At 45.4% G+C, this 142,461-nt stretch overlaps 6 protein-coding genes across 12 annotated transcripts; 3 read left to right on the forward strand and 3 right to left on the reverse strand.

Moving 5' to 3' along the window:
• Nucleotides 1–8,130: 8,130 nt before the first annotated feature.
• On the reverse strand, nucleotides 8,131–11,551 carry LOC116963554 (selenoprotein Pb-like). Of its 3 annotated transcripts, none has more exons than XM_033000873.2 (5): nucleotides 11,451–11,551; nucleotides 10,431–10,657; nucleotides 10,108–10,320; nucleotides 9,825–9,960; nucleotides 8,131–9,164 (listed from the first exon to the last, which is right to left on the reverse strand). In XM_033000873.2, exons 2-5 carry the CDS (start codon nucleotides 10,637–10,639, stop codon nucleotides 8,919–8,921), a joined length of 804 nt encoding a protein of 267 aa, XP_032856764.2. In that variant the 5' UTR covers nucleotides 10,640–10,657; nucleotides 11,451–11,551; the 3' UTR covers nucleotides 8,131–8,918. The 3 variants fall into 3 exon arrangements, with proteins under 3 accessions (XP_032856764.2, XP_032856762.2, XP_032856763.2); XM_033000871.2 differs by having other exon boundaries at nucleotides 11,446–11,544; XM_033000872.2 differs by having other exon boundaries at nucleotides 11,461–11,490.
• A 1,559-nt stretch (nucleotides 11,552–13,110) lies between these two features.
• On the forward strand, nucleotides 13,111–16,203 carry HPDL (4-hydroxyphenylpyruvate dioxygenase like). The gene is given in 3 exon segments (XM_033000788.2): nucleotides 13,111–13,198; nucleotides 14,518–14,850; nucleotides 14,853–16,203. Coding segments are annotated over 2 exon segments (1,167 nt in total). The 5' UTR covers nucleotides 13,111–13,198; nucleotides 14,518–14,528; the 3' UTR covers nucleotides 15,698–16,203.
• Nucleotides 16,204–16,772: 569 nt separating this feature from the next.
• MUTYH (mutY DNA glycosylase) lies at nucleotides 16,773–22,165 on the reverse strand. Of its 4 annotated transcripts, XM_042783783.1 has the most exons (16): nucleotides 22,029–22,165; nucleotides 21,712–21,833; nucleotides 20,833–20,872; nucleotides 20,422–20,495; nucleotides 20,245–20,286; nucleotides 20,095–20,166; nucleotides 19,776–19,889; nucleotides 19,402–19,499; nucleotides 18,978–19,122; nucleotides 18,803–18,878; nucleotides 18,540–18,725; nucleotides 18,189–18,334; nucleotides 17,862–18,014; nucleotides 17,668–17,718; nucleotides 17,249–17,395; nucleotides 16,773–17,159 (listed from the first exon to the last, which is right to left on the reverse strand). In XM_042783783.1, the coding sequence occupies exons 1-15, from the start codon at nucleotides 22,141–22,143 to the stop codon at nucleotides 17,291–17,293; spliced, it is 1,539 nt and encodes a 512-aa protein (XP_042639717.1). In that variant the 5' UTR covers nucleotides 22,144–22,165; the 3' UTR covers nucleotides 16,773–17,159; nucleotides 17,249–17,290. The 4 variants fall into 4 exon arrangements, with proteins under 4 accessions (XP_042639717.1, XP_032856676.1, XP_032856677.1 ...); XM_033000785.2 differs by lacking the exon at nucleotides 22,029–22,165 and having other exon boundaries at nucleotides 21,712–22,001; XM_033000786.2 differs by lacking the exon at nucleotides 22,029–22,165 and having other exon boundaries at nucleotides 21,527–21,825.
• A 203-nt stretch (nucleotides 22,166–22,368) lies between these two features.
• TOE1 (target of EGR1, exonuclease) lies at nucleotides 22,369–27,466 on the forward strand. Its single transcript, XM_042806400.1, has 7 exons — nucleotides 22,369–22,704; nucleotides 22,787–22,827; nucleotides 22,923–23,019; nucleotides 23,155–23,313; nucleotides 23,607–23,866; nucleotides 25,274–25,445; nucleotides 26,520–27,466. The coding sequence occupies exons 1-7, from the start codon at nucleotides 22,594–22,596 to the stop codon at nucleotides 27,321–27,323; spliced, it is 1,644 nt and encodes a 547-aa protein (XP_042662334.1). The 5' UTR covers nucleotides 22,369–22,593; the 3' UTR covers nucleotides 27,324–27,466.
• Nucleotides 27,467–27,877: 411 nt separating this feature from the next.
• TESK2 (testis associated actin remodelling kinase 2) lies at nucleotides 27,878–112,059 on the reverse strand. The gene is made up of 11 exons (XM_042806394.1): nucleotides 111,846–112,059; nucleotides 103,565–103,868; nucleotides 82,781–82,902; nucleotides 73,280–73,328; nucleotides 54,307–54,453; nucleotides 44,053–44,135; nucleotides 42,121–42,196; nucleotides 40,371–40,454; nucleotides 39,157–39,243; nucleotides 35,551–35,686; nucleotides 27,878–33,391 (listed from the first exon to the last, which is right to left on the reverse strand). Exons 2-11 carry the CDS (start codon nucleotides 103,784–103,786, stop codon nucleotides 32,379–32,381), a joined length of 2,019 nt encoding a protein of 672 aa, XP_042662328.1. The 5' UTR covers nucleotides 103,787–103,868; nucleotides 111,846–112,059; the 3' UTR covers nucleotides 27,878–32,378.
• A 9,032-nt stretch (nucleotides 112,060–121,091) lies between these two features.
• LOC116963544 (flocculation protein FLO11-like) lies at nucleotides 121,092–136,200 on the forward strand. 2 transcript variants are annotated; one of them, XM_042786188.1, is made up of 5 exons: nucleotides 121,092–121,205; nucleotides 130,955–131,425; nucleotides 132,519–132,848; nucleotides 133,000–133,166; nucleotides 133,971–136,200. In XM_042786188.1, exons 1-5 carry the CDS (start codon nucleotides 121,139–121,141, stop codon nucleotides 134,013–134,015), a joined length of 1,080 nt encoding a protein of 359 aa, XP_042642122.1. In that variant the 5' UTR covers nucleotides 121,092–121,138; the 3' UTR covers nucleotides 134,016–136,200. The 2 variants fall into 2 exon arrangements, with proteins under 2 accessions (XP_042642122.1, XP_042642126.1); XM_042786192.1 differs by lacking the exon at nucleotides 133,971–136,200 and adding an exon at nucleotides 133,305–133,512.
• Nucleotides 136,201–142,461: the final 6,261 nt, after the last annotated feature.

Consider the following 142,461-nt stretch of genomic DNA (forward strand, 5'->3'; position numbering starts at 1 on the left):
TGCTTTTCATTACTGCCTTGAATTTTGCAAGGGGGGAGCTCTCCTCCTCCCAGAGAACATGGACAGACCTCTTCTCCCCGGGGAAGGATGCAAAATGTCAGCCTCCCGCCCAGGCCCTGATGCTGCTCATTCAGAGTCTGGAACCAGGTACATCAATAATTCACCGCACGCTTTCCTGAGCCCATCCATTTGCTGAGCCTCTACCACCGGCAGCCCCGGTTCCCCTCCTGGCCTTGAGGCTGTTTGATTGGTATCTGCCCGTGCTGCGACCCACCGACTCCAGCCCTTCTGGCCTGAGCGCTGGTGATATGCACATAGTGCTGATTTTTCATGCTGGCCCCAGAAAACATTTTATTTTGAGTCCCTGGCTAGAAAATGTACTGACCAGAGGGGCTGGAGCCCCCGTGGATCTGCACTGCAGTTAGGCAGCAGTGCGATGCAATGTCATGGGAAATTCTTTGGGTGCCAGCCCAGTCAGAAGTCCAGTTTTAAGTTGTAGGTGCTGGGGGGCAAAAAATCTGCTTACCTCTTGCCAGAAACTAAATTTAAGAACCCTCAATAAGAGAGAGGGAAAGGATGCTGCTGAGATACCCTCTGCGGGTTTCCCGACACCTGTGTTTGTTTGGTGGCAGACAAGGTAAGTGCTGGTAGGTGCCACATCTCAGCCCAAGGGGATGCCACCTCCTTGGCTGCTCCCACCTGCACAGCTTCATGCAGTTGCTCTCCTCTCTCCCCACCATGCCTCAAACCCATCCTCAGCCTTTCCCTGCGCACCTTCCTCTCTATTGGATGCTCCCATGCCCCTTTGACATGGCTTTGACTCTGAACAGTCAATGTTGTGCCCTCACTAACACGGGTAACACTGGCTGAGCCTTGCAGAGATGAGAGCAGAGCTTTGCAAGATCCAGTGAGCGCCGAGGAAGTCCTATGATGACAGATGAAGATATACAAGAGCAGCAAAAGCTTTATGGACAATTAATGGCAGGAAAGGAGCTAGATAGCAGAGTGCAGGCAGCCACCAAGATCCTGCTCCGGCCACCCAGAGGATTTGCAGCTCTGAGGCAGCTGAAACCAGGCTTATCAGCAGTCAAGCTCCCTGCTACAGCCACCAGCCTCAGGCACTCCTTGGAAGTGGCTGTTTCTGCCTTTCCCTTGTTGCTGGTGCTGTTCAGAGCAGAGGCAGGAGGGAAAGGACATGGGGAGTAACGCATCCTGCAGCTGCCCTGCCTTAATGCACGTGGGAGCAGAGGGATCTATTGCCCGGGATGATTATCCCTTAGCATCCCTGTGGATCCCATCTCCATGAAGGGACAGAAAGCATTGCCTTATGAAATATGTGGCCTTGCAAGCAGGAGAAGAAACACCTTGATTTGGTATCCCATGGAGTTGAGCCCCATTTTAGATTCTCCAGTGCCTAGTAAGGTCTCCAACTAAGCGCAAGCTTGAGCCAGAGATTTTTGCCATCAAACTGTTTGAATCCCCCAGTGGATTCTCCACTGACTCATTAGCCCTGAGTTATTGCTGTGCTCCTCTTTCAGCAGGGACTCTAATAAAGTTGCTTTTCGCCAGCCAGCCAGTTATTTTATGAAACTTTCCAGAACTGACAATCCCAGGGACCTCCTTCCGGTGTGACTGCAATTGTCTGTGTATTCAGAAGAGAACTGCAAGGACTGAAAGTACCATCTCACTACTCCAAACACAGGCTGAATTCAAATATCGGGTGCAGGATGGCTGCTCTCGCCCTCACTTTGGCACAGGAACAGCTCTGTTTGTCTGTATGTCCCTGTATCTGCTCAGGGATGCGTAAGTTTAAAGCAGGGGATGCTCAGGGTGCTGCAGCTTCTCTGCCCTTCATCTACTGCCAAGGGGGACAGAAATCCCTGAGAAAAGCCTTGAGCCAGGATCAAGGATGCCTGCAGCCAGCACTGTGCCACGTTGTCCCCAGGGCACCCCGTGACACATCGCCTCTGCCTGCCGTGCCCCACAGGCATGGAAGTTTGGATCTGGCAGGGCTGGCGGTCCTGGAGGACCTCAGCAGGAGTCTGGGGGGGTATAACCGGCGGGAGCCAGCAAGCCCTGCCATGGGGATGTCTGTGGGGCAGGGTGGAGGTTGAGAAGCTCCTTTGGATAGTTGGAAAAGGGATGCCCAGGAGCAGAGGGGCAGGAGGAACGAGGAGATGGTCTGGGGCAGCAGCGAGGAACGGAGAGAAATGGAGCAAGGTGTCAAGCTGGGATCAGGCAGACCCGGACTCCCCCTCATACCTGACCAGAGAGTTACGGCCATCAGGAGCTGTTTTTCCCTCTCTCCCACACACACAGCATTACATTTCTGGCTTGCCAGGGCTGCCTTCCCCTCAGCCCCCGTAAGATTAGCAAAGTGCTGAGCCTCTGGCCTTGCCATGGAGATTTCTGCACCCTTCCAGCAAACGCATTTGCTGTGCAGGCCAGCAATTAAGCACGGAGGAGCTGCTGGGCGAAGACCCTCAGCTTCCAGGAGAAACAGTCACCTCCCTGGCACGGACTCTAAAAGCACAGAGCGCTCCAGAAAGTTACTCAGCTTCATGCCGGAGAGCGGCATCCATCCCGGCCCGCCTGGCTGCTGCAGGGCTGAGCTCAGCAGAAAGCAGCCCCCCGGGCCAATCGCTCCCCTCTCAGCTGCTGAAGCTCCTTCCCCTTAATCAGACATGCGAAAATAACCAGGGAATCGTTTTGTAGGCTACAAGAATATGAATAAATTATGGCAAAGCGAGGCGTAAACAACACTCCTGTTAGCCTTTAACATCAGGCCTGCCCTGGCTTTGGAGACACGAGCGGGTCTCAGCGTCCAGCCGGGTGGGAAGTCAGAGTCAAGGCAGGGCTGGGGCTCGTCCTCCTGCTCTCCATCACCCAGCGTCAGGCTCGCTCGAATTCAGACTCAAATAGAAGCTTCAAAATCTTGGCGATGGCGCGTAATTAGCGGTGGAACGAGGGAGCGGCGGAGCCCGGCTCAGATGAAGGCACGAAACTCGGGCACCGGCTGCTGGCCCGGCCGGGAGAGGGTCCTGCGGGGTGGGCAGGCCTGACTGCGCGGCAATGGGCACACAAGGCACAGCCGATTGGCTGGGAGGCTACAATGCCCCATGGCTGATTGGCTGGGAGGCTACAATGACCCATGGCTGATTGGCTGGGAGGCTACAATGCCCCATGGCTCATTGGCTGGGAGGCTACAATGCCCCATGGCTGATTGGCTGGGAAGCTACAATGCCCCATGGCTGATTGGCTGGGAGGCTACAATGCCCCATGGCTCATTGGCTGGGAGGTTACAGTGCCCCATGGCTGATTGGCTGGGAAGCTACAATGCCCCATGGCTGATTGGCTGGGAGGCTACAATGCCCCATGGCTGATTGGCTGGGAGGCTACAATGCCCCATGGCTCATTGGCTGGGAGGTTACAGTGCCCCATGGCTCATTGGCTGGGAGGTTACAGTGCCCCATGGCTCATTGGCTGGTTGGCCACCTCACTGGATGCTAGTTGGATGTGTGGCCTTATTACTGCATGCTGATTGGTCGGGTGGCTGGGGAAAAAATATAATTAAAAACAGCTTTAAAGAAAGTCAAATAAATTCAGCCCGATTTATAACATTTCTCCTCACGCCCGGTACTGCTGGTCTTTACAGTCTTCTGCAGCATTTTTCCAGCCCTCAGGGCTGCGGTTCCTCAGGCGTCACCAGCACCATTGCTGCCACATCTGCCATCACCTGAGGCCACCCTCAGCTGCAGGGTCAGGAGCCGGTGTTCAGACACCTGGAGCGTCTGATCTGGGTCATTCCTTACCATCCATTCCAACAATCTACTTCAAAGCCATTTCCATGGGCATGTCCATGTGGAAAAAAAAAAGGCTCCAGCCCGGGACCTCTTCCATGGTAAAAAACAACGAACGTCATTAACTCAGCTTTTCTTTCATAGCTTTATCAGGCCTCTCACCGTAGCTGGGGGGCTGCCCAACCCAGCTCAGAATTTGTGGGTTTTCAGTGCTCTCGGAGAGGCTGCTCCATGGGCTTGCCCTCTTCCTTCAGCACCTTTACACAGAAGTCAAGTATACTCCTCATGATGGATACTCATGTACCTCAGCTCCCTGCAGTGCAGAGCCCACACAGGGACCCACTCATGAGGCCAGATCCCAGTGCTGCCCTCGGTATTGGTCGGTCGGGCCACACTGGGACAAGGGGAGGTGGCACCATGCTGACCTTCCCTTTAACAGCCCAGCCATCCCAGTTCCCCTCCACGACAGTGTGTCCTCACACATCGCTCCGGGCGTAGGAGCCGGCAGCAGACAGCGGCACAGCTTCGGCAGAGGCGCCAGCAGTCCCGGCACGAGGCTGCGGCACTTGAAGCCACCAGACACGAGTGGGATGTGGTAGCCCAGTGCTGCGCTGTGGTTCAACTGGAAACCAAGCGTCGCACCCAGATCATCTGGAGGAGAGACAGATGGAAAGAGACATGGCAAATCTCCCTTTGCATGGCAGCAAAAAAGGAGTAGCTTGCTAGCTGCTTTCCTGGTGGGAGGGCACGAGAAGGGGAGCCTGAATTTTAGCAAAGCTCCTTTGAAGGCAAAGACCGGTGCAGGATCCAGTCTGAGGCTTGGGTACCATGCTGCAAATCCTTGTGCTGGGCTGGTGAGGTGTGTCTCTCCTGGGGTGGTGGTTGGGCTTTGTCTGCTCACATGGGGGTCCTTTCAACCTGCCAGATTAAAACCATAAACAACAGAAGCAAACTGTTCCCTCCATGCCATCATCCACTGTCGGCGAGCAAAGGTAGGGGCTAGAAACCAGCAGCACAGAGAAATTGGCTGCTTTGTTCTTTATGGTGATGGCTGGACTGTGCTGGGTGGACAGAGAGGAGGTGAAGCCATGCAAAGCTGCACCACAGTGGCACTGAGAGTGCCTTGACATCCCATGGGACTGGGGCTCCAGCTCTGCCTCCCCCAAACCACTCTGGACCCACCAGGAGAGAGGGAAAGAGCTGGGATGGGTCTCCCGTAGGTCAGCAAAAGGCTGGGGAGTGACTTGGAGGCCTTTGAAGGGAGGAGAGAGGTTATGGGGGAAACAACGGGAGAGGAGAACTTGTTGAATGCACCTTTGCTCAAAAGTCAGAGAGGTGTCACCACCTTCTGTCCCTGCGGACTGCTTTGGGGTCTCTCTGCTCTCCTTCTGCCAGCAGACGAAGGATGGGTCGTGCCACGCAACAGAGCTTTGTAAACTCAGGGACCGGGCTCTGTGCCACTGGTGGCCTCATGCCTGGCCCAGACCCATGACTGATGATGGGGAGAGAGGTGGGAATGAACAAGGCCAGTATCTGACGCACTTCCTCAGCCCCATCTTCACCAGCCCCCAGCACTGGTGGCCATGCAGGGGACAGGAGTCACTGGGGCTGGCTCGTTTCTGTGGCTGTTTCTCTGCTCTGTCCCATCTCCTTGGGCGACGCTACACTGAGATGAGTCCGGGCCTGTTTACCAGGGACATAAGCAAGTTGGCCAAAGCTGCGGATAAGCTTTTCAGCCCTCATTCCTCAGCTCCTAACCCATGATGGAGATGGATGGCTGCCATCCCCAGGCAGCAGCATTCACCCTCACCCCAAAGAAGCAAGAGAGGCCCGACTGGGCTGGACTTGGGGGACAGAAATGCAGCCGCCTGCATTTATTTTGCCTAACAACAGTGATCTCTCTGTGTATTTTCATTCTGTTTTCCTAGGCTCAGCTGCCTCCTCAATGAAATGTTTCCAAAGCAGCCCTGCTTGGCGGCACGCCAGCCCCGGCTGCCAGATGAATGGGCGGAGGAGGAGGGACCCATTCCTCTTCTTGACACAGCATCGCTGCACAAGAGGCCTCTGTTGACATTAGGACTGGCTGTTCCCCCTCTCCGGAGAGGATCTGCCTGGCCCTTGGCAGGAGCAGCACACAGGGCCAAGGCTGCATGTGCTGTGGGACTGGGATGTGTCCTCCTCCGGGGTGGTGGCACAGCCACAGACACCAGGGTGCCATGGCACAGCACTGCTGGGACCTGAAGTCAGCCCCAGTTTCTTGCCCTGGATGCTCCCCTGCTGAGCCAGCCCCCCCGGCAGCTGAGCACCCCTTGGGGGTCTCTGACTCCTACCAACAGCACCACTCTCCAAGACATCAATGATGTGAAGAGCCTGTTAACTCCCCCAAAATGTCTCTCTCTCACCCTGCTCTGAGCAAAGCTCTCCCTCAGCACCACAGGAGTGCAGACACTGACACAGGTTTTGCAGAGCTCCAGGTCTCTGGTACCTTTCAGGGGGGAGTGATGCCACAGGGGCCCCCAGCACAGCACCTCCAAACCCTTCAGTCCTTTGGACAATAACATATGGAGCAGCAGCAACTTCACCCTAAACCCTTGCCATTACTCAGACATGTAGGACTTCACCCAGATAGTGTCACAGTTTTTTGCCATGTCCCAACTTCCCTACCCAAAGCAAAATACCAACCCAAGCCCTCAGGGCTGGAAATTCATCTGCTGGGAAGCAACACAATGGCAGCAGTGCGGCAAAGTGCCACTGGACTACCTGCCCAGCACCAGATGTGATCCCTTTATCTGCCACTGCTAATTGCAGATCTGGTCATCACCAAGGGAATGCAGATCTGTTTCTGCCCCACTCCTCAGCTGTCACCTCCTTGCCTTGGACACCTTTAGGAGCTGCGCAAGGAAAGGATGTGGAATTTAACAAAAGAGCTGAGGAAGCATCAGAAGGCAAAAGAAAGAGATAAAAGTCATCAGCATCCTTTCAGTCGGCACCTCTCCCCCCCCCCGCCGCCTGTCTCCCCGGGCATCTCCCGCTGGTGGCCAGCACCCAGCTGCTGCAAGCCGAGGAGCGGAGGCTGGGTCAGAGCAGCACCCAGCAGCGCGCTGCAGGGACACAGACTGCTCCCACCAGCCGCAGCGGGGAGAGGGCTCTGCCTGGGTCTGGTGGAAAAGAGGCCAACCACGCATCGATAAGATGAATTAGTTGTCTCAGCAGCACCGGCAAAATGAGCAAGAGGAGTGGAGCCCGTGAGGCCCGGCCTGCTTTGTTTCAATTACAGCAGCTGCCAGAAGAAAAAGATAACCTCAATATTGATGGCGGGAGCAGCAGACAGAGGTGCCCTTGTGGGCTGCCGGGAGCAGGTAGAGGAGGAAGGGGGAGGAGGAGGAGGAGGGAGGGAGCAAGAGAGATGGAGGAGGGGGAGCAGTGTCTCAGCCAGCACCCTATGGGAGAGCCTGGCTGGCTCCCCCCGGGCTGGTGAGAAAGATTCACCAGGTCCTGTTGCCCTCATCCCCACGAGGAATGGCTCCTCCTCGCCCTGGCTCTTGCCCCAGTCGCTGGGCAGAGCATTCCCACACACAGAGGCAGGGTGTAGGGGTGCAGAGATTCAGATCAGAGCATCATTAGCAGGACACGCACCACACATGGTGCCGCATAACGCTGAGCAGAAAAAGCCATCTCTTTGCTCCCTGCTCAGGCTGTGGGGCCTGGAGAGGAGATGTAGAGTTTGAGGGAGGTGTGGAGTAGGGCTGTAGGGGATGATGCATGGGTCTGGAGCGAAGGGCTATGGGGGTGAGGCAGGCATGGGGGCAGCCCAGGGTGCAGGTACACAACTGCCTGCCAGGGATGCAGCACCCAACTGCTTGAGGGCTGGGGAGCCCCACGACATGCTCACAACAGGGACCGGTCTGGGCGCTGGGGACAAAGTGCCCAAGATGACTTTGGACGGCATGGGGGAACTCTGGCCCCGTAACAGCAGCCCAGGGTAGGCACCCCAACATCACACCCACAAACCAGAGATCGAGGTGCTGAGCCAAACGTCCTCCTGGCAGCGCAGGGTTAATGCCCTGCACTGGACAAGACTAAGCCCTGGGTTCACATCCTGGCAGGAGGTAACCAGGTGTGAAGAGATGGGGGGTCTCTGCGGTCTTCAACTCCTATACCTCCAGGTCTCTGCACAGGGGAATGCAAATCCCCCCCAGCTGCTGCTTCATGGGGTCCACATCCAGCCCCAAGTCCCCCCTCCCCATCCCCAGAGCCAGCCCAGAGCTGAGCGAGCCTCCCACCCGTTCTGGGGAAGGAGCCCCACCACAGGCCAGGATGAGCAGGGTTGGCTTCACAGAGGTTTTATTCGTGCTCTGGACATCGGCATCACCCTCTGATATCTCTTCTCCCCCAGGAGGGACCCCAGCATCCTCACCCCCCTCCTCCCAGTGCTGTGGGCCCTGGATACAGCCCCATGGTCTCCAAGAGGGGACAAGGCCACCATCTTGTGGCCACCCCTCACCACTGCACATACCCGTGTGCAAGGCCTGGGGGGTCCCCAGGATGTGACAGCTATGGGGGTACAAGGTTTAGACCATGGGGAGCTGTGACCTCCAACTGCTCCTGGTGTCCTCATCCCCTGGGATCACATCCTGTGGGGCACATGCTGTCCCTCCCCTTGCTCCCCAGCCAGGACGCCCAGGGGTGCCAGGACACCCAGGGGTGCCAGGACACCCAGGGGTGCCAGGATAGCAAGAGAGTGCCGGCAGTGCTGCTCCGGTCCCAGTTCTGGCCCCTCCACCCCTGCCCTGCTGCTCCGTGCAGTGTCAGCCAACAGTGACCAGGGACCTCCCGGTTTGCACGGTGGGCCTCATTGAGCACAGAAAGGCAGGCAGCAGGAGAGGAAGGCTCAGGACTGAGCCCTGAGGCTGAAAATGAAGCACCTCGGGTGGTCTGAAGGAGATTTTCATCCCTGGTCACAGCATGGGAGTACAACCCACGTAGGGGATGCTGGAGAGGGATGTTGTACCAATGCCGCTGGTGACCAGCAGCCCAAAGCAAGTCCTTTTGTGCCTCTGGGAAGCGAGTTGACATGGTCTGCACACTACTGGGTTCTGCAAGGCTGCCCAGTCTGGCTTAGTGCTCATCTCCCTCCTTCTGCCTCTTCGCCTCAAGCTGGGGCTGGCTGTGGTCTCCGTGGTGGTGGTGAGCACGGGTGGCAGGTTCGTGGTCCCCACTTGTATCTGTGGCTCTCTCTCTGCTGACCTTGGGGTGGTGGTGAGGATGGAGGGGGTTGTGCTGGTGGATGGGAGTCTCTGACTCCTTCCCCTCTTGCTCGGGAAGGGGGCTTGTGGTTACAGGGGCTCCCATGGTACTGTTAGCCTGAGGAACACAACAGAAGGGCTGGTGCGGGATGTGAATCTACACAGAGCCACACAGCGAGCCTGAAAGCGTGCCTGCTAGTTGGGGTGAAAGCAGGCCAGCATCCATCATACAAAAAGCTGCGTGGGTCAGGGCAAAGGCTCTCCAGCCCCAACCCAGGGCACAGGGAGGACAGGAGAGCCTGGAGCACATTAGACGACAAGCCTCTGTACCTATGTCCCTTGGATCAAGCCGTCTGTGGTCCAGGGAATTCCTGAGCCAGGAAAGGGACTTTGCATTTATTTCTAGATGGATTTTCCTCATAGGAGGTGACAAATTGCCTGCTGAGCCCAGAGATACATCCTTTTCTTTGCTCTGAGCTTGACACATCTGGGTCCACTGCCTGCTCCTCTCTTATATCAGAACAGCCAGTGACCCCGGTTAGCTTTTCCAGACCTGGGCTATGACTCCTTTAGCCCGTTCCTTCTCGGCCTGAAAGCTCTGACCTATTTAAGTGCCCTTAGTCCAGACCTTTCATCACCTTCCCTATCAACCACGGCCGGGAGTGGCTGACAACCCAGAGCCTGTCCCCAACATGAAGATAAGGTTGTTTTTTTTCCTGATGTGCAATGTCAGAAGAGAGAAGGGAGCCTGACTCCAGCTAGCGTCCCTGCTCCTTACCTCCTGGGTGGTGTTGGGGTAGAGTGAGCAGTTGCCACAGAAGTCCTTGCTGTGGGTGAAGCGGATGGCTGACTCCACGTAGGGGAAGTGGAGAAAGCTGTAGGGCAGCTGGATGTGGAAAGCCAGGCGGCCGCACCTGTGGGGAGAAGCCGTGGCCCGGCTCGAGGCAGTGGGTCTGGGGTCCCCCCAGCCCAGCCGTGCTTTTGGAAGCCCACCAAACGCTCCATAACCCCCCCCCCCCCCAAACCCCAGGAAAGCCTCAGCCAAGATGGGGGACACTCACCGGTCGTAGACGAGGAAGTCGTCCTTGTCTCCCCCCAGGACCTGCCAGATGTCGGGCTCCTCTGGCTCCGGCTGGAAGACGAGGACACCCGGCGGGGCCTGGCGTTCCAGCTCCCCAAACATGGCGCGGGAGAGCGGCTCCTTCTCGTTGATGATCACGTAGCGGACGTCGACCATGCCCTGCCGGGCCAGCCTCTCCTGCAGGCCCCCGAGGCTGCGAGGAAGGAGGCGCTGGGGGTCGCCGGCTTGGCGAGGGGGGTGGCCGCCATGCCGTCCCCTAGGATGGCAGGGCTGGGTTCGGGGGGTGAGGGGAGCAGGGCTCACTTGTGGGCCTGCTGCAGGCAGAAGTGTCAGCTGGCCTTCAGCAGGGCCACCACCGTCACCTGCCCCGCCGCCCCCGCCATGGGGCTCGAGCCGTTGACGCTCCACGCCGGTGCCTCCTGGCAGAGCTGGCTGCCGTTGGCTGCCCCCTCCGAGGCCAAGGCCAGCTCCAGCCCCAGCCAGGCGGCCAGGGCCAGCACCAGCAGCCCCATCCCGGACCTCCGGTCCCCCTGACAGGGGGAAACGGGCAATTAATCCCCCACCGCCACCCCCTCTGCCCCAGGGTTGATCCTTCCAGCCCCACTGCAACCCCAAACCGCCTCCCCACACACCCCTCTGGGGTGGACAGAGACTGATGGCCAGTACCATGCTGGTCCCAGCACAGCGCTGGAAGCTGGGACACCCATGCCGGGGGGGGGGGGAGGCGGAGGGATCGGGGTGCCCAGCTCCCGACAAGCTCTGCACCCTCAATGCTGGCTTTTGTGGGCACCCACTGCTATAGCCAGGTGCCTCGGTCTCCCCCCATGCCGAGGCACCGGCTCCACACACCAAGGGGGGAAAGGTCCCGTTCCCACACGGGGCCATCTCCGCCTCCCGACCCCAAAAGTCAGACCCAGTCATGGCCAGGGGTCTGTCTTTGCTCCAGGGGCAGTCAGGGATGCAGCCCCCCGTTGTCCTGGCTGCGGGTAGCAAGTCAGTGGGACAGGGATGATTTCACCTTCAGGTCACCTTGAGAGTCCTCAACGCCCCACAAAATGCTTGAAGGGTGCACAGAGCTTTTAACCTCCCTGCCCCCAGTATCTGCCCCTTCATCCCACAGCCCCCCTTAACCCTGCCCACCCCAACATACACCCTGTCCCTCTGGGATGCAGCACATTTAATGGGCAGGGGGGGGACACAGGGCTAGGAGGGACGATCCAGGGAGGTGAAGAGGGAGGAAGGGGCTGCAGGGTCTGGTCTGGATGGATGTACCCCCAATCCCCAGCCCTCTCCCCCCGCGTGAACGAGCCCTCAATACCGCACTTCTCCTCACTGCTGTCCTCTGGCCAGAACTCGCTCCCAGCCCCAGCGGCTCTCGGCAATGCCCAGCTGGCCCTGGTCTCCCTTTTATCTCCTGTCCACTCTCCCCGCCCAGGAGGGAGGAGAAGAGTCCAGCTGGAGCAGCGGGGACTGCTCCCCGGCCACCACCGCCTGCCTCGAGGGATGGCAACAAGGCAGGCACTGTCCCCCTCGGTGCCACGCAGCTTCGGGGTCCTGCTGCCGCAGCCCAGCCCGAGCCATGCTGGGGCAAAGCGGTGCCTGGTGCTGGGCTGGCACAGAGGGTGCCAGGCGGTGCTGTGGGGAGAAGCCGGGCATGGCCGCTTGAAACCACCCCACAGGCACAGGAGGGCCGGGGGCATTGCCAAGGGCACCGTTCGCACCAAAGGGTTGTGGAGCCGTGGGGTGACATTGAGCAGTGCCGTCAAAGTCCCAGGGGAGCCGCCAGCGCAGCCCCTGCCACCCTGAAGCCAAAAAGATGGGTGGCTGCCCCCCACCCCTGGGGTGCCAGAGCTCCCTGCCCTGGGGGGTGCCACCTCAAAGGCCGTGCCGTCCTGCCACACGGAGCCACGGGCTGCGCTTGAGCCACGTTTGGCCCTACAGCAAGCCCCTGGCCCCGCACCGTGGGGGCTGCGGTGGTATGAGGAGCCGGTGCTCCCTTGGGAAATCACGGCATCGGCGGATTCCTGCTGCCTCTCCCCCCCCCGCCCCAACCAAACAAGAAGAGCTCACCACTTTGGCCGCACACGGACATCTCCACAAATATTTGAGCACTTTATCATACCTGTGGTCTGTACAAAAACATGATAAGGCAGGGAAGGGCAGCAGACACAGACACAACGGGGGTAGTGACACGGTCCTGCACACACAAAGAGGGGGGGGGGGGGGGGTGGCGTGACACGGTCCTGCACACACAAAGGGGGGGGGGATTTGTCCGAAAACCAGTCACAAGCAGCAGGGAGAGAGAGGACCGCTGTGGCGGGGCTGGAGGCACTCAGGGATGTCAGCAAGGACGTGGGGCCATGGGTTGGGATCGGGGAGCAGGAGCAGCCGTGCAGGGTGTCAGCCTGGAGCAAACCCCTCTCGTGACCGACGCCGGACCCTCCGCAGAGCTGTCACGCACCCCCCCCCCCCCATCCCCACGCTGCTTCCCCACAAGCCCCCGCCGGGTACCGTGAGGCACAGAGCAGGGGCACGTACCCCCCCACCACATGCCCTGCCCCGGGGGGGTGGGATTCGGGCCAGCAAGCAACGCCCCAGCACAGCCAGGAGCCATTTCACCCGCGCCCCCAGGGCACCCCCAGCCACAGCCGGTTCCTCCCCCCGCTTCGCTCACCCCCGAGCCGCGGTTATCAGCCCGGGCACCTTTTTGTTCTGCAAACACCGCCCGGCACCTCCGGGGTCGATACAAACTTTGGGCAGCCGCAAGGTCCGGCAGCCCCACGGCCCCGGCTTTAAACGTTGCCGGCAGCACCTCCCACGCCGCCCCGGCACGGCCCCACGCCGCGTGTGCCGACCCCCTCCGTGGCCGGGGCGGCACCCACCGATTCCTCCCGCCGGGGAGGCTTCCCCGTGGCGGGGACAGGTCGCTCCGCAAAACCTCCTTTGGCCTCGCCAACCCCTTTCCCCGTCCCGCCGTGGCCTCGCTGCGTGACGGGGAGGAGCGAACTGAAGCCGCGTCTCCGGGGCCGGCCCCCGCCCCGGCATCCCGTTCGCCCGCAGCCTTGACCCCGGTGAGCCGCAGGCCGAGGGCGATCCGGGGCCCTGCAGGCCCCCACGGGCACGGGTGGGGGCGGGTCGGAGGGCTGGGGGTGACGGGGCGGTGGCGGGAGCAGAGCGGGACGACGCTGATCCCGCAGCGGGGACGGAGAGGGGGGGGAGGAGGGAAGGAGGGAGCACCAGCCGAGGCGTGCGTCCCTTGCCTCCCCGGGCTGGTGTGGAGCTGCTGGGGGCCCCCCCCTGCTCCCGCGTGGGAGAGATGGGGTACCCGGTTGCAGCGCAGCCTCTGTGTCTCAGCCTAGCAGAGCCCTGTGCCCAGCGCTTGCAGGGAGTGCTCAGTGCACAGCCCTTTTTTTTTTTTTTTTTTTTTTTTTTGGGGGGCGGGGGGAGGCAGAGTGGAATGTTTAAGCAGATTCCGCCCCCCAGCCCACCTCTCTGGGGTCCGGCCAGGGCGGCTGACGTGTGGCGTGGGGTCAAGAAGCCTCAGTGGGATGCTCTCAAGAGGTGATGCCAAGTCAGTTTTTGGACAGATATTTTTCCCCCCCTTTCAGCATGACGCTCTTGAGAGGTGATGCCGAGTGGGGCTTTGGACAGATATTTTTTTCCCCCTTTCAGCGTGGTGGGTAGTTGGGTGGGGAGGGAGGTTGCTTTTCCTCCCCCAGTGTCCCTCCTCTTCCACCCTCTGCAGCCCTAAGGCAAGGTCACTGCCCCAGGCGTGGTGGCTCCGCTGTCCTTGCTGGGGAGGGGAAGGGCACATCAGCCTGCTGGGAGCCCACTGCTCCCCCCAGCCCTTTGTGGGACAGCACTGGGGCAGCACAGGAGCCTTTTAGCTGTAACAAGTGTGTTGCTCCCTGTTTACCAGTCCCACCTCCATGTTCCGGGTACAAGACATTTCACTCCCCAACAACTCTTGTCCCCATAGTCTTGCTTACACGTGCATACACCTCCCTCACCCGCATTCCCCCCTAACCTCCCTGTAGCACCCTCGGTGGGGACACATGGCTCCAGAGGGGACAGGCTGGGCTGCAGGCAAGGCTATAACGGCTTTCCTCCTCTGCAACCCCAGGCGTGGGCATAGGGCAGGGCAGCATAGCGAAGGGGGGGTGCGACAGCTCAGCATCCTCAGGCAGCATTTTACTGGTGGGTGCCCTTGCACAGAGCATATTGTCTCACGAGACCCACTTTTTAAAAACACACACGTTTAAGAGTGCAGATTTACATGTGTGTGCCTCTGTGCGCGCAAATGCGCTCTGGCTCTCTGCAAGGAGTTGGGGAACGGCTCCTGCCTGCAGCCAAGCAAGCCCCCCCCCTGACCCCCTGCGTCCTCCCGCAGCCTGCCCAGCCATGGCAGCCTTGCTGAGCCGCCCCTGCTTCATCTCCCTCCACGTGCCCTACAGACAGGGCTGGGCCCAGGACCTGGCCAACACCTTTCGCTTCCAGCCCGTGGCCGTGCGGGAGACGCCGCGAGTCCGGCAGCTCGCCTTGCGACGGGGATCCGCCGTCTTCCTCGTCAACGAGCGCCTGGCGCCGGGGCCTGCCGACTTTCTCTATGATGTGGACCCCCAGCCCGCACTGGGCACGGCCTCCAACGTCTGCTTCGAGGTGGACGACGTCTTGGGGCTCTGCAAGCAACTGCAGAGCCGGGGGTGCTCCCTGCCGGTGCCCCCACCGAGGTGAGGGACGATGGTGGCTCCGTCACCTACAGCGTGGCAAGCTCCATCGTGGGCAACATCAGCCACACCCTTTTGGACAGATCCCGCTACCAGGGATCCTTCCTACCTGGCTTCCAGGCCATCCAAGGAGCCCCCTCAGTCACAGGGGACGGGATCGAGATCACCCACTTCGATCACATCACATACGTCTGCCCGCGGGGCGGTGCCCGGGTGGCTCTGGACTGGTACCAGCACTGCTTTGGCTTCCAACGCTTCATGCTGAACCCCCAGGAGAGGCCGGCTGAGGGGTACATGCTGGGGGGGCAGGGGGTGGGCATGCTGCTCCTCGCGCTGCAGAGCGCCCGGGGCGCCCTGGCACACGGCTGCAAGCTCATCCTCGCCGAGTCCCTCTCGGAGGACGGCACCAACCAAGTCGACACCTTCCTAGAGCAGCACGGTGGGGCCGGGATCCAGCACGTCGGCCTCCGCACCACCGATATCGTCGCCACGACCAGGGCTTTGCAGCAGCGGGGCGCGCGGTTCTTCACACCCCCTACCACCTATTACAACCAGGGGGGCAAAGTACAGGAGATCCGGGGGGCCGGGCAGGACCCCCACATGCTGGCAGAGCTCGGCATCCTGCTGGACACCACAGCACCTGGGGACAAGGAGCTGTGGGGCACTGAAACCACAAAGAGCCCTTCCCAGAATTATCTGATGCAGATCTTCACCCATCCCATCTTTTCAGAGGAGACCTTCTTCCTAGAGCTCATTGACCGGCGGGGAGCGCTGGGCTTCGGGGAGGGCAACATACGGGCACTGTGGAAAGCTGTGCAGGTCTATATGGACCAGCAGCAGTAGTAGCAACACTGTGATCCTCCTCCCTCAGCTCCCCCTCCTCTCCGGTTCAACCCTGGGGCAAATACGCCACTGAGGAGATATCAGTGGGTGCCTGTGGCATGGCCCGTGGGGGCAGGGACCAAGGGAGGTCTCCAGGCCAACCCAGAGCCATCTCAGCACGGGAGCAAGCTGCTCAGGCCAAATCCAGCACGGCTCTGAGCATCCCCAAGAACAGAGGGTGATTTCTCCCCCTCCCTGGGTTCCCAGTGATTTATTGACCTCACATGAAGGACTTTCTGCCTTAATTTTATCTTTATTTAATGAGACTTGTGCCTGCAGCATGGCCAAGAACACTGCTGGCACAGCAACGCCCCCAGCCATGGGGGGATGAGGGGCTGCCTGAGGGGAGTGGATAACCTGGGGGCCATGGACCCAGCCCCTCATCAACAGTTACAACCCAGAGCACGGCCAACCCCCGCGCAGGGCAAAGGCTGGCCTCTCCTCTCAATTAAAGAATTAACTTGCAAGCACTGCTTTGGTTATTTTCTCCTCCCATTTAAGATGTGGTGAGCGCCAGGCAAGGATGAAATGGCCCTTTTTTGCCCCTTGAGGCAGGCTGGCCCCAGTCCTGCAGTACCTAAACTGAGTCCACTTGCCCCTTGTGCACCCCTCAGGACTGGCCCCTGTCCCTGCCAGGCCTGGGGGGTGCCTTTGCAAGGGTGCTGCTGTGCATCAGAGTCAGGAAAATCCCCAGTTTGAACACAGTGAGGAACAGCCTGACAGAAGAGGTAGAAAAGGGGCATAAAATCCTACAAAAAGCCCGTGGGAGGGCTGCTTGGCCCCAGGGTGGAACAAGGCACAGGCAGGAGCTGTGCAGCCCCCAAGGGCTGATGCTGGCCCTCCCAGGAGAGGTGATCTGGGTGCCTTATTGGGGGTCACTAGCAGTTAATGCTCAACCAAGGGGGTCACGGGTGCATTAAGGAAGAAAACTCTGTTGGCCCCAGCCTGGATGTACAGATCCTGCTGGCCATCCTCACATTCAACCACAGGCTGCCCATCCCATTCCACCTTAGCCCAGTGCATCAGAGGCAGAAAGTCACTTAAAAAACCCTCCATCCTGTAGATTTATTATTAGAAAGCCTGTGGCTCAGGTTCAGTAAAAACAAGTGTATAAAAAGGGCTATTGGAGGCCGGGAAGGGTACAGCAGCATCCACAATTGCTGTCTGGCGGATGAGGTGCAGGCAGGCAGCCAGGGCTGGGGCTAGGAGAGCGATGTGGCCCCAGTCTTCCTGCTGCCAGAGAGAAACCCTGCTGCCACGCGTCAGCAGTGCTGGAGCGGTGGCTGTACGGGGCCAAACAACCCCATGAGGGCTCCAGCCAGGGCAGGGGGAGAAGTCAAGCCTGGCTCCAGGTCATATCCAGGGCCACAGTGGCCACATCAAGGCTCAACTTCCACAGGGGAGCTGGAGAAGCCAGTGGACTCTGCAAGGTGTGGGAGGCTGTTACAGGGCCGTGTACTGGGCTCGCAGCAGTGCGGGGGCCACCCTCCCCACACCGCAGGCAGGACTCACCGCACTACGGGTCTCTGGTGGGCTCAGAGGTGGAAGGTGCTGTCACGGGGCCGTCGGGGCCCGGAGGAAGGCGTGGAGGGAAAGCTGCGTCCCAGGGCAGGTGCTGCCCGCTCCCTGAGATTTTGCCCCCCGCTTCCGCTTGGAGCCCTGCGGGAGACACACAGCAGGGCTAAGCCAAACCCCAAGGGTCCCCCCCTCCTCGCCCCAGCCTCCAGAGATCCCCCCTGGAGCAAGGGGCCCCCGGTACTCGGGACATGCTGGGGCAATGCCAGCCAGGCAAATCCCCCAGACGCAGCCCTGCCCCAGGCTGGCGATGGTCCCTGGCCTGACCCCAAACCCCGGGGGGGCTCCAGCCCCACACACCAGAGGCTGGCCCACAGCAGCTCCTGGGGCTCCACGCACCCTCCGGCGATGCTCACCGTGCCGGAGCTGCTCTCCTTCCCACGCTGCTTCTCACGCACTTTCAGCACCTGAAGAAAGCACAAGGAGAGGCCAGAGCTGAATGGAAGCTAGGTCCTGGAGCCCAGACAGCCTGCAGAGGTTGGGGGGGATGCCAGAGGCTCTCCTAGGAACCCAGAGGAGGGGGAGGAAAGGCTCATGTGCCACCCAGTACCTTCTTCATGGCTGTGGACACAGCCGAGGCATGGAACTCCTCCTCTGTCACCCAGCGGGATGGGGACAAGGCAGGGTCCAGGGTCATGTCCCCATCCAGGGGCAGGGAGTAGACTACATAGGTCTGGTGAATGTGAGAGAAGATGTGGACAACCTGTGAGAGGATGGGAAAACATATGAAGGGGGCAGCTGGCAGGCAGCTCTGCTGCCCCACAAGTGCACTGAGCGTGCCAGGGCTCGGGAGGGGTGACAGCAGGGAAGGGGGACCATCCTTCCCCATGCTACGTCCCTTGAGGCTGAGCACAGGGTGCTCACACTGCATCCCCACCTCTCCGATAAGCTGCAGGCTTCCAGCTGCCACGGGCTGCCCCATCCAGGCCTGAAGATAATCTGCCAGCGCCTCCCTCTGCTTCTCCTCCTGCAGACCCTGAGCCAGTGGGAGACTTGGGAACTCCCAGAGCCCGGCCAGGAGACCTGAGGAGGGGGCAGGACAGGGACCTGAGCCAGCAAGAGGCACATCTGGGGATACTAAGCCTCATCACAGCCCTAAGGGGCTCCTTCCCCCACGCCAGCCGCAAGCACTTCACAGATGCACTCCTCCCAGGCTGTTCTGTCCCTTGTGCAGGTGGGAGGGGGCCGTGCGGTGCCTTTGCTCCCCGCTTCCACCCAGCCCCATTACCCGAGCTGGGTCTCTGCACGATGAGGTACTCCGGGGCCCCATGGCAGCCCCTCCGCTCCAGCACACACGTGGCCGTTCGCACCACACGCGGCTGCTTCTTCGCTGCTTTCCGGGGGAAGTTGGTCACCCCCATGCTGCTGTCCCATGGCTCCGCAGCCGGGGGGCACAAGGGACAGCCCCCAACACCTGCAAACACCACCAATATAACAGCTGCCGCAGCGCCCAGACCCAGAGCTACAATGTGGATCTCCCCACGTGCTTACCACAGTCCTCAACATCAGGCACTGGGGTGGGTTTTCCAAACAGCTTCTGAGAGGCAAAGGCCAGCTCCTTCTCCACCTGCAAGTGGGGACAGAAATCAGGACAGTCTCATGCACCAGCCCACCTTATCCCCATGCACGGCAACCCCTCGGGGACAGATTTTGGGGCCATACTTACCCTGCGCCTTGCTCGGCAGTGCTGCTTCACAGGGCACTCCTCGCACAGCGGCGCCTTGGGCACACACACAGTTGCCCCCAGCTCCATCAGGGCTTGGTTAAAATCCCCTGGGCGGCTCCTGTCTACCAGGGCATTGGCCATATCCCTGGGAGAAACAGCAGTGAGCAGCGCGGGGCTCTGTGGGGAGAGGACCTTTGCCTGCCTCCTGCCTGCGAGGGGGGATGCTCCTAGGTAGGCAGAGGCAACACGGCTCCTTTCTCCACCACCCCCAGCAGCACCATCTTCTCAAGAGCTCCCACACCCCACGCCTCTCTCCCTTCGCAGGCTGAGCTCCCCAGAGCTCCCGAGTGATCCTGCCCTGGGCCACCAACAAGCACAGCCACGATTGCCACAGCTCAGAGTGGGGACGGAGCTCTCCCCTTACCAGAGCCGGTCGATGACGGCCGGGCTGCTGGAGTCGGCACCGATGCACCGCAGGCGGCACAGGACCCGGATCACGTTCCCATCCACGACACCGGTAGCCTGGGACCAGGAGCTGGGGTTAGAGCGCCGGGAGCTGCCCGTGCTCCTGGCAAGGCAGGGAGCTGGGGTGCTCCCAGGATGGAGGGGGGACACACATGAGGCTGACCCACAGGCCAAGCCGGGCAGCGGGCTAGGCGCACCCCAAAGTGGGGGAGAGCCAGAGCCATGCACAGCCCTGGGGAGCCCCTGGCTTGTGAGACCCAGCTGCAGGACCCCACCGGGAGTGGGGCTGGGCAGCAGAGAGGGGAGACGTGCCCACTGATGCCCAGCTCTCACCTGCCCGTAGGAGATGGATGCGATGGCTCCCGCCGTGTATCGGCCCACTCCTGGCAGCAGCCTCTGCAGCTCCTCAGCTGTCCTGGGCATCCGGCCGGCCAGCTCAGACACCACCTGGCAGAGAGGGGACCGAGGTCAGGGGAGCAGCCGGGAGGCGTGCGTGCAACCCATTTTACCCACAGTAAGATGGGATCCCAGCCTCTGCAGCCTCGTGCCAGCAGCACACAGCCCCAGCACAGCAGAGCAGACGTGAGCCAACGCCAACCAACGGGCCACAGAGGGCTTTGGAAACACCCCCCACATCCCAACACCAGCACACCTTCCTTGCTGCCTCCTGCAGACGCTTCCCTCTGGAGTAGTAGCCAAGTCCGGCCCACAGCTCGTTCACCTCCTGCTCCAAGAGACACGGCATGGTGTTAGATGAAGAGCCACGAGGGCAGGGAGAGCACCCGGCCCCAGCAATGCTCACCTCCAGTGACGCCTGCGCCAGAGCCTGCAGCGTCGGCCACTTCTGCGGTACAGAAGGAAAGGGACAAGTCAGGGACAAGCAGAGCCCTGCTCTGCAGCTGGGGATCTGCCACAGGCAGTGGCCAAGGTCTCCAAAAGGGGCAACCTGTGAGCACAGGACTCTGCAAGGAACAGTCACCTGCATCCAGCGGTTGTAGTAGCCAATCACCGTAGCCACCTGCGTTTGCTGGAGCATGATCTCAGACACCCACACTGCAGGGAGCAGGGCAGGGATCAGAACAGAGGCACCCACACCACCCACGACTCGTGCTGTGGCCACGTTAGCACTAGCTACAAACACTGCACCAGCATCCAACCCATGGAACCCCCTCCCACCCCTCGTTTTCGTCACACGAACTCCTTCAGTCCCTGAGCGGGCTCTAGGACCCCCCCAACGTCGTGCAAGGGTGGGGGTCAGTGGCTCTCATGGCCACTCAGGCAGCCTGTCGATGGCAACTGAAGCCACATTTTCTCACAAGGCCACGCTGCACATCCACATCAGGGGGCAACATGCAGCAGGGCATCCCGCGGCGCAATCCCTGCTCCTCACCTGCGTATGCCCGTCTGTCTGCATCCGGCTCAGTTACTGCCTGAAAGGGGAAGAAAAATAGAGCGTGAGAAAAAGGTGACACAGCACCCCACTGCAGAGGGGACCTACATGTAAAATAAAAATTGCCTGTGGTGTGTTTTGAACACTGCGTGGGAATCTGAAAAAAAAATATTTCCCCCAAGTGCTCAGAAGTCCTGATTTTGGGTTAATCATATGACAGCCAAAGTGCCTTCTCCCTGATGAAATATGCCACAGTGAGAGTTTACCTTAGAGGTTCACAATCCCACTGTTGGAGCTGTCCCAGACCTGAGCCCCTCTGCACGGGAAGCAGGCAGGTGTAAACCCCAGCGAAGGGTTGTGCAATTTCTAGCACCATCTAGACAGACGCTGCTGTAAAGCCCACGCACACCCCTGGCACCACAACCACTGTCTAGGCCCTTTTGCCAAGCTGAGCACAGAGTATGTAGGAGCTTGAATAAAAATACTTTGATGGGCTTAAAGCAAATACACGGAAAAGGCTTTCCATGCAGCGCTCACTGCTGCAGGGTATCACAGAGGGAGGAACAAAACACTTTTAAAAGACTAAGAACCATAGAAAAAGTACCCCTGGTTAGAAGTCGTGGTCAAGAAGCACGGTTTCACCCTGTGCCCTGCTTTATTCGTCCTCCGTAGGGGCTGGCTGCAGAGCACTTACCGCGGAACTGCCGGGGCTGGCTGGGAGCATGCTCCCGTTCCCAGCGCCGCCTCCCTCTTCCGCGCAGCGAGGGACGCACCGCAGCACCAAAGCCACCGTGGGCACCCCAGAGACGCTCCCTGAAGGCGGAGGGGCCGGCTCCCCGCCGCGGCACCCCTGCCTCCCTTCGCCTCGCCTCTCCTCACCAGCGTCCTCCAGGGAAGGTCCCGCTTGCACCGGTCGTACCAAGCCAGCAGGTCCCCGCGCAGGGCCTCCATCTCAGCCGGGTCGCTGAAGCAGTGCTGGGCGGGCGGCGGAGCAGCGGCCCCTGCCAGGAGAGCAGCGGGGGGGGGGGGGGTCGGGGCAGGGCTGCGGGACCCCGCGGGGCTCGGCCAGCCGCTCAGCGGCTTTACTGGGCTGTGGCCCCGCGGGGACGCGGCGAAACACCGGCAGCTGCCCGGGTGGGAGGACGCCCCACGCTGCCACGCTCCCGCTCCCCCCCAGCCCTCCCGCTACCGGGCACCTCCGCGGGATGACGACGCGCCCTTCCTGCTCGGCGCCGCCCCCCCGCCGCCCCGCCGGAGCCCCCCGGCAGCGGCAGCGCCGGCCGCAGCCCGCAGCGGGCTCACAGCCGCCATGAGGCACTTTCCCGGGAAAATGTTTCCCCGCCGGGGTCCCGCCCCCGCGCGGGGACAAATCAGAGGGATCGGTCCCGCCCACCTTCCGCCGGTGAGCCAATGGGAGCGAGGCTCGGGGAGGGAAGGGGGGGGGAAGAAAGCTTGCTCGCGGCGGAAAGGGGGCGGGACCTCCCGGCGCGCCAGAGCCAATCAGTGCTTCGGGAAAGAAAACGGGGCTGGGCCCACCCTTTCCCCCGCACGAGAAGGACCCCAACGGGCTGCGCAAGCAAAACGCCCGTTTACCGAAAAAAAAAAGTAAATTTCGGTTGAAAACGGGTTTTCGAGAAGGGGGGGGGGCGGAAAAAAAAAAAAAAAAAAAAAAAACAAACAAACCAAAAAAGTCCGGCGGTGGCGGGTGGCAGGAAGCGAGCAGGCGGCGCGCGGGCGGGGCGGAGGCCCCCGGGAGCGGCCATGGCGCGGCGGCGCGTGCCGGTGGTGGACGTGCAGAGCGACAACTTCGCGGAGCTGTGGCCGTCGGTGGTGCTGGCCCTGCGCACCGCCACCTTCGTGGCCGTGGACACGGTGAGGCGGGGGGAGCCGAGGCGGGCTGGGGGGCGGTGGGGGTGGTGCGCGGCCCGGCGCGCTGACGGGCGTCTCCCCGCAGGAGCTGAGCGGCCTCGGCGCCAGGAAGTCGCTGCTGAGCCCGTGAGTGTCGCGGTCACGCGTCGCGGGGGTGGGTGGGGGGGTGGGATCCCTTCCCCCCTTTCGGGGCTCAGCTCTCCTTCTCCCCGCCGCCGCAGGTGCATCGAGGAGCGGTACCGGGCTGTCTGCAGCGCGGCCCGCAGCCGCGCCGTCCTCTCCCTGGGCATCGCCTGCTTCAAGCGGCTCCCGGAGAAGGTGGGTGCGCGGCCGCAGCTCTCGCTCCCCCGCCGTCCCCGGGGGAGCGGCGGGCACCGGGACCCAACCCACCCGGAGCGGCTCCCCGTGACCCGTGTCCCTCCCGCTCTTGCTTTGCCCGCTCGGCCCCCGCAGTCCGAGAGCGCGTATCTCTGCCAGATCTACAACCTGACGCTGCTCTGCATGGAGGATTACGTTGTCGAGCCCCAGTCGGTGCAGTTCCTGGTGCAGCACGGCTTTGATTTCAACAAGCAGTACTCCCAGGGGATTCCTTACCACAAAGGCAACGACAAGGTACGGAACCACCCTCCTGTGGCCACCTCACCTTGCGCTGCTCCTGGGGAGGTTGCTGGCCTCCCCCGGACACAGCTCCGGAGCGGAGACGGGCTCACGCTGGAGTCTGGAGCATGGCATTATCCCTTTCAGCTCCCTGCTGTTTTATATCCAGGTTGTCACGTTTTTCCAAATGTTTGGCCAGAACAAGTCATAGCTGTAGGCAGTATTCAGCTACAGCAAGGTCTGAGGACTTCCCAGGGTGGTGGCAAGGCGCGGCGCCAAGGCTCGTTGACAAATCCTTCTTCTTGCAGAGCGATGAGAACCAGAGCCAGAGCGTTCGGACTTTGTTTCTGGAGCTCATACGAGCAAAGAAGCCTCTCATTCTTCATAATGGCCTGATCGACCTGGTCTTTCTGTACCAGTGCTTTTACGCTCATCTCCCCGACAGCCTCGGCACCTTCACCGCTGACCTCTCGGAAATGTTTCCAGCAGGAATATATGACACCAAATATGCTTCAGAGTTTGAGACTCGCTTTGTAGCATCCTACTTGGAGTATGCTTACAAGAAGTGGTAAGTGGTGCTCTGGTATTTTAAGCTTACAGGAGGAAAAGCAAAGGGAGCCTCTGTGTTTTGTTTGGTTTTTTGTTTTTGTTTTTGTTTTTTTTTCAGGCAAGAGGGCTGGCTCTTTGTATTATCCCAATGAGTGAAGAAAAGTGCTTTTCAGGTAACTCTGCCCTGTGCTCTTCCCGTTTCTAGGACAGGCGCTGAGTGCATAAGGGTCCATTTTGTAATATGGCTTATCTGTTTGGCAGGCAGCTGCTGAAAGAGGTTTTCATTCTTCAGCTGGCAGCAGTTTTGACCGCAGAGCGACCTGATCTAACTGAAAACTAATTGATTTCCTGCATTGCCCTGGTCTAGCAGTGCCACGGGGCTGCGGCAGGGGCACATGCAGAAGAGAGACCCTTAAAACTCACCAAGAGAGCAAACAGGAGGAGGGCTGTGTCTGCGGAGCCTGCTCGTTACAGCTTGTGAGGGAGGGTGCAGTTAAAGGGTGGGCGCTCCCTGCACCTCCTGACGCTGACCAGCTCCGTCACACATCCCACACGTGACACTCGTGTGTGGCCAGCTACAACTCCCCTCACTTTCCTTCCAAGCGAAGGTTGTGCTCTTGTCCCAGGATGTGTGTCTGTCTCCTTTGCCTGTCAGTCTGGCCACTCATTCTGTGCTCCCCACACAATCTAAACGAGGCTCTGGCAGTGACTCAGCCCCTTGAATCTCCATTAAACTGAAGTCACACTGTGTAGAGAAGAAATGGTATTTTTAGTGACTGTTTTACATCAGGAAGTAGCCACTTTGACAGATCTGAAAACATTAAAGGTGGCTGTTCTCAAACATGAGAATGCTTTGTTTTGACAAGATAAAAATACTTTTTAAACTGACCTCTTCAATGTTTTAACCCACAATTCTAGTTACGTGGAGCTTTCCAAAGGTTTTGGCCCTTTTAGCCAGCTCCTGGGACAAACCGATTCTTTTCTCCTGAGATGGAAAATGTTTCCTTGTTGTCTGTGTTTTCCAGGTTTGACCTGTCAGGGCCGTGGCTGCTGGCTCTACATGATACCTCATTTTGGGGCATTTTTTCTTTGTCCATTAACATTATGAAAGCTAACACATATCTTAGTGCCCTTAATGTTTAAAATCAAACTATGTGTCCACTTCTCCCACAGCTTCACTGGAGACGCTGTTGTCCTTGCCTGTATGTCGGCATAAGAAAAATCAACCTTTGCAGAAACAACTACTTACTAAAGCTATTCTCCCAGGACTGAGTTTCCAGGAAGCTGTTGACCTGGGGGCTAGAGCTCAAGAGCAGGAAACCAGTAGAGTTGAGATGGGGTGGAGAGCAGCGTGTTCGCAGGAGCTCCACACTGTGGTACCCTCAGTGAGTTAACCGCAGTAACTGTGTACTCTTGTTTGTTCCAGCCAGCGAGAGAACTGCAAGCTGAAGGACTCCGGCAGCCAGCACCTCACCATTGAGTTCTGCAACTACCCTGCCAACATGTCCCGTTACATCGACTATCGCCACTGCGCTTTTGAAGAAGAAAGCCACAATGTGGGAGGGGGAAATAAGGTGCCTGTCTGTGAGAAATTTTCGGTAAGTAAGATGAATCTCTGCTTCCTTCCCGGCTCCATGGAAAGAGCCACACGTGGCCAGAGCAGGAAGGTAGGAAAGCATCTGAGAACTTCCCCTTGCTTGCTTCACGGTACAAGGAAAATTTTTCAAGCTTCCGGTGGCTTCATGACAGCAAGGGCAATAGCATGCTCTGTTTGGAGGTGGTGAATTCCACAGGCTACGTTAGACACGAAGATTCAGGAGGAGTTTAAATGGTCCTGAATAGTGGGATGGCACGAGTTACAGGGCACCGTGGCTGTCTTGGGAGGGCTCTAAGTTCTAAATTAGTTTGGCTTGTCCTCTGAGCAAGAACTGCCACCTCCCCCATATCCTGATTAGATATAAAAAAATATTACCTGTCTGCAGCTTCTGGCACTGTAGCACCATGTGATCCACAGCATCGAGTCATCGAGTCTTGGTGCTGCTACAGCAGTAACCAAAGAGCCCATCTGGTCAGATCAGAACTGTTTTCAGATGCTTTAGGGAGAAAAGGAGCTCTTCTAGATGTTACACATTACTGTCACAGAAGAACACAGATTGGGGAGATCTCTGAAAGTTTCTCATCCAGTGTTGCTCAGATCCTTGTTTGGTGAATTTTGAACATGTCTAAGGACAGAGATTACAAAACCCCTCCAGGCCCCTGTTCCAGTAGTGCTTGACCACTCATTGCGAAAAATGTTTTCCTGTATATCTAGTCAGAATTTCCCCTGTTAACACCTTACATTTCCCTATGCTCTCCTCAAAGGAGTTTAGCTCCATCTGTTCTATAACCTCTACTTTAGGTACTTGCAAACATCAACTAGACACCCCATTCCCTTAGCCTTGTTTTCTGCAGGTAGAACAAACCCACCTTCCTTGCCCTCTCATACGCTGTGTGCTTCGTTTTGACCCCACTGCACTTTGTTGATGCCTTTCTTGGGTGTTGTCTTGTGTAACTGGACATGGTGCTCCTGATGCAGCCTCGCAAGCCCTCAGGGCAGAGAATCATTAACTCTGCTACATGCTATGGCAACAGGAGGCTGGTGACTACAGACATCTCTCTCTCTCTGTCCCTAGGCCTATGGCTGGTGTCCAAAAGGGGTGAAGTGTCCACAGTCTCATAACATTGACCTCATAATTGATGAGGACGACAGGCTTTGGGAGGAGAAGAGGAAGAAACGGAAACACAAGTGGAAGCGTCGGAAGAACACAGCAGAGCCTGCAAAGGTGTTCAGGCAGGAAAGCTCAGGGAAAGAAACGGAGCTAGCTCAGAATGGAGAGGAGGGACCACCACGAAAACAGAGCTGCTATGAGGCTGCAGCTGCTACGGAGCTGGAAGAGATCACACCCAACAGTGAGGGCAGGCCACAGGAGGAGAATTCCATGGACGTGGAACCGGAGGTCAGCTCAGATACCAGCACACAACGGGAAGAGGACCTGGGAAGCACTGAAGAAAGCACTGCCCAGGTAGCAGCTGCTGTGAGCCCTTCTGCCAAGGGAAATGCCTCTGCCAGTGGCCAAGTGGAAGAGGAGAAGTCAGAGGTTTCTGCGGGGGTGGGCTCAGTCGGTCACCCAGACATCCCCGAGACTGAAGCAGCATGTGCTGCAGAAAAGGAGAAGGAAACCCATGCTCCACCTTCCCAGGGAGGCACACACCGAGCTGGCTTTGATGCGTTCATGACTGGCTATATCATGGCTTATGTCTGGATGCTCAAGAAAGGAAAAAACACAGATGCTGGTGCAGGGCCTTGGTTACCAGACTGCCATAATAAACTATACCTCAGTGGGAAATCAGTGCCACTTCAAATAGTGAAGAGCTTGTTTTCTAAATCTTCCAAAGCTCACAGCCAGAAGATGAAGTTGGCCTGGGCCAGTGGCTAGAGCTAGAGGACTCCTCACTGAACTGGGCTTTTTTTCCCCTCAAGTTTTGAAGTTCTTTATTCCGTCAAGAACTGACCAGAAGGGGAGCAAGTTTCTCACTTTTTTGTTTTGACTTCTGACTGATTAAATTGCTCTCAATTGGAGTTCTTCCTGTCATTCCTTAGTGGCATGCTGGGCTGTGAAGGCAGGGGTGAGGCTGAGGAAGAGGGCGGAAGAGTGCACCTCTCCCACCTTTTCAAAAGGAGCATGTTCTAAATGACAAAGTCTACCTAAAAAAAACCACATCTGAAAGCTCCAAGCTGTTGACCCATACAACCAGCTTGATAGGAAATGCTATAAACTGTCACTGGAAGAAGATGCACTGCTTCTGCCAGACAGCAGATGAAAGCAGGCTAGCTCTTCAGGCAAAGCATACATTTTTATGAATGCTTAGTCAAGTGTTACTGCTTTCAGTCACTGCTGGTAGGGAAACTCCCTATAGCCTCATAATTATTTCCTGTCTTTCTAAGGAAGTCAGGAAGGAAAAAAGTGTCATCTTCGTAGGAAAAAAAAAAAAAAAAAAAAAAAAACAAACAGACTCACTGACCATGGTTTAGACATGAAGCTGGGAGAACTATCCCACTTCACAGTCGTACTTTACCTTAATCCTGGTTACAGCATACATAGGCTAGACTTGTGCTCCTAGAGGAGAGAGGGGAAGGAGAAAGCTCCCAAATGGGCCAGGTGATTCTAGTGCAGGGTACCTGCATGCAGAACTAAGCCACAGCAGGTCTTCAAGCTTCTAAGCAAGGGGAGATGCAGTGGGACTTAAAGCCAAATGCTGTCCTCTAACTGCACTGCTTCCTGTGCTGCTGAAGCTGTTCTGTGGGGCTAGAACAGAGCAGCCACAACGGCAAGCTCCCTGCAGGCTGAATGCTATCAAAAGCCATCTTGTGTTGTAGGTCACAAGCTACTTCAGAGCACTAAGGCAGAACAGAAAAAAAAAATAAGTCCGTGAGTCTCATGGATTTAATAGTGTATCACTTCAGCAAGAAAGATGCAGGAGAGAAATAACACTGGATAAGCATGACAGTTCTGCCTGCTTATAATTCAGCACCAAGTAATAGTGAATACGATCTCAAGGCAGGTATTAATGTCACCAATAGCTTAAGTAAGCATTTGAGCCAGCTTTTCTAACCTAGAGTTGCCCTCTTAATCACAAGACCGAGGCCTTCATTTTATTTTTATTTTGAAAGCAAGTTGGGAAAGTTTACAAAACCGACCAAGAAAAAATTATGAAAATATTTAACTGGATTCATCTTTGGTTACTTCTTATTGCAGTTCCAATAAAACATACACCATTTCTATAGTTCAAAAAAAGTCAGAAGGTCAATCAACATAAAAACAAGACGTGCTTTCTTTACATATTCATAAATATCCACAATATTAGAAAAGTTGTTTTGCAAAGATTCTTTTTTCTGGCAGTGTTAACTTACTATTATACACAGGCTACAAACTTCTTCCTAAGCCTTTAATTACAAGTTGAGCTATTTACAGACTGCAAAATATTAAGACGTAAAACTCCTTCATAAATACGAAAATAGATCATCTCGCAAAGATCTTTATACTTAATCAAATATCTGGCTGCCCCTGCTCCCCCAAAAAAGGTTATTTGTTTTGCATAGAAATGTAGTGACATGCAATATAAACAATAGCATTAAGTGCAAACAGGAATTATTCAAGTGTCTTTAGTTGTACTGGCAAAAAATACCAATGTTCTGTTACACATAATACATCAACGCCTCTCCAACAAGTGTAAGTCTACTATATCCCCTTGTCTGCACTGTTTCTGAGGGGCAGCAATTCACATGCATCCTCTTAGTTGCATTTTATCAACCTGCAACCACAACAAAAATAGCTTATAACAAACACTTAAATGAATTCAACATAGAAAGATTTAAAGTGAATTAAAAACATCTTTGATCTCTTTAGGGAACTTAGCAATGTGTAGAAAGTGTTTTAAAAGAGCAAGAACTGCTCCTGTAAGAAAGTCAAAAATCATGATAAAATCCAATCACAATAAAACTTTTGACTCGTCACTATAAAAGAAGGAATTTGCTGACCACATGTTTGTATTCGTGTTCATCAGTAGCTGTCAGAAAATGGCCCCCTGTAGAAAAGCACCCTCAGGTAGGCAGAAAACCTAGGAGTAGTTACTAGGTGCAACCTAGATTCAGCTTTACACTACCAAAGGGATGAGATGTAGTGAGTCCCAACTGCACCCAGACCCTTGGAAACACTTGGTTTCAGCAAGCAGTGAGCTATTTTTAAATGGCCTTTTACTCCAGTTTCATATACATGCCTCTTTTCCCATGCAGACCAAGAATCCGGTGTTTCTGACTTCTCCACCTCGATACAAAGAGCTAGAAAAGTTGATAGAAGTGTCCTATGCATGTCAGCTGGCTGTTCTTAGAGTAGACATTTAAGAAAACAAAATTTTAGCCATGCTGCTTTGTAAGAGAGCTATTCAAGGCAGGGAAACATTTCAAAAGACGTTGTAAGGAAACAGATGAGATCAGTGTGATGGATGCCACAGAGCTACTCCCAGCCTGACTGCACAGGCTTTGCAGTCAGTGTCAGAGAGGGCAACAGGCTTCATGATGAGGTGTCAGCAATGCCAACCAGGGCTAATGCAAGCCACAGAGCAGCCAGAGGCATGCGTGCTCTACGATGAGGCTGCAGGCAGTTGTACGATGCTGGACAACTTTGTCACAGCCTGGTGATCCAGAAGTAAACTATTCCTTGTTATTGCTTGTTTGTCTGAAGTCACAAACCTAAATGCATCTTGTGACAACAGAAGCTGGTGCTGATGGATTTCCCTCCCAAAAGATTACAATTGTATAAAAGATAAAAGGATTCAAAAAAAAAAAAAAAAAAAAAAGCAGGCACCAGGCAGACAACTAGCTAGCAACTGAGTTCTGGTATTTCCCTGTCCTCAGCAGAAATTACCCACGCACAGTGCCAGCTGTACAAGCTGCTCTGCACTCTGCAGACAGGATACATAAGACAGACTGCAGATCAGCACCTTCAGGAGGCAGAGAGGTGTGGGCCAAAAGGGGTGATCTTGGTAATGATCGGCATTTTCAAACTGCTAACAGCTGCCTAATCCGGCATGGACTGTGCTAAGTAACTCAGTGACACTGGGTTTCTCATTTAATTCTTCGTGGTCATTGCAAAGGGATAACTGCTGCTCAGGTTAACACACACTTCACATGAGGAAGTCCTAATTATAACTCACAGAATAGTTACCTACACCTCTGGAAAGATAAGCAACTCAACCAAGAAAGAACTAAGGCTTTCTCCTTCATCCTTTCTTCGAGATAGAAGAGTAGGAACAGTCTTGCTTCCATCAGACTAGCTTACATTTTCCATCCTTACAAGAGAGGAGGAAGAGAGTGTAACATGTTAACTCTGTGAAATTCTGGACTCCACTGTATCACCATCTGCTCAGCAGGCATGCAATGCATACCTCAGGAATGGTAATATAGTTTAAAAAAAAAAAAATTAAAAGTCCCATGTTGTTGGGATAACAATAATGGAAAAGGGCAGGATGTTGCACAGACATCAGGACAGAACAAGCTTTCCTGTACATCACATCCCAGAGTGAGAATCTCCAATGCTGGTTCCAGCAAGCAGCATGAAAGCTTATACCACTGCTTTCATATGTACCTGCTGGTGGAGGGAAGAAAAAAAAAAAGAAAAGAAGAAAAAGATCATCATATTCAGTGACAGGAGAAGCCAATGAAGACAACAGCTTCTTTCTGTAGAAGAAAAAAAAGTTAATTTGGGACAAGCTGATTTTCTTCAGTTTGACAGTACAAAGCCCCTCTATGAATCTAGTGTCTATCCTCTCCAAGAGCACTTGTGTGGCTGTAACACTGCTGGCAACCTCCCCTGAGCAGGGGATTCCTGTCCTCTATCAAGCAGTCTTGTTTTAAATATGGAGCTATCATTACTGGGGTGATACCAATGAGATGGGATGTCGTACCAGAGAGGGAGGTGAACATGACCTTTCTAGCTTAGTGGTAATAGTCAACAGTGATGTAGATAGTATATTTAACTAACTGTTCTGCAGAAACGGATCATGATGTTCATTCAGCTCTTCAGAGGTAAGAGCCCACCCCCCCCCAAAAGCTCAGTACAACTGGTACTTTCACTGGCAGTTTCTCCAGAAGCCCAGAAATGACAATGCCTGGAATATGGCTCTCCTCTTGTGTCATGGGCAAATCTTCCTCCACATTCAGGTTGAGGTATGTGAAGAGCTGCCCAAGGAGGAGAGCGGTGCTTACCACATCCTGCTTCCCTGCACTAATGTATTACACATCATTACCAAATCCCAAGGGAAAATGAAACTCCAGGGAAGAGTCATCTTGTTAATTGCAAAGTGTGACTCAGCCTGCAGATTGTGACCAGCATGAGGGGTTTTGGTTTTACTGCATTTGAAAGAGCTCGTTTAATGCTGCAACAGCATTCACAGCAGCTCTGGGACCAGAGAGAATCACTATCTGCTCAACATAGCTCTGAAAGATCCCTGTGCCTGTCCTTAAACTGGGGCTCCCACTCACGTGCACTGCTGCAGAATGTTAACGCAAAAATCTGTACTGTTTTAGAGCAGCTGGTCAGTCAGAGGAAGAGGGAAAACCTAAGGGTCACTCTTTCTACTCAACATGGAGCTTAAGGCCTTGAAATGCTCGATGCTGGAATCCAGATCAATCTGTTTACACAGTGCCTGCTCAGGCTGCTGCCTCTGGGAAGGACTGTGGGGCGCACACGGCCCTTCTGGCTGGAGCAGTTCCCCCTCCTAATGCAAAATCAGGGAAGGGAATAACCACAGTTTGAAATAAAGTTAAAATAATCAGTCTCTCCAGATGCTGTTTGCAGCTATCTGTTTGACAGTCAGTTTCTACCATCTGCTGAGTCTCTTTTGAATGTGAAACCCAGCACTACAGAAAAACAGAGTTTAAGCAACTGGGAGCAACTGTCCCCTCAAGGTCACGTTCAGTTTGAGCCCCCTCTTCATATGTCACAAGTTGACTGCATGCTGCCACTTGCTGAGATGTTGGAGGAGGTCTGAGACAATGGGGCAGGACTGTCCCCATCCTGCTCCCTGAAGGGCCATGACTCTCTCTTCAGCTCAGTGGAAGGACTAACACTGAACAGAGGCTTTGTAGACTCTAGTGGAGTATTTTTCAGTAAGTCATCTTCCACCTCCATCTCTTCAGAAGGGAGACAACCTGCAAATGCTTGTGAGGAGCCACGTCCCTCAGAGTTCACTGAATTCTCAGCGGGGAGCTTTTTGTAAGGTAGTGGCTCGGGCTGGGCCAGCACTAATGGTTGATTACATGCTGGATCTCTACACGTGTTCTCACCAGGGCAAACCCCATTTTCCTCCTGGGCCGCTGCCCCATCTGAACAGTCCATATCCTCTTCTTGTCCTGGTACAGGAAGAAATTCTGACCTGTGAGGCTTGGCTTGAAAGGGTGGAATCTCTGACACACCATATTTACTGCTACTCAGGAGTTTCTGCCGAACCTCTGCACCTAGCTGGGTTGGGTCACACCTGCTGACAGTTGAGGACAGTCCCCCAAACAGGCCATATTCCTTGTGCGGCAATTCAGGAGAGAGCGGAAGTGATCTGCACCTCCTCCCAGGAAGAAGGGAAAATTCTTGCCAGTCTGTGCTATACGCCTGCCGGAACTGGGACTGGCTGGCTTTCAGGCCTCCACCTGCCTCTGGAGAATGCAAGTCAAACACAAGGGAAATCACAGACTTGCTTGGCATGTCAAAGAATTTGATCTTCCCCCCCTTGAGGTCCTCCCGGGCACTGAAGGGATTAACTTTTCGGCCTAGCCCTTTGTTTGGCGTATAGTAGGGGTCCTGCACGTTTATCTTCCTGGAAGGCTTGCGGGAAAAGATATCTGACTGGCTGCGTGACAACCAGATATTCCGACGTGGACGGGGTGACTTGGGTGGGATCTTATCATCCAGGGAACTCAAACGTTTTACTCCTGGTCCTTTTTCAATTGATCCTGAGTAGAAAAAAAGAAATACTTAGCTTAAAGGAGCTATATATACCTATATGTCTGCTCACTCACAGAGCTTTCATGAAAACTGTAAAGAAAAAACTGCATTTCTGATGTTCCAAAGTATCTTCCATAAGCACGTACCTGCTCACTCCTTACGAGTTCCTGCACAAACACAAGTACACTGTTCTCTTCTCCTCAGTGTATTACTGGTTTCAAATGTGGAGATTTGGCAGCCCTGTCCACAGGACCTTTTAAATGTAAGGCAGTCAAAACTACATTTAAAATATTCTCTCCTCTTTATTCATGCCTCAGGCTAATTAAAAGTCATCTTGAAGACCTGAGGAAATGCAAATTCAGTTCATGTCATCTTACTTCTCTAGGCACTGAAACCGAATGGCTTCTTTATCATCTTATGATCAAATTTGCCACCCACATTACAGGGGATGCTAATTTGGCAAAACAATATTGTCTTCAGGAAAAAAAAAAAAAAAAAAAAAAAAAAAGGAAGGGAAACTGTACAAAAATTTCGTAGGAATGAGGAAGCATTTCCCTCTTCTATCCAAACTGTATTTTAGGGCCCCTTCAAACTTCCTCACTGCCAGTACACTGACACAGCAGAGATAGCACAGGGTGGTCTTGGAGAAGAACAATTTCCATGTTTCTAGATCTATCATCCTGGACTCCAGCAGAGGTTGCCAAAGATGTGTTGGTGATACTGACCATAAGAGAACAAGTAAAAAACACATTTGCCAAAAGAATTGGGACTTTTTCACCCTAATGGGAAAAGTCTAAGGCCAAAATAAATCCCCCTCCTGATACCATGAAGAGTTTAAATCATTTCATCTCAGCTTTCATTCAGTACATTATTAAATACAGAAACTAGGGATATATGAGAATTTGACCTTAACGAATAGGATTTTAAAAATTTTACATATGCATGTGTGTGTGTTTATTTGCACGCACACACACACACACACATATATATGAATAAAAGCTGTGTCACTGGAACAGGATGGGAAAATTAGGAAAAGATGCTAACTCCTTGAGTGTTTGGAACATGGATCTGCCACTGGCTCTCAAGGTGCTTCTGAAGAGCTGTTGTAGAGCAATAACAAAAAGATATAAAGAAATTATATCTCCTTTTGATTACTATTTCCAAAATCAGCACATACAGATTTTCTCTTTTCCCTTTAAATACTGCCACAGTTTAGACTGTAGCCACTCCACCTAGGAAAGTCTATACAAGTCAAAAAACTGCATGTAACACTTCTCCAAGAAGATGCAAGTCTCACATGTACTCCAAAGGGAGAATGCCAAGAAAATGAAAAGAAAAAAGAAAGCAAACCAAAACCCCCCAGAAAACAACCAAATTCCCTTTTTAACTCACACCTCTTTTAAATGCTTTCCACCTGTGCGAGAACAACCCCATGTATACACTCCATGGGGTTTGAAAAACAGAACTTATTTCAATCTATAACCATATTAGATAGATATGTGTATATATATTGTGTATTTATATATGCACAATACAAGAAACTATTTTACTGTACTCTAAGCTTCCAATGCTAGAAGTCTACTAAGATAAAAAATACCCAAGACAAAATATGGCCCAGTCTACAAGAACTGCCTGCAGTTTGCTCCTCACACCAGGTGGCACTAGACAGCTTTAGAGACAATCCTTCAAGGCCAGCATTCCCAAGATCTGGGATTCATCTTCTCCCTAGTCTTTCAGAGTAACTCTTGCATTTTCTCTGCTCTTCCTCCTGAAGGAATTTAAGAAGCTTCTAGGTGTTACATGTAACATATAGAAAAGAAGTTATGTATATGCACTAAGTATGGCAGGGACAAAGCAGAAGTTGATGAATTTTCATATACTGCTAGCAACTTACAAAACCATTCTGAAATGAACTCTTTATTTCCTCTCAGCGCTTGTGGGCAGACTCTTCTGAGGCACTTTAAGAAACAGTTAGCTGTTTTTTGCACTGCAGTGTCCTTTGGGGAAAGTATATAGCACTATTCCAGAATAGTTTTCAGGCTTTGAGTAAAATAATTCATAAGTTGTAAATAATACCTTATAAAGCTGAAATCCGTCTTCAAAATGTGAAGCGTTCTATCCTTTTGCTAGTAGCCTGCAGCAATGTTTGTACAATACAGACACTTACCTTTGGGTTTTCTTTCACTGTTGTCGAGGTTCAAAAACTTTCTCTCTCTCTCTGAATCCTCATTTCTCAGGCGGTTTAAAATCTCCTCCAGTGTTTTGACAATATCAGCAAATGAAGGACGCAACTTTGGATCCATCTGGGAACGCACACAAATCAAATCAGTTCTTGTCAGTTTGTCCATGCTATTCTACTTACAGTGGACAGAGAGGGACAATCTGACGGAACTGAGGAAATTCAAGACTGTTTTAAGACACATGTTGTCATTGCAAAAAAACTAAGTAAGGCAAGGGAAAAGTAGTATTCTGTTCTAGTTTATGTCTATTATACCTCCCACATTTAATTATCAAATTGTAAACATTCTATGAAGAGGACACATTTTAAATTGAAAACATGGGAAACTTAGATTCAGGGCTTGCAAGGGGGATTTGTTTGTTTGTTTTAAACGGCTTTCATAATTCAAGGATTTCTTTCTTGACTCCAGTTATCAGTCAGAGACTATATATCGATGTTATTTCCAAATGTGCCTGAAACAATAAGGATTAAACAAAGCAACTTGTCTATGTCATTCTTTACAAGTTTGTAATTCTTCCATCATTTCCTTGTGGCCTTTATTGAAACCTACCTAAATGGCATTGCTGATTTTAGAACTTTAAAATGTTGTATCTTTCCATTTGTTAATTACCCTTACTACTCAGTGTACTGATCTGTCTTGTGAGGAAGCAAGATTGGTTATATAATTTGACATAATAATACAACAGAAAAAAAAATCCATCTTTGCCCAACTAAAATATCTCTCCCCTAGTCATCAGTATGTATTCAGTTTGTATTTATCAGTATGTATTTATTTATTCACCCTAGTAGAAATGGTTCTCTAAAAGTCCAACACAAATTGTACTAGAGGGCAAGCAGCTTAATTTAAGTAGTAACTTAGAAGGTATTTAATCATTTTGAACATTGACCCTGTATATATGTTACAGTTTTAACTACTGTAGGTAGGAATGTCTAATTCAGCATCTGAAAGTTAACCTCATTATGCTATTTAAAAAGATTCCATTTGACCTGATTCCTGTTTCCAGCCCCCTAAAGGCTTTTTCAGAGTGGACAAGCCCAGACAGATCTCACCTCTAGTACAAAGGGAACAGTGGTGCTTTGTACAAAACAAACCCCAAAGACCTCCCTGATTCTGCCTTGCAGGTCCTATGAGATGGATGTTTCTGTAGAGAACTTGTATGATCAGCCATGCCAAAACACCTTCTAAGCAACACAGGGTAAAGGGCTAAAAATTCATACATACAGTAATAAAAACCAAACAAATCACACTTGAAGAGCTCAATTTCCAGGAATTTCCTGGCATAGGAAAACATCTTTTTCTGCTTTTCTCATTTCACTGAAAGAGTAAGGTCAGGGCAACACCAAAGCACACACACTGCCAAATTTATTAATTTGGGAAGCTTAGGGAGCTGTTGCAAGCTACAGAAAGTAAGAAGAGCTCTCTGGCTTTTTAAATTTGTGCTAGGTAGAATCCAGGACAAGAAAACCAATGGAAAAGTGACTGAGAACAACATTTGCCTCTTCCATCCCTGAGCAGTCCAGATTCTCCTCAAATGAAATAGAAGGTTCTTCCTCAAGGCAGCAGTTGCCTACAGCTCAGCTCATGCTGGTAAGCTTTTTGCATGATCATACAAGATAACATTTGTAAATATTCACACAAATAGACTTATAGTTGCTGGGGAGCCTTAAGTTTTAGACTTCCTTGCATGTACTTAAAAAAAAACACTTTATAACAGCAAATTAAAGAAATTTTAATCCATTACTCATAGATGCCAGTTTTTACTGGTTTTTTTTTAAAGTTGCCCTTAAACACATTTCCTGGCTGTAGAAAACCTCAGGGCTTTGCACATTAGTTCAGCTAATCAGCTGACCTATACAGTTTACACTGTTTGTTGACCTATTAAATAATAAAAAGCTATATAAACATCCATGTCTATGAGCAAATTATCACACAGATCACCTATTACTGAAGCACAGCATGCTTATGAAGATATAAGAAAGCCTTATCTGTTCACCACCTTTTTCCTTCTACTAGGTAAGTGGTAAGTGAATTACACCATGCCCCACATTGGAATCACCATGTGAATGGCTTGATCACAAGACAGTAATTTCCACTTTCAATTCAGGGAAGGGACATTTATTATACAGGAAGCAGCATTTGATGATAATCAGTAGGAGAAAATGCTTTTTCTCTGAACACATGAAATTCTTGTATCAGGCACTTCCCCTTTCTTCATTAGTAGCTTTACGCTGAATTTCACCTGTGCTGAAAACCAGCTTTGTATCATGCACCATGTGTTCGGATGCAATACGATTTTTTAGAGTCTACAGGTGAGAGTTGAGATTTCCAAAGTCAAATCCTACCTCTAGTCAAACACTTCAGTGCTAACATAGTCAAAACACTTTATAAGCATGAGTCAGGCATACCACTGTCCTGATGAAGCAAGCTCCACTGTACAAAGGTGAAATGGGAGGAGTGAAGTAGTTTGTCCAGAGTAAGTTCCACAAGCATTTTTAGAATTAAATTACGCTCTCTTGTGTCAAAAGCAGCAGTCACCCCCACCTGCTCACATCCTCACCTTTATACTGCTCTCCCCTTGAGCATGTTCATTTGTACTACTACAAAGCAAAGAGTGAGTTTGGGAGAAAAATAAGCATCAAGAGCATGGAGAGATGAGACTTTTCATTGGGACACAGTGCTGGTATTGGCTCCAGCATGGCCTGGTTGTGGAATCCCAGGCAAAGTTCTGTGCAATAAGATTTTTAGAAGTTGCCTCAACCTAAGTTGTGCAAACTGGACATTCTCAACTTCAGCTGAATCTGGTGGAAGCTCAGATTCTCTTAATTCATATAAACCAGTTTACTATAAAGGTACTAGCAACCCCTGTTGTGGGATAAACACAAAAGATACCCGATTCCTTGAAATTTTCACACTGAGAAGCCATGAAGGTATCCAGCACTATCACAATTTTACTTGAATAATTGGCAGAAAATTTACTTCATACAGCACATTGCCTATAGCCTCACTGATATTAAATCATCTGTCTCCAAGTTTGTTTGTTTGGAACACAGACTAGTGATTTGGAGGCTTATCCCACTTTTCAAAATGCAGCATATAGAAACTTCAGAGTACTTTAATGCCTGCTCTTGATTTGTTTGTCCCCTCTGTGAGAACAACTCAGAATTCTTTCTTCACAGCTCAGTAGATCTGTACACAATAACAGCTGGATTTTGTCAGCCCAAGGGCCAGTCCATGTCAATAGCATACAACTGGTTATGATCAGCCTGAACAGCCTGTAAGAAGCTGTTCAGTGTGCCAGACCTGTTTGTTTGGCATGACAAAACACAGAATTGCAAAAAACACAAGATACACCTTTTTGCAAGGGGAAGGGTTATAAAAGCTACAAGGGACTTTGTGGGTTCTCAGAATGTACACTGCTTTTATAGGTAGGCTCTTTGAGTCTCTTCTGTAAATGTTTTAAGCTCTGTCTTCAAAAGCCAGAGGGATTTAGAGAACTCCAGTTTAGGCCTCTCCCCTTCAAGTAAGATACTCACGTTACAGCAGTTGAAGGCCAGCTGGAGGAAGTCAGGGGGACAGTCTCCCACCATGTGCTGGAAGGCATCATAATCTAATCCAAAATTCTGTACAAATGAAAACACAGCATAGAGATGCAAATGAGGTCTGCTATCTGGCCCAAAGCACCATCTTGTCAGAGAATCCCTACATGGAGTTATTTGGAATAACCAGGAACATCATCTCTCAGCAGCCACATACAGAAGATTTTGAGAAAACTTCATGCACACTTGGAACTGCAAAATTCCCAACAGGGATTACTTGATACAAGATACCTGTAAGAGAATGAGCTGACTTCAAAGCCCATACTTCTTCCTGGACTCAACTCCAATCCACTTCACTTGAAATGTTGCCCATGTGGATCTGGAAGCAATATCTTATACTATGATGTTTCACCATGGTGACTTTCACAGTGTAAATTAAGAGCCTGCTATAAAGTCAGAGGTTTCACCATGATGAAAATTTATCAATTCAAATGGTTAATTTTTCAGTGGATGGTAGACTGGTAATACAAACTATCCAGTTCCTTAAATGCACTTCTGTAAAATCTGAATGGCAGAGAAACAAATGAATCTCTTATTTACTGCATCTTAAGACCTAAGAAATTTTGCATTTTCAGAACTGGAGGGGGGATAGACAATTTGGAAGACCCCCCCATAGAGGGCCAAAAGCTGCCCTGCAGATGGGACTCAACCAAAAGGCAACTAAGGAAAGTAAGAAGTATCTCGTTTGACTAGTCAATTCTAGCTCAGATCCACAGTGCTTAGCACAGTCTATGCAAAAATAAAGGTGAGCTTATTTTAGCTTCTGCTAACATGGCTCCTGCCCCTTTCACAAGGAGGGGCTGTTTAGTGGATGCAGTATGCCAAAAGCACTCTGTTCTGAATCTGGCAAGAAGTCTACATGAGCTATCACTCTACAAAAGGAAGGTCGCTGCAATGCTCTCACTGTTCTGCCAGTTAGGGGCAGAAAGGATTTCCCATGAGGATTGCAGCTGGACAAAGTCTCTGTGAAAGTGTCTTCAATGGAGCTTCTTACAATAACAGCACAGAACAACAAAAGCCTTTTACAGGCTATTTTTAATGTAACACCTATTCATCGTATCTTTGGCAGCAGTGCCAGAAGTTCTAAAGGCTAGCCATTATCATGGCATACTCACCCACCTCCCACCAATGTTATAAACGAAACCACTTACCTCTGTGCGAGGGAGATAGTCTGGATCTGCCTGTATTCTTGCTATAATCTCACATAGAATTATACCATAGGAGAACACATCTGCCTGAGAGAGAAAAAAAATAAATAGCCACATGGTTCAGCTATGAATACTCAGCGCTCTTATCTGCCACTGAGTTTCTCCTTACCCCAAATGGTTATCATGAAGCAACTAAACCAACACCACAGCCTTACAACACTAAGCAACCGCGTTATAGCTAACACTTTCTGTGTGAAGAAACACGCTCACAGTAAAACAGTTACACAAATAGTAACTTTAAAACTGTTTCAAGAAAATAAAAAAAAAAAAAACCAAAAACAAAAACAACCCCAGATCACTCTTAATTGTGTAAAAAAAAAAATTAAAAAAAAAAAAATTCTTTCCTTGCCTAAAGAATGGTGAAGTTGCATTTGATGTCTTACAGACAGGAGTAATTAAAAAACACAGCCAAACATGACATGCCTGTATATCACTGTGGTTAGAAAGACAGGTTTAGAATACACATGATCACAGCTTATCCAGAACATTAATGCTGCTTTTAAGAAAAAGTATATTTTTCTCTTCTCACAGTTCAGTACCTCTGGAGAAAACAGTGTCTTTCCCAAAGCCTGAGATATCTAGTAACACTGTACACCAGTATCAATTTCCATTGAAATTTCCATGATGCTTAGTAATCACTTATCTGACTACCCCTGGAGCTGCACAGTTCCTCAGATTTCCACCCACTTGAATTTATTACATAATAAAATGTAGGAAAACATGGAATACAAGTCTGCAGAGCAGAAGTCAGCATCCCTTATCCCTTACATATCAAGCAGGCTTATATGTCACCTTTCATGCTGATGAGCTAGGAGACCTGCTTCCTCCTTAGTCTTCCATGCCCTAGGGTTAGTGAAGAATGTGGCACCATAGATTTGGATACTTTATTATTAATTTAGGTCAATTGGAACTCTTAAAAAAGCTTTGAAATGGTAATTATTAAATTCATTACTGAAGTAGCTATTGCTTTCCTGCAAGTTAAAAGTACCACAAATTAAACAGATTATTGACCACTAGCTATAAAAAGGTACAGGATGTGGGCTTTATCACAGGAAAGCTGCACTTACAGGGCTGAAGTACACTATGTTATACATGGGAGAGAAAACCCTGTATAAAGAAGAGCTTGATTGAAAATACTATTTCTAAAATCCAATGTCATCTGCTCCTCCTCTGAAAGCAAAATTTCCCAATGCCACAAATAAGAAAACTTAGAAATACCTTTGGAGAACATTTTTATCCAGGTATCTTACCTTGAAAATGTTGTTTTTAAAAAATGTTTTGTTTAATTAAAATAATTGTACAAATTTATGTATAGACCTTTTATTTCTACCCAGATTTCACTAACGTATGGTCAAGGAAGCAACCTCACTACATTTCTCATGAGACTTGGTTAAATTAAGTTGTGTTGGGTCAACAAGCAATTACCGTATTTCTGCATATGGGGTGTTTCAGAATGGAAATAGCATAACAGTGACTTATGCTAAAGGTAATTCTATTTCTTCATAAGAATTCACACCATGAACTAAAAATATTAACTATTCAACTCATACACTCCATTATTCTAAGTGACCTACTGGCTATAGAAATGTCAGAAATAAAAATAAACATGTTAATATTATGGAAATTTTAAGTCTTATATAAAGCTACTGAAGAGAAACATCTGACAAAAGTCCATTTATATCATGTACCTTACCTTTTCATTGTAAGGTTCATCTCTGAGAACTTCTGGTGCCATCCAGAAGGGTGAACCCACCACTGGTAACTTCTCACTATATAGATATGGGACAGATGGGGGAAGACGGGGGAGGGGGAGAAAGGGGAAAAAAAAATAATGAAATGCTTAGGCATTGCTACTAACTTTCCATAACTCCAAGTATCTGCAGAAACTTCCACCAGAGGGAAGTCGATACAAGTGGGTTCTATAATATACTGTATTCGCTACTTTAAAAAAAAATATTCTTTTATTTCAAGGTCACCACTTTTCTACAGTTTTGGTTTCCAAACTTGTGGCAGAGTTGGCTCCTTCATCTATACATAGAAGGGTTTGTGGACATCAGTTTTGGGCTAGATGCCAAGTGCTCCATTCATGCAGCAAGACATGCAGGTATCCATCCTTACCCATATACCAATAAGCAGCTCTAGGAAGTATTCAGCAGAGCCTGCTTGCAAACTGTGTTTTTTAAAAAACAGTCAAGATCAAACAGATGAATCCTTTAATACCAAAAAATTAAAAGCAATCAGAACAGAGACAATTTGAAATATTTTCAATGTTTCCATATGGCTGAATACTGGAACCTTAAGAAAGGCCTCCAGCTTGCCACCCAGCTGATCTTGAAGAAATACCTATTTTGAAAAAAAGGCCTCTGAAAGCCTCAAAATAGCATGGCTTGCTAGTGAGCAAACTGGAAACAACAAAACTGCATTTCAAAATGGAGGTAAGACTAGATCAAAGAAAAACAATGGCTAATTTAACAATTTATCATGTTGTTTGTTTTAGTATCAAGCTATCTTAACTTTAGCTGCTCCCATGTTTCAGGGCATCTCAAACCTGAGTATTAAGAACACCTTAAGGCACCTGTGGTGCCTTCCTGATTTTGTAATGGGCTCCTATGAATACAGCTGAAGCTTTCAGCACCTTAAAGGGCAGAGATTCCGCAGAAGCATACAAGATATACACTGGCTGTACTTATCAGTAGCTTCAAAATTAAGTTGTTCACTTTGTTAAGCTTTTAGATCAATATTTCATCAACATTAATGCAAGCCTTCGGACCTTCCAAGATATGGTTTTAGGATACATGCAGTTTAAAAACCAGTGCATAGCTGTGATCAACTTTTATTGTTTTCTATGCAGTCAAGAGAGCTGGAAGGCTTTTATTTATTTTACACAGAAGCATACACTGGAGAAAATCTGACAGCACATTTCAAAGTCAGAATACTCTGAAATACACAAGTCAATATACAGAGAGAACAATGAAATCCTTGTCCTTGATCTCCCTAATGGAGGGATAACAAAAGGACTATTTCCAATTGTGACAATAGCTTGTGACAGTCACCTGTGCATTCCTCAAATGAGTTAAGATTATAGTTTCATCCTATGGAGAGCACAACAGTGAGCTACTGTTAGAACAGTAATTTTAATATCTCTTTGTTATAAACCTGGATCTTAACAATTAACACATAGGTTAAAGAGAGTAATACTGTAATGCCACTGAATATCATTTATGGGAATGGCAAGCTAAAGTTGCTTGGAATCAGAAAACATTTATTACAAAATCATCCCAATACAGAATGGTGGACAGTATTTTTGTGTTTGCTTTGTTGTTTTTTTTTTAAAAACCAAAATTCCCAAGTATCTGCTTAGAATATCTACTGAAAACTTGAGTAAATCCTCTACTCACTGGAGCATTTTTGAAGAATAAATGTCACCACTAATTCTATCAAAATGGACAGTAACTAAGGCTGGAACATTTTGGTCATCCAGCCTGCGGTTCTAGACTGAATGCTGAAGATATTTTTTGCAAATTTCACATCAGAATGCAACAATGGCCTCAGAGATCTGGCTCATTAGAGCTTCTGATCTGCAATCGTACTGCAATTTTAGCTATATTTTAATTAGTTCACGTACCTGTGATCAGGAATTTTCTCTGCTAAACCAAAGTCTCCCACTATTGCTGAGTATCCGTTCTCATCATGTTTTATTAAGCAGTTCTGTAATTAAAAAAACAAAACAAAACAAAATAAAAAAAACACCAAAAAAAACAAACCACAACCAAACAGAAAAGTTATTGTCTGGGCATGAAACCCATATACTGTTTGCTTTATTTATTTTTAATCTGGAACAAGACTATAAGATATTGTTTGTAAGACATTCATCTATGAGAAGCTTTTGTCTGAAAGCAACCACCCTTTTCCCCTACCCTCCCCCCTACACAATCACGTCTGTCAAACTTAAGATGCTGCAGTCTTACACTTAGTTAATAATCCACTTAAAAACTTGCTGAGAAAGCAGACAGCCACAAGCAGCACATACTCAGTTAGGTTCTAGCAAGAACTAAGATGATTTTGCTCCCTTACTGCTTGAGTATGCAATACATGATATTCACTATGACACTTTACATTTTCTCTTTACAATTTGCCTGTACCTGACCAGAATACAAGATCAGGGCAGACTCTAAATAGCTTTCTGTATTTTGCTACACTAACTACTGAAAAGGAACTCGCTGCTTTGCAGTAGATTTTAATCAGAAAATACAAGATGTGACAAAGTTATATGTGCTTTTATAGTCTCAAAATTCTTTATTCTACAGTACATCATAAAACATGACTTAAGGGAAAGGTCTAATAGGGAAAAGCTGTCAATTTTTTCCTCTCAGATGTGCCCTCCACTGTCAGGAGGGAGGGCAATTTAAAGACACATAGAGATAATTCTGGTCTGGCAGCACCACATCACACCCAACATATTATTGATTTATTTTTGTTATTTATTTACAACTCTGAGAAATATGCTTTGACTGTTCCAGTACCACATCTTTTCCCTTCTTACTGAATTAATTGATAGCTGACTTCCCTAAGTTTTTTTCTGTCCTGCAATAGGTGGAGCAAGACAGAGGATTCATTCCCTTACCACATGTCTTGCTCTGTATCCTTCTGCAGGCAGTACAATAGCAGTGACAGGCAGCAAAACCACTGCTGACTCCTACAGAGTGGTACCCTGCATTAATTAGCTAAACAGCAGGAAACACTTTCTAGCTTTATTGTGCTTGGATGTATAAAAGCCCCTCACTGACCCCAGAGCATTAGCTTGTCTGTATAATGAAACTACCAAGAAAAGTGAGTCCCTTGTCTAAAAGATCAAGTTCAGGTCATCACTGTTTACATTATTCAGAGATGATTGTGGATCAGGCCATGAAGTGAGTTTTTTTCCTGCCAATTAAAAGGTTAAGCAAGCCACTCCTGTGATCATGTAAAGAAAATGCATGCCAGCCTCTTGAAACACATGCTGGCTCCTAAGATGCAAAGTTTTATTTATTTAGCATGACTCAAGTATAATAAATACAGTTAGTTTGAAGATTTATAAACATGTACCAAGTTAAGTCAACCATGCTTGCCCAAAGAGCAGCAAAGCTTCTCAGTTATGGGCTTTGTTATATTTTATCAAAGAGCACATTCACTCAGCTTGCCTCTGTTTGAAAGATTTGGTCGCTGTAAGCGGACTTAAAACTGAGAAGGATAAAACTTTTCTGAAAAATCTTACTCAAATGATTCAGACAAGTGGAATTTCATTGTGTACCAAACAAACAAGTCCATGAGGACATCAAAGATTTTGCAGTGTACAAGAATGACAATACTATTTTATGCAACAAAATGTCAGGTTATTTTCTGCCCCAGAGTTCTCAGCAATTAAAGATGATTCGTAATTTGACATTTAAAAAAAAAAAAAAAACAAAAACCAAACAAACCCTCTATGACTCATAAAATAACTAGTTTTAAAATCTAGATTTCCTTCTTGCATTACCTTTGACTATTTACATTTTGTTCATTCTGAGTAGTAAGACTGCAGTGGTTAAGTTTACCTCCTGATTTTTGTGGATTAGGGTTATTCTCCAATAACCTCTGGTCTCCAAAATTGCAGGGGAACATTTAAATCCAGACTAAGAACTATTTTCAACATCACTAAAAATCTGTAGAAACATTTCTACTGACCTTAAGATCTGCAATAATTTACAGAGCTGCTTTGATACCAAATAGTGACTGAAATACAACATGATCCTGTCAGCAAATTTTCCTTCAGCTTCTTACCAGTATACAATCACATCCCTTTAGACAGCAATACATCACCAACTGAAGATAAACAATCTTACTCCTCACCAAGCCCCAGGCAATCTCAGCTCTCAGGTACGGCACTGAACAATTATACAAGTAGATTATTCCTAGAGAAATCATAAATTAAACCAATAGCACATCCAATCTAGCTGCCAAGTAATGCTACCTGACAGCTCTGAGCTCCTTCCCAGATGAGCAGGAGCTGCTTGCAGCAAAGCAAGGCTCCCTTCCAGTGCAGGCCTTTCGAGAAACCAAACTAAGCAGACATCCCACAGCTGTGGAGTGCAGAGGTCCTGCAGGAGAGGCCAGTACACCATGACAAGGCAATGGGGGAAAGCCTAGAGCAACATTTCTGCTATAAAGTACTGATCAGTTTTTCTGCTGTGGTGGGCTCCATAACATTAAATTACATAAAGAAGGAATCTAAACTATTCTCTCTCATTAGTGGAAGCTTGTCTTTTGTCTGCATATGAATAAGTGCTGAGTGTGAACTTAAATTCATTAGGATACATATTACAGTACAAGAGTGTTTTTTAGTCACACTTAAATCAGCCATGGGCAGATGATACGCACCAGACAAAAAAATGCCAGTGTCACTATAAATGCTCACTGTAGTGAAACTAAACTGATTTAATTCAACTGGTGACATTTTTTATGTAGTTAAACACCAGTTTCCTGAAACCCAGAAAGGATGAAAGCCTATTCTGACTGACATCAATAGTAAACCCCTTCTTCAGATACCAGCATGGTCAGATGTCGCCTTTCAAGCCTCTACTGCTTATTCGGGACAAAGTTTTGCAGATGGCAATGCTTCATTCTGTGCTGAGATTCTCCAAGTGTTCAAAGCCAACCCTCAGCATCACTGTACTCCTTCTCCACTCTTCCCACCATTGTAAAGCCATTACACAACACTGCACCAAATCCGCAGCACAGATGGTTTAGATAGCAGATTTAAGATGCAATTCATGAAAAGGTGACTTACGCAGCCCACAGTAACTGGTAGTTCACGTGCACTCAGTGAAAGACTTTTCTAAGCATTCACATTCTGCTGCCAAAATAAATCAGGATCAAAAAAGGGACAAAGCTTCATTAGAGACTAAAAGGTTGAAAAGAGCTTTTAAATTTAAGCTAGAGGTGTTATCTTAGTAGGAAAAGTATAATAAAGCATACTGCACTGTTTCTTCTGACAAAGTGATACTTCTCAGTTTCTACAAAAAAAGAAAATACGTGCATCAGTTTGGTATGAAGAAGATTCAGTAATGGATTTTGGCACAGATACTCAAGAGTTCAAACCCCTATCAAGTGCTAAGAGCCTCTCAAGAACTGCCTATGAGATGAAATGCCAAGCAGTTTTACAATATGCGCTTTAAGAAAATGCTTTTGACTTACTATTGCACTATTTGTATAAGCTGCAAGGCAATAAAACATTACGACCTTCCCAAGCGTTCTCTTTGGACCTCTACAGACAGGGATGTTCTTTCCTTTGGCAGCTCACACTGTCAAAGAGGGCAGTATTTTACTTCATTTGGGTTCTTGAGGCTTTTTTTCTGTGAAACTGGGACCCCTATCAGTCCTTCCTGAGGCAGTCTCTTAATAGAAGCAAGGAGCTACGTATATGAGCCCTAAAGAGTTAACAGAGCTGTTTATGCAGAGACAGATGTGAAAGAACATAAAGCCCCCTTTGTGTGTTACAGAAGCTTAACATCTGCTTTGCACAGCATAATCCTACTAAGACGAATGCAATATTCTACTCTCCCTTTTACATAAACAAAAACGAAAATAGACTCAAGAGTTTCAGAGTTAAAAATAAGTTGGTTAGATGAAGAAACCCCATCATTTTATTTTACAATATGACATACAAGCTAAACTCCTCAGAGATTTTATTGCACTCCAGAAAATATAGGAATGCTACTGCAGTGTCATTTGCAACCTTCTGATGACTGTTACTGAATTAAAACACTTCAAGGTCAATTGAGATGTATCAGCTGTTTTTAAAGTGCTATCCCCTAGGCAAAACACCATTGACAATGAAACATACAACAGGAAGTTTACAATACTAGATATGCTTTTGACACTAAAACCATTCTGTTTAAGGCACAAGCTCCACTTGGGTCCCAAAGTACCAGTAAAAGTTTAGTATTGCACTATCATTAGAAATAATCATCTGTAACAGCTAATTTTTTCAGTGCAAGCCCTCCCCTGCAGTGCAAAATATCCAGGCGAGAGCCTACTCTACCACAAAGGGGACCTTACAAACACAGCAGCAAGTATGAGACTCATCAGACAAAGGTTCTGTTCATTGCTTGGGTTTTATTTTGTTTTATTTTGTGTTAAACAAGCAAATAGCATACAAGTTAGGAAGTCAGGATATGTCACTTTCAAGCCCAAAGGCAGTGAATTTATGTTACATCAGATAATCCACAGTAATTGCTTACATGCATGATTCTGTCCCGTAGTAACTGAGACTGCTCCTCTTAATGAAAGAAGGGTGAGCCATTACACATTTACTGTGAAGTGAAAGCAGATGTTGGCAGGAATACACACACGTACGCATGTGTGTGTATAAATATATATATATGTATATATATATATGCGCCTAGAGATTAGAGTTTCTTCACAGATTTTATCATCAATGGAGCTCACAATGTTCCCTAAAACTATTCCCTAAACCTACTACTGATTAAAAGATCTTGTTTTCAATTGTACATAATTCTGCAAAACTAAAAGGCATTTGTTTAGGGGTTTGCCTGTTTGTTTTTTATCAAGAGCTTTGGGAGTGGGTTTTTGGGGAGGGTAGTATTCAACTGAGACAGTTCAGCTGCTGAGGAGAACAAACTTAGAATATGTGTTGCAAGCAAGTTTTGAAATAATGAAAATAAAAAATCCTCAAAAATATTAGCCTATGATATCATACCATATTTGGCATGTTCTCAACTTGAAACATGACAAGAACTCTGTGTAAGATGCACCTTTTGCCACCCTTGCAAAAATAGACTGTGACAGGACATATGCTGTGTAAGGAATTTGAGTGAATAAAGTAACAAGACAGAGTAGGAGTCCAAGCTAGGTGCTGGCAGGAACCAAGACCAGGGTCTTGAGACAGGAAAAAAACCCCAAAGACTATGAGGGCATAAAAACTGCAGGTATAGCAAGCAGGTGGTGGTGGGGGAAACCAGAACCAACCTGGAGCAGCAGAGCAGGGGGAGCTAGAAATAGCTGAACATACCAAAGACCAGAATGTAGAAAGATAGCTTGGATAAAGCATCAAGCAGGCTCAACAGGAAGAGGGTAGCTGCACTCAGACAAGGAGATTGAACAATAATGTTGGGGGGCAGGAACAGGGAGCAAAAAGAAGAAGAAAAGCCTTTGAACAAGGATGAAAGGCCCGAGCAGGGTCTGGCATTATACGCTAGCAAAAAGGATTGGATAGTCACAGAGTAGATACGATCAGTCTTGGAAAAATGGGCTGACTCCTAGATGCTCGCTTCTTACTGCCAAGGAGTCCCTCTTGTTCCTCTATTCCTGCTCTGTAGCAGAAAGACACAATTTGTATTAGTAATACTAATTAACAGTAGAAGAAATACTAATTAAAAATAATTAATGTATTAGTTACTGTATTAACTAAAGCAGCAGACAACTCTGATATGAATCTTAAACTTCTAACCCTGCAAATGAAGTGCATAATGCCACTGGGTTTTTTCTATTTTTTTTTTAAATTGGTAGGAAGTTGCACACAACATACACTACATCAAAAAATTAATACTGCACAAAAGATGGGATGTAGAACTTCCTGGAGGAACTTTCATTCTTCCACTTATGCATTAACATTAAGATAAAGTCCTTAATTACATGATCACAGAGTTTTCTACCTGGCATCCATATCTTCTAGGGCACTCAATGGATTCACATTGACAGTGAATTGGGGCCGTACATAAAATACCAGGACCACTATTTTCAGGCCTCTGGCCGCTCTTGCCACAGAAACGGCAGGGTAAAAGAAAGGCTGGGAAGAGATGAAAAAGAAAGCCTGGGCTGAAAATGAAGGTCTTCTGTCTTGTGGTTAAGACTACTGCAATGTTGTCCCAGGATCCAGATTCTGGCCTTCCTCAGCATCACAGGAGGATTCTGTGACAAGGAAGCCAGTTTAACAAAATCTTTCAGAGACTGTTGCTAATCTTGTGCTTGCCCTGCCTCCAAGGGTCAAATCTGGCTATTTTATAAGTGCTGTAATGCTTCCAACTGCCCCTGAGGTCAGTGAGCATATTGCCTTGAACTTAAATACGTGTAAAATGCCAAATACTCCAAACAAAGTCTTAAAACACATACCAAATATTCACCAATATACTTGCTTTTAATCTGTTCTGATAAAGCTCAATTTGTCTTATAAAAAGACTGCATGTTCTATGACGAAGACTTTCAGAGTTAAAGTTCATAGCCAGATCTCCTTGAGAATCACTGAAAGATGAAGAAAAATCCTCATGATTCAAGGATGCAAATCCTCCTTGTGCACATTACAACGAGCCCCAGATAAAAAACAATTCACAGGGCTTGCAGTGATATGAATAGGGGACAAGGAATGAGCCAACGAGGCTGGTTGTCATAACCCATCTATGGCTTAATCTCTGAGTAAATCTCTTTATGACAAGTCAAAAGTGAGGACATCGCATTTATTGGCTTACAAAATGTAAAAGTCACCCTGCCTACACACCTATTATCTGCAGGCTGGAAACATCCAGTCTGACCACTCTTACCTCCTGACAGGTTCCAATTAGGCTGCTGTTATTGATCAGGGCAGAGCAGCCTGAGCAGCTACAGCAGCTCAAGCCCAGAGCCCAAGGACTGAGCTGCTCATGACACCGGTAAGTCCCAGCTGTCTAAGCAGCACACTCTCTTCTAACAAGCACTGCCTCTCTCTGACAGCAGGGCAGCGGGAAGGACACCAGTGGGATGTCAGGGCTGCCATCCCCTGTGGGCTGCCACATCGACTATAACGGCCTACATATACTTTCTCTACCATTCTTCCCTCAGGCTTTCTGCAATATCAGTACTGTTCTGCTACTCTCCCCCTGGTGCAATTAGGAAGAGAGATCACCCTGCTGTATATTAATTGTCAAAACCACTTATTTTTCAATCTTAGATTGGCAGGGGACAGCAACTTCTCCTTCCATAAGTTTTTATGCATCCAGTACATAGACACATACAATGCTACTGTCAGACCAAGACAACTCTGCTGCCAGAACTGACAGAATAAACTTTATGGATTCATGCTACCTGCTTCAGGAAGCTGAAGGAATTAGAGGTTTGCCAGAAACAGAAGGAGAAAGGCAGAAGTACGGGTCTAAATTAATTCCAAATAACTTTATAGTAAAATTCATATTAGAGGGATAATTTGCAGCAGGCTATTGTGTTAAGTGTAATAGGTAAAGCATGGAGACATTCCTGCTTAGAGCCTCAGTTTCATTCTGTTCATAGTTCAGTCAAGGCCAGCAAGTTTCCTTGAAAAACACCTTACTCTCTCATCCTGCAAACTCAGTGTCTGTCCTGACTTTTACAGATCTCTAAATCCTTGTCTTTGCCTTCAGTTGATTAATAAAGCCATCACATCAACTACTGAAGTATACTGAAGAAAGAAGGACAATATAGAACAGTATGGACTCTGCCCTTGTTCAATCCAGATCACAAGATCTCTCCCAAGGAAGGAGCCCATTACCTCTTTCTTCAGCTTGCTCATAGACTTTTTGCTAGTAAGAATGAAGACAATTCATCCCACCGCCAGTACAAACCTGGTAAAATACAAGGCATCTCCTCAAGTAGTAGCGAAAAGCTACAGTCTAAGAGTTGAAAATTTTGGTGACATGTTTTTGCTATGGTTATTATCTTAATTCTTTTGCTTTGGAACAAAGTGACCACTTTAAAACTTAGCCAGCAAGTAGGGCAAACATTTGCCCAAAAGGAGAGTAATTTGCCCAACAGATTTAATTTTAAAATATATTTCATCAAAACAATAATACACTAATAAAATCCACAAATACCCAAGCATTTAAGGCCAGGTGTTTCATCAACTTCCCTTCCCAAACAGAACAAGCAAGTGCATATACCACCTCAAAAAATTTTAAAAATTATATTAAAAAAAACCAAAACAAAACAAAACACAACAACACAACAAAAAAAACACCAACCCAGAAAAAGGGAAAATACAGAATATAGCTGATGACTTAAACTTTTATCCTGACAGCTTCCAATGTGACCCACACAGGCACTATACCTTTAGTGCCAAGAACCATCCAAACATAGCATAACTGCTAGTAAATTCTTAGGGTTTGTTTTGTTTTGCTGTTTGCTTGTTTTTAAATAACCCTTACTACTTCCTGTGGCCACCAATGAGTTTGCTATTACAGTGAAATCATGCACTCTTCCCAGCGGCACATTTTCTAAACAATTGACATTCAACAATAGATAACATTGAAGCATTGGTAGGGCAGCTCTGGAGAATGACATACAATTATGTAAAGCTTTGAACAAAGGCATTCACAGAGGTCTCAGGAAATGGATTTTCATAAGACTAGCCACCACAGTACATGTTGCGATAAATGCTGCAGGAACAGACTCTCAGTTACTTTGGCTCCTTGCAGCAACCCTACCTCCCCACTCTTAAATGTACTAAAATACATCCAGAAATTAAAAAAAAAAAAAAAAGTGGGGGGTGCAGGGAATATTAAGTTATCTTTTCCAGTTATTTTTATGCATCTCTTATCTGCACACTCCAAGGTGACTGAAATGGAGCTTTCTGAAAGTATCATGTCAAAGTGACATGACTCCAAATCTGGGCATTTTCCGTAAATTTTATATTCTTCCTTACAGAATTCATCACCTTTCACTTGAAAGGACACCCAAGGAAGTATTCAATGAAATACTTCTTTCACCTACCAGTTGAACTATTTTTTCCCCCTTGGCTGAATGCACATTCTTCATCTGTTTAACAGTGCACGGAAGTAGCTTTAAAAAAACCCCTAAAACTGTATCGAGAACTAATAGTCACCTGCATTTTCAAACACACTGTGCTATGTTTTCATTTTTAAGAGCTGTTTCTAATCTTAAAAAATAGTTATTTTTAGGCTATGATAACATTCTTCTGGTTGCTTTTGAAGTGATATTATGAAATCTTCCCAAGAACAGTTCTGGAGTACTTTCATAGTGCAAGTCCCCAGTGAGTTCTAGCTCATTAGCTCCAGACAACAGGATAGGCAGGGCAGCAAAGCCCTCAGCACAGGCTGGAACAGACAACAACATCCAGGGTGACTACTCAGGCAATTTGTTCACAGAGCTTAGTGCTCCTATGTCAGTATTTCTAGGTGAGCTTGAATTAGCTATCTACTTCAGCCAACTAAATTCATACAAGTTTTCACCAAAGGAATTAAAAAAAAAAAAAACAAAACTACATCCACTGAAAACTTTGCCATTGAAATATCATTCTGGAAGAATTTTGAAATTTGAAAATGTTAGGTAAACGGTTTCAAGATTACTGATTTTAGAAATGAAAGAAATATAAGCCAGGATTGTGGACAACACTTAATGCTGAGTTAGTAATGGAAAGTCATTCTTCCTACTGAAGAAGATTTGTGAAATACATGGGGAAATAAAAACAAAAGAGAGATTTTCAAGTGCATTTGTAATAATCTCCTCAATTTGGGTTCTTTATATGATTGACCTGTTCGAAATGCTGGATTGTTATGCTTAATTATCCAGAGATTTAAATACTTTACTGAACCGTAATTCAGAACTAAAAAACTCTGCAGCTGCTTTCTGAGAAATCCTAATCTGAATTGATTTAAGGAGTGATCTTCCTTCAGGACAGTTATTTTTCCAGTTCCCATACAAACTATCAACATGTTTTAAGGAAAGTTTTAATCCTATAAAGTGTATTTCAATTTGTTTCTCAAAACGTCTTAGATTACACCTTATATAATAGCAGTTCTCTGCTGGAAGGAGGAGAAAGAAACAAGCAACCAGTTATAGTACCTTCATTGAAAAGTTGTCTTAATTTTATAAATGGTACCTTGGATGTAAGATCTCGATGGAAAATGCCTTTATAGTGAAGATAACTGATTCCCATAGCAATGTCATATGCCAGTTTCACCCTCACTGTCCAGGGCAGATGCTGGTTACCGTCTAATAGCTGTTCCAGGTTACCACAGTTGATGTACTGAAAAGACAAAACAACATTTATAATTATTTAACTTCATATATTGTCAGGAATGCAAAATTCATCATTGCACAAGTGTCCTCAGCTCAGCTAAACATTAACAACTTTTTTTTTTTTTTCTTTCTTACAGGCTAGGCAGGCACAAAGTTTGCAGATCAAGAGAGAATGAAAATGTCTCCCTTCACCACCTGTACCAATGCATTTGTGTTAAAGACTCATGCAACAGCCACCACTGCGTTAGCTCTATGGTATTTAAATACTCGTATTTATACAGACTCTTCAGAAACACCTGCAATATGCTATCACCATCTCATTTCAGTGTGAGGAAAATAAGGGCAAAAAGGCTGAAGAGCTGGCTCTCATACCAAATAAGTCAACAAAGAGAGGGCTAAGTATCCAAGTGTAGGTCATGGAGCCTGATCAAGTTCTCAGATATCAATTCCCTAAACAGAAGCAGCATCAAAGAAATATATTACAACATGTTGCTGTAAATTACATTTTTTCACTGCTCTATCTACAAGTCCTAATCAGCAATATGATTCCCACTGTGTTCAGTACTACATCAAGCCCATCAACTGGTAGCCCTCATGGAAAGGAACCTATAAGATAAATGCTACAAGAAGATGGTGAAACAAAGCAGCACCCAACTGATGATAAGTAATGTAACCCAGGGTTAAAATATGGCAGCTCCACTGCTCAAATAATCATTACAGCAACACTGGGCTTATGCTTTATGTATAGACCACTTATACCACAACAGCAGCTACACCATGTTTGAGTAGCTTCTTGTTTCACTTCCAGTACCTTCACCAGCAACAAAGCAAAAAGACTAGCTCACTGCGGAAGGAAAACCTGGCAGCAATGTAGTAACTTCTCTCAAGAAAATCCAAGGGAAGCAGACAGGTTAATTTGCTCCCAAGCCTGGTCCAAGCATGTAACAGTGTGGCAGACTGCAAGAACTTTGCTCCTCTGTGCCAGACAGCTCTTCAACTTTGACTCAAGAGGCTCTGCACTTTCCTGTGTCCTTCACCCAGACAAAACATGTGCCACCATTATCACACTAAAATAAAAATTATAATTGTAGCTCTTGCTATTTTAGAAACTTTGAACTTGCTTGTATTTTTTTGGGCTTCTTTGTGTCTTGGAGCCTGGGTCAGAAGGCAAACATGAGCCACACCATGCAGTGTGTATGTAGCTGATCTCCTCAGACTACGCTATAGCAAGGAAAAAGCATACATAAGCCAGACTCTACCCGTAAATCTGGGAGTCATGGCTCAAGTCCTGAACAGTCTACAAAAGCCAGCTTCTTCCTTACAGTTAGGCACTATCCTTTTCTGAGCTCACTAGTTAATTTTGAAAACCTTTTACAGCAGACACGCAAGTTTCACAAGTAACTACTTCAAAAGGCTAAACTGTTCGGGCAGATGAAGCACACAAACCAATTTTAGCTGCCACAAAGCTTACCGGGAGAGGGCACCACAAAGCGGCCTGGGGCTCCACTGCTCCCCTTGGCTACCTGCATATCCCTCCAGAGCTGGGTTCATCCCAGCCCACGCACAGCAGCACATTTCACTGGCAGTCCAGGACATGACCCCTCTCTCTTCAAAACAACCTGGCTCATATTCTAGGAGTTCGTGTGTCAGGAGAATGGAGCAGGTCTGGAACAGGTCACTCAGAGGCTATGCAATCTCCATCCTTGGAGATTTTCAAGGACAACTAGACAGAGCTGCAGCCAACCTGACTCAATGTTGGAAACAATGCTGCTTTGAGCTTTTTCAACTTTGATCTTTCTTTCTCGTTGCTTTTATTTGAACCCCTAAGGGAGCTAGATGACCTTATAGAGCACTCATAAAAAAAACAACATTGCTCAATATAATTAGATTTTTTTTTTTTTTTAAATCACAAGTTGCTAACTTGCTTAAGCAAAAAATGGTGAATAAAATGTCTACATTAACTTCTTATACATTCCCAGCCTCCTTGGAACAGTGAGAGAAGCACTTCTCATCCAGTTACATTCAAATCAGCACAATATTGGCCAACCTGGAACAGAAGGCACTAGAGCATCTAGCTCAATAACCCAATTATAAAGTGAAACTTAGCAATTACCTTAAACTATTTCACTTTACTGACTGGGCAATAACAGACTAGACTGTCCATATAGCAGTACAATACTTGAATTTATTGGCAAGAGAGTGCAAGGGGGAAGGAAATCCATGGCCTGGCTTTCTATTTTGGTTAGGCTTAATCTGTGCCATACCATGACAGTAATTGCTCCAGAAATGCTAATAAATAAAACAAGCAACCCATGACTATTGACATACATACTGAAACGTGTCAACAGCTAGCTACTATTTTGAGCATGCTCATGCTTTCCTTTTCAATAAAGTAGCCTATTGACTTGATTCAATGCTGCCATATTAGTTAAGTGCATCTAATATATCTATTCCCCCATCACCCTTCAAGCCAAATTAGCTTGTGGGGTCATTCACCCGTCTTAACTGTAAGGACTGGATTCTAGCATGGGCTGGGTGAAAACTGACACACTCACAGGACACAGCATGCCTGAGCTGCTAGAGCAAGAATCAAACCCAACTCTAGCACATATACAAAACCCACTAGGCCTCCTATCCAAAACTGCCACCTGGCAAGTGCTCAGACCTCATTTATTAGAGATGTGAGTTCAGGTTTTGGCTCTAATTTCTAGCATACTTCTACGAAGCACAGCAGGCTAATCATCAAGTGAACAAGTGAACTAAGATTTTCCTATAAACACCTTTAAGACTCTCAGAGTTGATCTCAGATTTTAGCTGGCCAACAGGTAATATTTGCATGCAGAGTCCTGAACTGTCCCTAAGGCAAGCATCACACAGAGTTCAGTGCTCCCTCAGTGTCATGTAAGTAATCCAATTCTTCAGTCATTCAGGCTGATAATGCAAACAGCCAGTCTGATGGCCTATTTTTTTCAGAGCCCTTCAACAATGCCCTTTTGGAATAGACACAAAATTATGTACATTATTTCCTAATTGTAAATGCAGCTGAAAGAAAAATACTTGTTCTAAGTCTCTTACTAGCACAAACAATCTCTGTGTGGTAAGAATATCCTAAAGGATAGTAAATGCACCTCTCCCAAAGAGAATACTGGATTTTATTTTGTCCCTGAAACATTTCAGTGCTGCTACAGTAAGGCTACAGTGCACACATCATCTCAAAGCATTATTCTACTACAACAACAACAGCCCTTGCGTAAGTGTACAAGCAATTGGATCAGAGATCTGATCGGGCTATGAGAACGAAAGCAAAGGACACTACATTTCATAGAGACCTCACAGCTAAATGGAGCAGTGTTCAGACCTTTTCAAACTCTGTATCATCAGGTTGCAGTGAAACAGCTACCCATTATTCCTAAAGCGAGCTTTTTGTCATGTAACAGGACACCAACAGTCAGTTTACCTGGTTGCCAGAGCCTAAAAGTTACTGCTTTAGGTTGTTTATTTTTGCATTTACTACAACTTAACACAGAAATTGAACACTGGTTTAAAAGACCATTTTAGCTCACAAAAATATTATTTTCCTACAGATTTATCCATGGTAAGAGCTCATGCTTTTGCTGCTAGAACAAAAGTTCAGCAAAACTGTATTTGTTACACCTCTCCAGACCTTATGAGGAAAGAGGGCAACAGTTTCTTTGAAGGACGAGTTACCCAGAAGCTAAAGCCAAGTATAGATGCTTTCTGGATCAAAGACTGTTGAGGAGGCTTCTGATGTTATAGCTTAATGCTATGAAATGTAAAAGCAGCAGTATATAACCCTTTCCCACACAACAGTTAGGGCATAGGGAAACACGCTATTTTAACTTAAGTATGGGATAGGACTGCTTAAAAATAAGATAGGCCTGCTTCTTTGCAAGACACTTGCAGTCACATTATCAGACTCAAGCATATGGAATGAGGAATGAAGTGCAATTCAGCATATAATGGTACTTGCATGTAGCATTGCATGTTTAATTTCCAGAGACTAACACTGAACTTCAGCTGTCAGATTTTAGCCTTCAAAATTCAAAATAAAGGTTTGAACACACTGATATGAGAACTAGAAGCTTTTAAAGAAAAAGGCTCATCAGATTCACATGATTCCAGCTGTTGTTGATCAAAAACAAAGACTCCAAATATTGCCAGGTCTGAGGGGAGAAACTGAAGGGAATTGAAAAGAGTTTTCAATGCTACTTTGAAAACCAATGCTGTTTCAATATGTAGGTCTAATATAAATAATCCACCAGATACTGCACAGGAAAGCCAGAAGAAAGTTGGCCTGCTATTTACTCAGCTTTAAATGTCACTGCTTGCTATTTTAAAAGCAACAAATAACCACAAGACATCCCTACATGGTAGCCCAAATGTTGCCAAAGGCAATGCATTAGGTAGTTAAGAAAAGTTGGTGTGGAGAATGCATTTAGGATGACAGACCAAAGGCGGTAAGTAAAAAATGTAAGAGCTCTTGGGGACCCAGAACACTACAAGACAAACACTGGGATAGCAACGAATTAATATACTGGAGAAGCCCGATGAAGAAAGCAGGAGGAAAGAGAAACCAGAGATGCAGCTGTAGCACCTTCAGTATGCAGAAGACAGACATCAGAGCAAAAGCCAGACTACATAGTTGGACTCTAAAGGGAGTCCTGGAAAGCAAAATAACATTTCAGACATAGGTGACAAATGCACTGAAGCAGTATCAATAGAGATACAGATTGCATATTTGTCTTTCTTATGATGCAATTAAGAAGGACACTAATAAAAGAAAGTTTAGATCTTTTAATTCACTCAGCTTTCTACAGAAGTTTAAAAAAAAAAAAAAAAGTTTTTAAACCACCCCATTTCCAGGAGGACACAACGCAATCTTAATTTCTCTTATGTTTAACAGTCATCTGTCACACTCAGCACTCTACGAGACTACTTTGAATGCTTCTGGCTGCAAGACAACAAGCTAACATACCCTTCTGCCACAACTGGCATAATTAGTTACAGTGGGAGAACTGGAAATTTCCTCATTTCCCCCAACTGTTTTCATTAACTTCAATTGTGCAGAACTGGAAATTAAAGTATCAGAATGTTCAAAACTACAATATGAGATACTACAAGTTGCTACACTGAGACTGACTACCAGATTAAATTGAATTGTTTTTGAAGTTAGTTCATAGACCTCCACTTGGTTGAAAAAAAAAAAATTAAAAATCTACAAACCCACCTCATCCAAGTACCTCTGAGCTGTAAACTTCCATTTCCATTAAATATCTAACACATTGACTGAACCAAACAAAATAAATTAAACATTAAAACAGAACAAGTTGGATGTTTAATTTGGGCTGTACAAGTATATTTTTGGACAGCAGGTGAACTAATGTTGCCAGGGAGCAAACCACAAGTACTGAAAGAGTCAGAACATGCAGGTGAAGCAAGCAAATTTCAGAACAAAACTCAAACTTTTTCATGAGAGACCATAGGGGCTCAAATAGCTAGGAAAAATAGCCTGATTGAAAGGACAGAAAAGCCAAAAGTCTTCCTCTAAAGGCCACTTTTCTTTCCTGCTCCTCAGCTGATGAAAAGCAAGGGGGGAAAAAAGTCTGTAACCAAAAGTCAATTTCTCTTCTGCTTTTCAACCAATACAAACAATTCAGTTATTTAAAGAAAATACATTATTTTTTATTAAAATGCTAACCGTTACAGGATTAAAATAATCTTGCTTTAAAAAGCGCCAGCTATTCATAGAGGAGAGGGCAAGCTTCCCCATCCAATTGCCACAGCATGGTTACTCATCAGAACTCAGGACCAAACCCCAAGAAATACAGTAGATCTATCTCTGTTTCTTCTTCCGTGTCAGTTGTGGCTTTGATTGATTCACTGGCTCCTCCTTCTAAAAAGGCATGTACAGGCATGGCTTATTTTATAAGGGCAAACAAGAATTAACATGCACTAACTCAGGAAGGAGCTGTAATGAAAACCACTTGTTGCATTCCAAACATTTAAGTGCTGGCATGGAAAAGAATATGGCAAGATTTGTCTTCCTTCAATTCTCTACATCCAACAGCTTTTATGGTCAGCATGCTGAATTTATCCCTTTCCTGTCATTCCACTCAATCAAAATTTAATGTTCACTTGCTTGCCTGCTGCTAGAAACAGATTACTCTAAGTAAGGCTTCAACTGCAGGCACATAGCAACAACGCAGTATTGCAACCCATATATAAGAAGGGTTTGAAATGCTTCAGGAAATAAGCTTGATTTTTTTGAACCACTATATCTATACAAACTGACCTCGATAACCATTTTTCCTGTAATTATATTAGTATAAAAAAAAGAAAGCAAAGAAGGCCTAACAAAAAACCTGCATTTACAATCTGAAGTCACAACCATTTGGATTCTAAGTAGAGCCTAGTTTCAGTTCAAATAAGAATCTGGGATATGGCAAGCTAGCAGTGACATAAATTAGCACACAGGCACAGAAGAGACAGTACCTTCTTGCTGACACAGGCAAGAGAAACAGCATCTCTACAGTAACACTTCTGTTAAGAGCAGAAGGCTCTATCCATAATGACAGCATTTTGAACATACTATACACTCAGTTCTGTCTAGAAGCAAGCTGTAGCCCCTGACAAGGAGCCTCTTATTTAAATAAGGTCTCACCTTCCCCACAAAGATACCAGCAGTAGCAGCCCACAGAATATACGCCTACAAAATTCGAGATAAATAACCCATTTGCTTCATTTTTTGAAAGCTGTACAACAGCTACAAGGATCTACTGAGCACAAAAGTTATAGCACACAAAAACCTCTCATCTCATAGTACAAACTTTGTTTAAATTCTACACAAGGAATACTGGTTTTGAGCTGTTTCAGAATGCTTTTCCAAGCCTCAATGCTCCAGCTGTGCCACAATGTCCATTTACATTTGAGGGTGCTCAAACACTTTATTGGTAATTATAGAATGCACAAGATCTCCTATTAATAGTGGTGTGCAAAAGCAAACATTAAAGGAATTTTTTTGTGTAACTCTTTCTGAATGGTTTGGATGGCTGATAAGTAAAGTGAAATGAGGAAGTGAAACTACAAACACTTGTTAATTCAAGAGTATGTTTCCTGGGGTCCAGGGTGAAGCGGGGAGGGGGGGGGGGGGGGGGAAGAAGCAGCCATGGGTCAGGAAAGGGAGAGAAACAACTGAATTTACTGGAAAACACATAGGAAAAAAAATCCCAGACAAAAAGCTAAAAAGGCCAGCATTACAGTATCTATTTACACTGCATCTCTCCATACACACAAGTAACAGGAAAATCTAGTCCTCAAGACAGTATTCAGTTCTCCGCTCTTTCCCCCTCATACCATAATAGTTGAGAAGCTTGCATCCTCTCACTCTAACCTGGACATATTTCCGGGATATCAGAAAGCCATCAGTAAGAGAACTGCAGGGGTTGCAGTTCAAGAATGTTTTTCTTTTTTGCTTGAAACTATGACAAAAGGTCCAGCAGGCTTACAATAAGTGTCAAAACACCAATACTAAAAATCCCTCCCCCCAAAAAACCCACACAACACACATCCCACCTGCAGGTGTGTGCCACACATGGAGAGAAGGGAGAGAAGGAATGAGACAGTGGAGCTTGCTGTTTGCAGTTCAACATTTATCTGCCTCTTATCTTACTTTCTGCTGTCCTTGAGACATTCTAAGAAGGAAGAAGAGGTTACCAACAGCAAGATATTTAGCAAGCCCTCCTCAGAACACAACGTATTTAGATGCATCTACGTTGTTTAAAATAATAAATAAAAAACAGTTCCTTATGCGCTATTACAGGCTCTGAAGTGATAAAACAAGTCAATCATCCTCCTACAAGAGGGGAAAAAAAAGAATTAAAACCAACATATAGCCTGTGTAGCCAAGATTAAAAAAAAAAAGGGGGGGGGAGAGGCCAGTTAAGGGGTGCTGGGGGAGAGAAAATGGGGTTTAACAAGGAGCTCTTCAGCTCATACACAGGCGTTTAAGACTAGAATTCAAAAGCTTGCACGGCCAGAAGTTCTCACTGAAATAACTGGTTGCTCATCACTTCTGATCTAGCACCTACATGCATAAATATAGACTGTATGCCTGAAGTTAGACTCATATTTTCAAAGTCTTGGCTTCTGTCTTTACATGACGATTTCTTTAGTGTCTCTGATTATAGTATTTTTTACATCTGAACTTCTCTGCAAGAATCCACCCTTCTCTCCTCACTTAACCACTTATTGCAAATGCACCTAGCAGTGTCCCTGTGCCTTCAGCACAATGCAGGCGCTTACACAACTTTCACTGATTGTCTGCATCTGGTAAAAGGAGAGACTTTCTCTCTAGAGTTGTCCCCAGGGTGTTTAATTTACCTGGCCACCACCAACGCACAGTAGGTTTTTCCTTTAACTGATCTGCCAGCACTTCCCTCCTGAGAGAGAGCCTGTAAGGACAGCTGTATCCTCCATAAGCCAACATTTTTGTCAGCTGTTTCCCACAACTGAGCTTTTTACTGCATTTTTTTGAGAATAAATTTCACCTTTCTGTAAAGCAAGGACCCACCTGAACCCCTCTTATTTCTTATTGTAATTCTGCACATGTACATGATAGGAAATCACGCTCTTTAAAAAGATGCATTTTGAGGGAATTGGCCAAATCATATTAGGTGTGAAGGCACAGGAAAACGCACATAAATTCAGTAATTAAAGCTTCTTCCTGTCTTCAGAACAAGTGTTGCAACCAGGTCCAGCAGTATTTAACTTCCTAACAAACTGAAGCTATGCCACAGGGGCCCCTGCATTCTGTGGAGCTAACTTGTATAACCAACCCCAAAAAAACAAATGAAAAAAAATCCTCTATTGTTTAGTGTTTTTCTGGAAACCCTAGGTCTTTTGATCACTGCAATCAGACAAGATGGTTAGCTTTCATGAATGAAAAAGTACATAGACATCAGATGTAGGAAAAAAAAGAAAATATCACCTAACTTAAATAAGGTCCTTTACATGCTTTTCAAGAACCTGACTTCTGATATTTAAGCACTGAAAATTGCAAAGCTACAAATCAGACAGACTTAGCTGAAACTCCTGTGGAGGCCTGTATCATTTTTGCTGAAGAAAGAACTTAAGGGTCAAGCACACCACATATACCACAACATCAGGCTTCAAGAGTATGAACTGGAGATGGAATTTCAGCCAGAACACTAAATTTCCTGCCTCCTGTCATTGAAAGCCAGGCCCCCTTGTGTGATTTTAAATGGACTTTTTTGGTATGTGCAGCACATCAAGCTGTGTTTGGGACTGAAGTCTTTTTTCCTTTTAACTAATTCACAAAAATATTTGGTTCCCAAGGAAAATAATATAAACAAAGTAAAGAATATGTACTTTGTCTCAACTTCTGTGAAATAACTTCACTGTCTTAGACACACTGCTGTTTTGTGTTACAAAATAACTCATGAAGCCTTAAAGTTATAGCATAAGGTTTAAACAGTGACATTTTCCAAATACCAACACTACTCTCCCCTTTCTATGAGCTTTTTAAACTCTACTTACTTCCAACAGTCTAATTTACTTATTAGAAGTACTATGTTTAGATTTAATTTTGCATCCACTGGTGCATACAGATGAGTCAGGCTTACTTCTACATTTAATCAGCCTAACTCAAATCTCATGTACAAGGTACAGTGACGGGTACCAGAGTCTGCAACTCTCCAGATGTTGGAATAACCAATCATCTAGACTCAGTACAAGTGCCTACAGCATCATTTCATCTAAAATGAGATGTCTAACTGATAAAACAGCATGATGGTGCTCACATCCTTCTATGGGATTATTTTATATTTTTTTTTCCTTTTTCATTCACCCTTTCAAAAAAATATAGTTAGGGCAGACACCCCTCCCCCCAAACCAATGCAAATGATTAGTCTAGCACTCTCCAGTTAATATTGCATCAGTGTATGGTTGCTTTTAGAGCTACCCATGCTTCTTGACAAGAATCAATGGCACAGGAATGGGTCTCTTCAATTCTGCAAGCTGGGAAGTGTCATATATTAAGCCTTTCATATAAGGATCTCTCACTTTGGAGACATGCTGTACTCCTCTAAAAAGAATGAATCCAGGGGTAGAAAGGACACCGCTTTGAAGATGAAACAATATGATGCCTTGTATAGCACAGAGGAAGGATAAGAATGATCATTAAGCATCAATCTACATTTGCTGAGAGTGCATTCAGCCACTTTTTATAAATTAAACTGAAAACTTAAGTGAACTGTTACAGCAAAACTGAAGCTGGCAGTCCACATACTATGAAGAGTGCAACAGTAAGACCAAATATGGCTCAAGTGTTGACAAGCATTTTTAAAAATCTATTGTGAACAATCAAGAGGTGAAGGGAAGTGTCTGCACTGAACCAAGTTTATTAAAAAAAAATTAGAACTGCATTTCAAAACCATCAAAGATATACTAGGAATCATTTTGCAAGCTACACAGGAACAAGAAAAAGCACAAGTACACATACATGTACCTAATATTCAAATTTATAGGTTCAGGATTGTTTGTTTGTTTGTTTTTAATGTCACAATAAGCAAAAGCTAAAAATGATACTTTGATACAAGAAATCTGAAGCACATCCCAAGGCTTATCACTTTAAAGATTTGGGATCTTTAAAATTTCAAAAAGATACTGCTAGAGACTTGGTTTGCCATGTTATAAACACTTTCATCTTGGAACATAAACAGAAGCTTCTACCTTTCTGGCTCTAAGAAAAGTCTCTATTACCTACAGCTGTTTCCTTTTAGCAAGATAGCTGCTGTATGCGACAACTAAGGTGATACTTTCAGTTCTTAACAGCCCTGGTGTTCATGCACAATGAAGTAGAAAGCACAGGCAATAGACTTCTCTTTCAGTACACATTCAGTTGGTTGGTGTTTTTAACCCAGAATGATTGAGCTGATATTTACAAGTGCCAGTAAGCAGGCACACAGTAATAGAGACTTTTGCATCTTGTAGGTTCACCTTTACTCTATTCACCAAAGTAAAGACTCCACAGCAATACGTATTTTAAAAAAGGATGATAGAATTAACTAGATATTTCAAAACAATTATTAGCTTGCAACAATTTTTCTATGGTGAGATAATAAGTGCTTTTTCTCAATAACAGAAACATAAAGCACTATGCAGAGAATGAACAGTCCTAACAGACATCTTATGTGATGCCTTCGTTCTATTTCAATGCTGGAAAAAACAGTTCCAACAAAATGGAATGATTTCTCACCTTTTACATTACAGACTAGACTAGTCTTCCTAACACCCGAGCTGTTCCTCACTCTGTTTTAAATCCTACTCTTGCTGCCATGACCCTTACTCTTCTCCTCAGATCATACAGCAAACTTCTCACGTGGTCCTCAGTCATTAAGGGGGAGTACAACTACTGCTGCATCAGACAAGGTTACCATTACTCTTCTCTAGAGGTCAGATCCCTGGGGTCCAGATGAATGGTTTTCTCTTTACCCTGAAGCAAGTATATGCAAGGCCTTACTCTTAATGACTCCTGTAAGGGAAAAGCTAATGAACCCAAAAAAACAAATTAATAGAGGAAGTAACACAGATGTGTGCTGGCTGGACTTCTAGTCCTGCAACAAAAGCAGCAAAAGGGGCAGGCAAATCACAGCAGTAGGTACTCTAGTTTTGTATCATATAACCATTCTTATCATCAAAGCATACCTTCCTGGAACTAAATATATTCAATTCTATTACCCAAGTCCATACCAGGACAGGTACAAAGTAACCACAGTTTAACAGAGGACCTCACCCCTCTGACATACTTTCTGTAAGTCTAAACTTACACTTCTGGTACTTGGGTTTTATACCTGCAAAGGCCCAGACTGCCTCTGCACATTAGATTTTCCAGAACTGGCACCAGTACAGCACCACTGAAATAAAAACTCCTCCTCTTATTATTCCCAGGGAAGTATATAAAATGAAGCTGTAGCTCTAACGAATGCTACAAAAAGTATCTGAACTAAGGACAAAAAGAATAAAGCATGAAAATAGAGATTTATTACAGTATTAATCCACAGGTCATGCTATTCATTGGCTGAGAGATCATAAGGATCAATTTAATCTGCAGAATTTTACACATACTTAGAGTTCTTACAAAGTTTAAACCAGTCCTTCTGCAGCACCCTCAGCCAGGAGGCATTTAAAAATGCCAGCTGTTGGCTGCTGAAAGTCATCTGAAAAATATCTTTTGTCATCATAGCTTGCTAATCTTTTCTTAAAGTTACTTCAAAGTAAATTTCATCTTTTTTACGCTACTGTATCAAGACTCATTCCCATAAAGCAAAGACATTTAGAATTAACAGGTTTATTCTCAGAACTGACAACAAAAACATCCACAAGAAAGTCTGCAAAGTTGCTCACTTCATTCCTCCAGAAAGTCACATCACTTCCCAGTTCGACAAGACCATAAAATAAATAACTCAACATACTGCCTGAGACCTATAATACACTCAATGAAGATGCTTTGTGTATGCAAATGAGACCAAACTGGACCAGAATTGGGGGCCAAATCTGAGGACATGCAAAGGATCAAAATATCTCTAGCTTCCCCACTCTGCTTTTTCGCTCCTCCTCCTGAGTTTTCTTTTTTCAATACTAGTCTGAAAGACTATAGAAAGTGCCTAAGGAAGATTTCAATAAGCGAAGGTAGATAATGAAAAGCACAAGATATTAAGGAATACAGACTGATCTGGAAGCTTCTAATCAGTATGGCTTGACTGTACACATTAGGTATTACCTAAGCCTTTAATCTTACATGAAGCGAAGGTCTTCCCTAATAATTCTCTGAATTGGTTTTTTCCTAGAAATTGGATGGCAGTATCCAGCAGATGAGTGACATTTTCTAACAGGATAAAGTTGTGAGTCCTTTCATTTCTTTTAATTTTCTACTTGGTGCCATCTTTAACACAACTTCATCTTCTCTTCAGTTGTCTCCAAGCTCAGGCTGATCAACTTAGCACTGCAGCTATTATGTTTTCTGAGGGACAACCACCAGAGCCATATTATTCAGGAATTAACCCTGAGCTGGTAAACAGGTAATACCCAAACTGCGAACAATTCCTTTGCCATATGGAATATTTGCAGAATGACTGATAATAGGAACTACAGTTCTAAAGACACTAAGTTCTCTGGAGTTGACAGGCTAGGCTACTGTGATCACCAAAGCCAAGCTAAATATTTGCATTGCTACATGAGTAAAGTTATTCCAACAGTATGAGAGAGCAGGGAGGGAACGGTGTTCCAGGGCTTTTTAAAACTCTCAAAACTGCAATTGCCATCTGCAAGGCAATGTATGCCTACAATTTTTGCTGCAGCATAAAGGTTTAGTAGAAGAGACCTAAGTGATGTCTGTCTAGTTTTCTCCATTCCAAGGTCAAAGGCTCTCCATGGAAAGGTGCCTAAGAACTGAGGTGAGAAAGAAAGAAATAAGGAAAACTAAATATTTTTAAATGGTAGATTCTGCTTGTGAAAGTTGTATAATCAGAAGGATGTTCTTACTTGAAAAACTTACTTTCCCTTCCTTGTAAAAGAACAATTCAGTACAATTGTAACAATTCTGAGAATTTTAACTTTTTAATATTTTTTCTTCCAAACTGTGCTATCTCCAAAATTAAAAAAAAAAAAAAAAAAAAAAAAAACCACCAAACAAAAAAACTAAAAAAGAAAGGTCTCCCATGGCCTCAAACTCCACTAACTGCATATATAGTTTATTTATATTATTGCTGTTGGGAAGAGAAGCAGAGAAGGAAAGTTTTCAGTTATCACAGGAATGTACTTAAAAAAAACCCCTTTCTCTTCAAAAGCCACAGGCTCTTTCATTAAGATGAGCTTTATGAGTACAAAAGGGATACACTGTGCAAGGAAGAAAAAAGAAAAAAAAAAAAAGTCTTTTCCAAACTGCTACATAACAGCATTCTTGTCTCAAAACAATGAATTGTAGCTGATGGCAAAAACAGCAGTGTCAAATTCAGTAAGCTATTACAATGCAACACATTAAAATCGTCTAATAGCAATTATCTTGCCCAAGATAAAAATTAACATGTCTGGAAGGATTTCCATAGTAAATTTTTTCATGGGGTTTATGACAGCCATAAAAAAATTCATTGAACTGAAAATGTGCACGAGTTCAAAGAAGTCTGTGGATTCTCTTAAAAAAAAAAAGTTACGCATCAGTCAAGATATTTCTTACAGTATTCTTTGACACATACAGCTGCATTAAACGCCTTTGTCCACACTATATATCGCCTGCATGCATTAATTGCAGACAACACACTCTGAGCACCCACGAAACATTTTAGACTTCAAGGCACTTTCATGCACCACCCTCCACACAGCACCTGTAAGGTGCAGTACGTGAGGCAGCTGATAAGGAGCACTCACTGGATGGGATGCACTGGAGGAGCCAGGTGCACACAATGGCTGGCTCTCCCCTTACAGTTATCTCACCATTTTTCCAATGCCACGTATACAACACCTTAAAACCAAAGCTGCCCAAATATACTCTTAGACCCATGAAGCATCTAATACCATACCAGATACTTGGGATGAAATCAGAAGGATTGACTAGGTAGTACACCAGCAAGGAGAATGACTGAAAGACCACAGGAGAGGCATGCCAGGCAGCCAGCCATAGCTGCTGGCTGAAACAATACTGTCCCCCCCTCCATCACACATCATGTGCTCCTACCACACCGCCACGGCCCTGCTCCCTGCCTGAGGAAAGCTCCAAAGCATGTCAGATCCTGCACTGAGCAAGTAGAGATTGTGGTAGCAGAGCATTTGTGGATTTTTTTACTATCATCTAGTATGAATTAGTAGCCATAAAACTTCAATTGTAACGATTAGCTATTGTTTGTGAAGCACTGCAATTTCAAGATACCCCAATCAGCATATAGTAACTGTCCCTTCCTCATCTTCTATTCACACAGCTGCCAGGGTTTTCATTTCCTTCAAGAAGGAATTATCAAGCTGTATGACTCATTCTGTGCATATATATACATCTAATTATAACAAGATTTTAGCCTGACCTCTCTCTTAGAAATTCAGATAAACCTGCTTAACAGAGTTCAACAAATAATTTAAGATCCGCAAAAAGGTATCAAGTGGCTTTTATACGCTAGACCGTATGTTGTTATCTGCCTCAGTGTAATAGCATAGGCCTATAGAACCTGCAACACAAAAATTTGTTTGCCTCCCATCTAAAATTGGTGCTTACTCATGCATCCATTCCATGGAAAATGCATATGGGATAAGATTGTACGCTATTGCTATTAAGCCACAGCTGCTCCACACTAACTGGCTCACAGCTTCATGTCCACTGGAGTGCACGCTGTCTGCTAACCTCCTGGCAGTGGCTCAGGTCTGGTCTCTGAACACTCAGCAACATCTCATGCTAACTGACACCAGAGCCCATACTACTATGCAAGTTTCTCCAAGTCTGAGGACACTGTGTGCCAGGAAATTAAGAAATGCAAGCGAATAGAGAGTTGTCAGATTAGGAAGGTGGCTGGAAAACAGAGGCTTGAAGAAGAGGCTGAAATTAGGCTGGAGAGGCACACAAGTACAGCAGGAAGCCCTGCAGATTCTTGTAACTACAGAAACAAACCACTAGCTACAGATTAGAGCTGAATACTGAAAAAGGAATACCAAGTTCCTGTTCTTACAGAAAATGAGCACAGCAAATATATGCCCATCAGCTCAAAGTTAGTGAGGCAGTTTAATGTCTGCCGAGTCATCTGAGTGGTACACCTATTAAAGCATCTACTTCACTTTCCTTAAATGTTTCTTAACTACGTGCTTGCAAAGACAGAGGTCCCTGCCAGTCTAAACCATTCTGTGACTATAAGGATAGATACTGAAGTACTTCAGAAGAGGCATATGCCATAGCATCTGGCTTGAGTAGAACTTTCAAAACAATACTAGATTTTCAAAACTGATAAGACTGTGGATTTAGAACAAGGCCAAAGTCCTCGTGCAGTCTGTAATTAAACAATTCCATTCTTATTTTGAACAGAACAAACCAAAACCAAACAGAAACTGCTTCTTGCCCAACATTTTTAAAAACAAAAGCCACTTGAGAGAGGACAATTAAAACAATGTGAAATGCTGCCAAAGGGGAAAAACCCAAGGCCTACATAAGATCAACGCCTTCCTCAAGCAAAAACCTGCTCTGCGTGATCCACTGTTTAGCCTCCCCTGTGTTTAAACATGCAAGAAATCTGTAACGTTTCAGACTCTGCCTTCCAACAACAAAGTGCTGTATATTACTAATGTAGCCCCTTAACAAGCTTATAAAATCCTCAAGGCTCCTCTAACATTATTTGTGGTTGTTTCTCTGCCTGTTAATGGCACAGGAGGCTATTAAGCACAAGTCATCTAAATCCATTCACTAAACAAGTTCTCAACTTCTGTCATGGAAACATCTACAAACAAATAAACATGATTTCCCATCAAGCCCTCAAACATAAGTTCTAAGTAATGCTGTATCCCTTCTACTTAGGCGTATCAACAACTGCACTCTCAAAACACAAGAAGGGATAATTAAACTCCTTACAGAACAGGTCCAGCATAGGCTAGTGCAAGAGAGGATTCTCCTTGCAATGACTGAGACACCGACTAAGCAATGGGCCTCTAAATCAACAGTTTCATCTCCAAAGAAACAAAATCCCGACAGAAATTTTCTGAGTGCTAGTAGCGCCAGGCTAGTATAATTTATGGTGAGCACTAGAAACAAGGACACCACCTTTTTGGACCACAAGCTGAAAAAAGCCATGAGAGAGCAGCTGATTCGTCTATCCTTCTAGGCTATAGTTGAACCGGTGATTCACCATGTCAGTCTTATTAATAATTCCTTCAGCTAGCCATTTCAGCCCCCTTCTCTAACCTCCAGAAGTCTTCAGAACTCAACTATGACTCTACACACACTTCAAGATTAAAAATGCCACTACTGTCACCAGAAAACACAACTAATCCCACCATCTGGAATATACACAGCTCTTAACCTTTAAAAACTCTGTAAAACCAGAGAACAACTACTGTATTGGACAAAACTCTGTGTGTATTCTCTACAACATCAACTTATGAGGGCCTTCAGTCATGTTTTTCCTACTGAAAGCATTAAATGTTCACCTCTGTCCACATAAGAAAAGCAGTGATCACTACATGTACTTTTATATGTCACCAAAGCTATTCTGTTTCTCAAAATTTCGCATCAACTTTCTTCAGTCTAAAACTTTTTCTCTTTGGTCTCAAAATGTTTCAGGAATCACTTCTGTTATTTTGAATTACAACTATAAAAAGTTATTCTTTTAAGTCTGCCTTAGATTTATTTGCTTGCCAAGAACTCAAAAATAGCTGAACAAAGCAAGCAGCAATGAAGTTAGGTATCCATGAGGAAGCATCTGTGCTGGTTTCATTTTCTTGGCTTTCTGGGTAGGGAGGGACATTAAATGTCAAGCTGCTGGAATGACAGAGAGTGTAAAAACAAACAAACAAAGAAGTTCCAAAAAACCCACTGAGGAACATCTGCCAAGATTTAGAACAATGAAGTGTTATGAAGCTCCATCTCTTCTAGGACATCTTTAGTGAGTAGAAGGACCTGAAACCTCCCTGTTTTAACTCAGAGGCCCAAAAGAAACTGGCAATAATGTTAGCAAACCCTGTCTGAAGGACTTTATCAGCCATCAAATGTCAAATCTTAGAAACATTTCCTCTAACTGAGCACAGGAGGAGGGAAAAAAAAAAAAAAAAAGAAGCAAAGAAAGGTAAGATCAAATAATTGTCCCTCTCATATCCAAGGACCCCTCACATGTGCTGTATCTTGAAATTTCTGGAAGTGTCCTTACCTTTGCTCTTACACTATAGATACAGCTACTGTGAACTAGTGTGTATCACCGCAATAGTAGCTAGAAGTAGAATTGTAGAATTATCACCCCCAAAGGTAAAGAAATTCACTGCCCACATATGTGCATCTTTGCCTTGGAGTTGCATATGAAAGTTGTGGCCACACATCTCAGTAATTGGCATGCAGCTATCCAATCTTCTCATTTTACAGTAGCTCTTGGCAAGCATACCAGGAACCTATTTTAATTGCTAATTAATAACATATTTGTCTTTGAGGGGTGGGAAAGGGTTAGACTTTTAATTGAGCTGTTCCTACAAAATAAAAGCAAAGAAGAAACATTAACTTTACAAAACATGAGTTTCCCCTCAATCTGTACTCAAACAGCAGAAAAAATATTTTATTGATTTTGAATCAAAACAGGTAATGCTATTCCTAATAGGAGAATACTTGAGAATTCTTATTCCAAAATAAAGAAGTGGTGGGGACTGAAAACACTAATATTACCCAGCTGAAACCTCCCCGATTCACCTGTGATCTGTACACACAACCAGATTATAAATAAGACTTAAATACAATGCAATGTCACGCAAACAAATAATATTTAGCAGCAGCTCAAGGGTAATCCACATCTCTCATTTAGAATATTATCAGTGAAATTTTATGTTCCTACTGTGATTTTTTTTTTCATCTTAATAAGCACATCTGATGAGAAAAGACATACAAGGGCTATGAGCGAAGTACAGTTCTGAGGCCTGATTCTGCAGCCTTTCCACTGTATAGCAAGTAGCACATGATTAACTCACTAGTCACCATAAAATAAACTATTACTCAAGGTGAACAGCAGTTGCCCTGAATCTGGCCTGAGAACTGTTTCATATTGAGTACATATATCATGAAATAGTCTTACCTCAGTAAGTGCGTGCAGCTGTCCTTGATGCACACAGACACCCATAAACCTACAAGAAACAAGAAAAGAAAAGTGGTTTGGGCTTTTTTCCCCCCCTCTTTTTTTTTTTTCTTTAAAGAAACTAAGATAGTAAGAAGTACTGGATATGCCAAGAAAGAAGGAAAAAAAAAAATCCAGCCTCACCAATACTGCATACCTCAAGGTTGATTATTTAAACATCTCAACACAAAACAAAATCACATGTCTACACTACAATATAATTTGGATTAGCAGTTCCAAGAGAGCACAGGGGACAGCTCAAACTCAAGATGGAAAGTTATTGATTTGACTATAAGTGAAGGCCAGCATATAATGATTTATACAGAAAGGAACAGTCTCAGAGTTATGTTTTAAGGAAGTTTAAGCCAAGTAATCCACTGTTGGTCTGCATAAATAGAAAATTACTTCCCTTTGCATTTTGCTGTGTAAGCATAAAGATGTTTCTTCCTATCCCATTCCTAACCACTCAGGAATATGAGGGCACATATGTGCAGTATACTTCCCCTCCCCAAACCCCTGTTTCCAACACTTGGATCAAAGCAAGTTTCAATACTATCCAGTATACACACATTCCACAAAAGTTACCTACACTGCACAAGGTTCAGATTCCTGCTGTTAATAGTAATCTCTGTCACCCTTAATTTTTCTAGAAAGCATAGCAAATGTGCCATACATTTAACACGAGGCACAGCAGAAAGCACATTTTTACCACCATACACACTGAACTTAGAAGTGACAAAATGAAAATTCGTATTAATGGAAAACATCTCCCATGAGAAAGTTCAGTAAAACTTAAATTGTATGTACTTTAAAGCCCTCCCTGAACAGTCAAAAATTGGTTATTTTTAGATTAACTAATGTTCAGTTTTATCATTTAGAGTTTTGGTATCAACAAGGAAAACCACACTGTTTGTCACTTCCACAATGTTCAGAAATTACTACTTTGCAAGCAAGGGGTAAAAATGCATGGTTTCATTAAACACAACAGGGGAATCCTGTGGAGAACAATTTGAAGGAAAAGGACCTTTTGTATCCTCAAACACTTCCAAATTTAAAAACAAAATGATGCAAGACACATGTAGTACTCGTTCAGCTAAGCTGCTTTTGAAGAAATGAATGATTCTCACTGTTCTCTTGTCTAACAGCTGACTCAAATTACAAGCAGACAAAGAAAAATAATATAGGTAAAATCCTTTGCATAAACTGAGCTGTGGAAATCTGTTTTTATAACCAAAGAAGCAGGACTTGTACTTGAACATAAACTGCCTGCTCTCACTTCAAATAATATTCCCTGAATCAAATATGCAAACTTTTATTTGAATAAGACAGTGAAAATCCAATTCCTCATGTTTAATGAGAACAATAGGGCATGACCAAGTATTCAGGGGAAAGGGAAGAAGAGTTCTTTTTAGATGTATCATCTACTCAAAACATTGTTGTTTCTGAGTTTCACTTCATACAGCAACTGCACATGAACAATTTTGTAAACAAGTTGACAAATTAAGCTTCCTGAGACTAAGAAATCTAGACTTCTCCAGAGTAGAAATCTGCTTCTTCCTTAATGCATTCTGAAGGTCTCCAGAGCCATCAGGGGTAGTGTTAACAGCTTTATTCACAAGTACAAATGGAAAAAAAAAATCCAAGATATCAGTTCCACCAACAGACAATTTCTGAAAGTATTATTTTCTCTTTTATAAAACATGCTAATCACACAAGGTTAACCCAGTACTGCAGTATTTTCATTCAACAAAAAATGAGGCTAAGTAATTAAGAATAATAATGTTTTCAGCTCTTGAATATATCAACTACACCTTTGTCAAGGTGTATTACATTACTTTCAAATTAATTATTTGAATTAATTCTAAAATATTAAAGTAATTAAGAATTAACCAAAACTTTTGCAAAATTAAATTTCTTGTCTCATCTTTACCAAAAAGGAAAAACATCACTGTCACCCCAAGACTGGTAGAAATTAACTTTTTCTGCCAACCTGTTTTGGCCAAGGAAAGTCTCAATGGAAACATATTCATTACTTTTGTGAACCTACACTTAAAGCAGAAAAGACACACTGGCTCAAGTTACCAAGAGTAAGAATTCAAAAATTCTTAAACGTTTATGGTTTCTACTGGGAAACAGACATACATTTCTAACTTAAATCAGAAATTAAAACAAAGCTCAATATCATGATCTCATGGAAAAAAGCTGGGCATAAAGATACATTTATAAACCTCACATATTTAGAAGTTATTACCCAGGAAAAGAGAAACCAGATACACTGATAAAGACAGAATTAATGAGTTTACAAGCAACATACTGAAACCATTTAAACTGTGTCAGGAATCTCAGTTTTCAGACTCTGGAAAATAGATTGACAGAAAAGACCTCTAGTGATCCAAATTCCTGGAAAACTTCTTCTTAGCTGCTGTATCAAGCAATAATAAGCTCTTGGTTAAGCCAAGTGCTGCTGCAAAACACTGTTGGAAGGCATTTTCATTAGAAGATAATACATGCAACTGCTACCAGGAAATACAATTACCAAACAAGACTTAACATAAGATTTCAATTTCTGAGATTGCCCCAGATGAGATTCCAAGTTCTGTGGATAGGAAGCGGACATGCTGGTCCAGTACAGCTGAGATTATTCTTGTTGGCTAGACGCACTGTCTCCAGAGCCAAAATGCGCTTGTAGGTGAACTTCAATAGATTGTCTTGTCAGCCAAAGGTTATACTTCCTATAAGCATTTCTAGTTGGAAGAAGCGTCAATGAACCAGTCATCCACAAAACAGGAGACCATTTGCAGATTTAAGGAAGTTTATTTTCAAGACAGTGTGTATCTGGCCTTATCAGTATAGCTGAAGCACTTCCAAAATCTTAACTAGCGGTTGGAAAAGTTTCCCCAGAAGTTGCAAATACAAAAAGATGCTATTTGAGTCCACCCTACTAAATACAGCACAGCACATTTCCACCACAAAATGCTTTCTAACAAATGTCAGCAATCTTCTGATATTGGAAGTCTCTTTCCATAAACCAGGTTATTCCCCAATCAGTCTGGAATACCTGCCCCTCCTAGGGAAGACCAAGAGAAGATACTCTGGATATTTCCTAGTCCATTACTGCAGTTATCTAAATTGCCTTCAGGTCAGTCTGACTTGTAGGAAGAAAATTCTGGACAGAAAAGGGGAGACTAACAGCTGTAGCCTCAGCTTGCAATCTTTGCCTCCTTGGTAAATCAAGCAAAATTAATATCCAGATTATGCAGCCACTGTGGACATCCAGACACTGAACACATGCTTCCCATTAAAAGAATTTCACTGGGACATGTTCCTGTTCTGTGGATAAACCTGGGGCAGCTACAGTCCACCATAATGAATTGATGCCCTCTGAAATCTACTGCTTGTATGAAAAAATTCTGCAGTTTGACGATAACATTAAACATAAAAAACAAACCAAACACAATAATGCAAAAGTCTCTCATATGAGCTCAGTAACACAAAGAGAAACAAGGTCAAAAGACACATGCTTATTTCATTGCACTGACTGTCAGAGAAGGAAGAGAGTGAGTAAGAACACTGCATTAAGATCCTCCTTAATGTTTTTGGCACCATACTAGAAGATGAAAAATGTATTTTATGTTTTCTACACTTGCATTTTGATTCCTGACAGACACAAAGCATTTAATCTATCCTTTTTGTAACATATTATACACAACACATACAGGCTCTCTTCTGCTGTCTCGTACACAGCATTTGTAAAATACTCCTTTTTGATAACCACATTACACAGAGAGGAGTAAAAGTATTTTTCTTTTCTGTTAAAGCACTGTTAAATACAGGACAGAGGATGTTAAAAGACAAAAGCCATCCTTCTGCCTATTGTAACCAAGTCCATCACAAGTAATTTCACAAAAAGAAGGTTTGAAAGGAGAAAACCTCACACAAAACCACCCTGGTATTGTGTTCCTAGGGTGCTAGATTTGTCTGAAAGGACATGAAATAAAATTCTCCTTGAAAGAAGTTCATGTAATACACACACCACTTGCTTATTTTTGTGTGTGCACACACAAGAACGTGGATTTAATCAATGAGTCAATCTGCCTGCACGCTCACTGCCAAACACGCAGCAATACCTCCAAGCGCTCCCATGAGAGCACTTAAGACATGAGCTAAGGCTTTCTGTGTACAGAATGTTTTAAATGAAGTCCCCAAGGTACAGATCAAATAAAGAAATACTTTTTCATGCAAACAGTAGTGATATTAAAGACTGAAATTCTATCTCAAAATTGAAGATACACTAATCTAAGAGAGCGTGCAGAAGATGCAGGATCTGTGTTAGCACACGTTTGTGAAAATGGGAAAAACACACCTGTAAGACATTACCAGAATGAAAAGGTATCAGGTGTCTCAGGCTGCAACCCTAAGGCTCCCAGCCTAGGACACAAGGATGGAGATTTCTTGAGTCCTTTCCAGCCCTATTTTCTTACTCTGATTTTGGTAAAAACTCATGACTACAGCAGCACATCAGCATTCAGAGAAGCAGGAAAGCAGTAAAAAAAAAAAAAAAAAACATTTACAGGCATACACTAGACCTTTCGTTACACTGGTACGAGACCTAACCCACGCCTCAAACAGAACTGTGCTCTAAATGGGACACAAGCTAATAAGAAAGTGAAGAAATGCCCCAAACCTCTGTTTTCCCCAACACCAGCAATTACAGTCTTGCCATGTATCAGCCAGGCTGTATTAAAGTGGCTATAGTAAACATCACATGGTGAAAACCCAAACTCCAGCTCACTTTTCCACTCCTGTTCTCACCATCTGTTTTGAGAGAAGATGTGATAAAGCCAGCACATCCCACACCCAAAGCAAGGAGAAGTGTGTATCAGAGGTAGAAAAGCATTTTAGTTCTCCATGTTTAGCTTGCATGGAGGAGTGAGGTGGCGATAGGAGAGGAGGTTGATGGTAGAAACAGAGCAGAACACTCCATGAAAACCATTAGTCTGCTTTTGCCCTGTCCACTCCTAAAATGTCCCTAAATTGGCCCCCGGGGAAAATAAGCAAAACAAAACAAAAAGAAGCTCTTTCATACGTAGTTTCTTACCATCATCAGACAGTGACTGAACAAAAAGTTACTACAGTTAACTCTGCCTCTGGAATCACACCTGCTAATTGAAATAGGAAGCAAGAGGGAAGGAGACAAACAAAAAACCTCTAAAGGCTTTTTACCATCATGACAACATAGCTGCAAGAGCTGGAGTCTTCTACTCCAAAATATCCTTAACAGACTGACAAAGAGGTACCATTTTTGCTAAAATAATCTCTCCAATAGAGGGCAGTTTCTCATTTTCTTGATGAAAAACACATTAGAAAAATTTTTTTATATATGTATATATTTGACCACTAGAATCTTTATGATGCTACACTTACTGAGGACTTCATAAGTGAAGACTAAGCTCTTCATTTATGTCAGTCTTCTGATCAAGATGGATCTACATAGCTGGCCAAGAGCAGAATTTGAGCACAAAAACACTGAAGTGAATGGGGATATTTCAAGTTAGCCTTTCACTCCATGCCCAGAAACACAAGTTAGTTTTAAAGCCTGAATAATCAGACTGATACTTCACTAAATATTAGAAGCTGATAAACTGAAACACCTCGACACAACTCCATATCCTAAAGTAGTACAAAAGTGTCATTAAGGTAAAAACACAGACCTGCCTCTAGGAAATCTCTACCAAGCTAAGGAATGGAAGAAAGTCTGCAACTACTGACAAACTCACACTCCAGAATGGTGATTGCAAGCTCGGATAAAAACTTCGAAAGGCATCTGTAACTGTGAAAATAAATTGATATGGACAGCACAGAAGCAAAAGCAGTTTCAGAGAGTCAGCAGTATTTATTATTCACATCAGTGCAATCAATGACAAAAATACAAAAATCTTTGCAATAACATCTTGATGTTAACTGTGCACACACTGGAATTGATAGCTTGTAAGAAATTACTATGTATTTTGGAGCACTGGAAAAGGAATGAGTTTTTTAATCACCCAAAGGGTAAGAATGATCTTTGGCTACCAAATACACTACTAGGAAGTGGACTCCTCTCTTCTGTATCACTTCATATAAACCAGGGAAGAGCTCTAGGAACACCGGTTCAGTTACAAATTTTAGGTACCAAAGCATCAGGATGTTCAAAAACATAACCACACACACAGATGAAGGAAGATTTTAGTCTACTAAAATATTCAGCATCATTGCTGAAACTGACATTCACTTTCTGAAACATCAACTGACTGAACTGCACTTGTTGAAATAGGTTGAGAGCAGATTTTGGATGCCATAAAACCAGTGTCTATCCAGTTTCATAATTTTACAAACCATTTGATATCAGAGCACCTCACAGTCCTCTACCTGCTACAGTTAACCACTGCACAACATGATCTCAGCATTTCAGCCTAAGAATCCACTAGTATCCTTACTGGTAAACAACAAATAAGCACTAAGAAAAGTAACTTGTTTACAGAATAAGTTAACAGTAGGTAGTCCTACAGCTTACAGAAGATGAAGCAGCTCAGATCTATATATTCCATAAAATCAGAGTACACCTTTAAGGCATGTGGAGGAGGATCCAGTGACTAATCAGTAAATAAAAAACTTGATGCTAGTGACAAAACAGCTTACTCAGTAATATAAATGAAGAACTTCAAAGGACAGAAATTAAGTGAGGAAAATAACATTTAACAGCAAACTGAGGTAGCTCAAAGTCCCTGGAAAGGTGAAATTATATGTTTAAAACCTCTTAGAAAAGGATCATTCCCTTTAAATACTAATACAAGCTTAAAATTTCCAAAAATAATCTCAGATGATGTTTTAGCAGGAATATGGTGTTGTAGACATTTTCCTAGTGACCTCTTAGCAATACTACTCCGGCTGCTCTTACTTGACAACACAGTTTTCACCTCTCACCACTTTACTATAAAAGCAAATTATTATCGAATACTATTTTTAATGTGTTTCTGATGTAAAAATTAGTTGAGGACCTATTTCCCAAGACAGTGTTTTCCCACCAATGACTTATAGGTTTCTGAAACACAAATACAGATATTTGCAAGCATGTGTGTGTATATATAGACACATAGTCAGGTAATGCTTAAAAAGGTCAAAATCTTCTCCCAGATATAAAGGGACTGGAAACACTGCAGTAAGTGATTTTTAAACCAAAAATAAAATTACACATACCTAACACTAAACCACCAAGTTATCTGATACAGAAATAATTTTTTTTATTGATTTTATTTTTTAGTTTTTCTGTGTATTATTATTCAATAAAAGAATAAACTAAAACTAAATACAGTCTTCTCATTTGCAATTTCTGTAGGAATGTCCTTGCTCCCTGCAGCAAGGGTACTTACCTAAGAAAAAGGCAGTATTTTTTACCAGAGAACCAACTCTGAAGAAGCCTCAAATGAAGCTATTCATAAAGCAAGTATAGTTTATTCTTCAAAACAAATTATGCAAAGATAAACCATTTTTATTTCAGTCATTTATTTCTTAAGTATTCACTCATAACTACTTAGTTGAGAACAAAGAAAAAAAAATAATATTTCTCTATCAATCCTGTGTAATAACTGGGAGACCAAATGAAATTCCTTTTCTACCTCATGCATAAATCAATATAGTACTGTTCTTTCTTCGGACCATCTGTGCAACACCACTGACTTCAAATTATTCATAGACTCTAAGGCCAAATGGGACCGGTATATCATCAATATGATCTCGTAGACATCGTGAGACATTTAAATTTCAGCAATTACTCAGAACAGAGCACAATAACTTTTGTTCTCAGCAGTGCCTGTGTAACTTCATTCAAGGGGGAGCAGCGTTACATTAAGCTGCAACTGAATGCTTTTTGCCTGCCTGTCAAATTGCCCCTTTTTTCCTTTCCCTCACTCCAGCCCAAATTAAATGCTTTTTTTGAACAGAGTTGTAAAGCTACATATTTTTTAAAATAAGATTTACAAACCACACGAAGTCGATAAAAACTGATGAAGTATACCGACTTTATGATTCTGACAATGCCAGTCCTATGAAGTAATTATTTCCACAAACCTTACTAAGAAAGCAGCTGTATCAGTCCCCAGGATCAGACACTGCTTATCTAAGGATTCTGAGGAAAAGGAAGCAGTGGATAGATATAAGAAACAATTAATGATCCTGAAACCTAAAAAGCCAGATAAAACAAGCAGAACAGCCAGAAGAGTTGTTAGAAATGCACCTCACCTTGGAACAGAGAAAACAGACCAAGAATTCTAATTAGGGACAGATTACTACAACATTTGAATATACTGTGATAAAACCAATACAATTTACTATGAGTAAAAATGCTCTAAGTTCACAAAAAAAAAAAAAAGAAAAAACAATAGAAAATAGGCATGAATTCATGGAATGCTCCCTACAGATAGTCGAAATGCTTCTGATATGTCTCCTCATAAACACTGAAGGAAATGAACAAGATCAATATTGTTACACATCATTTGATGAAGATTGAGCCAGGATTTCAAGGATCAGAAAAGCTGGTTATGAATGATTTTAGGAAACAGTACTATGTCTGTACTATTTAATAGTCCAGTGAAAAAGCAGAAACTAAGTTATTTGAAGTTCAGTGTCTCCAAAACTTTTCAGAGAGCTATACTGCCTAAGACTATGAAGATGGATCCCAGCTGTGCAACAGCAGTTTAGGAGAACCGGTTATTTGGTGCACTGTCACCACACCTTTAAACTCCTTAATGTTATGGCTTCAGCTAATTATGTTAATTGCTTGTCATATTATCATAAAAAAGTAACCAAAACTGAAAATATTCAAGGCATAACAAGACACACATTGAAACATTTTGGATTTGCATCCAGTAATCTATTGCAAAACAACAACTACCTTTTTCCTTTCAAGAGCAGATAAATCAGATTAGGTCAACTCTAGTTTCTTTTCTTCAGTCCCTCTTACCCCACCTTGCAATACTACAATAAGGAAATGCTAAAATCGGGAAAGCAGACCTAAAAATATGAGGAAGGTATGGCACTTTACATTGTTAATCTGCAAGATTAGTAACCATAGGTTATTTGAATGGTGTTAAATTTGCAGTGATTTAAATTCATGAAGAGAAACTAAATTACACTCTTCATATCATTTTACTGATTCATTCGAACAGTTTAATATGAAAACTTGTTTTTCTCTGAAATAAATTACTCGTTACTAGTAAATGCCAGATAACAAAATCATGTGGATTTTCAGTTTGCTCGAGTCTTTTCTTCCTTCCTCCTCCCCTTCTTCTATGAAGCTAAAAGCTGATCCTAACACATTCACAACAGTTACAGGTATAACAAAAAATAAACAAATAAAAATTGGAAATATGAGAGCTCTACTAAAGATAACCTATCTGTATATGATTCAGAAAAAAGCCAGTATACCTTAAGATGTTTGGATGTGAGAGTCTATTCATAAGTTGAACCTCTTTCAGCATGTTTGCTCTGTTGCTGTTCAGTGTGTTCATCTTCAAAGCCATTACCTGGTCTGAAGTTCTGTGCCTTACCTATAGGATACAAGCAAAAAATGGTAAGGATATGAAATGCAAGACTGAAAAACCAGTAATGTAGTACAACTTATAGATCCTTCATGTCAAATTACTTGTTCTATACTCTGATTTCTGTAGTCTTTATCACACAGATGACTTTCTATAGGCATACTATCCAAATGTGAAAGGGTATTTCGCTCTTCTCTTGCACCTGGTGATGACGGAAAGCTTGAAAAGTTGAAAAACAAACAAAAAAAATGTATCAGCTGCTTAGTACAAGTGAAGGAAGCCACTCATTTGTCCAGGGAAAGTTTCCTACTCCAAGACCTATGAAATTCACCTTCGTTCCACCCATATCCCTCCTCTTTTCCCACTGCAGTGGTTGGTGTTATTGTTCCACAGAACATGTTATAAGGGACCTGCTGGTTACAGCTACAGGGCAGACTTCAGAGGTGTACGATGCTTACTTCTGAACCAAAACCACAAACCAGAGGATTTCCCTATCGACTGTGCAGAACCAGATCACCATTCCAAGCTACCTTCTCCAGTCAGAAATGCATGACTGTGGTTATTTCTAACTTGATACTCTCATACTAGCCTCCTTGTTATCAGCAAACAGACCAATGTTATGTAAATGTGTGCTACTGTGAGAAAGGAGTTGTCAGGATAGTGCAAGATTTGCCAAACCTTAGAATTTTCTTGCCATTGAGCGTTCCCACATGCATATCAGTAACAGTCATAGGAACCGTGTTCCCAGTATTTCCTTCCGATATCAGTAGCTGCATCTCAAACAGAAAATGTGTACTTCTCAAAGCACTGAATTACTACCATGGCAAATTTATTCGTGTTTATGGAGATTACAAAGTTTAGAAAAGTCTGTGATGCAAGAAATTAAGACTGTCATCAGTTTTCTAATTTAAATCAGAAATCTACTTTATGATGTAGGTACATACAAACTACCTGTATTTTAAACAATAGTAGCCTGCCTGCTTTTATTCTGGGAGATTCTGCTCATCTTTTCCAATAAAAGGCTTCTTTAGCCGTGATGTGTGAGTTACAGAAAGAACAGCTGAACTCATGATAAGCAGATGCAAGAAGAAAGCTGGGGATGCTTTTTGGAGATGAGGCTCGCTGGTAGGTCCGAGGCAGCAAGCGATACCCATTTTCAAGTTGTATTTGCACACTGTATCTTCAAGAACAAGGCACACACTTCAGCTAAACATTCTCACCTAGACACAAAGCACCATGAATTCAGCACAGGATGTACTGGGAAGAAAGGGTGTCCTGTTTCAGATGTATGCCTGGTCTAACACTTCGGAGCTGCCAATTCCCGTCCTAGTTTCAAGTATAGGGTAGCACTGGAAAGATCACGGTTAAATGTGGTAAACATTGAGGGACTGAGTAAATAGAAAAATAGCCCATAGATGCTTTTTCTCCTGCTTCCCCCGCTGCCCATGCACACAAGCTCATCAGATGCCTCACCCACAGTCACCTAGTAATCCCAGTGCAAGAAGAATCAGAGAAAGGAGGTAGAGAAGGATATAGAAACCAGCACTGAGAGCAGAAACCAACAGCAAGTTCATAAACATGGGACTCCTCCTTTCAGTGGCAATACTGGCTTTAAAATAAAACTGGTCCAACTACAGCTTTAGTGCATTATAACAAGATAATATAGAATCCTTCCGCACACAACCTGTCTTGCCTGTTTGGCATGCTTATTGGTTTTAAGCAGGATGATTGCATGTTAAGTTGATGAGGTTTATTGTTACTTGTCAGGTTTCTTGTGTCTATTGTGTGCTTTCATTAATTTTTAATTTTATGCAGCTTTTGCATACCCAGCCAATTTGAATGAACAAACTAAATTGGACAGGTCAATGTCTATATACAGACTTTTAAAACATTTATTTTAGTTATACATTAGTTTCATTAGCAGTAATGCTTTGGTTGAGGAACAAAGATTTTAAAAATGCTTTCCTAGACTTGAAGATTTGTTCTAACAATGTAAGTTTAAATTAAGAAAAAAAAAAAAAAGGACAATTTAAAAGCTTTGATTCTATACACAGCAGCTAAATCGGTACACTTCCCCTGGGAGGTGAGTTAGGAATCTTGGGTGTTGTGGTAGAGTAATTTCAGGTTTGCAGAGAATGGGAAAAAATTTGAAGGAACTTAACTCCTACAGACAGAGAGATGCTCTCAACAGAACTTCCTCAGAAATCAGCTTTCCAGTAACACAGAAGCTTCAAGGTCTGCCAAGAGGGAATGAATAGAGGTAGAAGGTGAGCAGGAGCTCCAATGGAGTGTGGTCTTAAAGAGTATTTGCCTCCTCATTAACTCTGCTAGCTACCTCTTAATTTTCTGCCCATTTCTGTAATTCACACAGTTCTGTGCCAAATTTTCAAGTCCTTTTTCCTCAACCCTGAAGTAAAAGTAGAATCTATCATAGGACCTTGTTCCTTGTTCTTTGCCTTTCCCTTGTTCTGATCGCTCCTCTTGAGCTAGGGAAACCTCAGAAAAGAGGGTGGTAAGTTTTTGGGGCACTGTGCCCTGCATGCTTCCTGGATTTTCAGGTCTGATATGCAAGAGCAAGTGGTTAGCAAGTGCTTCTCAAAGGTCTGACTGTCCACAGTACTAACTCCACATCCAGAGAAAATTGCTGCTTTTGCAAAGACAAGATTTTTCATCCTCCATTTCAGAAAGGTATTCGGCAGTCTTTTCAGTCCTGATAGACTGAACAAGGTTCTGTGGTGAGGTCTGGGGGTTTTCATTTGTTTGCTTTATAAAATCATTTTCCCCATGCTTGGAAATAGCTCAAATTTCTAGCATATATAGCATATTCTGCCCATACAATTGGTCTCTAAACAGTACTCAACACTGCTATGCTTTTTTTCACTTAAAGGAACACTGTAAGGTAAGGCCAGCAATTTCATTTGAACTTCTGTATACTGTTCTAACATTGACAGATGTATTACTGCTGAATCTGATACAACAGAAAATTACTTAATCAAACCACAGGAGAGGTGGGAAAACAGAAACTCTTCCTCTCTTGCTCGCTACCCTTTAAGCAAGGAGGAAGAAGCAGAACTGGAGGTGGGATGGCGTCTTCTCAAGAGGATAATACCCAATATTACGAATAAAATCAAATACCAGTTTATATATTATGGAACACAATGCTAATCACTTGGAATATACATAAGGCTAATTGTATTCTCTCCTCAGAAGCACTGATGGGAAACATTATTTCTGCAGCAAGAACAGACTACCAGCAGGGAACAGACAGGTCCTATCTTTAAGGTCTCGGTCAAGCTCTGGATCATCTACACAGAGGGTAACTGATAGCTCCTTCTGTACCTACTTACCCGTCAGTCATACCTGAGACAAAATTTGGGTCTATTTTGGCATCCCCTGCCAAAACCCTGCCAAACTGTTTAGTTTTAATCCTTCACGTCCTTTCAGGCCACCTCTGTGCAATGAAAGCATGGAAGTGATGTTTCAACCACCTGACTGCTCCAGAAGGAAAACAAGTAAATATTTTGGAAATATTTTTGATCCAATTAAACATTTGTTTACAAGGCAGTTTGCCTCAGACATATGCCTGTATACTCAACATAAACAGGAATTCATTCATGCAATTCAAACCTTACACTGATGCAACTTGCAGATTGTTGTAAACCTTTTGAAGCTGTTGACATTATTATTAATTAGGGTTCCTTGCATATCTGAGCTAGTAACCTTTCAGCGATGCCTGGATGATCATGTCTCTGCTTAGAAATATTCTGACAATCCTACAGCTGTTTTCACATGCTGCTCTGCACATGCTTCTGGCTTCTCATTCTGCTTACCTATGTGTCTCCATCTCCAAGGTCACAGGAACTAGATATTATCTCCCTGTTTTATTGCTGACAGGCAGTTAAACTGTCCCTCTGCACTCTGATTCTTCTAGGATCAAAGTACTTTGAAAGTACTTTGACCTGGCTATGGCTAGCTGCATGGCCTGCCCACTCACTGTGTCTCCAAACCATGTTCTGATCCCAGACCTTACCCCTTCCTTTAGAAGAAAGCGAGAAGTAGAGAAGTGATGGATCCAGGTACAGAAACAGTAATGTATTTAAAGGAACTCTCGTAATAGTGATTGAGCAGGGCTCACATTCAAAAGAACGAGTCCCTACATAAACGTTGTACCAAGTTCACATAAGAAATATCCTGCAAAGATTGGTGGGTTTAATTTTTAGCTTGCTGCTTAGCTACAAAGTTCTTTATTATTAAGAATACTCTAAATATCATTTAGATAATTATTTATTAAGTCATATAGATATGTCAGGGCTTTCTGAAAATCCAGGCATTTATATGACTTCCACTTTTTGCCAGGACTGAAGAGGAAACCCATTTAAGCAATAGCTGAAATCTAGCCTGATTTCATCTTTCACAAGGTCTTTCTGATCTGTACTAACTGTACCTTTCTAGGTGGCTTGGAATAAGCAACTAAAGAACATTTTCTAGTATCTATGTTATAAATCAGCCAATACAGCTTTGTCCCTAGTTTTTCACTGCACCTTCATTATTTTCCAAATCATCATTATATAGTTGAAAGTATTTTGTCAATGTTCTCTCCCAAAACGCCGTTTAATTGCTTTCCAGTTTTTCCTTACCTTCCCCTCTTCTGGTATCCAGCCTGCTTAATCACATTTATAGATCTTTACTTATTCAGCCTACTACATAAAATCATGTCACCTCTCTAACTCTAGTGCCCACACCAATTCTTTCTTCATTCTTTTACATACCTCAGTCTTCATCTGGCCATTTCACCTTCATCTTTCCTGCCGTATGTCCAAAGTACCATTTCAAAAGCAACCCTCTCTAGTCCAAATGTATGACCACTCCTGAGTCTGCTTCCTGTTTCTGAGCTCGCTGTATTATCCACAAAAATGCTGCGCATATTTTTACTTATACTGGCTCACCAACCTTACATTCACCAATTCAAATATTTCCTCCACATTCAGCCTGCAGTCTTCATGTTAGTGAAATATACAAAAAAGATCAAATAGCTTTTTACTCATCTATGCCACCTTCTATCAATCTCTGTAACAGTCTGTGTCTTCAGCTGATTTTCAACTATCAACTTGTGATGACAAGAGATGAAGACATTACCTTAGTTACCTTTCTAGGCCATTTGCACTAACTAGGCTATATAGCATAACTTTGATTAATGAGTCCACAATAAAGCTAGTGAGACATATAAGATGATAAAAATAATTATTATTAAAAAGGAAAGACTGCATCATAGAACTCCCTACTAGACAACAGGGCAACAGTCCTGAAGGAGACCAACATTTGACTCTGATACAAGACCTCTCCCAAAAACAGCCTACTTCCTTGCTGTGACAGCAGAAGGAATCTTAAAAAAAAAGTTAGGGTCATCTGCAGTTTATTCAAGTCTCACAGTCAAGCCATCAAGTCACCACACTCGTATATGGACATCTATTCATGCCTCGAGGATTAATGTATTAAAAGAATGCCTAAATTCTGTTTGATTGAAGAAAGCTCTCTTTAATTGAGAGGACAAACTTGTTCTTCAGCTCAGATCACACTGTTTGTAAAACTGGGATCTCAAATGTTTTTCTAAACATTAAAATGCACCCACAATCAGATATACATATTCATAGTAGTGATGCCTCTATCAAGTCAAAAATCTCATGTCACTAGGAAAATTTGCAGTGACAAATAGATGCTTAAAGAAATTCATCTGTCCAGATAATAATAAGCTGTTACATTGATGCTAGGGAGTCAGACTGGGTTGTGGTCGTTTTCAGAGTAGTACTATATAATGTCACTATACTCTAACTTCTTGCAGCAAGAAATAAGCCTGCCAAGTGTAACAAAACTTTGCCAAACAAAACTAGTCAGCATGTGTTACAAGAGCTTTAGCACAGGTTCAGAAGACATACAGAAACTATGCACAAAACAACACCCAAAACCTTTTAAAAGCCTGACAGTAATTGTGACTCCACTAATTCCTATTACTAAAACCAGTTGTGAGAAATACACAGAAATAGTTCAAGCCTTTACTATTACCTCTTTAGTACAAAGGCTTGGTGTTGGTCAAAGAAAGATTCTGCTTGGATAACTTAAATAACTTCTACCATCACCAATTCAGCAAAGTAACAAGCTCAAATACTACAGCATATTCCACACCTACAGTCAAATGAATTCTCCAGTTTTTTTGCCAAACTAAAGTGATTTTATAATTAGTGAGACAGCAGTACCATTGATACTTTGTAAGTCCATTTGTGTGTGCCAAAAACCCCTCAATTTTTCTTTTGTATTTTGTTTTTCTTCATTGCCCACTGTAATGTGGAACCAGGGCCCAAAATACAGCATTCATTTATTTTAAACAAACCATTTATTGATAGGAATCTGTGCATATCTCTCTGCTGTTAACTTGATCTCAATCAAATCATAAAGGCAAAAAGAGACTACAGTCTTATTTTGAGAGAAAGCACAAATTAATCAGAAGACTATTGTTCCAGAGTTTGAGATGAAATATAAACAGGCACAGCCCAGGTGGGGAAGTTGACCGATTTTGTAGCCAGTTCAGCAGAATGTAACCATATAAATTTCCCTTTGCAATCCAGAAGGAACATAGACCCATCTCTTACGTACTAGACAAGAAAATGCAGAAGAGTATTGTTATACCACAATCTCAGTATATAGCTCAACTATGTACTTTATACCTGAGTCTAATGTCATAGTCAGGAAAGAAAAAGAGATATTGAGTTTGAAGTATGGAACTGGGAGCTTACTCTTCATTTTTAATGTTAGCTATCATCATGAGCTGTCATCAGCTCATTGAACAGCCCTGGGCATGCTACTTCACTTACTTTCATTCCCTCTTAAACTGTATATATATAATGGAGGTGACATTGCTGTCTACCTGCCAGGGAAACTGCAAGTTTGACATCTGCAAATGACTACTGTAGCATCCAAAGATGCTACATATCTGACATAATCAGATATTGTATCTATGTTCTTATTTTCCTATTTAATTTTTAATACTTACAGTTAAGTATTTCCTGTGTTACTATAGACTTAGTCTGTATGAAAGACAATGGTATTTACATAGTCTGCAGATACTTCTGAAGCAAAACACACTTCAGGCTGAGTTTTCCTGAGATATAATTGCACCTTCAGTCTTTTACAGTATATTAACAGTTTGGTATTGAGCATGCAGTCCCCACACTGTACCAATTATGTCATCATTGCTATTCAAACACATTTGTTGGGTTTGTTTTCAAAATCTGTATGGGAACCTTGAGAGAAAGTTTTATTTTAGGCAGAAATAATTTCCTTACATTTCCTTTATAAATCTTTCAAATAAACATTACCATGCATGAGTAAGGAAACCAATCTTACATTTCAGAATAGAACCCGCTGGCATACAACTATTGGTACTATAATCACAGTTACAGCACCATGACTTGACCACAACCACAAATAGGAAGACAGCAGGGAGTATGAAGGAGCTACATTTTGCTTACTTGAGGATACTTAAGTTTTTATAAATTGCTGCATTTAATAACTTTCAGGCTATAGCCAAAACCAAAAGTTCTAAGTAGTTTCATGTTACTTAAGCCTTCATGGGACTGGTCTTCTTGAGAATTACATTCTCACAAAAAAGAAGCTAATTAAACATACCATGCAATTTCTTATGTGTCTCATCATTGTCAGTAAAGGCTACAAAGCAACAGGAATTGAATTTGCAGGACTTAATTGCAGGCAGCTGATGTGAAAGTTACAAACTGTCACTAGTGACTCAGTGTTAGACACACTGTCAGCTATGGATTAGTTAACAAAGCAATGCTGTCTCAGTATCGATTACTCCAGCGGATGTTTCATAGCTCTGTCCTCTCCTCAACCCCTAATCCAATCCAGAGCAGTGCCTGCTGCTGCCGCTGCCCCACAGCAAGGGCCACGCAGCCACCCCAACGTGCTCGTAAGCTGTGGCGAATGCAGAGCCATCAGGCCAGCCGCCACGGCAACCCCCAGGCACAGGAGGCTCACACAGACAGGAGAAGGGAGTCCCTATAATTTGGATTTGGCCTTAGCACCTACTGGAAACAGGATGTTTTGAATGACTTGCATACAGAATTCCCAACAGCTGGAGCAGCAAAGACTAATAGAAGCCACATCACGCAGGTTTTGGAGATCCTTTCTCTAATTATTACCACTGGCTATTAAGGGGCTATGAGGAAGCATTCCCTATGGATCTGAGACTATAAGGATCTAATTTCTGTTACTGCCATCGATAATCATTTGGATTTCCCATTTTTAGATTTCATATTAGTCAGTAACACATGCATGTGCATTACCACCGCACACATATTCTCCAGACACAGGCAGTGAAATCCATCACAAATATATTTAACTACCCCCTGCTCCTGATACTGGTAAATAAGTGTTCAGAGAGGTGTGTCTCAATGATCTTAAGTGATGCACTCTTATTCTCTGGGCACAGTCATGTTAATATTGGACATATGCCAGCACAGTTATTTGAAGAACAGTAAATCAGCACCTGTCTCTCAGTATCAGCGATGAATGAGCTTACACAAATGTGCATGTTTGCCAGCTGGCAAAATGCAGAAAATCCCAGGGCTGCCAACCCAGCACATCTCCATCCAGAACAGAAAACTAAACAAATCATTTAACTGTGCTTCAGAAATTATTATGGAAAACAAGACAAAAAGCACACAAACATTTCTGTGCCAAGGGAATCTTGCCACCTGCTTTGCCCCTGGGAAACTACACAATGATACTCAGATTGGCACAACTTTTCTTCCTGAAGAAAATCAAAGGCCCAAAGGACTCTGAACTACAGAAGTCACTGTACTGAACACAAAATCCAATGAGGGGTTATCTCTAATTGCAAGGTCCCACTTGTTACAGTATCAGAATGCCTTTCTTACTGTTGATAGAATTTGTGAGCATTCTTTCTAGTTGTGAGGACAACAAAGACTCACCTCAGACATTCAACATATCAGCTGCTCAACAAGAGTTAAATGAGGCCAAGTTTCCAAAGAGATGACAACTACATTTCAAAATGGACAACTTTGCATTCACTTACATTAATTTTTTGGATTGAATATTCTTTTAGCATCAAGTTTGTTTCAGTGATTTTTTTACAGCTTTTTACTGAAGAAGCAAATCCTTCACTTTAAGGGTATAATTACAGTTCTGCCATGTTTTCCAAAGATTTCTTTCTTCAGCAGAGAAGCTGGCTGACCAAACCAGAGAAAGTGAAATGTAGTGTAAGCAAAACTCTTTCCATTGTTTTTTTAATTTGCTTCACTCAATATAGTTTTAGACTTTACTTGTAGTGATGCCAAGTAGGATTGTAGGAAAAAGTATTATCAAAATATGGGTTTGAAAATTTTCTTAAAATTTTTCACCACCACTACAAAAGGCAAGGCTTTCATTAGATCTACTACCTGGTAACAGCTTTTGAGTCACTCCCAGTGTTTCCTCAGCTGATGTTATAAGGTGATTATAACATGCATCTAAGACTTCTATCCAGAAAATAAATAAATAAAATTCAGGACTTATTTTAGATAAGTGTGAACTAGCCCTCCATTCTACTTTGTACTTCAAAGCATTCTCAATTCTGCTAATTGTAAGAGCACCCTGCAAGTCAGAGAGGTAATTCTGAATTTTAATGATACACATGAGTAGGGATGAAGTGAGTATTTTGCCCTGATTGTGAAATCCATAAAGCATAACAACGCAGATGAGGTTTTAATTTCTGTATTAATGATCTGTTGGAGTAAGGCCTATTTATTACGACTACTCCCCATATCCTATGCTCTATAAAAGCATTGGCTAATTAAGTGACAAGGACTAGGATGACAGCAACTTGGCACCTCAATAACCAAAAAAATCATTACCAGGAGAAAGACAACTGTCTGGTTTAGTGGTTACCATACAAATCATCTTAGCAGTTGGCAGAAGGGTTCCAAAATGCTGATACTTCACACATCAGTGTGAGACAATTCAAACTTACAAGACTTCTACTTCGACTAAGAAAGTTCCAGAATGGTGCTTCCTCCTACTCCTTACAGGTATCAGAGTAGAAAGAGACCTTAAGCCTCAAATATCTTGCTTCTGTCATCTTGAGTGAGATGAAAGAGTTTCCTCCACTAGTCAAAGGGAAGATTTTCAGCTTAAAATTGAATCCCATTAAAATCAGAAATGAGGCAGAGGCATGCGTGAACAAGATTTGCTCTCTGTCTTTCTAACAGGCATTACATCACACAGGGAGGGCAGTGACAACTGTAATGGCTCTATCCCACTGCAACAGAATGAAAGAAGAAATTTAGAAGAGGAGCAACACACCACACCTCAGTGATGGAAGATACACGCTGCTCAAATGGGTGTCACTTCTCAGTCACAAGGTACATTCCCGATGTCTAGAAGACCAAATGTTAGATCTGCATAACCAATGTGTAGAATAATCTACCTACTCATTCCCTACTCATTTTCCAACATACAAGGACTTCTTCTGCCATTACGTGTGATAAGCAAAGCCTGAAGTATCTAATTTTGCCTGATGTAGCAACACCAATCTTGAGGAGATAAAACAAACAACCTAACACCTCAGTAAAAAAATAAAATATGTAAAAAAAATAATCTAATTGTCTAGACCATTAGTTTCCAAAATTGGTGACCTTAAACTAGTGGTAGCTCTAAGTTTCTCAACACCCTGCCAAGCTTAATCAAGAACATTTTGAAAAAACAAGATGGTTACAAATATCACCAATGAACCAACAGGAGAAAGAAGACAATTTCTGGTTGGTGATGCTGTTCCCACAGCCATTTAATTTTTAAAAATAAGCACAATTCTTACTACAGCTTCTAGCCATTAGGCCTTATTATGCCTTATATTCCACCACACTGAAGAATACCTTCAAACAACTGTTTTCTCATTGTCAGACTGTTTATGCACTTTAATTACATTTTTTTTATACACCAAACACATTAAGACTGAAGTCATTCAGTGAATCACTTCTCTAGTCATTAAACTGATTTTTATTGTTTATTTTTCCCCATGTGTTGACACTGAGTGTTAAAGTACTCCACCTTTAGAAAAGTCAAATATCCAACATTGAAAAATTATTTAATACATACAACTAGACAGCTTCCTACAAATACTTTATAGGGTAACTAAAGTAAAATACATTTTAAGCCTATCAAATAGACGAGAGATTACACGGTATCCTTGATACTTGTGGGACTAATGTTTTACAAAGTTTTCAAAGAACACCTACATTTATTCAGGCCCCTGATCAGGCTGCTAATTCCAGACTCAAAGAGGATTCTTTCTTAGTGCAAACATTACACTAAATGCTCAAAACAACACATTAGAAAATGAGATAACTCAAACTGAAGCAGTAAGAACAAAGAAAAAGCATGAGATAGATTTGAGGTTTCCTGTGAAATTTCACATTATCAGCTGACTTCTACTTCAGTGCTGCCTTCAGAATATTTTTAATCTGAATACCAGAAATACTTCCTTATGAGTTACGCAGAAAGATATTTTTGTTGTACTTCAAATTTCTAACTTGACTGTGTTACTGTTTTGTTCCTTAAGACAAAATGACAATCATTCTAAATAGAGAAGGTATGAGGAAAGTATATATAGATAACAAAAAGCAAATCTTCCAGATACTTTCTCACTTCATTGATAGATTTTTACCGCCAAGAGCTTCTGCCCTCCCAGCTCAACCAGATGAAGGGGCTATTCATACACACCATCTTCTTTGCAGGAAGTCAGAGCAGCCTAATCTACATCTGGAAGTTTTTCAGTCTCATGTGGCTTATGATGCAACCACTACTCTCTTGCTCAATAAAACTGATTCTTCAGAGATACCTGGGAGTTGGCATCTTCCATTGCAGTAGTCTCTACTATCAGCTTTAAAGAATAGGTTAAGGAGGTGTCTATGCAGAATGACAGAAAGCTGCTTTTGCCCTGGGACAAAAGGACGAAGAGCAAGATGACATGAAGTCTTTTCCAGCCCTATGCTTTTGACTTCACAAATCTATAAAGCAAAGAAAAATACATAAAGAGGTACAGTGTGGTAGGAAGGCCTAAACAGTAATAAAAATGCCAAAGCTTGTCATAAGCAAAACTTGAAGAAAGCAATTATGCCTCCTGGGCAAGAATTAGGGGGGGGGGGGGGGGGGGGGGGGAAGTAAGTGCAATTATCTCCAGTACACTACTAATGACAAGAAGAAAATTCTTGTTACCACGTTAAGTCTAGGGACAAAATACAAGTTCACAACACACCGTGTTAACCAAGTTACGGTTCCATTAACACTAAATCTCATATACAACACCTACCATGAAGAAAAACACCTACACCCAATTAGTCCTCCTATCTTCCTCTACATAAAAAACACACAAGCATTCTGCTCAGTTAAGTGATTTTATGGAGATATTAATGTCACCTTGAAGAATGTAATGTTGGCCTAAAGTCTGGTGACAAAGCAATTAAACTGTTCAAAAGCAAAAGCCAGGGTTGTACTCAGAGCCAAATTCATCTCTTAGTTTGATATTAACAAAGAAATTAACTTTTTCCTGTTGTCAGTGTTTATGTTGAGTTTTGAAGTAATAATCAAAAGGGTAGATCAGGTTTATGAAAAGTTTGTCTCCAGTTGGAATACCCAGAATCTCCTTGATTTATGTAGACGTTTAACCCCTTCCTCCCTAAAACAAATAGTGGAGAAGGCATTGGTTTGACAGTCCTGAAGACTGACACCCCATTTATATGGCAAACAGGTGAACACAGAGCAGACAGTAAGAACTTGCTTGTGGAGTCCTAGGAGTTTGCTGGGGCCTTGTCCTGCAGGAAGGAGCTCCTTACCAGTTCTATTCTTGGACATCCTGCAAAGACTGGCAATAATGCACAGATTCACATTTAGATTTAAAACACATTGACAGTTCAAATATTGCAGTGCCTGCTTATCTGTCAAAACCAAAGTTAATAAAGATTCCAGATCTGGAAAGTGCTGTCTACAAACTCTGAGCCACTGGTTTCCAACACCTTCTCCAGTGTGATTTTGCTGGGTGCCAGCTGAAAACCAAGCAGCAACTCCCTTGCCTTGAATTCAGATTCTCTTGCCCTTTTTTCTGCACCTTTTCCATGTCCTTTTTGCAGTCATCCTCTCCTTTTAATTTGTATTGGAATACCATTCTCTGCATGCTCATTTATAAAAGTACTCGAATATCTCCTTCCCTCCTTCCACACATTCACAGACATTTTGCTCTTGGAAGAGGGCCTCCCTTAACATGATATATCACTAAATGCCAGAGGAAAACTGAACCCTCTGTCAGTAATGAGTTGCTAGTAGAGTCAATAAGCAAATAGACAGGACCAGCTGTAGAAACAATTCAAACTGGGAAGTTCTAGCTATAAAAGGACAGTTTGAAATAAATAAACAAACAAACAAATAAAAAAAATAATAATAATAATAATATGGCCTGAATATACCAAAGGAGGTTCTATAATCTTCTGTAATGGAAGTTTAAAGAACAGGCCAAAAATAGCTGCCAAGAACTGATCACATATACTTAAGCCTGGCTCAGCTAAGGATACTGTAGTAGTTCTCATAACATCCTTTCCTAGCTTTACATCAATTTTAAAATTATGTTATAAAATTTACTAAGCTAATTGTATAAATGCTTTACAATAGCAATATACATACATGAACACACAGACTTCTGTAAGACATCTGACTTCATGCTATAATAACCCACTACAACTAGATTAAAGACTAGCTAATGATACTTCAAGATACAACTGTATGTGAAAAAGCAGCATAAGATAGGGAAGTCTTTTACTGAGTTTCCAGAGGAACTAAACTAGGCCTCCTGTTACTGAATATTCTGCATTCACTTCTAGCTCATTGAAGATGACACTTGGAAATATACGAAACTTCTAAGTTTGTAGTATTACCCTGTTCACATTATTTCACCAAGTAGTGAAGGCCACTTCATATCTTAGGTCTATATGAGCAAAAATTAACATACTCAAATGAAAAACTTGACTACAAACAAGGACTGAAGGCTACGGAAGACCCACACCCAAACTTAAACTTAAGGTACTAATGTGCTATGATAACAAGTGGCATGCGTTACAAAGGAGTATGACACAGAGCAAAAGGAGTTTCTACACGTCATTGTTAAGAACAAAACTAGAGCATTCTGAGTTAGGCTGTCCAATTTAAAAGATATTGGAAAAGAAGTTGAAAAGACTTAAACTGATATTGCAAAAACTAGGTCATTCCCAAATTGGGGGTGGGACAGGAAAAAAAACAGAAATTGCAACTACTTAACACACCAAAATTGTCAAAACCTAACTTGATACTGTACATCAAGTTCTATAGGGAGGAAAGAAGAGGTATTAAAAAGATGCTGGTCCAGCCAAAACAATACAAAAAACATCTGAGTAGACAAGCAGGTGCAAAGACTTCAAGTTAGGTATGAATTTAAAACTGTGAGATTACACACTGAGCACTGGTATCCATGATATTTCGAGGTCTTCAGAACTGAATTAAAAAAAAAAAAAAACAAAACAACAAAAAGCCAGGAGGGGGGAGGTATACCTGTGTTGTATGTGGTGTCACTATATGCTGTAGACAAAATACCAGTTACTGGTAAAATGTAATGACCTTTGATTATGTGTCAATGTGTGTATCGGTGACCTAATAACTCTTCCAAGCCTTGTTTGAGAAGCCCATAAATGCCTTTATGTTTAAACATATAGTTTAACCATGAGACATAACGGGCAAAGTATGACATGAAAACAAATATTCATGCCAACCTAGACAAATACTTTTTTTCTGGTCAAGTGACCTGTCTATTCTCAGAACTTTTGTGTCTATAGTCCTATGAGTTAGTCCCTCACTCTATTGTACAGTTCTTACTCTGCACTGTTTATTCTCATTAGCAAGTTCTGTCAAACCTAGGTCACACACACACACACAAAAAGGTTCTCAATGAGTCACTTTGGGAAAGCCAGATCAGTAGTATCTCTCAGATCTACCACAGTCAAACATTCCAGAGATCAAGTCTATCAGCATGAAAATGTGTGAGAGACATAGTATCATAAATGATACAAGACATAAGTGATACTAGATAGTATACATTAGAGGTAACAGAACTACCAGTTTTATCCTAAGTACATTACAAATATTTAAAAAAAAAAAAATTATGTGTTCCTCACACTACCTCTAAGCATAACTCCACATCACCCCTGTTTCTCCTTTCACATTAGACAGCTGGATGCTGCTTATCTTTAAGGCACCTTGAAGACATTAAATAAATATGAGAAACAGGATCCTAGTCTCAGGTACACAGTAGATATTTATACAAGCACATCTTCTCTGATCAGTCAGCACTTTTGAAACTCAGAGCACAAATTTGATGATACAAAATCAAGACTAACAACTAATTGCCAAATTGAGGACCACTGTTCCAGGGTTCAAAAAGGAGGCCTTACAGCATAAGAACATACAGCATGAATATCTTGAGGATACAGACCCATTTGCACCCACTGCTCCTCTTGTTAAGTCAACCAAAAGTACACTGCCCTCTCTTTGTATTCAGACTTGGCCTTGCACTTGGATAGTGCTAGTTTCATAGGCTATGGAGTCCATAATACATCACAGAATGGCACTGACTATTTTCAGCATTTGTTTCTCAAGGGTATTCACGTCATATCAGCACTACGAGTCATTGTACCTTGGTTTTCATACAGCTTCAATGCATCTTACAAGACATCTTCATAAATAAGACAGACAAATGTGATCTGGAAGGAACTACTATAAAGCAGGAATGTAAAATCATAACGAAAAGCATAGCTGGTAGTTCACAAGTAAACTGGTAAGATTATCTAGTAGGACTTTTGAGGAATCTGCCTGAAGTTAATCCAGGAAGTGAAGGAAGGCCAAGCACTTCTGAGACAGTATTAGAATTCAAAGTGATCTTGAAAAATTAAGAAATGCTTGAAGGGGGGCAACATGGGGGTGAGGGGAGGGGCGGGAGGGGGGGGAAAAAGGTAGCATTATTTAACACAGTAGGGATTACTAGGTAAAATCTGCTTCACAGGTGCAAAAATGGGAAAACTGTGTAGCCAGAAGTTCTGCATAAATGATCTCAAGTTATGGGAGATCATAAACAGAGTGCTTAGTGCTTGGTGCTGTCAGTAAGTATGCTGAAATGGGAGGACTGATTTCCATCTCAAAATTTTTCTTTGGAGACACCCATGCTCTGCTGCTTAATATTTCAGCTCTAAAAGGCAGTTTATTTTGCATTACATCTTATACATCTCATATTCATAGGCTCATCTTTGACCATCCATCATTAAACAACCATTTCATTAACTGATCTTTTTTAAGGTATTATGCACCTTTTCCACTGCTCACATGAATAACCTTCCTAGGTGTATGCTTAAGATACTCTAAGCAATATGTCAGTATAGTTAGTATTTCATAAGATGGAATTCTTTTTCTCTGATGACTGATTCTGAATAATAAATCTCTTGACTCCTACAAGGTTAAAAGCAGTCTGAAGTGGTGAAGACTGTGGCCTTGTTGACTTAAGTTCTGTCTTCAAATCTGATCTCTGCCTGTCCCAAAAATAATCTTTGGAAGGCTGCACTAGCTTTAGCAGTTTTGTCAGAGCATGCTCCCTGACAAAGAGAAACTATTTTTCTCCCTCTTATGTTAACTCTCTAGCTATTGGGGAGGAGGAAGCTTTCAACCGTTAAGCCCATTAGGTGTCCCTGTACTACAGAACCAATCAGTGACCCAAACATAAAGGTTTTCTTCCTCTTGAATTACTTTCTGATAGTACTGCTAATTAGATGGCTAGGTGTATTTAAGACAGCAGAACTGTCCACAGTGAAACAACTACTTTAGCATCCAGAACTGCCCAAGTCAAAACCATTAATTCTTCCCTGGATATCAAAAGACTTCACCATTCTTCAGCCATCAAAACTCTCAAACACCCCAGTGACCACACCTGTACAGCAACACAACCTTCCCAACATGCAAACACACATGACACTGAATTTGCACAATTCTATATTGGACCAATGATGCCTGTTTTCATGTCTACATGAATAATAAACTACAAAAAAGATCATTTTTAACATTCAGCCAAAGTGTCAAAGTATTTCCAGTCTCAAAACTTCATCTACAGAATGCAGAGGCAACAAGAACTCCCGAAGGAATTTTACATCAACTTGCATACTTACTACTGACTTTGAACTTGAAGGCATATTTGAATAGAAGATGATCCTGGATTTTAGTCTGACTGCTGTTCCAACACACACATTTTATAATGAATAGTTTCTATTTCCTAATACGCTATTTAGTTTCAGTATGATGCTTATCTCCCCACAATTACTTATGGCTCCATCAGCCCTTACTGGTCTTCCCAGCTAGGAATTTAAAGGTTTGGGATCATGGCTAGGCATTGCTCATTTATATAAACAGTCTTTGCCTAGCTCAATCTTAAAAGCAAACCTCAGTGTGCTGCACTTGCCATTGAAAATTAGAACAGGCACTAGTCAGGCAGCTGCTTCAAAATGTATTGCTAATAGTTTGACAAAATTCAGTTTTTCTAAACTAGTTTCTACAACAGTATTCAGGTGAACATGAATTTGAAGCGTTACAGGGATGGGTAACCAACTCAAAATGCTAGTTTAATACTTTATGCTGAATAAACCATGAACTTTAATTTGTATATGAATAAAGGTGCACTAGAAATGCTAAAAGATCATTCATAGCACATATGACCATTAATATATACATATAAACTGTAATGTAGTCCTATTCCCAAGTTAAGAGAAGGAAACTTCTATCCACTGTGATATACTTTATTTAAAAAGGAGTTTCCACAGAAAAGGATGGAGGGGAAGAAATCACAGAAAACAATTGTCAGTTACATAGCAAAACAAAAATCCCAAACCCTCAAAACAGTCCAATGAGTGAACCCAATGTATAATACAACACAACAGACAAATACAAAATTGAAATGGCTCTGCTGACATCAGGTTTTTTTGAGACATCTTTGCTAGTTTAAAGGGAAGGCTTCATTGCTCTTGTAAAGTTACTTATTCAGTAAATCTAGAACTATCCTGGATTTTTCTTGAGTTCAGTCATTCAGCTGGGAGCCTGCAGATCAGACTGAACTGTGTCAAACCATGAGTCTCTCCTTCCTGGAAGCACATCAAAGTTCTTGCATGAAATCTGATCATCAGCACAGTAGGATTAATGACAGAGGTGGTCAGGCTGATAAACTAGCAGAACAGAAACCTGCTTAAATGAGTATGGAACCGCATCTAAGATAAGGTCATAATGCATTCTCACCCCTTTGTGCCAAAACTGAAGAGAGACCTTGTTTGAAACTGATGTGAAAGAAAAGGTTTTATCGCTCATTGTCTCCCTGCAGGAGGTCTGTGGTTGTTTCTGGGAAAACAGACACTAGATACTCAGACTACTACCACTGCCCTCTTAGAGTAATGCCACTGACTGCAGACTGACACCATGTGATGTCTAGTTTAGCTTACTGAAAGTGAAATGTCAGGGGAAGATTTTTAAAATTAGCAGATTATTTATGCACAGGAAGGTAAATTGGATATCAGGGATTTCTCCCAATCAACAAATTCTCAAACAGCTGTTTAACTCTGTATGCCACTACCTGACTAAACCCAGTGCTCTCCTAAAATAAGATATTCTTTATTAATCAATTACTATGAATGCTGGAAATTCACCTTTACTTTTAGGCACTTTTTCCCCGCCTTTGTTTCCTAATGGTTATCAATACCATACCTTTCTGCTGGATATGCAAGCACCTTGCTTTAGGGAGCTTCTCCATGATGTTCCCCACCAATACATGGTATAATATTATAGCTATTTCACCTAATAAATCTGTTCACAAAGAATGTAGCTATTCAACTACAAAACTTGTTGAAGTCCTAACATAAATATGATTGGCAATACCACTGTAGGATAAATTCATAACCTAAATACCGGAAAATTCAAGTATTAAAGAGGGCTAAATCCTGAATTTACGGAATAGGAAAAGCCACAATGTCTAATCAGCAATACTGAGATAAACCTAAGACAAAACTACTCCAAAACATGAATTCTGAAATTCACACAAACAAACCAAGGTCTGTTATTCCCCAGATACTTAGAGATGACCCAAGTCTGTTGATATCCTTATATACTTCACAGCAGCTTCACCATAAAAGCTGTAAAGATGAGTTCCAGTGGCACATAGAACTTCAAAAGCCAGGTCATTTCACATTAAGAAATGTCTGGATACAAAGACAGTTGCTACAAAATGCATTACAGAAAGTTCTCCAAACAGGAAAATAATAAGAAACAAAAACAAAACCTTGTTTTAAATTGGTATACAAGCTAGCTTTATAAAAAGCTGACCTGTCCCAAGTATCCTACATACCACAAATAAAATCCTTAATGTCTACCCAACTGAAATAATTCAAAACTTGAGCTAGTGGAAATTAAATTTCATCTATCTAGCTAAACAGGAAAACTTCTGTGGAGTGACTTGCCTTTACACAAGAGAAGATATGTATATAGAGATGTGAATGTCTTTGGGTATTAAAACAACATAATTTTAGATTTATAATTCGCATATCTATTCACAGCAATAAAGCTGGATAAGAGGGTTTTGAGTTTAACTTGTTAACGAAAAGACCACATCAAGTGTCATGGAATTGCTATAATATACTATGAGATAAAGTTTTCTGGCATTTCACTGAAATTGAAGTAATTTGGAGGGTGACTTTAAATGAAGTCAGGAACTAGGACAAGGAATCAAATTATTTTTACAATGCCTGAAAGCCTAGAAGTCAACTCAATGTCCTATTCCTCTACAATAAACTTTACCAGAATAGTCACAACAGCAGAAATATCACCAGCACTATAAAACTGGCATTGCCTGTAGGATTTCACAAATTGCTTCACAAAGATCTTACCCACTTCCCAGATTCATAGTAGCAAGTAACTGACATCAGCCTCTCTCATTCATACTATTTACTTCAGACCAAGCTCTGTCATGGCATAACAAGCAGCAAAGGAAACAGAGAAGAGCAGCTAATTGTATTGTAACTTCAGTGCAATAAATTTTGTGGTTTCAAATTCAGTAATCGTGTAGATCTCCTAACCCATGCATCGAGTGTTGGGAGGCAAAGACTATCAAAGGAATGAGTACAATCCCACAAAACTAATAAACTAGCTAAATTAAAGACATTCACTCTTACATATGAGAGAACCAATAGTCATTGGTGTTTAATACTCTGCATAAAAGCAAAAATATATAGCAGAGACCAAAAAAATAAACCATTTTTTTAAGCTATTACTATTTCACCCAAACAGCCTCTGCAACTCCCCAAATAAATTACAAGTAATAAAAACAGCTGGAAGAGTGGCAGAGGAAGTATTTGAGATCTGCAAGTTCTTCATCACTCACTCATCCTGAGTAAAGCAAACACAAGAATTAACGGTTGACTCCAGTGAAAAGTACTTCTCCTGATACTCTCGTACTTTCTCAGCATCAAACATGAAGCACACAACACAGAGAAAAGAACTAAATGCATACCTTGAACACCTCAGAGAAGAAACCGGAGCCAATTTTCTCAAACGTGAAGTCATCAAGACGAGTAAGTCTGGAAAAGGCACTTATCAGGGCTCTGTATGAAGAGGTACAAACTCTTCCTAATTGGGATGCAGTCCCTTCTCCTCCAGTGCCACCGTCAAACTCTTCAGCACGCTCTAAGCGTGGTGGAAATCCTGCTATTGAATTCCTTTTGCTTCGGTCCATTTTGAAAACAAGGTTTTATTTTGCTAAGGGAAGACTTCTCACATCTTAGGTAATTTGTTGTCTTCTCTATTCTTGTTGGATCCTGAAATACAAGAAATTGAGATTACCATTACTGTAAACATATCTAATAAATTTGACAGGGCTCCAGCACAGCTTACACCGGTTTAAGGGAATAAGAAAAAAGCAGAAGATACCTGAGTAGGAACATGAAAAAACAAAGAAGAAAAAAAAACCACCACAACCAACCACACAGCATCATCAGTAAAGACAGACAATCCAATTAACTTCTCCTTTAGATTCATGGAAATACCCTATGCTCTGGCTATTACAAGATTAATAGGTTTGGAACACAGAATTTAACTGGTAACAACTTACATTTCGCCCCTGCCATCCCCTTCCTTTTTACTTAAGTTATGGTTGCTAAAGCAAGCAACTAAGCAGGAGGAAACCCACAAAATGTAACGTTCTATTCTACTTCAGTAGCAGTTGGTGACCAATCCACTGCTATTGCAAGAAACCATTTTACATTAGGGACTGAACGAAGGATCTCCAGCTATAAAAAACAGATCAACTTTCAGTTGACGTAAGGAAAAATATTAGCTGTCAATAACAGTAGCTGTTATTTTAAAACTTCTGGTTTTAAAGCTTTCACCTATGAGTGTTCCAGGACCAATTCCTTAACTGGTAGGAACACAAGTTTAAATCCACTAAAGATCTAGACCCCAAATTTATAAAAACATCAACAATCCTCAAACAAAAACAAAGTATTCTTACAAGAAACTGCCAGAACAATTCTCCCCACAACCACATTTTTTGAAGCTATATTAATTTCAGTTCAACTGAAAACACAGGAAACAAGCTCCATTTGCCAAGAAAATTAAAAAAAAAAAAAAAAAAGGAAAAAAACAACAGTCAGGGAATTTTTTCTTTTTAAGAGGATGATGAAGTAATTGGGATGACTCTGGAGCCCATCAAATTCAGCTTGGACTGATAGACTTGACAGGTGGCCTAATTTTTTTTTTTTTCTTTAAACCTTAGACTCAGGAGGTTATTCATCTTTTCCACACTTAACTGTTCATTTATAGCAATTTGGTGAACCCCTACAAAACCTGAGCAAAGCAAGCAGTCACAAAGAGGACAGATTTTTCTCTCTCTCCCCCTGCCCTGCCCTCCTTGAGAGTGAAAGAAAAACTGGAGTGACGGGAAGGAAACAATAAAATAAAATTTTTAAATGGTGGACAAACTAATCACAAAGCAGGGATCAGGCCAGGCAATTATACTTCTATTATACACAGATGTACAGAACCTGACCAGTACACTAAATTTGAAGAGCGTCTCAAAAACAGAGGCATACCAGCTGTCATCTAAATATACAGCAATGCTGTTATACCCATGTTTTGCATGTTGTGTATCTTTCAGAGATGCTCTGTGCCAACACATCAGAAAAACACATAATCCTTCCCTGCCTTCAGTAGTAAGCTCTGTTGAACGTGTGGAATTAATTTGATGTTGTCCTCTCCAAAAAAGGGGGGGGGGGGGGGAAAAACACACCACCACACACACAAAAAAAACTTCTATATTTTTCAAGTGTGTTTATTTCAAACATCTTAACACATACATCTCTAAATGTATCTCAGTGTGTATAGGAAAGTCTTACCAGGGCCTGATTAAGAAAATTTAATCTCTACCAAATCCCACATCATGGTATTCCTACAGAATTTTATATGCAGACTCCTACAGGAATGAGCTTACTACACTTTTCAGATGATAGTACTACATAGTCTACTGTTATGGTGTGGCCAACTGCCACACAGAAGATCAGGATCCAATTTCTGACCTCATATTCTTGCCCCATGAGCCTTGAGGGTCTGGAAATGGTACAGAAGCACCATGGGAAGATAAAGCCTGTTATAGCTCTCCAGATGAGAAAAATAGCCCAGAAAAACCTCCTCAGCTATAGGGAAGATGCCCAGGAATTTTCAAGGCATGCTTAAATAATTCCTTTTGATCTGAAAGGGACAATCATTTGGTTAATTTTCAAGGAGATAAAGAAAGAACTGTCTATTGAAGGAGGATAGACAGGAAACCATGGTGTTAACAATTCATTTTCTGGAACAGGAGGTGCAAGGATCTTTGGAGACTGAACAGAAAACCTGCTGTAATTGAAGAAACAACTTTTTAGAACTTTTTTGCATCAGAGTAGTACTCACATACCCTTGACACTTTCCAAGGAAAGGAGCAAGTATCTGTCCCCTTTGCAGTCTGACACTCCAGTATCACAGCAATGACATGTGAAGTAGACCCTGGATATTGCAGACACCCCTGCTAAATCTAGTGAAACAACACATGCACATTACAGCCCAGCAAACTAAAACAACTTGTAAAGCAGGACTGTAAGTTTAAGTTTTCAGGCAGAGCAAGACACATGCAAAAACAAAATAGGGAAGACTGTGGTTTTCTTAACTAAAGGAAGACACCAAGTTAGGTAAGTGGTCTTCAACAGGAGGAAAATCCTAACTCTGTTTTTTAAGTATCCAGATACCATTAACAAAAAATCAGCTCTCAATATAGTCTCTCAATCTATTTAACACACACACACACACAAATCTCCCTCACACATACACATCCTTCTGATTGAAATCACATGGTGAACTTTGCAAAACTCTATACAAATCCCACAATGAAAGAAGAGATTCTAAGTACTTCACACAACATAAACCCCAAAAGGCTTTGCCATCTGGATTCCCAAGTAACCCGTTCCTTCACTTTTGCCTGCTAGACTTTGCCTTCTTTCCAGACAGCTACATGAAATCCTTGGAAATTATTAGGATAGAGCTCCATTTATCTAGTATTCTGCCCAGGACTGCATACACAGAATTAGAGGAAAATTTCAAGTGGGCACAACTCCAAGTGGGCCTCCTGTCATTTTGGCCAATTACATACACTAATGATCACGTTCTCAATGAAATCAACCAAGGTTTAATTGACTGTCAAGTCAGTCTGAGGTACTTTAATTTATTACCTTGTATGGTTAATTAAAGTGCACTGAACAGAATCCAAGACTATCCAGCAAATCCTGCAACCAACTAAAAGGTTGTTGGGTGGTTTTCTTCCTATTAAAGTTCATCTTAAAAACTCTTAAGCTGCGCTCAACAGCCAGTTTAAAAAAAGACACTAAACACTCTAAAAAAACATTCCCCCAATAAACTCTCAGCTGTCAAACATCCTTACACAAGAATGCACCCCACTCTACCAAGACAAAAATAATTCAGAAATACACCTCCCAAAGTGCATATCTGACCTACTCATCCATTTATTACATTACTGAATTTCAGAATGTTTCATACCATACCACATTTTAATTTATTGGCTAAAAAAAAAAAAAAAACTTAAAAAAAAAAGTTAATACTATATTAAGATCAGCTTCTCCACTGCATGAATGCATTGATATTTTAATTGTAGAAATTACTATAAACACAAATACTATCAGCATTTATTTGGTTAATTAGAGGTTTGGCTTTCAGAACCAATGCCTAAGCCTGAAAATATTTAAAGATGGAAATCCCACAATAACACATCAAGTTATACAACACACATCAATGTAAAACTAACAGGTGACATATATAGGCCAATACTTAACATTTTATACTTCATAGACATAGAAATGTGTAAGGCTTCTCAACTTTAGCAGCATGTCTTTAATACCTCAGGGCATAAAACAAGATCCTTCAACAAAACATTTCAATTCATTACCAAGACATTTTCTGTCCGCAGTATCTTTATAAATATGTGCATATTTGCACTCAAATGTCAAACTCACAATTTCTTAAAAGATGGCCTTAACAACAACAACCATTTTTAGACACAGAAGACTGTCGCTAGGCATTCAGCCTGGAAAGCAATAAATCTGGTGGATGCATGTTATTAATTTGAAAAGGTTTTCTGAAGAACAAGATGCCAAAGCTTTGACATAAGTCATTTGCCAAGTGTTAACTATTTAAACTCATAGTCTGATGTAGCTTCAAAACCCAGCACTATGAAAACATGAAGGAATTATGCTGGCAAATATCACTCAACAAAGTAATAACTTAGGGGGGAGGGAGAGGAAGAATTCACTGTAGTAATGTGCAAATTTCAGAAAAGCTTCAAAGGAATGTAAAGAACAAAATCTTCCAAAGACTGAATTGACTTTGAGATCATTAGCCTGGAAAAGAAAAAAAAACAATAAAATAAGTTTGGAAATGAAACACAAGAAATCAAACTAAACAGGTAAAGAGAACCAGGCATTCCACAATTTTACTCTCAACTGCTGTCATCCTCTTTCCTAACAGAGGGAAGTTCCTTGGTTTGTCCATAACTTAACTTCTTGTCTTTGGGAGAAAGATAATATCAAGTATTTACTGACAAGGTAGCTACAAGTACCAGAGCTTGCACTATGTTTGGCCCAGCTCATCCTGAAGCTGACGTCTTCTTGACTACTTTTACAGGGTAAATCTTAGGGTCCAGTTTATAGTCTTAGTTACAACTGCACTCAAACGTGAAAATCTCAACATTTTCTATTTTCATTTAGGTAACATTTTGCTTTAATTTCAGCTCCCCTGTAGGGGATAATTCCTAGCTCTAGCCAGTACTGTCATAGCATAAAACTTCCCACAACTAAGGCTGACATTCCTCAGAAGAGACCTGCATTAGCCCTGCTATACCACTGGAAGTCTGCTAAACTGCATCGTGGTTTTGTAATGCAAACAAACCTCCACAAGAGGCGAAGCTGAAACAAACAGCTCATTTATTTTGTGACTGTAGCCAAGTTTGAAACCAGTAAGAGAGACTAGCCATTAACTTACTGAAGAGCTCAGGATTCAAGGCCAAGGTTGTAGGTTTAAAAATATTTGCATCAAGCATTGGCATAAATTCTGGTACTTATTTGGAAGGCAAATATAACTGGTGGGGGGAGGGGGGAGAAATACTAAAAATCCACAAACAAACAGAAAACCACCTGATGCTTATGCCCACAGTATAATTGCCAACATTTTCTAGGGTCCAATTCTAACACAAAACTAAACCTCTACAGAAGGACCTTGCAAAAGTTCATTCCTCTCCTAGCCTGGTTTTAGTCACTCCAATCCACAGAGCATCATTAGAGTGAGATAATCACTCAAGTAGATCACATACAATACACAACTGCTGCTTCAAATGGATAATTTTAATATATTATGTTTGCCTAACAAAACAGAGCTCAGTAAAGACACTGAGAAGCAGCTCATGCCTTCCAGGTGTCAGCAGGCTGACATTTGCTTAGCTCTTGAGAAAAAGAAAGGGAATCAAAGCCTTGCGATACCAACAGGTATTGTAACTTCTCAGTCATCAAGGAATTTCCCCCTCAGCCTCTCCGCCAGGTTTATGACTGAGGGCTGACAGCTCTGTTAGCACTGGTGGGGCGTTCACAGGAGACGGGAAGCAACTTTCTGTTGTTTCAGTGCAGCCAGTGAGACAATTCAGTACAGCAAAGGCAAGAAAAGAGAACAAGAACACTTGAAAGAGGGATGAAGATAAAGTCAGCAGGCTGAATTTCGTATCTGACTGACCTCTCTTGGACACAATCTTACATCTATTCTTCAAACAAGGCAGTCAAGATTTGTATTTTCCAGCTAAAATTATCATCTCCACAAATATATAAAACATATTCTGTAACCTACCCTTAAAATATAGCTGAAACACCAGTCCGTGTTACTGGTTTCATGTTATGGTGAAACACCTAGGTACCAACTGCACAAACAGAACAGTAACACAGTCTCATCTAATTTATTTACAAATTTTCAAAGTGAAAACAGGGCTTCCCGTATCTGTTGTTGTTAAGGTACTGGAGACACGGGGAGTCTGCTGGTATTTACATGACAATCTGAAGCACCCTGGGTACCAAGAGGAAACGCCTAACTCACAGTTTGTGAGCCACAGACCTGGAGCATACAAAGTCAGACTTCAAAAGCAAAGTTCTCTCAACTAACTCCACTCCTGGTTGGAAGAGCTATTACAGTTCTCCAGTTCAACCCATGGGACAATCATATCAAAAAGTGGCTTAGCCACTATGAGAAATGTGTTCAAATAATGGAAAAGTGACAGGACCATATGAAAAGAAGCTTACTATCTAAGTCAGAAAGAGGACTTGGCAACAGACAACAGATGGAGCCAGCGCGATCCAGTTGCTGATTATTAGATGTACTAAGTGATAAATACACCACTTCAAATGAATACATTAGGGAACTAATAAGCAGGAAAAGCGCTTAAAAAAAGTATGAACACTGACCTTCTCTGATCTTGCCTAGAAGAGCACTTATTTTTGTGCCAGGCTGCAAGATACCATGCTGCAAGGGTACAATAAAAAGCTTTGCCATTGTGCAAACGCATGGTTCTTGGCTACAGGAAGAATATAGAAAGACAACTCATGATGCAAGGGAACCACAAGCTTCATTCTCTTCTGCAGCAGGCAGAGAAGCAACAATCCCCTCCTTTAACTCTGCATTTCCTTCATGAATTTGTGAATTCATTTGCATAAATAATTACAATGGCAAAAGCAAATAAATAGCATTGGATAGTCTAACTAGGCTGCAGCAGGCCTATACCACCAGAACACCTCATTTGGACCATCTTTCTCTTTCCAGAGTCACAAAAATATTAAGCACTGAGGCAAGGATTGCTCCATCCCCATCTCCTGCTCTGCCCCCACTGCCAGCTGTTCATCCTAATGAAACAGCACAAAACAAATTCCAAGCAAAAAACATAGGAGAGCACATACTTGCAAGCAGGTACAGGGAACAGACCCCTTTGCCTTCAGTTCAAGCTACTCATGTTTTGCATACAAGTTTTACACGAAGACAAACCAAAATGGACAATGGAATCACACAGCCGTGTCTACAGTTGTACAGTTGTAAAGTATACTTCTGCAAGAGTCAGAAAATGACATTTTTATTGGCCTATCAGGATATGGTATGCAACAATAATTTCCAAAGATGATGACTAAATGGAAAGGTTTATGGCTAGTCCACTGGGCATATCAGAGCTTCTCATAAAAAAAAAAAAGAGTCTTATCTTAGGTTGTAAATTCCACTGCCTAATTAAGCCCATAGAAGCGTAAGTCTGTTGATTTTGCAGACAAGAAAATATGCTAGAATTCTGATCTTTGCTAAAAACAAAATTAATTAATTTCAGTTGAAGTATAAAGGTTTCTCATAAATTAGCCTACATATTACCTGCAAGTCTTTTTTTAGGGGGAAACACATAAAGATATTAACTTAAATAAAATTTAATATTTAATTAGGTACTCTTGAAATTTTAGCTTTCAACTACCAGGGCACCACCTATCAGAATAGCCAAGTGGGAAGTCCCCCATACCTAAAGCAAATACAGTTCCCACCTTCAAAGGAATGCAACATTAAGAGCGATCATCTGCATTTATACAGCACCTTTCATCCGAAGCCCATAAAGGAAACATATATGCACATACAGCTGAACAGCCGAGCCTGTCATTAAAACATGATTCATGTATTCTTACAGGGTAGCACTTAAAATAGCAAGAGCCGAGCCAAGCTTTCACACTTCTTGGCAAAGCAACCGTTTTCAAGGCAATCCTCATGTGGTTGGGCAAAGATCCTACCCGCCTTCAGCCAGACCCTTGCCCCCGGACCAGGACACGGGTTTCTGCAGCCGGCTTTCCCCTCAGCAGCCGCTCCCCCCTCACGCCTCGCCCCCGGGCCGAACGCAGCCCCTTCACCCACCTTGCTCACCGAAACGCACCCCCCCGGGGCCGGAGGCGGGGGGGAGCGGCGGGACTCCGCCGGCTGCCCCTTCCCCCCCGCTGGAAAGGTGCCCTTCTCCGGAGCGGCTCCTCTTCCCCCCTCTAACCGCCTGTGGTGGGTGTCCGTCGGTCGGTCCGTCCGTCCGTCCCCCCCGCAGGGACCTGCCCCTCGCTGGTTACCCCGGAGAAACGCGCCCCCCCGCTCGTCGCGCGCTGCCCCCCCCCCCCCCCCGCCCAACCGCCGCGAGCGCGCGCGCCGGCCGTTACCTGAGCGGCGGCGCCAGCAGGGCCCGGCGAGCGGCGCGGGCTCTCGTGGCCGCATATCCCACCCGCCGCCAACCCCCGGCCCACGCCTCAGCAAGCCGGCGAGGATCCGTCCCTCCGCTGAGACAAGCGAGGGGGCCCCATGTGAGGACGACAGCCCAGCTGCGGGACCCGGGGCCGTGATCGCCACAGCTCCTCCTCCTCCCCCCGACCTCCGCCTCCGCCTTCTCACGCGCCCGCCCCGCCCCAGCGAGCGCCGCCGCCGAGCCGCCCACAGCGGCGGGGCGGCACCCGATCAGGAGCCGCCCCCTCCCCAGCAGCCAATCGGCGCCGGGAGAGGCTGGATGGACGGTGGCGCTCGACCAGTGGAGGAAGGAAAAACAGGCGGAGGGGCTCGCAGGTAGTCCACGTGAGTACCCCTTTCTAATTGGTCGTTAGCCACTTGAGAGGCAGGCAGTTTGACCAACCATACGAGCGACAACAACACCCGAGAGGAGAGCGGGAGCCAGTGGTTGGAAAGAGAGAGGGGCGTTGCTAGGGGCGCCTCGCTTTCACTGGTCACGCCTTTGCGGGCGGGTCATAAATAAGAGCGCTAGCCAGTAGGAGCGCGGTGCGCGCGGTGACGGACGGGCGGGAAAGCCAATCCGCGTATGTTTATAGGCGGCGGTGGGCGTTACACTGTCGGCGGGACGGACAGCCCAGCGGGCTCGGAGGAGCGGGGGGTCCCGGCGGTCCCGGCCCGCGGGTGGAGGCGGGGGCCGGGGGTGGGCGCCGGCAGCCGCTGGCCGGGAACCGACGGCCGGTAACCGGCTGCCCGCCCTCTCCGACAGCGGCTGCCGGGCGGCCCGCGGCTCCTCGGCGCCCACCCCGCGCCTCCGCGCTGCGCCGGCTCGTCGCCCTAAAACCTGACCGGCGCCGCAGCCAGTTCTGCCACCAGCACTCACCCCTCCGCCCGAGCAGCTACTTACACACGGCTGGGGCAACACCCGGCTTCAAAGTGACCATAATTGGGCTCCGTGGCCGCATCCCTGCCGTTATTACCCCTAATTACCTGTCCCCCCACTATATTTCCCACAGAATTCATCCCTCGTTCTCCTCTCTTCCTCCCTCCAGGTCTTGCAGCGTCTGCATTTACTGGAACTCTTCCCTTTTTTTCCCAGCTGCGCGCACCCCAGTCGCGGTGTCAGAGGCGCTCGCTGCACAGAACATCCTGAGCAGCCCCTCGAGTCCTGCCCGAAGCTTGCTTCACGCAGCTCGAATATTCTGAAGTTTTGGCTGCCAAGCTGTAATAAGTCTGTGATTTTCGCATGCAAACTGTTATTTTTCAAATCACAACTTCTCCACATGTAGGCAGCCTGTAACAGGTATAGAACAAGATACCTTTCTTCCTGCTGGGACACACTGCCAAACTTCAAGTATCCATTCCAAAGCACGGCAGGACTAGAACATCTCATTAAATGGTTGTGAGGGGGGGTTGGTTTTGTTTTACATTGGCAAGGGACTGATTCTTTTCCCTGACCTCATCTTTGGCAAAAGCTGAGCTATTTTTACTGAAACTCTTCAAAAAACAAAGTTCATTTGCTATAGTCTTGGCTAGAATAAGCAAATCCCAAACAGTTAAAACCGGCAGAGTTATAACTAAAAAGGGTCTCAGACAAGAGCACGTCACTCAGCCTTGCCATACAATATTAGCAATATGTTTTCTCATTATCCTTTGTCATTAAGTTTACATCCAAACTTTTCAGCTCAATCCAAAATGTGCTTGAAGAAGCTTCATGTTGGAAATGTTAACACCAACTCTACAAATCGTACTGAACAGATATTTATCCTTACAGATGGATTAAAATCTCTACTCCAAAATTTATTGATTTTAGTCTCAGAATTTCACCCAAGTCTACAGTGAAACTTTCTCTGTATAGTTAACTACAAAAAATGTAATAATTTCTGCATAGGTAACAGAGTAAAAAGTACTTTGTCTGGAGAAAAAGATTGTCCTGTTTTCTTCATTTTCCTTCTGGATTTCCTTCACAGGAAATTTTCCCACACTCCCAAGTGTTAAATATCAACCATATGCAAACATCTATTCTAATGACAGCTCAAACACAGGGTGCAGCAAAGCTTTTGTAATTAAACTGTTAAAGACTATTATCATACCCATCATATTTTAATCAGGGACAAAGCAGATGGAACTACTCAGATCCATCACTGTCTTCTGCGCTCTGACATTCAAGCAGAACTGAGGTCCAGAATGGGGCTTTTCAGCAAGACCAATTTTTTTGAACTTACTATTTCAGTGCTTCGCATTTTGCTGGGATTTGTCTAAGCAAGTTAAAAAAAGACTTTACAAAGCCAGTTCTGAAACATTTCCATCTCTATGGTCATTCACTATGCCAGGGTGCAGCGATCCCCACAGCCTTGAACCCTGTTAAAGAAATCCCAGTGCCTTCTTGTTTTGTCTCACTATTCCCCCGCATCCCTCGTCCTTGCTAGTTTGGAAGCTATTTGTTAGCTTCAAGATGACATCTGGTGGTAGGTTTTTATTACGTTTCCTTTTAGGAGCTAATCCCATCACTACAGCGAATGAATTATCTTTCCCAGTTCCCCATCATAAATTTCACCTCTTTTCTGCTTCGCAAGCAAGATACACGTTGTTACTGCTTTTGGCCTGCAAATGTCTTGCTGGTAAGATCCAGAAATAAGCATTTATCCCATGGGCTGGTGCAAAGTGACATCATTAAAATATGCCAGTGTGATTCAGTAAGGTTAAATCTAAGTCGGAAACACACATACTGTATTTCATATAATATTGCATGAGGTCCTGTGACGTATGTCATTAATGATTCCTGTTTTGAGAGGGAAATAAGCAAGTCTTATGACCCCTCCTACGGCTTTATCTCAAAGTCAAGGCCTACATTTTTAAAGCGGAAAAACATGGGTTTTGCTGATGACTACATGTGTACGTATATCACCAGCAGAACTTTTGTTTGAGAAAGTTCCCCATCCCTCCTCACAGCTGGCAGAAGTACCCGAGCGAATCTGTGGCCTTGAAATCTGCAGAAAACGAGCAGCTTTTGTACTCTTCCTCTGTTTCCCGGAGGGAGGAAAATGAACATTGCATAAGAAGACTCATCAAAGAGACTCATCAAAGGCAAAGTTTTGCAGATGTCACAGTGTACTTCATTCTAAGAATCTCTCTCTTTCATCCCAGAAGTGTCACGCAGCCTGTAAACTCCGCAAACACAGCAGGAAGCTCTGCTCCCCGATGGGTATCCCCCTCTCCTCCAGCTGCCCCCGGGCTGCTGCCCCAGGCAAAGATCAGCCACTCCAAGAAGCAGCTCTGTGGCTGGCGGTTTGCTCCTCTCTGCTCTCAGATTCTCTTCCCCAGACAGATCACATTGGCTTCTTAAATATAACCAGTTTGGCAAAAGAGCAGCCAAGGGTTAACTCACAAGGTGGCAACAAAAACAGCTGTGAGAGAAAATGGGTGAGAGCAGGCGGGAGGGGGAATTCCCTTCTGCCAGGCTTTGGAAATGCCCGGAAGGAGAGAAGTTTGGGAGATTTCTCCTTCCCAAAGAGAAAGATGCTGCGATGTATCCACACAAGTTTTGCCTCCACTGTAGCAGAGCAGGTGTTTTCCCCAACAGAGAGGTTTTGTGAGCTCCAGAATTAAACAAGTGTCAGGCAACAGGGGATGTCTCTCTCTCCTCCCAGGGGACCAAGACAGTGGATTCACTTCACAGCACTATAATGAGATTGGGCATTTTAGTGATTTAACCCATGAAGTACTTTATGTAATGAAACCTGTCAAGGAAAAAAATCTTCTTTAGATAGAATTGGTCAAATTCTGCTCTGATTTACACCAGTGGAGTCATGTCGCAGAAGCCCAAGGAGAGAGACCACCTGGAATTTACCCTAACATAAACACTCTCCCTTGTCTAGCCCCTGTCCTTAGTGGACATTTAACAGGACAGACATGAAAAATTATTCCTTTAGGCTTTCAGTCACGCACTAAACTCCCTAGATTTCAATAAGCATCTTAACAGGTTCCCTTGGAGGTTCATCCTCCCACCTGCACCTCCTTCAGCCAGCTTTTGCAGACCAAGGTGAGGTTTGTTCATGGATGAGGGGCCGTTTCCCACCGCTCTGAGCAGGGGCAGGCACAGCTGGGGCTGCGCTCGGACCGCATGCTCCTTGTCACGTCATGACCATCCTCCTGGCAACAAGGAGGGTTCCACAGGGGCTACCTGCATGCTGTCCTCTGGACAAGGATTCACATGCCTGCTGGTGAAGAACAGGGCTAATGATTCTGTCCCACCACTGGTGCGGACAAGGCAACCAATGTGTCCTTGTACACAAAGCTATGCTGTCGCACCAGCCCAAACCTGGCACCAGGCATCTCTGCATGAGACCTGGCAACCGTGGGATTGTCAGAGCATCTTCCACTCTACCAGGAGGCTGGGCAGAGCCCAGGCAAGAGGCTATCAGCAAAGCCAGGCACCCTGCCTTGGGAGCCAGAGACAGCTTGTCCTGGGGCAGATGGATATTCCCATTTAGGCAGCTGCTGTGCTGTGACCAGTGCCATGGTCTTGTGGCCCCCTGCCTGCTCATCACGGCCATCTGCTGTCCTGGCTCCAGCTCAGAGCCTGTCAATACCACAACAATGCCATGGCATGGCTATAGCCAAGCTCCTGGTGGTACCATGGGCATGGAGTGCATGGAGCCAGCTGGCTTGCTCCAGCCTGCTCCGAGATGTGATGCTCCCAGCTGTGAGGCTCTGCAAGCACCAGGATGGTGAGCCAGAACTGACCGTCTCACTGTGTCTGGGTGGCTTCAGCCCATCAGACTATGCTTGAGCCCTTAGTAGCTTAGGGGCAAAGGGTGAAACCCCAGTGCTCAGGGCAGGACTGGGGCATGGCTCCTCTAAGCAGTCCCTGAGTTTTGGGGTTGTCTGATACCAAAATACCAATTTTGTAGGGGAAAACATTACATATCTGACAAAAGTGTATTCATAGTAACACTCACCAAAGTGCAGAAACACAGACTTGCACTAGCTTGGACCATGGTAGATGTCCAAAGAGACCATGCAGTCCTATTAAACACCAAGGCCACCAGCCCACAAGGCCATCAGTCCCACCTCTCCTGCACCATGCCAAAGCCCAAAAGGGTTCCTGCATTGCCTGGTGCACCATCCTCACGCCTCAGCTAAGCCAACTCCTCTCTGGGATGAAAGCACAGCTTTTTGCCTCCCTGGGCCGTGCAGCAGCCTTTCTTCCTCTGGTTGCACTCCTCACACTTTCTGCCCTTACCTTTGCAATTACAATGGTGCAGAGACCCATTGTGGCACTGAAATTGGAGACCTCTGCCACAGCAGAGCTCTTCAGCTTGTCCCTCCAGCCACCCTGGGTTTGGGCACCCTTAGCTCTTCCCCTGCTTCCTCCAGCCTGGGCTTTCTGCAGAGCTTCAAGACCTACAAGCATCCACCTGCTACTGAAGCCCTGCTCAGCTGCCTGAGAGATCCCGCTCTTGGATCAGCATGACCCTGTATACATTCAGGTCTCCCAGCCACTTAATTTTCCCTGGTTTCCTGAGCCAGCAAAGTCCCAGTGTTTAGTATTCCTCTCCCAGAACAGTTCTCTGTCTCTGGTGCTTTGCTGTCTGACCTGCTTTTTTCCTTTGGTTTTGATTTTCCTTTCTTTCTTTACTGGGTTACAAAGCTGTGAAGGCCCTTGGAAAGGAAGATGAGTCAGGACAGATACGCAGGGGGAAGAAGACAAGCTCACAGATTTAAAGTCAGGTTCATTGCCTGCGTAACTGTTATTAAAAATAGATGAATGGCAGTGCTCTTTGCATTGGAGGAGCGACAGAGGAGATGTAATATCCTGGGCTGCTGAGCAAATTCTCCCTCTGTCTGTCTGCAAGTCACTCAATATCATCTTCTGCTCTTTGATAAATTCTTTTTTTCTTGGTTCTGACTTGTGGGATTTAATTTGCCTTTCATAAAAAACTGTTTTAATGTTTTGGAGGTGGGGTGGGAATGACTCACCTTTGATTAGCTCTTCTGTGCCAGTCAGTTGGCTACCAGCTCCCTCAAGAACTGAAAATCCCCTCAAGTGTCGAGCTGTCTCCCTTTGAGAGCAGCCCCTCTCTCCATCCTGCAGTGAAGGGCTTCTGGGAGGGGTGAGAGCAGCTGTCTGGGGGTGATATATTGGCTCATCTACCCCAAGATCAACTCTCATCATGCTCAGCCCTCCCCCAAAAGCAGGTTTGTAAGGTGCCAGGGGGCAGGCTGGGATCCGCTGAGCTCTCTGCAAGGCCAGGCTGAGACGTGTGCTGGTGCCTGGTGGCGAAGGGCAGAGGACAGAGAGGCTGAAGTGACAGAAATGGGATGATTTATGTGAACGCAGAGCCCAGGTGAACCACCCACGTCTCAGCAGTGCTGGCCACAGCTGCCATCCCCCTGCCCAGGGCTCCCACTGCTGCGACCCGCTCACCTCTGGGCTGCGTGAGAGAGGTGATTGCTCTTCAGATTGCGTGGGGGCCGCAGGACCAAAGCCTTGTTGTTGATCTGCTCACTCTGGAGGGACGTTCAGCCCGTGTCATACCTCGGGCTGGGGGGCAGAGTCCACGCAGTGGGCTTACGTGTCTCTCCAGGGCCAACATCTCCCTCCCTCCCTCCTACCTATGCCCGTACCTCAGCCCTTTTGCTGCCACTATTTTCCACTCACTTGTTTTCTATTATCTGGCTTTTCCTATTAAATTAACATAATCAACATTATCATCTCTGGCCTGCTCCATGCTTTGGCCGCCAGCCAGAAACAAAAGGACAGGAGCTAAATAAAGCCACTGCGAGAAAGAGCGTGACACTGGCAGAAGTCGATGCAGTGGGTTTTGAGCACAAAACTTTCTTTCAGAAGTCATTTTAAGTCCTCAACTCTTGTTGCTCCCCAGACCTGTCTACATGCTTCATGGGTTTTCAAGGGTATTTTCAGTCTTCCTCAAGAACAGCCCAGGGTGACTACCCCCTAAGCGAGTCAGAGCCTCTATACAACCCGCACGGACATAGGGGGCTGCTGCCTGGTGCCTGAAGGGAATATTTTTTGCTCGCTCCATGAGAAAGTGGCAGTGAACCATCAGGATGTTAAAGCGCCCCTTTCCTCCCTTCTCCACAGTGGGAGAGCAGCAGCATCACTGAAAAGAGACCATCACGCCAATGCAGTCACTTTTCTCACTCCCAGCCGCCCCTTCTGTGCTGTGGGGAGCCAAAGGTGCCTCATTAGTGTGTTAATCATAATCCTAATGAGCGGAGAGATCAACTAAAGTAATAGCAGTAAACCTGCAGGGGGGCTCATCTGCCCAGGTTTATCGTGCCATTCACTAACCCCTTGGGGAGTGCCAGCCCACCGCTCTCCTTGTCCCCCAGCTGTTGAAGATACCCCGTGCCATGTCTATACACTTAATTAAAGCAGTGGGACCGGTAACCTTGACGACTGAGAGCTGCTATCTATAAGCCAGATGAGATGGATATCGTTTCAGCATCTCCAGAGAGAGACCAGAGGAGAGACATAAGTCAGAAGCTTGCAGGCATCGGACATGCTCATGAACAGCGGTCACAGCTGGCAGCACCAGCGTCCCCCAGAGCTCATGCCCTCCCCAGGGATGGGTGCCTGGGGAGGTGGAAATGCCCTGGGCCCTCGCTGGTGAGACGTGTCAGGTTCCCAGCCACCGAGGTGCCGGGTCGGGTAGTGCACACTGCAGCACCGAGAGCCCAAGCCTGTCCGGTGCAAAGGAGGCTTTGCTTTGCCGGGCAGCCCTGCGGCGTCTATGAGGAGCAGAAGACTTATCACTTACCAAGAAGTCGTAAATATGCTTAAAATAATTCTGCTTAGAACTGGGAAATTTGCACAAGCCCAATTACTTGTGCCTTAAGGGAATGCCAGAAAATGATACATCTAGTTTTGGTGGTGATAAGCAGCAAGTAGCTAGAAATGCATTTCCATCGAGAGGCTGAGATCTAATATTATTTTTTTTAAAAGAGCCAGTAAAAGACGTGATCAGTTCTGCATCAGATTAACCCTGTTCTCTTTTACCTGCCTCTGAACTGAGGGCAGGAGCCACCAAGTAGACCCACACTGAAGAAGGAAGGCAAGACTTCTTGGGGAACAAAAAAGTCCATTTCCACCTATTTCCTCTGTCCTGTGGTGCTGCAGACATGCTTATCGGGATGGCGAAGGGGACCCACGGCCCCACCCATGACAAAGCAGCCCAAGAGAGGGTCAGCAAGGACCACGCCAAGACATGGTCACCCTCAGATGCCTCTCAGACCCCATGTTCTTTGCAGCTTACAGGCGAAGGGCACCTTCCCGGATCAGAGAAGCCCCAAACCTTCCGATTGCTTCTGTGAGAGCTGACAGGGCAGGATAAGAGGGTTCACTCCAGCTGCACCACATGAGGCTAGGGTCAGGGAGGAAGCACTGTCACAAGGAATTTCCAAGGGGGTTTTTGGTCCTTCCAGAGAGCAGCCTGGGCGCAGGGTGCCTGGCCGGGTGCCTGCCCACCACCAGCTTCATAATGGGGTTTCTTCTTCAAAAATGCTGACCAGAAGAGAGCGGTCAGACTTTCGGAAGGACGGCTGCTGGCCCAGCCCTCACAGGGCCTGGGCAGCCCCCAAAGAGGCTGGGAGGGATGTGGGGCAGGGGGTGCCCCACGGGCTGCAGGGTGCCCTGAGAAACCAGCCGTGGCACCTTAAGCACCCGGCTCAGCCCCAGCCACAGCAGCATCTAGGGGTGCTCTGCGCCTGGCTGTGCCCGCAGCCTTGGGTACCCCGAAACAGTGCAGGGGCCCCAGGGTGATGCCCCATGTTGAGACTGGCTGGTCCCCATCCCTGTACAGGGTGGAAGTGGGGGTGCCAGGCTCAACTGGGGGTGTCAGGGGCCATGCGGGACCAGACTGGGGGGTGGTGAGGGACTGGACTGGGGTCACTTGGACCAGATTGGAATGAGGGGGTGGTGCAGGACTGGGTACCCGGGCCGGGACCGGACCAAGCGTGCCCTGCTCGAACCGGGGGTACCGGGGACCAAGGGGCGATGCTGGGGGCGGTACCCACCGGGACCGAGGGTGCCGGGGCCGAACCGGGCGGGGGATGCGGAGGGTGCCGGGAGTTCGGGGGGTGGCGGCGGCCCCCGCCCCGCGCCCCCGGGGCCGGGGCTGGACCACGTGCCGCCCGCCCCGCCCCGGCCGCCGCCCCGCCCCGGTGCCGCCCCGGTGCCGCCGGCGGAGCCAGCGCGGATCGGCCCAGCATGGAGGGGACGCGGCGCGCCCTGCTCAGCCTCGCCGCCGCTTGCTGCCTGCTCTTCGCCCTGCCAGGTACCGGGGGGTACCGGCCTGGGGCGGGGGCGGCCCGGGGGGGTCTCGCCGCGTCGGGGAGCGCAGCGCCCGGGGGCAGCCGTCGGGGCAGCGCTGGGGCCCGGGCTCCTCCGCCCGTTGGTGGGGCGGCGGGAGGAGGGTTTGGGGAGCCCAGCCCGGCGGACGGAAACCTCCGGGGAGCGGGGCCCCCGGCTCGGCTCCGAAACTGGTGCGAAGTGCCCCCGGGGCCAGGTAAGGTGGCCCAGGGATGCTCGGGGGGGGGGGGGGAATGAGCCCCGAGCTCAAGGCAGCGGCGAGGCCGCCCGCCCCGGCCTTGCCCATACAAGGCAGCTGCAGGCAGCGCTCCCCCCGCGGGCGCTGCTCCCCCGCCGGCCGGGCCGGGCTCTCCTCCCCCGGCCCCGCGGGGAACCCGAGGGGATGCGCGGAGAACCCGCGGGAGGGGGAGCGCCGAACCCTGAGGCACTCGTCCCCCAGCACCCAGCCCTGCGAGCCCCGCGTCTCCCACCCGGCGGCTCTTGGGCGCCTGCGGGCCGCTGCCGAGCTTCCCCCCCGGGGGGGACCCCGGACAAAGCCCGAGCTCCGCCGCCTCCCCGCAGGCGCAGGGCGCCCGTCCCGCCGGTGCCCGGGACGGAGCGAGAGCCGGACCCCGGCCCCGGGCAGCCTCTTCCAGGCTGTATTTTCGGCTCGGCTCCACGAGCAACATGTCCCCACGTGGGCAGGCGCGTTTTGCAGCGTGGCGCTGACAGCCCCGTCCACCGAGACGCCGCCGGGCGCTGCCGCGTGGCTGGGAGCGTGCCCCGAGGCGGGGGGCTCTCGCCGTCACCCGTGACCCTGGCAGGGACAAAGTCTGAGCTGGCACTTAGGGGCTTGCCTGGGGCTCGGGAAGCAAACATGTTTCCTCTTCTTTGCGGCTGAGAAAAAACCCTCGGCCAGACCTTGATCAGATCACAGCACGGATACAGCAGCGGTAAGAGAGGGAGGGGTGACACGTAGAAATGGAGTTTCTAATAACTAATTGGGCTGGCAAAACCCTAGCGTAGGTGCTAGCGGTGCCGAGCCCTGACAGCAAGAGCGGCTGCTCGGGCTGAGGTTTTGGGCGCCGGATGCGGTTTGGCTGGGTTTGAGGCTGAGCATGGGGAAACAGTCCCAAACCAGCCCCCTTTATGTGGGCAAAGCCTTGGGTAACGCTGCGCTCCCCGTGCGAGGGTGGCTGCACTGTGACAGGGTGCAGGGAGGTGACTAGCCACTGGCAGAGGAACAACTTGCTGGCAGAGGAACGACTCGGGATTTCCATCAGCCAAGAGGAGGAGGAGCTCGGGGCTGCCACTGGCTGTGCTGGCCCCATGTCTCGAAGCGTTTCCTGCCCCCAGCATGCTGGGGTACCCCTGGGGAGCCCCCTGCCCCAGCTGGCTTGTAGGAGCCCTCTCACTGCGAAGTCCAAGACTCAAAAGTGCTGTAACATGCCAGAATTAAAGTTGTGCTGGACTTTTCCTGGCATCTTTCATACTTAGCATTGCAGTCCCAAAGTCCCCTCACAGCCTCAGGAAATGGCACCTATGCAGCTGGCCTGGCCCTTGTCCTCATGGCTTTTGGGTCCACTAGCTAATCCCAGCCACAGTTGAGAGAGCAAATGTTTTGTGAAAATAGATGGCATGAAAGAAATGCCAGCAATAAAAACTGCCCCATAGCAAGCACAACCCTTAAGGAGACACCAGAGAATCCCAGCAGGACAGTGATGGGGGAAGGAAAGGTTCACCCAGAGCTTTGTCCCAAAGCCAACAGTCCTGAGACAAACCTCTCCAAAACTGGGCTTGTCCCAGCTCTGTAAGCTGGTCTCTGCCCTGATCCCAGCACAGATCCCCGTTGCTCCCCCCTGAGCCGGCAGCGCCTGCTCCCACTCCCCACCCGGGTTTGCTGCGGGGCCACAGAGGGGCTCGGGCTGCTGCATCCCCCGTGCTCTGCCCAGCCCAGCCTCTCAATGCAGCCTTTCTTCACTGCCTGCGGAAATCCACTTCCTCCAGCACCATTAGCCTTACAAATAAAATCCCGGAGTAATTTTGGTCTGGGCATTTTGCTGCCTCCCCCTCCCACGCTGAGCTGCCTCGCGAGCGGAGGGGACAGCGCAGACTGGGAGCGGCGTGAGCGCATAAAGCCCCGTCTGTTGGCACCCAGGGCCACGCACACAGGCGGGCAGTGTGTCCGCTCACAGAGCCGATTTGCCATGATTTTTATTCCCCATGTTTGCCCAGGGTGAGGGGGGGAGTGGATGGACCCAACCCCACCCTGGCTGGACAGCCCCAGCTCTCCTGCACCCAGAATTGAGCCACAGCTCAGTCCTCTCCTCAGGGTGGTACCTCTGGCTGTTTGGGGTAACCACCGACCCTGCATCCCCTGCCCAGCCCCATCATGTCCTGCCCTTGGTCTTTGATGCCATTTCTGCCCGTGCTCCTCCCTCAGCCCTGGGTGGGGGGTGGATCTTGGCTCCCTGCTGCCCTTCTAAGGCCTGACCTGCTGGGCAGGGGCGAAGCACTTGCCTCCTTCAGCTCCCTTGTCCCCCTCCCTCTGGGCAAAGGGGAGCAGGGATGATTCAAAGCACAGAGGCCCATCTCCCTCCTTCCTCTCCACTGAGGCCATCTGGGTGGGCAGACGCAGTTCTTGCTGCAGGGGTTTTCACCGGGCTGCCTTCATCCCCACCACACTCTGTGGGGCAGTTCTCATAATGCTCAGCACAGCCCTAGGTCTGGGGTCGTGTCCCGAGCCCTGCAGGGCTGCTCAGGGCAGGGCCAGGGCATGTGCTTGCCCTGCATGACCCAAACTGCGGCTGCTCGGGGCAGGATGCGTCCTCCAAGGCCCACAGCCCATGAAACCAGCAGCCACACAGCTGGAAGGTGCTGGCGGCTGCTTGGGGCTGGGCAGATTTCCTGATGTCCAGACTCTCCCCAGCTTATGCCTCACCGCACTGGAGATCAGGCTCCCTGCTGACAGGGGGCTGTTATTAAGGCAACTGGCTAATTAATTTTCTCCTAATGATGCCAGTGCTTCCTCCGCTGCAGCTGTGACTCCCAAGGTAAGCAGGGCCAGGACTGGCTGATGCCAGAGCTCCCTGCTGTTGCTGTATTATTGGGGTTATGCAGCCCCAGAGAAGGGCAGGCTTCCCAGACCTTGGGTGCTGTGCGCGTCCCCATCAGCCTCTGGACAAAGGTGTCTTCATCACAGCTCAATCCCTGCACCGAGGAACAAAGCAAACAGCGTAGGAGCCTCCCAGGCACCTTCTTGCCAAGCAGGGTGCTTCGTAGCTGCATGCGGCCAGTGGAAAATAACTGGCTGATGTGACAGCAGCGGCTGAGCAAGGCAGCCTGCTCTCCCCTTTTGCCCTGCCATGGGAATTCAGGATAAGCCCCCTTGCCTCTAAACAGGGGATAGGTGATGGGGCTTCATGGAAACCTGTGGGAAAGCAATTTCTTGCATCTCTCCCCACCCTGGCTGGGTGGGGAAGGGCTCACGTGGCAGGGCCGGGCAGAGCGTGGCACCCTAGGGTGCTGCGTCCTGCAGGCAGGCGCTGGGGCTGGCACTGCCCCCCTCTCCAGCTCAGGCTTCGGCACCGCTGCATGCTCCAGGCATGTCTCTGCTGCTTTATGGTTTTTCTTAGCACCGAAGAACCTGTGCTCGGCATTTATGGCGCCATTTCCAGGGCTGCTCATCTCTGCTCTCGCAACGTTCTCCCTGCCCGGCTCTGCCGTGCCATCCTCGGCTGCTTGTCCCCATCCCAGACGCAGTGCCACCAAACAAGGCGGTAGCACTGGCATGCTCCTGGCTCCCCTTTTTGCTCCCCAGGGGTTCAGGCTTGAGGCCTGGCATCCACCGATGCCCCAGGGAATCATCCTCCTGCCTGCCCGGGCAGGTTGGGCGCTGGGCTGAACCCTCCCCAGCACCGTGCTCGCTTGGCACCCCATATCTAATCTGGGCCCTGGCTCGTGCTCAGCTTGTGGCCACTGCCTATCGGGCTGGAAGGAGCTTCTTGGTCAGGAGACCCAGTTTCTATTCCTGTCCCTTACCACAGACCTTGCTTTGCAGCGTGCCTGGCCTGGCAGCTTTCCAGGGCTGCGCTGAGCGCTCAGCACCCCCAGTTCAGTCTCATCCCTTCCCCCCCACACACACAGTTTTGCTGCCTGCGCATCAGGGCACGGTCCAACTCGCAGAGGCCGCATGCGGTGTGGCAAATTAACTTGCTGCCGCGCAAGAGCTCCGCTGTCGTCCCCAAACAGGCTGCAGGGTTTGATCTGTCCCTGCACCCCACGCCTGGACTCGTCGCAGCAGACAGAGCCGGTTCAGCCTCTCTCTGCCGGGATGGGGATGGGGACAGTCCTGGCATCGCTCCTGGCAGGGAGAGAGCTGGAGCCTGCAGCGAGTGCAGCCCAGCGGCATCCTGCCTCCATCGAGGTCCTGCAAGGTATCAAACTGGAGCCAAGTTTACAAAACACTTACCCTTTGTGCTGGATCTGTGTCTGCGCCTTGCTTCGTTGTGATGAGGGTGTTTGCTCTACAGCATCCCTGGGTGCACTTGGCACCTTCCTGAAGGGCTCTAGAAATCTCTTCTGCCACTTGTTTTTTTATGTTATTCCAAGCTCTGAGTTAAGGAGATCAGGCTCAGCTGGTATCTAATCAGCAGCTACTCCAGTTCTGCTTTTAAATGAAATGAAGAGCCTCAGTTTAAATCCCACTATATGGTTTTATTTTCATTTATACTCAAGCTTTTTTTCCTTGAAGAGGTTGTTTAATTACCATTGGTTGGTAACCATAAAAATGTATAACTGGCAACAAAAGATAATTTCTACACCTAATGGAGTACTTTGCTAAGCAATAGGATATAATATAATTGCTTAAATACATACAGGTTACAGCTTACGCTGTTACTTTTTAAACATACTAATTTTGCACTTTACTAGGTTGTTTGCAACTTGAGCTGTTACACTTACATGGAAATTGAATTCAGTTAGTACACAAAAATAGCATTTTAGAAGGGTTTGGGTGCCTTTTCAATGAATCAGAGTAGTGGTTGACATGCATTCTGTAGGAAGCTGATTTAAGTGAGGTGTTACCCACAGACAGTGACAGCCCGCGCAGGAGGATACATCTGAACCAGGGAGTCCTGTTCCCACGGGCAGGTTTTGTGAAATCCTGGGTGGATCCTTTCTCATCTTTGTGCTCAGCTCTCGCCTGGGTCTCTGTGCGCCTCTTGCAGCGGCGATCGCAGCCTGCACCCTGCTGCCCTGCTCTCCCTCGAGCCCCAGCAGACAGCCTGCTGCTGGCTTCCATGCCTTACACGGCTGTCCTACATCTCACCCTAAGAGGGATTTTAAAAATGGTGATAAAGCCTATGGGTTGGAGTCAGGTTTGTGTTTACTGTTGGGGAGCCCAGGCTGCTGTTTCTGGCTGAGATAGGAAGGAGGGTGCAGAGGATGCTGCTGGGACTGGGGCGGGAGGGTTGTGGCAGGAGTTCGTCTGCAGGCTGGTCCAGCTGAGGCCCTGCTCTCGGTGCCTTGTTTTATTCTGGGAAAGAAAGAGACAGTGGGGTGGCTGCCATGGCAGAGGATGGAGGAGATGTCCCCGCTCTGCATGGCTGCCCTGACACAGCAGCGATACTCTGTGCTGGTTGTGCAAACCTTCCTCAGCCCCTCGCTTGGCCCCAGCCCTGAAACTTGGGCAGGGAGCGCAAAGTGGGAACAGCCCCGTCTCCTGCAGAGCTGGCTTCCTTCACTCCTCTTCATTATGGCATATTTATACCATGTCTGCTCTGGAGCTGGTGGGAGCTCGGGTTGATGCATGGAGATCCCTCAGTGCCGTCACGCAGCATTGGAAAGGGACCGAAGCTGTGGGCTGATGCTCAGAGCCCTCCCTTCCCTCGTGGAGCAGGGAGCGTTTCCCACCCTTGTCCAAGGCAGGGGCTTCTCAGCTGGCTGCATCCCTCCTCCCTTGGGGCTGCTCTCTTCCTTTGCCCCTCTCGTTTCCCAGGCAGAGGTCACTGCAGTCAGCACTGTCTGATGGGAGCTGCCGCTCCAAATCCACCAGCCCTGCCCTAATGTGGTCTGAGATCGCTGGTTCTCACCAGACGCAGACCGAGCATGGTGGTCAGCGCAGAGCAGGGGCAGGAGCAGGGCTGTAGCCAGGGGACCACCAGCCAGCTCTGCTTTAGCAGGCACTGCAGCATAACCATAGCAAACCCACCCTTGCTTCCCTGTCAGGGAAAAAAAGATGATGTTACTGTCAGAGCTCTTGCTTGCAGCTCCTGCCTCTTCACTTGCAGTACAGTCATAGTTGCTTTATTATGGCTTCAAAGGTGACTGCACCTTCATCAGCCGTCTTGGGGTGCTGCAACAGTCAGGCTTTGGAGGATCCCAGAGCAGGTGAAGCATCCACACCAACTCCTTCCCTTTCCACCTGAGATAAGAGAGGCATGGTTCCCTCTTGTCTGCAGGAGCTGATGAGGGCGATGCCGTAGGCAATGCAGCCACAGCCTCCCTGGCATGTGGTGCAGGAAGCAGAGCTCCTCCAGGAAGACGCCAGAGTAACGAGCTCTGACCTGCATCTCTGTAAGTAGCTGATAAACAGCTGAAAACATCATCGCTCAGTGACTGGAGCAGCAGCGACAGTGCTGGAGCTGGGGATTTTCCAACCTGTCTGGCACCGAGGATCCAGAGCAAACCACAGTGGCTGGACCCTGGAGGACCACAGCTGGTGTGAGGTTTGCTGGGTCTCCTCCAGCACAGCCAGCGCCAGCGGCTTCACAGCAGAGCCGTGCTCTCCCCCACTCTCCTGCAGGGTTTGCACCGGAGCTGCACGGGAAAACTGCGGGAGACAAAGCTGTGGCATTGCAGCAACGATGTAGCAAATCTTAAGGCAAGAACCTGTATGGGGGTATTTTTAGTTTAAAACAAAACCGAAATGAAACTCATTAGTGCTTACACTCTTAACACCCACATGCTCACAAGGTCCAAGTTGTACCTACCAGGTACCCCAGGTGCTTTGCTAGGTGACCATGTGCTGGCTTTGGAGCTGCCCTTACCCCTTGGGAGCTGACAGACAGTGATGTCTGTCTGTCCCTGAGCGATCAGGATTTACTCACTGTCCTTTGTTTCCTTGCCCATCTTAAGGCTCTTGCCTTGTTCTCTATCTTCCCACCATCATCTCTTAATGGCTTAAGTCTTCATGTTAGCCTGGTTTAGGCTCTCCCTTCTTCCAGGCTCTCCTTTGTTTCCAGAGCTGGATGTGCCGAGATGTGCAGGGTTAGATGACCTGCTAATCCAGGTGCCATCAACACCTGCCACTCTCAAAGGCCTCTGAGCAGGTCCCCTTCCCGCCCTGTACCTGCCGATTTTAACATCTCTTCTGCAGTTCTCTACAACTCAGGTTTTACACACTGCAGTGCTGGCGTGGCTGTCGCTACAGCAGCACAAGCCTTTCTGCAATGATCCCGCTATATTCCTGTGGGATGTGGGGCTGGAGCAGCCCGGGGTACCGCTTCCTTGGTGGTCATGGATACTGGGAAATTCTGCGGGAAGGATCCGTATGGCTGCTCACAGAGAGGAGAACTTAGGGAAGTATTGCTCTAACTGTCACTCCTTCTTGCAGACAGCTGGGAGCTGTGTGTGCAGCCCATCCTTATTTGCAGGGTGGGGGGAAGTGTCTTGTCCCCACAAACCCTGCCGCCCCACGGCACCTCCTGGCAGGGATGCCCGCTCCTGACACTGTGGGGAGGTGCCCCAGTGTGTAGGGCCCAGACTCATCCCCCTTCCCACTGGCTTTCCTTTCCTAGTCAGAAACTGGCACAACCGTTTCAGAGGTGCTCAGGCCTTGCCGCCCCATGGGAGGCTGCCCGGGGCACAGGCCAGCTATTCAAAGCAGCACGTAGCCAGGCTTGCCGCTGGCCGGGCACCTGGCCACCACCTTTCCTGTTTACCCCATGGTGACAGTGCAGCTCTGTGTGCGTCTCTTGCGACGTGGGAGCGGGGAGTTGGGTGTTTACATAGGGAGCATCTGCCAGCGTCCAGCCGGGATCCTTCAGCGTTGCCCAGCGCAGGCTCTGGAGCTGCTGGGATCCCACCCAGCAGGCAGAGTGCTGAATAGCAATGCTGGGTTTGGGGCTGGAAATTGTCACGGGAAGAGCTGTGAGCTTTGGTGCCTGATGCCAGGAAACACAGTACTCAACTCTTTTCTTTCCAGGTGTTACGGGTGTAAAAGCATATCCTATGCCTTAGCTTCATTTCAGAGAGCAGCTTCCTTTGTTTAGAGGCATGTTCTGGCCACGGACAGCTGGATCCAGGCAAGGCCAAAGGGAGCCTCAGTTACGCCTTAGCTCTTCATGTTTAAGTTGCCCTGGCTGGGAGTCCCCTTGAGACCTTGTTCTCTGTGCCGAGCAGGGCTGTGCTGCCTGCTTGTGCATCCCCCACAGGAACCCTCCTGGGACTGGGGCCCCGGGCCAGGGAAGCTCAGCTCTGTCAGGCTGCTTCGAGGTTTTGAATTCTCCAGCTGGTCAGGGTACTGTGAAGGTCTCTTGAGAGAGATGTATTGTGTCTTTTTTTAGGGCCTGTTAAGTGCTGTAGCTGGAAAAGAGCTCTGATAACTGTCCATTCTAAAGAGCTTTTAAAAACTGCTGAGATTTACCCAAAGTCTTAGTACAAGAGTGGGCTACTTTGTTGGTGGATGAATGTTTCTTGGTCACAGTATCTGCCTTGGATGCTTCTCCACTGTGGAGAGAGTGGGCATGAGGCTGGATCTACCCCACGCCTGAGTAGAAACTTAAACAGAAATCATCAAAATATTGACTGTGCCATGTTTTTAAATTGTCTGGAGAGTCCATCCTGATGTGGCTACATTTCTCTGTTTTCTTCCCGTTTACACCTGAAAAACCCTCACAGGATCCATATTTATGAACAGGCAGTGTAAAAGCCTTATGGTTTCCCTCCTGCATGCTGTCACACCGTCTAGCAGCTGTGGATCCAGGGGGGAATCCTTGCTTGCTGCAGGTCCCTGCGAGGGAAACTAGCCCTGTTTGCTGTAGCGGGAAGCTGAGTAGCTTCCCATTTCTATGACAACAGTCATACTTTATAGTAGTGATGTGTTCATAAATAGCTCATGAAGGCAGCTCCCAAAGTATACCACCAGCCCTGTTAGCTGTAGTAGTCTCTTGCTAACCATTTCACCTTTCCCTCTAGCAGCAAGCCCCCACTACTACTAAGATGACTAGCAATATATGCTTTACCCTTGCCAGCCACCTTTTAAACATTACTTTTCTACACTTCATTTTTCCAGGGGAGCTAGAGGATCTACTTCCACTTTTTCCCACTTGTATTTTTTCTCCACCACTTCTAACTTTTTCTCAATCAGCCAAGGAAGACTTAGATAAGTTTCTCCCAGAACCAGGTCTCAGGTGATACTTTAAAAAACAAAACAAAACAAAACAAATCTTCTAAAAAGGTTTGAGGTGCTCCAGGGTAGAGAGGTTAGTGATGCTGACACCACAGCACAGGGCTTGAGAGGGAGGAGGGTAAAGACAGGTCCCTTAGAACAGGTCCCTGCCTCAGAGAGGCCAGGAGGACAGAGGAGCTATTTGAACCCCTTCCCCAAGTGTGAACCTATGCTGGATTTGGAGTTAAGGGGGTGGAAAGGTTTTGTTCCGGGCCTCCTCTCTTTCTCCTTTCATTGTGGAATCTCTGACAAACTTCTCAGCATTTCTTAACTCTATTCTGTAGGAGAGGGACAGAAGACAGCAGAGACCTTGGAGACACCATCACCTTCTCTTAGCACAGTCCTGACCTTGCATCAGCCAACAGAAGCCTCTGACTTCAGTTCAGTGATTACTGCCATTCCCGAGACAAGCCTGGAGAAAAATTGGACTGCTGCAACACTCAATGTCACTGGAGCCCACACTATGGAGATGGAGGATGCCTCCACCCCTACCAACCCCATGGTAGGCACCAAGGCAGAGAGACTGCAGGCTTCCACCACTGCCAGCGCCAGGGACGTCACAGTTGCACAGCATGAGCACCACAACATGAGCTTGTCAGTCAACAGCAGCACTGAAATTCCCTTCCCTACCCCGACTGCCAGTACTCTGGAAGAAAACCAGCCCAACCATGAAGTCACAGAGACTTTCAGCACGACTGAAGAAATGGATGATGTCAGCAGCGCAACCCCCACGCTTCCTCTGAACAGTGTGCTGGGTGAGGTTTTGCCTTTACTGCCTGTGCAGAAAGTCCTGCCCCAAGGATGCACAACCTGGAAACTTCTGTGAACTCTCATGGGAACTGGAGAGGGGGAGGAAAAGGAAATGAGCCATTAAGCATGGCCAGTTAGTGGGACTGACTTGCAGAAGTGCTGTTAGTTCAGCATCCTCTTTGCAAACACCATTAATAATGGTATTAATTGTACTGGCTGCTTTCTAATGAGGACATTGGTTGTGTGCATGGAAGCCCTTTATATACCTCCTACAAAACAACATGCTTCAGCGGTGCTGCTCAGCTGGGCTCTTCCTGCACCAGGGCTGGGGGCTCGACAAGAGCCTTCCCTGCTGCCTGCAGAACTGGGCAGTACACGCTCCCTTAACACAAAGCACAGAGATGGGCAGGCACAAACATCAGCCCATCCATCCCTGGGCAACCATGGGAACCCCTACCCTATCTTCAGTTCCCTCTGGGCAGCGTGGGGACTGGCTATAGGGTCTGTGATCCCAGTCTCACCCCCCCTGGGGCCTGCCAGGCTGTCACACCCCCCTGATGCAAGGCAGATATTGATTGACCGCCGATTTGCATGGCGTTCACGCACAACCGCATCCTTCACCCTGGCTTGTGTCACGGGGTCCTGCTGTTCTGTGACGCATGGACACAGCCTCAGGGGATGCTGCTACCCAGTCCCTAGGGGGGCAGCCCCTTTTGTGCTCCCCGTAAGGAGGGATGACAGACCTTTTCCAGTCTCTTGCTCTGGGGTGATCCCCAGCTCAGTGCAGAGCTCTTTGAGACTTCTCTGCTTGTCCTTTGTCCCCAGAGGACAGGACTTGCAGGCACAGCTGAGGTTGCCTGACAGTGCAGATTGGCACATATGAAAACCAAGAGGACTTTCTAAGCACTGTGGCTTATAGCGGGGCTCAGCTGTGGCTGCACTATAGAACCTGCTTGTTTTCCAGAGAGTTGTCAATGAGCTGCTTTTCCTGTAGTCCCAGCAGTCTTCCTTACAGCCTTGCTTCCATCTTGTCCAATCCCACAGAACAGTGCACTTACACTTTATCTTTTGAAGTAAATGCTTGTTCCTGTTTTGCAGCAACAACTAACAGCTCTCAGCTGGGGCCTTTTGATGGGCACACTGTGGGGCCCACAGCAGCAAGGTCTGAAACCAGGCCAGGAACGAGCCCTGTGGGTGCCACAGAGGAAAGCATCATGGAGACCAGAACCTCCTCTGCTCCCATCTCCACCGTAGGAAGCACATCCTCTGCTACCACCTCCAGTACTGTGACAGTGAGACCACCTGTGACCAGCTCCTTGTCTACCAGCACAGCTGCCAACCCCACCAACACATCTACACTGGAGCAGCCATTAGAGCCCATGCATGAGAAAGCTTCTGTGGTGGATGTTGGTGATGATAAAAATCCAGGTAAATGCTCTGCTTTTGTCCCTGCTCTCACAAAACATGGCAAAGGGTTGGGGCTAACTCAAATTGCCTCTCAGTTGTACTGAGCAGAACCAGAAAAGACAAGGCTTTGCTACTGCAGCCCTTTAGCCTCATTCCCTTGGTATCCTTGCAGAGCTACCCAGTTCTCCTCTGGCTGATACAACGAGGGCTGACCCCTTGGTAATCACCGTGATCTCTGTCTTCATTGTCATGGTGGGCATCCTAGGCCTGGTGGGCTTCTTGAGATACCGCCAGCACAACAGCCGCATGGAGTTCCGGCGCCTGCAGGACCTGCCCATGGTAAGTAATGCCTTCAGCCCAGCCTGACATGGTCTGGCTTGCCACCGGCTGCTTTGCAGTTCCCCTTCTACTACATTAGCAATGCTTTGGGTATTTGCAGCAGCAAGAATGCTGATCACAACTCCTGTTCCCTCTTAGGTCCCTCTCCTTCCACCCAGGGTTTGAATCAAGACAGCAAGTCTCAAGGTTGACCACTAAAGAAGCTCTCTGCCTTCCCCTCACTCTGCAGGGGAATGCTAAGAGGTTAAATAGAGAGAGGAAGGGGAGCTCCATCCAAACTTACCCTGAAATGACACCTTCCTATCCTCCTCTCCTGTATTCTAATATATTTGTTCTGTGACTATGACAAAGCAGATTCTATGCTCTGTTCTGGGGAGGTTGTCTGTCTGTGTTTGACCCTTTGGGAGTATAAAAAGATACGAGGGTTTCAGAGGCTGGATTAGCTCTGGGGAAGCTGCAACTAACTCACTGCACTTTCTGGCGCAGAGGAGTACCAATTCCCTTCTGCAGCTAGCAAGCAAGCTGATGCTGTTTCAAGCTGAGTGGAGTTTTCCACATCCCTGCAGCAGGCAGGCTCTTCCTGTATACACCTCTTCTGTCCAAAAGCTGCAGCAGGAGGGGAGAGTGACAGTCCAAAGATCCAGGAACTGCACAGGGACAGCATTTAGGTAGATTGCTGGACAGATGGCCATGCTGTGACAGTGTGGATGAGCAGGCTGTGCTACCTGCACAGCATGCTTCCAGGCTGGGACTGTATGTCATCGTGCAGACATCTCATTAAAGCACACTCTTCTCTGCTTCTAGGATGACATGATGGAGGACACCCCTCTCTCACTCTACAGCTACTAGGCAACCAGGCTGTCCTCTGCCTGGCTGGCTGAACTTCCCAGAGGAGAAGGCCTTGAGGACTTGGTCCCAGACGATCTGCTGAGGAATGAGGGGCTGTGATTTGCACACAACTGAAAGATCCTTTTCAGATGGCTTTTGGTTTTAGACGTTTTAAATAGTTCAGTGGTGAAGTTTTTATGCTGGGAGTCAGAGCCCAAGTCTGGCCTTTTCCTCCAGTCTCTCCTTGAAACAATGCCCTGAAGAGGTGCCTCCTCCTTTTAGTGTGGTGACCAATTAGCCAAGACAACCTTTGCCGTCATGTTCTGCATGGATCTCTTTTGTCCATCTTGGCAGCTGCTGCTTCCAAAGGAGGTGGGCAAGTGATCCATACAAGAGCTCTTAACACGGGTGGCATCAGCACAGTGCTAGCAAAGGAGACTGCTGTTGGAGCCAAGGATGTGGAAATCAGCTCTCTGGGCTCCCTCTTGTTCTGTATTTTTAAGGTTGTTTGGTTTGGTTTTTTTCTTGCACTTTTTTTGTTCCTGTTTCAGCTTTAGTCCTGGAATTGGCACTGCCCATCCAGAAACACCTACCAGGAGGATGACAGACTACTCTGCTTCCTTCCTACATGCATGCCTTTTCTTTTTAACCAGGGAAAACAGCTTTGTGGCCACTGGAGAAGTGCCCTTGCTACTTGATGTTGCTTTGAAGTTGCTGGGAGGAAAATGAACATAATTTAGCTTAACAGGGCTTGATAGGGCTCAGTCTATTGCAGATTAGACACACTAATTTGGTCTCACCAAAATTAGGAAACTGTGTCTCCCACACTTGATGCTTTCAGCATATGCGTAAACTCCTTGCCCAGGCTCAGTAAATGCTTTAAGCCATTTCCCTGCCTGGATTGACACACACACCTTTCCTCAGGTACCTCCCATTTTGCTGCTAGCATCTGATTGCTGAAAGTTGTTGTACAAAACTGGTACTGCACTCTCCCGCCTCTGCTATGCAAGGTCAGTGCTCCTTTACCTTTTAATGTTGGTCTTTGAGCCAGCTGGTGTCTTGTCATGAGGACAGATCCTGGATGTAGGTGCCTTACTCCCCTTCCCTTTCTAGGTGTTAGGTTGATCAGATTCTGCACTTTCACCTCAAAATATCACTGCTGTAGACTGCATCCAAGGCTCTTGAGGCCCCTTGTGCAAACACAAAGACCAGAGCCTCTGAGTATAAGTTCGAGGATCTTTTGGTGCCCTCACCTCAGAAAGACCAGAGTGTGTATGACATGAAAATCTTCATGTAATTAACACCTGCTCCTGTTTTCTAAATCACATTTGACTGCAGGTAAAGAGAAACACATGCCCTCTCTAGAGTGTTTGAGTTTTGACTAAGCCAGTTGTTCCCTCAGGACACAACAAGGGCTAAAGACTATCTACCACATTGCTCTTACAAGCCTCAGTCTTTCCTCTCCTTTCAGTAGCAACACTCACTGTCCCCACAAAGGACAGATACCAGGCCTCACTAGCAAAAGTACCTTTTTTTTTTTTTTTCCCCAGTGCTGTTATTTCTTGTCTTAGCAGGGAAAGGGGAATTTCCCCATCAGCAGGGCTCAAATTATCTGCAAAGCCCAAAGATGGAGCAGAACTGGTCTAGGTCAAATAGATGAACTGGGTAAGGCAAGTAGTTCCTCCTTCCTGTGTTACTGCTTCCGAAGTAGCTGACAAATGGCTGCAGTGCAGTTTGGGTTCAGCTGTTGGCTTTGGCCTTGCATCTGTTTATTGTAAGGATGCCCAGTAAAATAGGGAAGAAGGGTTAGTTTTCTCCTACTATGATTGCATGAAAACTAAAGGGCAATTGTCACAACTCCAAAGCTTTTGTATCAAGCATTGTCTGCACAGAGCAATCTCCCTAGCTACAGACTTGTTTCCCCTGCCGGAGGGCAGGGTGCTACTGGTTTTTGGCAGAAAGAAAGGCAAGTTAGTGGTGGAAAATAGAACTCCATCCTGGTTGGAACTGGTGCAGACTGGCATAGCTGGAAAGTGCCTCTGCACACAACCAACAGGGTAGGGGCTAGTTGTTCTGGTTTCCCATGCATCGCTGTCCAGGGGAAAGGGGTGAGGAAGAAAACTCACCCAACACCAAAGTGCAACTTCCTTTGTAAAATATGTTAATAGTGGATTTTTTTTCTGCAATAAAGTTAACAAATGCCAAAGGTGTCCTGGTCCTCATACTTTCATTGCAAACAACTAATGGAAAAGCTTTTGTAGATCACAATGAATCATGTGAAAGATAAACAGCAGCAGTTTGGGGTAGGAAGACTCACAGAGCTGGTACTAGTGAAAATACCAGATGACTATAAAACCATAGCTCTGAGGGTTCAGAAGGACACCACCCCCTGCTTGTGTTCCTTCTTGTCAGGGTCATTCCCTGTCTGGGTTGACTGAGATTAATTTCTGTACAGTCAAATCAGATGACATCCATTCTAGAGAACCAGACTAGACCAAATAATCTAACAGAGACACCTTTAGACTCTTCCTTTGCCTCTGATTGAAGATACCCTTATTCTTTCCTGTTGTCAACTGTAACCCCGAACTCTATTTACAGAAATATCCTGAAAGCCAGCCTAATCCAAACCTAAGTAGCATCATCTGTCATGCTTCTTTCCGTAGTACAGAAGACAAAGCCAAATGAAAGGCATGTACTTCTTTTTGTTTAGCTTTATAGCTGTTTTGAACTCTTCCCTTTGGAGCTCAGACCCACAGAGAGGTGAGCACTCATGGTTTGTTTCAACAGCCCCGCTCTTGCTAGAGCTAAGAGTCTCTCCTGAGCTAAGTCTCTCCTAGCTGTTACAATACTTGGACAAAATCATCCAGCTCATGTCACAGACTTTGTCACAAGACTTTCTACTGCAAAAGCAAAATATGTTGAGTGAAACTACTTGGTCATTTGGCATTCATTGTTTTTGAGAGAGTTCCCACAACTAATCTAGAAAAGTAAACCCCTGGAAGATCTAGAGCAAGGGGAGAGCAAACAAAGACTTCTAAGCCTAGCAAAGTGCTTGCTGAGTAATCTGAAGACTTGGGGGTAACTAAACCCTGCAGAGATTTCGGTCCTGTCCCAACATAAAACCATACAAAACAGAAGAACTAAGTAACAGAACATGCTACAACTAAGCCAGTCTTCTCGGGTCTGAAGTCAGCATTATTCTGGCGGTTTATGTCGTGAGTCTCCTCTGTTCTGTCTTTTTACCACCAACCCCACTCAGAGCTGATTCATTCTTTGCAGAACAAACTGCTGAGCTGCCTTGTTAGCGAGGTAGCAGAGAGCAGATCTGTGCTGGCTGGAGAAGCAGCAGCAGGACAGGCTTGTGCAGGCAGCCACCCTTGGGAGGCACGAAGCCTACTGCCTTTGCTCAACCAAGTTCTGACCTCCCAGACAGGTGATGCAATCTCTGAGGTGGCCAGGTTTGGAGATGGACCATGAGCCAGTTGTGTGGGCTTCATCTTTCCTGTGCAGCAAAGCAAACTGACAGAACCAGAAAACAACTGTTGCTATTTTCTGCATGTTCCCTGGAACACAGCTCTTGCTTTTGATGAGACTTAGTTTTAATGCCTCCTAGGCTAAGGCACAATTATATTATTAATTAACAAGAGGACAAGAATCAATCAAATCACTTACGTTTAAAGCTAAATAGGAGGGAAAGAAACACAGATAAAAGAAAAGCGGAGTTTGAGACCCACCTGTCTTCTCTGCCCTCCCCTTCTCCTGTCTCCAGATTTCCCTGAAGGGAAGGGGATTTGAGCAGCTGAAAAATGACATTGCTAAAGCCGCTGTGCTAAGGGCAGGGCTACCTGTGCTACATGCCAGTCCTCTGCCCACTCAGTTGTCCTTCATGGCTCAGTGCCTGTAGTTTAGCTTTGGATACCGTGTATTTTCATCATGTCACACTGCAAGTCTGTAAATAAGGCTACAGACTGAACAGAGACAGAGAAACTGCCATGAGGAGCACTGGAGTGGACAAGACAGCATGTGGATCCCACAAGACCAACAACTCCATGAGGCTCTCCCATGGATAAAAGTCCCCTGTTCTTGCTACCACTTAAAGCAGGATGAAAAAGGAATTGCACTGATGCAGGGAGCAGGAGTGCAGAAACAAGTCAGGGAGACAGAGCAGTAAACTTTCAGTAATGAAGGCTATGAAATAATGCATAACCTGGGAAGCTTTTAGTAGCCAGTATTCTTCTCGTACCCAGGGGAGAACAGAAAATGCCTGTAATTTCCCAGACACCTAGGAAGGAAACAGGAAGCTGCACGCCTCCGCATTATTTATACTCAATTTTCTATGGCTACATTCAATTCAGTATAAATGTGGATTTGTCATGGGGGAAGGAGAGCAGTTTTTCTAAGTGTACCTCCTGAGCATCTGCCAGGGATGTTCCCATCTACTCGTTACCTCTGCTTCACTGCACAGCAGAAGGGAGAGAGGGATCTTCTCTCCAATCCACTCTCCCATCCCCCACAAAGTAAAAAAGAAATCATGCACTTCCTGTTCATAAAACAGCCAAATCTGTGGTCCTACAGATATGTAGCTAAGCGATGAGCAAAGCTGGAAGAACGTTGCTGCTAATATAAAAGTCCATCAGTATTAGGCCTCAAAACTGTGTGTGTTTTGTTTTGTTTTGTTTTTTAATTCCCCAGAACTTTGTAGGATAATGAGGGTCTTCAAACTTCCCCATTCAACCGCATTTGAATGAAGACTCTTCCCCACTCTAATGCTACAGGGGACATGCTTCCTCACAATTATGAGAAAAATCAACCTTCACCCAAAGCACAACTTCAAAACAGTCTCGGAAGATAAAGCACATAAACCTGCCCAGAAGAGGACCTTCTGATTGTGGCTGGTGATGCATAGCTTGCAAACTAGATCCTGCACCATAAGTGACTTTGCAACAGTAGTAAACTTTTATAAGGAATCATTAACTATTACATGAAGGAAGCATAGATAGGGTGCCACTGTCAAACTTGACAGATTTGTGCATTTCAAAGGCAAAGGGATCGATGTATTCATCTGCTCGACAGCCTGCACAGCCTTCCATGTGCTTGTTCCCACTTCCTGTCTAATAAATGTACTTGAAAGACATACTCAACACAGGTCTGCTTCACGTGCACCAGCACTTCAACAATGGTTAACCTCAGTTCCTCTGTAATATTTTTCCTTTTGAAAGACTCATCAGCCAAATAACCCCCTGAACCACAAAACCAGCTTGATCTTGATCAGACGGACAGTGGTCACAGCTGCAAGAAAATAAGTATGTGTTTGTTCCTACCGTGCAGCTCCCTCTCTGTTTACAGGTAGACCCAATCCCCCACCCGCAATTCAAATAAAGAGCTCCGTAAGTTACCAGAATTAGCCTCCCAGTCATAAAACAGATCTCTCTGTGATGAACTGCCCAGAATTAATACATCCCTGCAGCAGAAGCCTTTTGCTAGCACTCTTTGAACTATAATGGAACATCTGTTGACAATCTCCCGCAGGGTAACTTCTCCCCTCCCCTGTTTTAATCCTCTCTCCTTCAGAAGTACTTTTGCTCCAAAATTAGACACATCAGTTGCCACAGGATGACTCTCACCAGCATTAGAGTGTTTCCTTTCACATTGGTCTTTCTTGAGAGCTGTAGGAAGAGGGATGAGCAGTCAGCCCTGTTAAGTATTTTTTTTTAATTTGCTGTGATGTCTGAATTCCATAAGCTTTCCATGCTAAATTGCAGGTTCTGCTTGGGACAAGACAAGGCTTATGGGTTCTGGGACATGCCTTTCAGCCAGATTTAGGCACCCATTTGATTCTGACTGAGAAGGGTTTTACCGGTGACAACTGCAAAATTAGCAAAGTTTTCCTTTGTCCTAATCCTGGCTATGCCTTCTGAGCACACAGGCAGATCAAGCCACTAACATGATCATTGCTTCAATTTCTCTGTGAATAAACTTGGGGGCAGGATGAGAATTTTTGCCTACTTTTTAAAAACTATATCAATATTTGTAGGTGGAAGGCAATTGCGTGCAATACTCTTTGTGGCTGGCTAGCAGAAAGGGAACCCATTTTCAAAAAGGGCTGAAAGAAGCACTGGGAAAATGGCTTCCTTTGTTTTACAGAGTCTAACCTGGTGGCCCACACTGAGTGATAGCTGGTCACCTGCATCCTGCCCAGTCTGTTTCTTGGATGCATCAAGTCACTTTCCAGCTCTGCTTCAAGTCAGATCCAAGCCACTCCAACAGGTTTTGATACCCTGACCATAATCTGCCAATGGCTGTTCACACACTCAGGTTCACTCTAAGAAGCAGATTTGGACTCTGGGAGGCAGCTGTTCACTGAAGAGGGGAAACTAACTGATCTCTGCCTGATCGTCAAAGCAGAAGTCACAATTCATGCAACTGAATTAGACGAAGGTCACAGGAGCAGCCTCTGCCACTGCGTCCTGCCTTGATCGGTGCTCACACCTCCACTTGATGACTCCTACTGCTAGCTACTCTCAGCACCACCAGCCTGCTTTTCAAACCAGTCTTAACCAAGCTCTGCTGGGCTCCCTTTACAGCATCCCTGACTCTGTGCCACATCCCAAGGTCCTTTGTATTGACTGAGAAGTAGGCAGCAAATAGAATGTCACAGATCTACCTCCCGCACTATCCCATCTGCTAGACTACGAAGCCTTCACTATCAAATAGGCATTTGTCCTCTCTCCCCACACTCTAAAGGCTGTCTGAACTCAGTGTTGTTCATTCACCTCTTCCCTTCTCTTTCACTAGCTAGAAATTCTAAAGTTAAGTTCTCTCAGAGGAAAATGGAATAAAAAAATTCAAACCACATTAGGAAATTTCACAAGGCCCTTTTTTGCCACTATGGTACTTTATTCTCATAAAACAAACCCAGCAATCTCCCCTTTATGGTGGGCATGGAAGTTTCTGTTGAAAGAACAAGATTTCTTAGTCTGTTTTGAGCCACAGAAGAGGAAACAATTTACCTACACTTGTCAAGTCAGTTGCTCCATATTGGGTCTATGCCAGACAGGGTAGATCTATGGTCAGCCTATATCTGTTCTGTTCTTGTATACGTATAGTCTCCCTAAATGGCACAATCTAAGCACAGCTATACACCCCAGAGCTTTAGCTAGCCAACAGTTTAAACAATATCTAACATAACCCAAAGCTTGCAGTATATTTGGGGAAAAAAAAAACATTTTAAGGCATTAGTAGAGACAACACAGAAAATTTTCTCAATCTGTTCTGCTCCACCAGTTGAGAGCTCAGAAGACAGGATCGTACATCCCATCCCACGAGAGAGGGCTGAAACAAAGGGCTGCACCTAGGAATTCTCTGACCTTGGAGGAAACTCCCTCTTGCAGACAAGCACCACAGCGTCTCTCCTTCTGTAAGCCAGCTGGCAACTGCAAAAGCTGACAGATACACCACAAGCAGGCCCCCCATCAGTGTCTGTCACCTGGGGTGAAAGAACAGAATACACAGCACTGTGTTGTAAAGGCGTAAGTCTAAGCAAGAGAGCATGAGATGACAGCCAACAGTTCAGGTCTCGAGTAGAGCATGGGACTGGGCAGGTCAGTGAGTGACTTATGAAAATAGCTGTTTCCTTCCCTGGAGTTGCCTCCCTTGGGTCAGCCCCACACCTCCTATCTTCCAGTTCTGGTAAATCCAGGTAACAAACAAGTCAAGAAGAAGAGTTTGCCTGCCTAGGGAAGCCAATATCCTTTCCACTTTTTGCTTGTTTTAGTTAACATTAAAGGTCATGCAGCTTTAGTTCAGGCAGGCTGTCAAACAGATCACTGCTGAGGTCATCCGCTCTAGCTATTTCTAGCCTCTTTTCTAGCACTGTTCTTCTCCAGCTCAAAACACAGTGTGGAGATATCTTTACAATCTACACCAGCAGAACAAGGAATTAGCCTTCCCCAGACTTCTTACCCCATATGCCAGCCCTAAGAACAAATGGCAGCCAACGTCTAGCCCCTCCAGCACTGCTGGTTCAGTCTGGACTGCTATCCATGTCAAACTATAGTAAAAAAATCCTCATTCATCTTTTACTGAAACAGAGAAATACCAACAAGCATCTTCACAAGGTATATAAGCTCAAATAAAAATAGGTGACCATGTAAGTGAATCATGGTTCCAAGTGTCCTAGCAAGCTGCCAGCACAGCTACTGGATGTCCCTACTGTAATACTGGCCAGAGTTTCTGATGTTAATACAATATAAATATTTACTACTAATACTAAGCAACAGGTAATTAACTGCTTCTTATTAAATGAGGGTTATGCTTGAGCATTTGATCAGTAAAGTTCTATATAGGAGTCCCTACCTGGCATTTGCCTCAGAATAAGCGTTAAAGAGAAAAACTTAACCCTTTGATGGGACATGAAAACTCTGTTGGCATTGTCCTAACAACAACCGGACATGTTACAACTACATCT

Source organism: Tyto alba, unplaced genomic scaffold (assembly GCF_018691265.1).
Source record: "Tyto alba isolate M040663 unplaced genomic scaffold, T.alba_DEE_v4.0 Super-Scaffold_1000006, whole genome shotgun sequence".
Taxonomy (NCBI): Eukaryota; Metazoa; Chordata; class Aves; order Strigiformes; family Tytonidae; genus Tyto; species Tyto alba.

What these genes read in the sequence shown, in the direction of transcription:
- LOC116963544 (XM_042786188.1), top strand. Translation starts at nt 121,139, where the DNA reads ATGGAGGGGACGCGGCGCGCCCTGCTCAGCCTCGCCGCCGCTTGCTGC. An exon ending in TCCTCTGAACAGTGTGCTGG is followed by an intron (nt 131,426 to 132,518) that starts GTGAGGTTTTGC and finishes CCTGTTTTGCAG; the next exon opens with CAACAACTAACAGCTCTCAG. An exon ending in TGGTGATGATAAAAATCCAG is followed by an intron (nt 132,849 to 132,999) that starts GTAAATGCTCTG and finishes GTATCCTTGCAG; the next exon opens with AGCTACCCAGTTCTCCTCTG.
- TESK2 (XM_042806394.1), bottom strand. Translation starts at nt 103,786, where the DNA reads ATGGACCGAAGCAAAAGGAATTCAATAGCAGGATTTCCACCACGCTTA. An exon ending in ATCGAGATCTTACATCCAAG is followed by an intron (nt 44,136 to 54,306) that starts GTACCATTTATA and finishes TTTTAATTACAG; the next exon opens with AACTGCTTAATAAAACATGA. An exon ending in GAGAAAATTCCTGATCACAG is followed by an intron (nt 42,197 to 44,052) that starts GTACGTGAACTA and finishes ATATCTATATAG; the next exon opens with TGAGAAGTTACCAGTGGTGG.
- TOE1 (XM_042806400.1), top strand. Translation starts at nt 22,594, where the DNA reads ATGGCGCGGCGGCGCGTGCCGGTGGTGGACGTGCAGAGCGACAACTTC. An exon ending in CCTTCGTGGCCGTGGACACG is followed by an intron (nt 22,705 to 22,786) that starts GTGAGGCGGGGG and finishes GTCTCCCCGCAG; the next exon opens with GAGCTGAGCGGCCTCGGCGC. An exon ending in ACCACAAAGGCAACGACAAG is followed by an intron (nt 23,314 to 23,606) that starts GTACGGAACCAC and finishes TTCTTCTTGCAG; the next exon opens with AGCGATGAGAACCAGAGCCA.
- MUTYH (XM_042783783.1), bottom strand. Translation starts at nt 22,143, where the DNA reads ATGGCGGCTGTGAGCCCGCTGCGGGCTGCGGCCGGCGCTGCCGCTGCC. An exon ending in TGCAGGAGGCAGCAAGGAAG is followed by an intron (nt 19,890 to 20,094) that starts GTGTGCTGGTGT and finishes CCTCTCTGCCAG; the next exon opens with GTGGTGTCTGAGCTGGCCGG. An exon ending in GCCTGATGTTGAGGACTGTG is followed by an intron (nt 18,726 to 18,802) that starts GTAAGCACGTGG and finishes TGGTGTTTGCAG; the next exon opens with GTGTTGGGGGCTGTCCCTTG.